This window comes from Cavia porcellus, unplaced genomic scaffold (assembly GCF_034190915.1).
Source record: "Cavia porcellus strain 051 isolate PalLab524CR breed Dunkin Hartley unplaced genomic scaffold, mCavPor4.1 scaffold_31, whole genome shotgun sequence".
In the NCBI taxonomy this organism is placed as follows: Eukaryota; Metazoa; Chordata; class Mammalia; order Rodentia; family Caviidae; genus Cavia; species Cavia porcellus.
This window is the reverse complement of record NW_026947514.1, coordinates 9,252,490-9,396,271: the sequence shown is the minus strand read 5'-3', so window position 1 is coordinate 9,396,271 and position 143,782 is coordinate 9,252,490. Positions and strand designations below refer to the sequence as shown.

Here is a 143,782-nt window from a genome sequence, read left to right as displayed (position 1 = left end):
CCAGGCTGCCCATAGTCCGGCTGCCGGAGGGACCTGTCTGTCTGCTGCCATCCTGCAGGAATGGCTCTGGGGTAATCCCTTGACCCATCATGGCCTCTGGTTCATGCCTGGTTGGGGAATCCTCGCAACCTACATGTACCCCAAGTGTAAGAGCCAGGAGACTCCTGAGCTCAGGAATGCGGTGACTGACACGGGTAGACATGCTCATAATACCCGATTTGCATGTCCCATGCCCGGGCCAAGCTATCACCATTGCCATGCCCAAGCCTTTGTATGCACAGCGCTCTGTGCCTGGCATGCCTGCTCTACTCTAACACAAGCTCTCACTATGCAATCCAGGCTGGCCCAAACTGGAGATTCTCCTGCCTCAACCTCCCAAGTGCTCCAGGTTATAGACAAGCACCACAACATTCAGCTCAACTCTGTATATTTTTACACATGATAAGCCCCAACTCCTAGCAAGTCTCAGTGCCTGTCTTCCAGAGGTTGTTCAGTTGGAAAGAATCTCTCTGTCCTCCAAATTCTCTCAGCCTGGCGTTGGCCTCAATGGGGACAGAGTTGTAAGACCTCTACCCAGCCTGCCTGCAGGTAGCAAACCTACCTCGGCCTCCGCTGCTGCTTGCTGCAGTGCCTGCCTCAGGGTGTCCGTTGGAGCCATCCCCCATGGCACCGCTGGGACACGCTGTGCCCTTGTGTCCAGCCTGGTCTCCTCCCCGTGGCTGAGTGCAGTGAGGCTCAGCAGGCCAGGCCATGTCCCACAGTCCCTCCCCAGTGGCAGCCCCTCCAGAGACCCAGTGCCTACTCCCCAGTTATGTTCCCCTCTTCTGTCTGCCTCTCCCCTGTGCTCTTTGGACCCTACTCAGTGAGGCAAACACCTGTCGTCCAGTGCCCCAGTGACTCCTCTTCCCACTTGGCTGGGAGGCAGGTCCTCTGAGGGTGGCCCTGTGCACCCTCACCTCCGGAGACCTGCCTGCCACCTCTCCAGCCCTCCCTCCCATGACACACCCCACACCTGTCCCCACTGGGCTGGTTACCCCAGGAGAAAATGGGTTCAGGAAGTCTGGCTCCTTTCTCTCAATGAGCTTTTATTTCTATCACTGTCTCATACTCATACAAGCAACTAAGAAGTCAAATGATGACCACAGATGTCAACCAAAAGCAGAAATGTCCTTGCTCCTCCCTCCGTAGGACCCTGTGTGCAAGGCCTCCGTCCTCTGCTGCTGCCATGGCAATGCTGGGACATGTTCACCTGCTCCTGCTGGCACCGCTGTCCCAGTCACAGACCACACTTCTGCTGGGGTTTATTTGCTGCAGCGACTGGCTTGCATGGAAAGATTCACTCTGTGTGTGTGCGTATGTGGTCCACGTGCTTCCTCTCTAATTCTCCCAATGCGATTATGTAAAAATTAGAGGGCATTTCCCACCAGTTGTTCTGTTACTGCACCCGTGAGATCCGGGGTGCAGCGTGGCAGGGCCACCCCTGCACAGCCAGGCGTGGTACCCTGTTTAGCACTCTGTGCTGTGGACTGGGGATGCTGGAACATAGAACCGCCACTTGGTGGCTTGAAACAGCAGACACACATCCTCTCACAGCTCTCCAGCTTCTGGTGCCACCAGGGCTCCTGGAGTCCCCTGGTTCCTGGCCGTGTCTCTCATCTCTGTATGCTTCTGGTGGCCCTCTCTCTGCGAGGGCCTCAGCTCTCTCTCCCTCCATTCAGGATGAGTGCAGGGCCCACAGCCATGATCCAGAATAACCTTCTCATCGCAGAGTCCTTCCCCGCATCTACAAAGGCCCTTTGCCCCATGAGGTCGTGTTTATTATTTCTTGGCCAACCTCTGCCCTCTCATTTGCTTCTTGTTTCCTTTTCCCAAAACTCATAGTCTCAAATTTTGAACCATCTAGAAGGAATCTCTGGACTCTCAGAAGTTTTTACCCCTATTCTTCTTTGTCATCCCCACCCCTCCCCTGTGCCTCCCCCCTTTGCTTCTGTGCTGTCTCCCCTTTCTTCTTTTGAAAATTCAATCTTCAGTTATATTTTTAAATAGATTTCCTGAGGTATCACTGACATGCTCCAAACTACACATAAATGAAGTGCAAAGTCTGGTAAAATTCTAGGTACACATATGTTTTTGAAATGGTTCATTTCATCAAAATCGCAAACACCTGTCACCCCTGGGCCCGAGCCCCTCTCTCCCCTCCACTCCCCATCTCATTCTGCAACTATAGGCTCATCCTCATTACTGAGAGCTTTATAAAAATGGGATCAGACTGCATGTACACTTTGTCTTGGCCTGGATTTTTCTCTCAATGTAAGTACTTCAAAATTTATCTACATAGTGTGTAGCAAATCATTATTTTTTTATTGTTGAGTAGATAGATAGATGTCTCAGTCACTTCTTTATGGCAAAATGTCTGACACTGGTTAATTTGTAAGGAATGAAAATGTATTTCTCATGGCTCTGAAGGTTGGGGGTCCACAGGACTAGCATGTCCTCAACATCTGGTGAATCTATTCAATATCTGGTGAATCTGGGCCGGGGATTTAGCTTAGGAGTGTAAGTGCTTGCCTGGCAAGTGCAAGGCTGTAAGTTATCCCTGGAACCAAAAAAAAATTCTGGTGAACCTGCTCAACATCTGCTGAGAGCCTCCCTGTCACCTCAGCATGGGAGAGTTGTCACTTCGTGAAATGGAGCACAAGTGCCACAGAAAACTTATTTTACAACACAGCCACTCCCACAGTAATCCATTAATCTATTAACCCCTGAGCAGATTAATCCTGCCAGGAGGGTGGGGCCCTCACGACCCGATCACCTTCCACCTTGAGAACACCAATAACATGACTATGAAAATCAAGTGTCCAGCACAAGATGTTTGGGAAGGCGTGGAAGCCCTAACAGTGCACTGTTATCTGTCACCCACCTGTTCTTTCATTTGTTAACGGGGTGGGGTTACCGCTGGGGAGGGAAGCTGTTCTGAGTGTTCAGGCACCCTCTGTGTGTGGAGACGCGTTTCTTTCATCCTGCATGCTTAGGAGCGGAGTGGTTGTATAACATTGGAGGTAAATGTGTAACTTTTCAAGAAACGGCCAAACCATTTTTCAAACTGCCCACAGCTTCTTGCACTCGGACAGCAGTTACGGGGTTCCAGGAATTCCCACTTTTACCGGCAGTTGTTGAGGTCAGTCTTTTTGTTCACTGCCCCGGTGGGCATGAGTGGCATCTGGGGTAGCACTAATTTGCATTCCCTTGGTGACCAATACATCTTGTCGTTCTTGTGGCCATTTGGTCACAAGCCCTTTAACTGGCTTGTTAGTTTCCATATAAATAAGTCTGAGAGTTCTTCATCTAAAGTTAAAGTCTTTTATCAGAAAGAACATGGCTTGTAAAGATTTCCTTCCCAATCTTTGTTGTGACACTTTCAGTGTCAAAAAAGCTCCACTTACTCTCATTTTTAAAAGCACGATGCTCTTATATCCACATTTTATCCTTGTAGGATATTAATTATAATTTTTATAAGCTCGTCTGTTCTCTGTGCTTCTCATCTTTGGCCTCTTTTTCTCTTACCTTGCTTTCAGGTTAGTGGCTTTTCTCAAATGCCCAGCAGCCCTGGCTGTCCATCAACACCAAACAGGAGCTGGAAGCCAAGTGTGGCGGCACATGCCAGTCAGCCCTTCCTACTCTGGGGGGAACAGCACAGCATTCTGCGAGCCACCGGACTTTCCCCTTTCCTGGGTGGATGATGGGGAGTGTGTGAGTTTCTTGGAGTCAGCAGAACAAATTTCCGTAAGTTGAGCAGTTTAAGCCACAGGAACGTGTGAACTCAGGGTGCTGGAGGCCAGAGGTACAAGGTCATGGTGTGTGCGGGGCCATGTGACCGCTGAGGACTCTGGGGAGGGGTCTGTCCCAGGCCGCCTCCATCCTGGTAACTCCTGAGCTTGGGGCAGAGAGCCCAACGCTCACGATTGTCTGCCTTGGTGTGCATCTGTGTCCAAACCCACCCTTTTGTTAGGACACAGCCCCCCCCCCCCAGGTCAGAGCCATCCTAATGAGCTCCTTTTAAGGGAAGAGTCTGCAAAGACCCCATCTCCAAAAGTGGTCATGTTCACAGGTACAATAAAAGATATTGTGGGGTACAATTCAGCCCATAAGAGAGGAGCAGGGCTCCAGGGGCAGGAGTTGAGGTGGCGGGGTGCTGGGAGCAGCCATGGGAAAGGGTCCACTATGCAATCCGTGCAGGAGAATCAGTATTTTAACATCCATGCCCCCACCCCAGTGGAACAGTCGTCCTGTCAGTCCTGGCCCTTCCCACCACCTGCTCTTCCCTTCATCTGCCCCGCCCTCTCATCTTTCTGGTCCCAGTTTAGCCATCCATGCCCAGAGACCCTGCCCTAGGAGCCAGCAGTGGGCCCTACTGCCCTGCCGCACTATCCGCTGAGCCTGGATTCCCCCAGGTGTCTTCGTTCCCCTCCCATGGCTTCCTGGAGACATGGTGGACGGGGTGTACCTGATTAAGGGAGGTGATGCCGCTAGCCAGCATCAGGCCACGGTCAGGCCTGGCTTTGCTCTGCGCTTCCACAGATGGCCTGAGTGCTCAGGTCCACAGGCACAGGCTGCTGCCGCTGCTGTTCTGTGTAAAAGACTCCTGGTCTCTTGTGCGCTACCAGACAGTGAATTCCAAATGGCTGTGGCCTTGGGCAGAAGGGAAAGGGAGCCAGCCTGGAACAGCCTGCAGGGCAGCCTCATAAAGAAAGGCTTGGAGCTGCATTTCGTTGGGTCATCTGCCCTCTACCCACCACTGCCACTGATCTGTTTGGGGACAGGAATACTCTCTCCTGTAGGTTTGCACTGGGGACCCTTCTGAGCCTCCAGGGAAAGGGGTTCTTCCACAAGGAGCTGCCAGAGCTGTGCCAGAGCCATGAGGCCACCAAGCCTGTGTGGACAGCTAGATAGTCCCCAGTGTTTTCCCATGTCCTGTGGCCAGCCTCTCCTGCCACTTAGCCCCAAGTGCCACCTTTTCTAGAGAAGCCTGTGGACCACTAAAGTAGCTCACAGCACACAAGCACACACACACATAGATGCACATCACATAGCCACAATGTCCCAACATGCACACACACACACACACACACACACACACACACACAAACAGTAACATGTGCCCACACTCTACCACACAAGCATACACTGCATACACATACCATATATACAACAGATGCTCCAGGCACACATACAGACCACACCAGCACACCACACACAACACATAAATGCACATGCACCAATACACATCACACCAATACACATGCCACGAGCATATGTACTGCACACATGCCACACAGAGGTACACATGGCACAGCAGCACATTGCACACAGATATACGCATGCAGATCCCCCTGCCTATCCTCTCCATCTGCTTTTCCCCCGCCCTGTGCAGGTAGCACTCCAATTCCAGAAGGGGAATCCCGATGTCAGGAGCCTGGTCTCCTCTCTCCCTGATAGGTCCTGGGCCTCAGAATGTGCCTGATGCACAGAAGTAGCAGTGGGCTCTGCAGTGCTGCCCCAAGCCCTCTTACGACGACAAAGGGGTCAATCTTCAGCTCAGAAATAAAGTTCTGGAAATTGCAAACATGCCTTGAGGAGGTCAGGGGACAGTCGCTCTGGTGATTTTGGTGCTCTCAGTCTACTCTCGGGTACAGAGATGCTGAGTGTGCTGGGGTCTCCAGGTGTGTGTCCATATCCCCCGCCCCAATGCCATGGACTTAGTTGCCATCCCTGCGACCTCACAGGTGGCCATTTGCACTTGGGGTGGCTTCTCTCTTGCTCAGTGGCTTTCTGGGGCCCATCTCACCACAGCACCAGAACTCAGGGTGCTGGCACTCAACGCTCCTGTAGTACCATGCTATCTTAATTACTTTTCTCTCATTGCTGAGATATAATACCCCAAGGTTAAAGGAGGAAAGATTTATTTACCTCACAGTTTGTAGAGGTTTCTGTCCATAATCCATTAACTCCAAGTCAGTATGGCTCACGGCAGAGAACAGTCATGGAAGGGAGAAAGTAGCAAAGCATCAAGTAGGGGACAAGCTTATTTCTGCTCCTTTTATCTTACCCAGACTCCTGGGATTAGGGCAGTGCCAATCCAGTCAGTGGACTGATCCAGGAATCACCACCCTTAATCCCAGCACCCTTAACCCCAGCATTACACACTCTAGATTCAGCCACGTCTGAGAAAACCCTATGACAGCCTGAGGCTTTGGGGGGACATGCAGACACAAACCATAACACACGCTGAGGGTTCCCCAGAACCCTGGGCCAGGGCTCTGAGTCTTCACCAAGGCTCTGCCTTTGGAAATAGATAAAAAGAGGCCTCTTATAGGCTGTGCCAGGATAGATAAGCAGACACAGTGCTCGAATGCTTCTAGCAACTAGTTACCTTGGCCCCAATTAACTATCCTGTGATGTGGGCAGCAGGAAACCTCCAGCTGGCTTTCCTGCATTCATGGGGGCAGCAAGACCCTTAAGTACATGCATCAAGGCCTCAGGCAAAGGCCAGGTCCAGCCACAGTGGTGGACAGATGCAGTTCCTCTTGTGCCTGACCCCAGGGTCTCTCTGCAGTTCCACACTTAGTGTTGTGAGAGCTCATGCATAGTTCTGTGTCTTGGCACTTGCTCTGGGGGCCTTTCCTGGGCCTGGAACCTCAGTGAAGGAGCTGCTTGGAAGAACCATTGAGTCAGCTGGAAGTCACCCTCCCCTCTCCAACAGGTAATAATGCATGATTATGAGCTACTAATTAGTATCTAATGCTGCCTGTGTTGTAATTTTATATGATACTCAGAATACATCTGTGAAATAGGCACCATCAGTCCCCATTTTAGATATAGGGAAACTGAGGTTCAGAGAGGTGCAGCATCTCACCCAGGTCATACAGCCAAGAATTGGAGGGGTTGGCTTTTGAAGGCTGATCCTGTATCTCAGTCCCCAACCTGGCTCTTGATGCCCTTCTTTCTGTGCACTGGGAACCTGACCCTAGTCTCGGTCTCTGAGCTCAGGGCAGAGAGGTGTAAGACACCTGCCAGAGGACAGCAGGTGTAGGACTGGGTGGGGACAGTGCAATAGACAGCACCAAGGACCAGAGAGAGATTTCTAAGACAGAGGCTGCAGATCCTACACCTTGGGTGCCCAACTCCTTGCAGAGCTCCAGGCCCTGTGGGGTTACCCAAAGTCCTGGGAGGAAGGAGGCTGCTGGCATTTGCAGAGAAGGCAGAACATGGACTGGGCCTGCCAGTGGGAGCCAGAGATCACACAGACCCAGGCTGACAGGCTGTGACCAATCATCTCTCCAGAGCAGTTTTCAGGATCCAGGCTCTGCAACCAGTGGCTCCTCTGCCAGTCTCCTCTGTGACACACTCTTGCCACCTCATAGAGATAAGCGATAGCACCAGCATGGCTACTCAAGGGTTCCGGATCCATGACACGCAGTGACTTTGCAGAAGGGACCTGTCATGGTCACCAGAACAGCAGAGGCTGAGGCCAGGGTTCCTGTGCAGGGTACTTATTGGGAGTGTGACCCAGTAGAAATGGGGAAAGGATCTGAGGGAGAGGTGTAAAGAAGCATGGAGATCATGCAGCATGGTACAAGATGACCTGGCCACCACCAGAATGTCCCTGCAGCCACAGGATTATTCATGGAGTCTACTGTGCCCAGGGCTGCAGGGAAGACACATCCCACACTACATAGGGCTCCCCAGTGAGGCGCCCAGCTCTCATTCGCCTTGAGGTTGCCAGAGGCAGGCTCAGCGCAGGCCAAAGCTTCAGCTGTGGAATGGTGGGGCTGAGGACACCCATGTGGCTGCCCCCACCCTAAGGCTCACCACCTGTCTCTGCTATCCTCCTTGCTTTCCAGAGAGACAAAGACCATGGCACTCAGCCACTCCTAATCTGTCTCCCCACCTCCTCTCTTCCTGTGGCTCCTGTGCTGCCCCTCTCCCCCAAAGATGATCAGCCTCTGTTTCTGTGAACAGCTACTGGCTGGCTTTTCTGGAACTCACACTCAGACACCCCAGTCTGCAGCCCACTGGGGACAAGTGGTTCTCTCTGCCTCTAGTTCCCTGTTATCTGACCAAGAATCCATGGATTTGACATCTTCCAGCCAAAGAATCAGGAAGCCCATCTGATGTTTGGAGGCCATCTGGCCAGTGCTCCTCTACCTCTCCCAATGCTTCGTCTGTTGCTGGATGTGTGGTTTGAGGTGACCCACAGCTATGGGCTCTCCCTCAGGGCCATCCTCCGAGAGGGGTACTGTGGCGCTCTCACCTGCCCAGAAGTCCACGTCCTAAGCTGTGTGACATGGCAAGGTGCTTCTAAGACTGTCATGGAGTCAAGGTGGCTAATTAGTTTGAAGATGGATTGTCCTGGGTTATCTGGGCCCAGTATAATCTCAAGGCTGCTTCAGTTCGGGCAGGAGATGCAAGAGTCAGTGTCTGGGTCATGCACAGTAAGAAGGATGTGAGCTGCTATTGTTGGCTTCAGTGATGGAGGAAGAGACCACAAGCCAAGGAACACAGGTGGCCTCTGGCAGCTAGAAAAGTGAGCAGACCAACATGGTCACCCAGGGAATGAGGAATCAGGAGGAGGGTTACAGGCACTCAACTATTCCTGCAGCTTAGGAAGGCTGGTTCCCAGGGGTCAGGAGTCATAGCCACTTACAGGGCTCTACCATGTCCTCTACACTGGGCCTGGGTCCCATCCCGGGCACCAGCATGAGAGCCCTTGCCATCTATGCTGCAGCCCGAAGCCACCACTTTCTCTGCAGCCGAGTATCTTCCTTTGATTCAACCTCCTTAACCACATCACATTCCTGTGCCAAGCCTCAGTTTCCCCCCTTTGCTCAGGTCCTATCATTAAGCTTGTGAATGTCAAATAGACTGGGAAGCATTTTGCCAAGTTCAAATACTGCCCAGGTGACACAGATGTCCCTTGCGGGGGAGGACAGGGCCACTAGTTCTCTACAGGTCCCAGTTTCCAGGCCCTACTTTTCCATCAGCAGAGGCCAGGGCTGAGATGATTGCACCTCCCCTGACTCAGGCATGACGAACCCTACGTGGCCAGGGAGCTGGAAAAGCGCGATGGTGTCAGAAGTGCACATGGTTTTCATCCCGGTGATGACGAGGCCCAGACTCTGGGCAGCAGACCAAAAGCCTGGATTTTGACCTGGCGACCTGACCGCCAGCCTGCTTATTCCCTCCTGCTGTTATCCTGACTCTGTAGCTCTCTGTCATGTCTCTCTGTCTCTTCTGCTTCTCTGATCCTGCTTTTGTGTCTGTCTTTCTGTCTCTGTCCTGTATCTATCTTGGTTTCTGACTCTGTTCATCTCTATTTCTCTCTCTCTCTCTCTCTCTCATTCTCTCTCTCTCTCTCTCTCTCTCTCTCTCTCTCTCTCTCTCTCTCTGACTTTCCTCTTGATTGTACATCTGTTTTTCAGTTTGTCTCCTTTGGTGTCTTATTTTGCTTTTGTTTTCCCCTCTGGTTCTAATGGGTTAATCTCTGGTATCTCCTGAAGCAGCACCTCCTGTACCTTTCATGACCCTCATCAGAATAGAATAAATTCAGTCTCGGGGATCTGTCTACGACCCTCCTTCAGCTCCGTTCCTGCCTATCAATGCATCATACCTCCAATCTTCACTAACAGAACAACAGAGAGAAGTCTCACTCCATTCAGGGCGCTTGTGCTTATTACTGGTCAGTCTTACAGGGTGACAATGTCTTTACCTAAAAGCCAAGGTCTTACAGCACATGCCAAGAAGCGGGGCTGAAAGCTGTTGGCCAGGAGAGTCCTGCGGTAAATGACTTTTGGATGGGTACCTGTCTTCATGGTGTGTCCACCTTTAGGGAATCGGCTGGGCAGTCAGGGCAACTGTACCCCCACAGTCCCTCAGGGACCAAGCTCTTACTATTGACTACTTCACTGCTCATTGGTGTCTTTTTCATGGCTGGGTTTGGGTGACTACTTGTCCAGGGTTTGAACTAAGGGACAGAGAAGAGAGTATGGAAGGAGCCCTCACTGAGGTTAAATTCTAGCCCATGAGGCAGTGCTCACTCCAGACAGCCTGGGGAGTGGGTTCTACCCAGGCATTGGGCAGCCCACACCAAGCGACACATCTATCTCTAAGACATCAGGGGAATCAGTTCTAATGGGCAGTGAGCAACCTTGGCTACTCTGGGTGCCAAGGGAAGCTATTGCTTTGGCTTCAACTTTACTCCTGTCTTCACTGTCAAGATGGGGGTGCTGGGCATGTCTCAAGACGTAAGCTGTAGGCTGGTCCCAAAGAACTTCATCTTTTGCATGGAGGAGCCAGGGGTACCTTGGAAAATAACTTATTGAGAGGGAAAAATCCATTCTGTGGGCTTCAAGGCAAACATGGCCAAGATGGGGGAGGAGCAATTCCAAACATAGCCAGCTGTCCGGTGCTCGCACATCATTCTGGCTCAGGCCACATCATCCAGTGAAAAACAAGGTTCAAAGTAAAGGGAGACCAAATCAGAGGGAGGAAACATCCTTTGGAACCAGCATTCCAAGGGACAGAGTCCACCCAGCACTCAGGTCACATCTTCTATTAAAGTAGCCCCTCAAATGGCCTCTGGGTCGCCCTCAACCCACGGCATGTGATTTCATTGAGACTTTAGGTAAGTGGTGAGGGTGAGACTGAAGCCTTGGAAGAATCTTTTGACCCTTTAGGAGGTGAGGATGGGATGGGGTCACAGATCCCAGAAGGACACTTGGGGCTATCACTGAGGTTGTTTCTTCACTTGGTTGGTGACCACATGAAAAGTCAGTTTGCTTGTTTGCATTGTTCTGTTAATTTTAATTTTTATTTTTATTAGTGCATGTTTGCAGTGTGTCATGATTCCATGTTTCATGGAAAGATGGTACACGTGCATAGCACGTCCTGATTCTCTTTACTTCCTCATCCCTCCTCTCTCTCCATCACCTGGTCTCCTTCCCATTTGCAAAACAGAAGCAATAGAAAGCAGGGACATTATTGGGGGCTGTTAGTACACACCTGTAATCCCATCACTCAGGAGACTGAGGCAGGAGAACTGATGAGAGTTCAAGGCCAGCCTGGGCTACAAAGAAAGCTCGAGGCCAGCCTGAACTGCATAGCAAAACCCTGTCTCAGAAAGCTGGAAAAAGAAAAAGAAAGCAGGGAGATCTATTACAATGCTCTTGAAATTATACTGTTCTCCTCCCTGCACATGACAGAATTAGTTTCTGTTGGATAAAAACAGATGACATATAACCTGCTAGAGACGTAGGACATGTGGTGGGTATATCACCCACAAAGGAGTTGAGTCTGCCCCTGCAATCACAGAACTGGGAAGAAGGTGAAGGCCCCTGTGTTACACGTGAGTCCCACTTTTCCTCCGGTGGGTGTGGCTGGCGCCGAGTGACCCAGTGGCCGAGGAGGAGTTACATGGCCTGGACTGCTGAGTGGTGGATTTGAAATGAAGTCCTAACAGCAAGAAGAGGGCAGTCAGATCAAAACACAGCAGGAAGCCAGTGCCTGAACAGCATGCGGGCAGGGCCATGCAGCCCTTTGCAGAGGAGGAGCCAAACCCCAGGAGGTTAGGTCTTTTGCCCTGGGCTACACAGGAAATTACTGGCTGAGCAGGAGCTGAATTTGCCTCTTTGGCAAGGAAAGCGAGGCTGGGATGAGACCAGGAGCTTGAGCCTCTGAGAGCAGGAATGCAGAGGGTGGGAAAGGGAAAGCTGGGGGGGGGGGGCAGCAGCAGTTGTGAGTTCTGTGGGTGAAATGTCAAGCGTGGGGTTGCTGCCAAAAGCAGTGAGCTTTACCTAATCACTTTAGGTCAAGGCTTGTGCAATGGCACGGAAACGTAGGCGTGTGAGGATCTGACGCACAGGCAAAGAGCGATCTGTGCTGTATGCAACCATTTGGGTCATAATTTGGACCCTCCATCACTACAGTCTTTAAGCTCACCTGCAGACCCACTGTGTGCCCCCGTCACAGGCACTGGATTGCTGTGTAAACAAGACAGGCTCTGTTGGCTTTCAACATTAATCACATCCCTAGCACCCCAGGGACACATCTGGAATGAATTTGGCCATCAAGACCTAGCTAGACTGATACATGAAATTAACCATCACAGGGAGTGTCAAACTGCATTTCCTGGGAAGCTGTGGTGGGGAGAGTGTCCTGGGGAGGATGTGTGTGGGATGTGGAGGGTGGAATGCCCGCGTGAGAGGCAGAGGTGACTGGCTGCGGAAGGAAATGGAGAAAGGGATGCTGCTTAGAGATGCATTCACCATGTGGAATTAAGGACCTGTAGGAAACCAGGTACAGGCTGAGGAGCTGCGATGTCAGGGGATCCTTGGCTCTGTGTATTGGAATGAGAAGCCCAGGTCCTGAGTGAGGCAAGTGGCCACTGGTTGCTGAGCATTCCCCTGACCCCTACTTGGGCACTTTCTCTACTTCTCATCATGTGTATGCCCAAGGGCTTCCTCATTGCTCCTCCTGCCTCCTGGGTGGTGATGTTGGATGAATCATCCATTTTCAATTCCTCCAAGACCCATGCCCATCCCTAAAATCCCACAGCCGTGTGCCTTATCCAATTTAGCAAATAGCTTCTTCATTCTTCTGTTGTTCTTTAATTTCTCAAGGCTCATATTGAGATATCTTTTATGGGCAATTAGTCTCACATATTTTATTTAAATGGCACAAGGTGTCAGTAGCTGTTGGGTTAGATTACGCTAAAAAACAAATAAGTCATGATACCATTAAGCAGTGAAAGCTTATGTCTTATTGCCATCCGAGGGCACTTGAGTCCTTTTTAAAGCTTTTTTTAAACTTGGAGACTCAGATCCATTCCATTCTGTGGCTCTTCCACCTGTTGTTTCAAGATGGCCTTTGTTTATCCAGTCAGCCTGGGAGTCCTGGAGGTTAGGTAGAGAGAAAGGAAGACCCTTTGGGGGAGAGTTTATGAGCCAGGTTCACAAGAGGTATACATCTCCTCCTCCTCCTTTCATTGGCCAGAATAGTCACATGACCTCTTTGAGCAGCAAAGGAGGCTGGGAAATAGAGTTGAACAATATGTGTGCCAAGAGAGGGAAAGCGATATTGTTGAACATCAGCAGCCTCTGCCCAGTAAGATTGTGGTTATTGTGAAGAAGAGAATTAGAGTTAGCAAGGTCTAATGAATGGCTCGATGTCACAGACTTGGAAACAGAAGACACTGGAATCAGAGAGCAGCAAAGTATTCACAGTAAAATGCTGACTCAAAACCACAGGATATCAAAGAGCAAAAATGTTTTGTTCCCACTTACATTACCTGTTTAGAGAGGGAAAGCAAGAAAGAGATAGAGATAGAGATGATAGAGATGATAGAGAAATCAGAGACAGAGAGAGAGGCTGGAAGAAAACACATGCAAGTGACATTGGATGACTCTTCAGATAATATATGGTTGACCTCATTATACTTGCAATATTTTCTATAATGAGAAATTCATTGCATTGCTTTCTAAAGCTGCTTGACTAATTTTCTTATATTAAATTTCTTATTTTAAAAAAACACTTTACATTGAGCCACACGAAGTTCTCCATAAGGACAGGTGAAAATAGCGCTCTTCCTAATAGTATAATTGCTTATATCTATGATATCAGTTCTTTGGCATGTCCGGTATACCCTTACAGGTTTATTTTGTTCTTCCATTTGTTCACTTTTGAGCTCTGATCCTGCTCCTTGTCTGCCAGGAGTAGGTGGGACCCTGGATCAGAAAGACCCCAGAATGTTGGACTGGTCAGATGTCCATGCAACCGTGACCTCAGGGATAAAGTCATGGGTGGATTTGGTGGGGGCCCGAGTAGCGGGCCCAGATGGTAAAAGACTGCACACACTGTGTCACAGGGCTTGGTTGGTTTTCTGTTGGCCCAGGAGTGGGGGTGGGGGGTGTTCTACAGCAGGGTCCCCTCTTGTGAATGGTGGCTGCTGTTGGGTAACTACGGTACTGGGGGCTCCAGGAAGCACAGGAGAAGCCCAGTACATCTGAAGAGTCTGGAGACAAAGCCTGATCTATGTTTGACCCATGGTTCTTTCTAGAATCTCCTCTCTCAGCTGTCAGGTGGCTTCACAGCCAGGAAGTCCTGCTGAGTCATTGTCAAGAGCTCAGAAGCCTCTACCTGCACACCTGGCCTAGACCCATGAGTTTTCTGCAGCTGTGACTTTGGAGAGGGTCAGATGCTCAGCAGGCAAACAAGTTGCTTAGATCAACTGTTTGTGTACCTCAGCATCTGGCCACATAAACAAGGCTGTGTGGTCACTTCTTAAGGCTGAGTCAGGACATCCTATGCAGGATTGGTCACTTGACTTTCTGCCCAGATGCATGTGCGCACACACTCATACGTGTGCACACATGGGCACGCCACATCACAGCACAGTGTCTTGTCCTGAGTGCAGAGCAGCTCTTTGGTCCTCTCTTCTCTGCATCTGTGGTGTCAGGGAGCTTCACACCTGAATTGTTCTGAATTCAAATTGAGGCAAAGAAAACAGTGAATGTAGAAAATACGGCTGCACTTTTAAAATGTTTTAAAATTTGCAAGTAACGGGGAGAATTATTTTCCCAAAGAAATCTTTCATTGATAAAGGGAAGTTAGGCTGAATCCAGAACGGGACAGAGGTCCAGTTAGAAATTCTAGAAAAACAAGGGGGAAGGGATGAGTACTGACTGAAGCTCGCAGAGAGAGGCTCTGGGGTCCTGCACCACCTCTTCCCTGAGGTCTGGAGGGCTGTCGGACTCAATTCCCGGGACTCATGTGTGTGCCTTGTTTGAGGCCCTGGCCTTGCTGGGTGACTCCAGGGTGTAGCATATGGCTTCTCCCCCAGGGCCTTGGCTTTCCGTCTGTGCTTTCCTGAATGCAAAGGTTCCCAGCAGGTAGAAGGGGTTCAGTGAACCCCCTTATTTCCCTTCTTCTTCATTAAGCACAGGTTGTCTGAGTTTTTCTAGAGCTGTGACTGTGTGGAGGGAGCCCCATTATGAGTTACACAAGACCTTTGAAAAGTTACACACGTGTTAGACAAACCCTAAAAGTCATACATTTGACAAAATTACGGCATAGCTTAGGGATCTCCCAGAACTGGAAAGCTGTCAGCACACTCTCCTCCCCCTGAGCCCTGCCTTCAAATCAAACTAAACACTGGATCGGCAAAGCTATTTGGAGACTTGAGAGGGAACCACCCATGAAGGGGATTTTGAATTCTCATGCAGTTGGGATGGTTCTTCCAAGTCAAAGCCTTTTTTTTTTTTTTGTTTTTCTATACTGGGGATCGAACCCACCACCTCAAGCTTGCCAGCAGGTGCTGTACAACTGAGCTGCATCCCAGCCCCTAAGCCAAAGATTTTGAGTTGCAAAGACTAGAAGGGATGTTCCATTTTACAGACAGAGAAGCTGAGGCTGGGGTGTTTGTGTGTGTGTGTGTGTGTGTGTGTGTGTGTGTGTGTGTGTGTGTGTGTGTGTGTAGGGGGAGCTCTGGTTAGTGACAGAGCCAGTATTGAACCCAGGTGTTTAGAAACAAAGTTTTCAAAGCAAAGAAGACTCACCACGAAATCCTGCTCAGGTAATTAAAAACACTGAGTTGGTGGGCAAATCTTTCAATAAGAATGATTTTGTACTCTGTGAAAAGTGGAGGAATGAATTCCTGCTGATAAGGTTAATGTTGAAATTAACTCATATGACATAAATGCATATAAAGCAGAGGCCTAGAGCCAAGCACAGGGAAAGTGGCGGGAGGATTTTCACTGCACTGCTCGCCCCATGGTCTGGGTAAGAAAACTGAGGCCCAGGAAGGTTCAGCCAGCATCTGTGCCCCATTTACTGCACCACATGCTCGCCCTGAGAGAACTGTGCTTCCCTAACCCCTTTTGGGGGAGCATCCTGGTGTGTCTGGGACATGATCCTGGATGGACCCACTTGGGATCCAGGCTGAGCCCCAGCACCTGTGGCAGGGGAGCATCCTGCCCCAGACCAGGGAGGAATACCTGTCACTCTGAGTTGTACCTGGGTGAAGGACAGTGAGGCCAGATTGCCATAGGAAGTGGTGAGCCCCAGCCTGGCTGAAGACGACACACGTCTTAAATTGTTAAGCTCATTATATGTGGCAGCAGAAGCCAGGTTTGGATTTTGTGTCCAGAGCTCAGAGGCCAGAATCCAGGAGCCTTGGTTACATACAGAGAGAAGTTGGCAGGAAGCAAGCTGTTGAGAAGTCATGGAAATCATTTTGGGGGGCAAGAGTTTGGGTGGGAAGGAGAGGGACCCTCTGGAGGCTCAGAACCTGGACATAGGGGATCTGGGTGAATTTTGTCCAAGTCCACAAAGGTCAGGGAGACTCTGGTTGACCTCTAGGCTTTGCATATAGAAATCATTGTGATTTTCTCCAAATTTAGAGAAGTCCCGTGAAAACTGTTTTTCTCATTCATGCTGGGAGACATCCCTTTTATGAGCCTGAAGCCCAGAGGAACCTGTCAGTATGAGTTGGAGCCCCAGCACCAAATCACCAAGATTCACTGCCATTATCCAGGACCGCGGACTTTCTACTGAATGGTCCTGCATTCCATCCCATCCCCTGTCCTTCCTTGCCCCCTGCCCACACCTTCCCCTGCTAAACTGGACCGGCATGAACTCTGATCAAATCTGGCTGTGGTTCCTCTGCAGTCTCGGAGGCTATAAAGCTGGGTTAATCTGTAAGGTTACTGTTGTCATGGCTCTGTGTGCCTCAAACTGTCCCCTCCTCAGCAAAGCCCCATGTTTCCTGATGTGCATCGCCCATTGTCGTGACCCTCACTCCTCCTGTCACTTCCTGACTCCCTCATCCTCTCCACACTGACCCACAACATTAGCACCCTCAGTGTCTATGTTTTCAGGACTCCCCTGCCTTCCCATGGACCCCAAAAACCAGGGAATACCAAGTCCCTACTATGAATGGGATAGAATTTTCATGGAACTTTTGTTCACACTCCTTTGTGCTCTGAATCACTTCTGGATTACTTATAATACAGAATACAATGCATAGGTTGGTACAAAGAGCTGTCATAGGGGATAATGACAAGAAAACTATCTGTACATGTTCCAGGCAAGTGGTGTACCTCCCCCACCAATATTTCAATCCCTGGTTGGTAGAATTCACAGATGTTCGACTGTTTCAGTTACTTTTTTTGCTTCTGGAGAAAAATACCTGCAACCACCATTTAAAGAAAAAGAAGGTTATTTTGGTTCACAGCTTGTAGAAATTTCAGTCCATAGTCAGCTGGCTCCATGGCAGAGGGAATTGCAGAGGAGAATCTGCTCATGGCATGGCAGCAGGAAGCAGAGTGGATTAAGAGAAGAGGGATGCAGGTGGACCCTTCCAGGCCACCCTGCAGTGACCACCTCCTCCAAGAAGGCTTCACCTCCCAGTGTCACACACAGCTCTCTCAGCCCCAGTAACACACTAATCCACTGATGAGTATCGTGTTCCCATGAGCCAGTCGCCTCCCCAAAAGCACATGGGGCTTTGGGGGGACATCTAGATATAAGTCACGGCAGGGACCCACCCGTCCAGAGGATCGACTAGACTTGATTCACTGGCGCTTTCTCTGCCACCTTGCTAAACTTCATTCTTGGCACATGAATATCTTTCTGCCTTAAAAGTGACCCCAAGACTGGATTCTTGCTCCAGTGACTTATTGGGAGAAAGAGGATCAGAGGAAGCAAAATAGAAAAGGTGGGGGACACTAAGCAGGTGGCTTTGGGTGGAGACCAGATTCTGCCTCATGCCACAGGTGTTCTGGAACCCTGAATGGTCAGCCCATCTGCCGGGCAGCCTTGGCGACTCCAAACAACTGCCAAGTTGCCAGATCTCCAGGGACAATCAGTGGGTTTTTTTTTCCTGCCACTTATCTTGGGGGATCCACTGTGGGCCAGAACCTCCTCTCCTTTGGGGAGCCCCTGTGATGCAGACATGTGACTAGACTCCACCGGGGTGGGGGGGCTCCAGGAACTGCATGATGGGCTCCACCTGCCTGAGTTCCAGCCTCCTAGGGTGGACAGAGAGCACATGAACCAACATACAAAGGAGACAGAGTTGGAACCAAGGAAATCCAGAACAGGAGGTTCATGGAGAGAGAGAGAGAGAGACAGGAGTCCTGGGGCCACTTGGCTTTATTCTAGGGGGATAGGGTGGGAGCCCTGGAGGGTTCTCAGCACACGAAGCGGCAGCTGATCTGGCCTTTCGGCCACTCTCTTGGGCTGTTATGATAAAAACATGGCAGGGAAGCCAGGGAAAAGGTGGAAAACCGTATCAGTTTTGTGCAGCAATCGAAGTGTGACAATGCAGAGGGACAATGGTAGTCGGAGGACAGAGGCTCACCATATCTGCATGAATGGTGTTTGGTCCAGGAGGTAAGGTGAAGCCACAGCATAAGATGGGGACAGCTGTGGCCATCTAATGCTGTACTTAATGGTTTACCAAAGAACCCAGCAACTGAAACAACTTCCGTTTACTAAGTGCTCAACAACAGAAACAGCTAATGCTTATTAGATGCCTACTGCAGGCCAGGCACTTCCAGCTTGAATAGAATGAGACTTGGGATAAGAGATGTCAAGTGGGAGACTTCATTTCTGATGTCCTATTGACTGTACCTCCATTGAACAGATTCTAGGAGCCTGAGAGCACATGAGCCAATGAAGTTTGTCAGAATTGAAGTGTGGGGACCAGCAGTGACCTGCAGTGTCCAGGATGAAGCAGGGCACCTCACATCTCACCGGCACTTCAGTACTTCCCCTTCCTTTACCACTGGGGCCAGGGGACTGTGCCAGTCAAGAGGAACCCAGAGGAATAAGCTACAGACCTTGCTCATCAGTGGTTTCCAAACTAATCAGATGGTCAGTCTCTCTGGGAACAGTCTCCCCCACACATAAGAGAATCTCAGCAGAAACAGATTCATGTGAATACTCTAGGGTCTAATGTATCCTGAGTCCAGGGATATTTCTAGATTCAGGAGACAATCTGTTTAACTTATCATCATCTGGTGTCACCAGTGGCCCCAAGCATGGGGACATTGGAATCTCCAAGAGGCCATTACTGGATGAAAAATGAGAAAGTCTGCAACCCCTAACTGTATTTTGGGTCAAACCAAGGAAACCACCCAGGGGTGCTCTGAGGAGGACACAGTCAGCTGCCACTGGGGTGATCAGCCAGTATTACAGGACCAGTGGCATCCATGCCAAGATCTAAGGGGATTTCCCACATCTCCCTTACAGGAAGAAAGTCATCCTGAGACAGGAGATTAGGGCACAGCACAGAGCCTAGACAACTGGGTGTGGCCTGTCAATCACAGAACACCATCAAGTCACGGCTGAGATGCAGGCACAGAGAACTCCCGATGGCCCAGATCTGGCGTCCGAAGGAGGATGATAGCTGAGGGCCTCAGGGTAACTGTCTTCTTACTCTTCCAGTGACCTGTCCTGTATATGGGGTATGTTTTTTCTCTTATTCTTTTCAATTCTATTTCTATTTTTCTCGCTCTTTGTACTTCTTTCTTTCTTTTACTGATAAACAAATGAAACTTATATTCCTTTGTTGTCTCTGTCCAGTTCTACAAAAGCCTGGAACTACCAGACACCTTAGTGGCTGACAAAAATACCAGTTGGACAGATGATGCGACCCAAAGCAAAGAGGCATGGGGGTGAATCTGCCATGTGGGGAGTGGGAGAGAGTTGGGGGCTGGACATTGGTAGGTTTGGGGGCTGAGGGAAGAAGTGTTCTGGGTTATTCCTGGACCTTGGAGCACCTGGTGGAAGCTAGATATCCTCCTCTGAGTGAGGGGAAGAACTGGAGGTTAGAGAGCATGGTGAGGTGGCCATTCTTTAGGGAAGATCACCCATGCAAGTGGAGGTGGACAAGCCTGGTTATAGAAGGCTGCTGTGGGCCTGCACAGGGGCAGAAACTATGGGGAGATAGGGAAATGGGTCTGAGTGGTTAGACTACAGGAGAGGCTCTGGCGGGTTCAGGGTAAGGAGCGTGCACAGCAGGCATTGCTTGTCCAGTGTCTGTGGTCCTTGCCAAGAGGAGCAGGCAGCGATGTGACTACGCATGGCTCACCTTCCCAGGAGCCCTGCAGTAAAAGTGGCCAAACGCTACAGTCATGCCAGTGCACTGTCAAACAAGGCCACCAGGAAAACTTACTGCTCTCCATACAAGAAGGCAAACACTCAGGTCACATGAACATGTATCTCCTTCTCTGGCTTCTTCCTTGGAATTCCTGGAGGTAGAACTGCTCTCTTGTGACAGTGAGGAGATCTTTAAGACAAGGACTGTGGGGCTGAGGCCACAAGGAGGCCAGGTTTTTGATGGCTTCCTCAGGCAGGTACATAGCCCTGGGCTGCCTACTTAGGGACACCATGTTACCATGCGACATGGGGGACGTCTTGTTGGTTAAGCTACTATTGTTGAAGGATTCTAGCCAACTCTACAAGATAGAAATATCTTGGAAATGAAGAAGCAGGTAGAGCCTTATGCACTAGCTGAGTGGGAACCCTGGGAGGGGACCAGGTTTGGGAGGATCCGCATGGCAGAAGAGCCCACTACCTAGAGCCGGGAGGGCGTGTAGGTAACTGAGGCTCTGGGAAAACCCCTGTCCTTCTCAGCCTCTGCCTTCTGACGAGTGATGCCGGACTTCAATACACTGAGAAGACCAGAAACAAGTCCCTTCTAGAAAGCATCCAGGGCATGCTCCAGCTTCCCAAGAAATAACTTACGTACTTGGTTTTATAGAACAGGAGTGACCCAGGTTGCTGGGGATCTAAGGCAGACAAAGGTTAGAAAAGCCAACGCAGGAAGGTCCTTGAACAGAGTGGGCCCCGCGGCCCAGCCTGAAGACCTCTCAGCTTCCACTGGGAAGCAAGGTCCATCCATGAATGGTGAAGATTGTAAAGCCTCCCTAGGGTGCGCTGCCAGAGGCCAGGGCTGCTACGCCTCCACCTCCTCTTCTTGTGCGACAAGTGTGGGCTGGGTGAGGATGATTTACAACCAGGCGATGACTAAAGACGGGTGGTCAGATGTCTGTGGGCTCATTCTTACATTAGATTTCGTGCAGCAACATAAACTCCAAAGAGCAAACAAACAAAGCTGACCTGAATGTGTTTATAGTGGTTATTAATGGGGAGGGGACTTCTGCCCAAGCATTCCACATGGTGACTCAACTCTTGTTCACTGGTTGCAGACTGCTCACTGGAAACTGGAAGACTGGTGTCAGCTAACTGTGCTGGATCCAGGACTTTGCAGGCCCTTGCTCTCTGGAGCCAGGGAATCAGGAGTCAGAAGAGGCACTGAAGCCATCTAGGCCACCACTCTTGGGCATGGGAGTGGGAGTGGGGATGCCTTTCCTGGGTCCTGGGCAAGCTGTGGCTTGGCCTCTTCTTTCATACCTCCAGAAAGGCAGGGTCCTCACTGCCTGCCAGGAGACTGTCAGTGTCTAGCACAGTGTTAGACTCCAGAAATGACCATCCAGTTTTCTTCTGTTTCTTTCTTTTTTTAAAATTTTATTTAAAAAAAGACTAAACAAAACAGAAAATGGCTAGAAATAATACATATGTTCAAAGAAAAAATAAACAGTAAGAAATCACTAGTTGATATTTACATACTGTCCTCTTACAAATAGTTATTCAAGATACAAAAGTGGAACATATAAAGTGGGAATTCAAACAGCAAGACTGCAAACAGTTCTGTTCAACTGTCCAACAAAAACCTAGAAATATGGTTACCAATCCTATACACTTAAACATATATGCAGCTATCCACATCTTCAATTATGTTGAGATTGAACAAACCAAAGCAGGCTAAAATTATTCTGAACAAAGAATAATAGTATTGCTGGATTTCACATCATGACACTCCGGGATCAGCACTGGGTACTGTAGTGTCTCTTTTTTTTTTTCAATTTTATTTAAAGAAAGACTAAACAAAACAGAAAATGGGTAGAAATAATACATACTTTCAAAGAAAAAAAAACAGTAAGAAATCACTAGTTGATGATTACAGATTGTCTTCTACAAATAGTTATTCAAGATACTAAAGTGGAGCATATAAAGTTAGGGTTCAAACAGTGAGATTGCAACCAGTTCTGTTCATCTGTCCAACAAAAACTTAGAAATATGGTTATCAATCCTATACACTTAAACATATATGCAGTTATCCATATCTTCAATTATGTTGAGATTGAACAAACCCAAGCAGGCTAATATCACTCTGAACAAAGAATAACACTATTGCTGGGTTTCACATTATGACACTCCAGAATGAGCACTGGGTACTTTAGTGTCTCTTTTTCTCCAAAGTATCTGTTCATTTCAACATGTGTCATAAGATCAGTTCTCATAAACTGTTTATAGATTCTACACTTGCATGAGTCTTAACATGTATTTCTATCCTTTCTATATTAGAGGGAGAAACAAAAAAAAGCAAGACAAAACAAAATATATTCCTATAAGCACATGAAACAAAAAGACATATAAGACTGTTGTACAAAGAGTTCTACCATGGTTCCTGTGCTGTCTCTTGTTATCTTCAATAGAATTGGCTATATCATCCGACATAGTATAATTGAATATATCAATACGTAACAGTATTAATAAAACACAACTTTGTAAATAGTATAAAACTTCAAAAACAGGCAGTAATCAAACCAGAATGTGTATCGTAGAGTCTTGTCATCTTCAGTGTAGTTGCCTATACTCTCAGACTTGATACTATCAATCATATCAGTTTTGAATCAAATCTGTCAATACCAAACAGCAATCAAATAATCCAGTTCTCTTCTGGGCAACACCAATTTCTAAGGAGGCTCGAGCTAGGTGCTGGGGATCTGAGATGGATAAACTCAGCCCTTGACCTTGAGGATCCCAGCCAGTGTCTAGAGCAGAAGTGGAGAAGTGAGTAAGTGGTAATGGTGGGGCGGTGGATGATGCAGTGGGGTCACACAGGTGTAACACGGGTGGGTGCTCACAGTGAGGCTCTCACCTGGCCCAGGGGAGCATAGGTAGATTCGAGGGGTAAGTGATGGGAATAGATCACTGCCAGACCTGAAGGCAGGAAAGGTGGCCCTGACACCTGTGGTCCAGGTGAGATCAGTTAGAGTACCTGTTTCTCCTCCTGGGGAAACCAAAGCTCTTTCCATGATTTTGGGGTGGAGTGGGGTGCTTAGGTTCCATGGATGCCTCTGACCCCAATTGGCTGATTCCACTGAATTCCATGGAGTTCAGTTTATGGCTTATTTCAGCCAATCCACCCCCACCCCACTTGTGTGTGTGAGGAACTGGGCCCCTCCTGCTGCCACTAACAAAACATGAGACCATGCACGCTGAGTGTGCACGAGTCTATGCAGCTGATCCCGAAGGCTGGGGGAGGGAGGCAGGGTGTGTGTGCAAGGTCTCAGGGACAAATCTCCAGGGCAACAGGACAGTCATCAACATCTGTACCTTGCCTGACCATTTGGAAGACCTTCAACCTTTCTGAGCTGGGCGTTAGGGTCAAGGTTAAGTTTAGTGTTAGAGGTAGGGTAAGAGTAGGGGTAGGTGTAGAGGGTAAGGATTGGGGTAGGTCTAGGGTTCGAGTTAGGATTGGGGTTGGGGTTCGGGCTATGGGGAGGATAAGGGTAGTGCAGGGGTAGGAATAGGGTTCAAGTTAGGGTTAGGGTTAGGGTTGGGTTAGGGTTAGGACTAGGGTTAGAGGAACACTAAGGGTAAGGATAAAGATCGCGGTAGGTTAGGGTTATGGTGATGATTAAAGTTATGGTTTGGTCTCAGGGTAGGGTAAGAGTATTCATAGGGATAAGAGTAGGGATAGAACTAAGGTTAGGGTTAGGCTTAGGGTTAGAGACAGAAGTAGGGAAGTGGTAGGTTAGGGTTAGGGTTAGGTTCAGAGTTAGTTTGAGGTGTTAGAGTTAGATTTAGGAGTAAAGTAAGGCTAAGTGTAGGGTTGGGGGTTAGGGTAGTGTTAGGGTTAGTTTAGGATTAGGGTTCAGGTTATGGTTAAGGCCATTTCCCTCTCCATTTCTTTTCCTTCTCCATGCGCCATGCTTCTGCAACCTCACAGTCGCTTCTCAAACCCACTCTGCACTCTGCAGGCCATAAGGTATCTTTACAAAACAGCTTCTGTGCCCCTTCTCACAGCTGTGGCTTCGCACAGCGGTTCTCCTTACTCTGAGGTCCCTGCATTCCGATATGGAGCGCCACTCTCTCTCCCTGGGTTATGTGAATCCCTGCATCTTCTCTTTTGCTGAAAGAGGCCGTGTCCACAGCTGGTCCTCAACCTGTGCCAGCCTGGAAAGGAAGTATTGGCCCCTGTATTCCTTGTGCCATTAGCAAGAGGGGTTGTTCCACATTCTTGCCTGTATGCTTTCTTGGCAGCTTGCAGGTGTCCTTGGAGGCTGTGCTTACCTGGAATTTGGGTCCAAAACATCTACTTCTCTTGCTTCTTTAGGACAGTCAATTGCTTCTGCCTGAATAGGGCAGGAAGCACAAAAACACCCATAGCTCCTGTCATCCCAAAATCTGTCCTGAGGTCCTTGCCAGCAAAGAAATAAGTGCATCTAAATCAAGGATGCATTGTGAACTGAGCACTCCCAACACCTCTGTGCTTGATCCTGTATGCCCTGAAGATGACTTAAGCCTGGAGTGGCCAACTGATCACATCCTGCTGAGAGAGCTGTCCTGGCTGACTCTCCTAACAGCAGTGAAGACAGATGGATCTGAGGATGTAAGGCAGCTCATGGGCCAGGCCTCAGTGTTATGGAATGTTCATGGTCCTCAGAACGTGTGTGAGCTGGAAGCTTGGTCTCTTGGTGTGCTGGAAGGTAACAGAATCACTAAAATTTGGCAACGTGATCACGTCATGAAGGCACAGACTTGTGAAAAAAAATGTAAATTTCTTCTCCCCAAGTCCAAGTGCAGTGGAAGGGCGAGCCTGGCCCTGGAATTCCTCTGGGTTCTCACCACAAGATCTTGCTCTCCCTCTTGTATGTGCTCCCATCATGATGCTACACAGCCAGGGTGGTCCTCACCAAGACTGAAAGAGGCCACCTGATCCTAAACTTCCATCCTGTAAAACCATGAACTAAAGAAATATCTTTACTTTATAAAGCATTCAGCCTCAGGTAATTTGTTACAGCTACAGAAAACAAACTGAGAAAGTTGGATTTGCTACAAGGCCACGTTTTTTCTTCCTTCTGTGTTTTTGTCCTGGGTTATGTTTTATATTTGGATGTCCCTAACAACCTCATGCTCTCATAGGTGCACCTTTGGAAGGTGACTGGGTTAAGAGATGCTATAGTTGCTTTGCTGACAGGAAGGAGGCTCTTGTTGGAAGAGGTGATTCACCATGGGAGTGACCTGGGACGTTGTATCTCCCTTCCCGGCTCCTTCTTTGACTTGCTCTGTTTTCTGGCCACCATATCATGATCAGTTATTCTTCCTCCATGTTGCTGTGCCATGCTCACTTGCCTTGGAGCTGCCAACCATGCAAGGATTGAGACTCTTGAAACATAAACCCAAATAAACCTGCTCCCCTTCAGGCTGTGGGTATCAGGTATTTACCCCAGTGATAATGAAAGTGAGTAAGACAGCCTGCAAAGTGTCTCACCTAGGGCCACATTCCTACTTTTATTTAGCCTGAGAGCTCTTGTGATGACCCATGACTCACCCAGAACCTTTCGCCCCTCCTTCCTCTGAAGATTGGACCAACATGTGTCCTCTGAGCTCAGGCTGGTGTTCAGTGCTGTCCTGGCTCTCAGTGCATTGTCCTGATGCTACCAAGGCTCTTCCTGGGCAGGGACAGGCTCTACTCCAGCTCTGCCCTCCATGCCTGGTCCATAGTATGGTACAAACTAGCTGCCCTGAAAAAGTTTGCAGAACTGAACTCACCAGAACTTGGTCTGCTGAGGTTCAAGGCTCACAAAAGTTATTTCCCAGTTATTTATCAACCTGAATGCAAATGTTATGTTTTCATGATTATAAAACTACAGATAATTTGCAAAGTACAGCAAAGCATAAGCAAAAGAAGAATGAACAATATTCTGCCCACCAGAGACAAGGCCAATGGTTGTTCGAATCGTGCACTGCTAGAGTTAATTTTTTATGCATCATCTTGTTTGGTGTTCTTGGCCAAAGCTATAATCATGTTGTATACAAAATGCTGTAGACCCTTCCCGCCCCACTTGACACGGTATCATAATCATGATGCTCTCAAGTTACTCTGTAAACACTTTTTTAAACAGTTGCATAATTTTCCTCTCAGTGGGTTTGTCATGGTTTACTCAAGCCTGGCTATTAGAAATTAGGTTGTTTCCACACTGTCAGAGCTATAAATAGCAGTTCGATGGCACACTTTGTACCTTGCTGGCAGTCTGTGTGCAGAAACGGGGCCCACTCTGCAGCCTGACATCTGCCAGGCCCAGCCTTGGCTACACAGAAGCAGGCACGGCTGTGTTTTGTTTGGTCTCCACGGCATCCATCTATTTTATTGCTTTGTAAAATAATTTAGAAAAACCTAGAGAAACTGCACATGAATTGGATTTACAGCTTCTTTCAACAAATCAGAAGACAGGTAATCTGAGTGTTACAATGTCGCATGTTACCAGCAGCTGAAGTCCTTTGGATGGGGCATGAGCTCCCCTTTGCCCCAGGACATGTATCTTCTGCTTGCTTCACAGGGAGGCCAAGGAGTAGCAGCCCCTCATCACTGTCACTCAACTGAGACTTTTTTTCTTAACAAGAAATGTGAGATATTTCTCCTACTTATACTTCTTGCAAAAGTACAGCAGGAGAGATGGATCAAGAGGACCCTGGGCCTCATACAATATGAGGGAGAACACTCTGCTTGCTGGCACTGAAGAATATTCCTAATACTTGGTATGCAAATGAATCTTCCGCAGAAGGGATGTTCCGCACGCTGACATCGGGAGAGATTGTGAAAGAGCCCTGGTTCCTCCACTGTGGCTTGCTCCTCCGTGGTTAGTCTCGGCTAGGCTGCTGTTCTCATCACTGTGTGTCCTCCCCGGGGATTCTGGAGCAGTCAGGAGGCTTCTTAGAAAAGAGAGACATCTGGTTCCAACAGGCAGAGGCATTGGGGAGCACGCGTCCTCCATAGCTCTCCAGCTGGAGACAGGGAGTTTAGGTACAGGACCTCTGAGGTTGGGGCTGGCACTGGAAACACAAGCTCTTTTCAGTCTCTCTACTGTGTCACTCAGCACGCATGTCACCCTGCATCTGCTGTATCTCATGGTTGCCGAGCAGTAGCCAGTGATGGTTGGGATAATATGCCTCCTTATTCACAGCCACCAGGAAAAGGCAGGGAGAACAAATATTCCTTCAGCCTAATTGGGCCATCCTAGGGCACATCCCCAGGCCTTGAGAGGTGACAGTTGTCCGGAGATTACTGGGAGCCTATAGTTATCCCAATCCTGGAGGCAGGAGGGACCCACAGGGCATCCACCTCAGGCCCCACCACAGCCCTCATGGAGCCCTCTTGCCTCTGTCCACCCCTACTCCTGGCTGTGCTATGTGTTTGCAGAACCTGGTTCAGTTCTTGAGTCAAATCCATGTCCATCTCTAGCTGGAACCAGTTGTCCGCAGTCCTGGAAGGCAGACTTCCTCCCCTCAAAGATCCCCCACAAAGGCCAGACAGATTGCCCCAACCTCAAGTCCCTAGTTCATTTCACGCTTCAGTTTGAGCCTTCAAAGACTGTTCTCAAAAATGTCATGTATCAGAAAAACATTTCTGAAAGCCTCCCTATAGCCCCAGGAGACTGGATGACTAGGGCCTTGATAACTTGCTTTGCTGGTTCATAAATATTCAAGTGAGCAGCAGTAGAGATATTTTTCCCATCAGGCTCCTAATTTTTCACGTGGCATCTGCCCCATGGAATGGGCTGCTTCTGCACACACGGTCATGCTGTGCAGGTTTGCAAGTCCCAAACCTCAAAGTTGGTGGGTTGAGATGGGGAGATTTTCTAGTTAACGCTCTGCCACTCTGACCCTGTGTCCTGGGCTACTGCCAGCTACAATCCAGTAGGTACAAATCCCTGAAGTAATTAGCCATGCAAAGGTTCTGGTTTTAACAATGCCTTCCAGCTGCTAAAGTAATTATGCCCCTGCTTCCGTGGTCCCCAGGGAGATGACTGGTCTCTGAGGATGCTTCTAAATGCACATTAGGCCCACAGCCAGGGCTGGGTGCTGTTCTACAGGGGACTCTTGTAACGTGAGGCTCATTTATACTTGGCAGAGGGTGCTAGCACTGGGAGAAAGCAGTGATGAGCTGAAAGTTGACTTACAGTGTCATCCAGGGTGCTGAAGGATGCTTGGCTCTTGGACCCTGATCTCACACGTTCCCCAAAAGAAATTATCCCTCTTGCATTTAGAGTTCCTCTTATACTATTCAAACTTTCTATTCTATATAAACATTTATTCCCTCATTTTTATATTTTTATGCATTTATATATGCAGTTCTTCAGTTGATGTAAAATTTATTTACGTAGAGAGAAATTCATAGGTCTCAAATATACAGTCTGATGGATTCTGACAAATGCATGTTTCTGAGTCATACATTCCTGATCAAGAAAATAAGTGTTTTCTGGTGCCATAGAAAGTTCCTTCGTGGCCCCCCTGCGTCAACTTCTGTCTCTCAGAAGCAACTATTTTATGACATCCGCCACCATGGATTTAGTTTGCTCATTCTCAACTTCATGTAAAAGGAATCCCACACTGCGTGACTGTGTGTGTATCTTCCCTCTCCAGTGTCACGGCTATGATGGCTATGAAAATTCCCCACATCATTGTGCATACTGGGACAATTTCTATTGATAGTGCCTGTGTTTATCCACTCATTTCCTGCTAGGCATCTAGATGATTTACAGGCTGAGGACATTTGTGTAACCTGATGTTACCTGTTGTGGGCATGTGTTCTCATGGTCTCCTGGATCGTGGGTGATGGTGTACACATTGGTGTGTGTAGTGCAAGTGTGTGCTCTGGACAAGGTGTGTGCTCCCCGTGTTCCATGCTTTTGCCACATTTGATGGTGTCAGAGTTTTCAACTTTTAGCTCTCTGAGTAATCTGAATTGCTCTCAAAGTGGTTTTAATCTGCATTTTCCTAATGATGAGTCACATGGAACATTTTGTCCATGTGTGTTTACCATTTGGAGATTTTCTTTTGTGAGGTATCTGTTTAAATCTTTTGCCTAATTTTTGTTATTAAGTTGTAATAGTTTTAAAAATATTCTTGTTACCTTTTCTTCACCAGAGATGCTTATAAATATTTTGCCCAAATATCAGACCTACTTAAACACTTTTAAAGCCACAATGTCTTTTTGGGGAACAAGGGGTTTAATTTTGGTAAATTTGAACCTACTATTTTTTTCATTTATGCTTGCTGCTTTCTGTGTTCTCTGTAGGTAAGTTACAATTCCTGACTTAGAATTTTTATTTTAGTCTTTTTAAGTGCTGAATGCCATTTATAGTAAATTAATTTTAATTAATGGTGTGAAGGGGACACTATAAGTAAACTTACTGTGAATATGGTTGTATAGAATCAGTTGATTCTTTCTTTTATTCCATTATTTGGTTGTTCTGTGATTTGTTGAAAAGGCTTTTCTTTCCCTATTTCATTACCTATTGGCACCTCGTTAAAAACCACATAACTATATACACATGGGTTTATGCCCAGATGTTTATCATGGTCTATTGATCTGTTTGCAGAACCTTACCATCATGGCCATACTCTCTTAATGAATGTGGTTCTACAATAAATCTTCAAGTCTAAAGTCATAAGTGCAAGTCTTCCAACTTTGTGGTCATTTGTTTTTTTCAACTTTTAGCTCTCCAAGTAGTATGAATTGTTCTTGTTATGTTTATTTTACATTTTCCTAATGATATTCTTTGAATATTCTTGGTTCTGGGTCTTGCAGTTCAAATTTCAGAAGGACCATTGCCAATTACTGTAATTGGTTTGATTGGCATTACATGAACCTCATACATCAACTTAAAGGCAATCAACATCTACAAAACATTGAATCTTCAAATCCATGAGCACAATGTGGTTATCTTGGCAATTTTGAGTTTTCAGTGTACAGAATCTTATACATCTCTATTTTCTTTTTACTTTTATTCCTAAATACTTTTTGATGCTATGTAAATGACATTGCTTTTTAAAATTCAAGTTGCTTACTGCTAAAATATAAAAGCATGATTGATTTTATACATATTTACTTTGCATTTTGTGACCTTGCTAAACTCACCCAATGATTCTAGTACAGTAATGTTGTAGAGTTCTTAGCATTTTCTAAGTAAAGAATCATCCCATCTAAAAACTTTATTTCTTCCTTACTATCTTGTATGCCTTTTGTCTTCACCTGTTTGTTATATGGCTGAACGTGGAGGCCAACATGAAGAGAAGAGATGAGGGAATCCATCCGTGCTTTGCTCCTGGTTTTAAGGTAAAAGCACTAGATTCTCCAACATTAGGTATAAGGTGAATTGTATATTTTCACAAATGGCCTTTCCTTGGCCTTTCCCAACAATTTTATTATCAATAGTTTTGACTTTTGTCTGTTTCCTTTTTGCATGGATTAAAATTATCATGTATTTTGTCTTTTATTTTGGTAACATGGCAATTTATTTGTTTGATTTTCAAAGGTTAAACTAACCTTGCATTACTGTAGTGAAACTCACTTAGTCATGATGCACTTTTCTTTTTATATGGGGCAGATTTGGATGGTGACACTTTGTTGAGATTTTGTGTCTATGTTTACCAGGGACAGTTTTCTGTAATCATGTTTGTAAGATGTCTTTGTCAGGTTTGGTATTACGGTTATTCTGGTGATGCAGAAAAACCTTTTCATTGTTACTCTCCTATTAGCTTGATTTGAAAGTTTATTTTATTCTATTTTTCTTCTTCTCTTTAAAACACACTCTTCATTCCTGAGTTGGTAGTTTGTACTTTTTACTGATTATTATTATTACCATATTTTCTTTTATCTTTTCTTTTTATCGGTACGGGGATTGAACTCGAGACTGCCTGCTTGCAAGGCAGGTGCTTATGCCGCTGAGCTGAATCCCCAGCCCCTCTTTTATCTTTTCAAAGAAAAACCTTTTGGATTTATTAATTTTCTCCATACATGTTTCGGTTTTATCAGTTTCTGACATGATCTTTATTACTTTCTTCTTTATATTTACTTTCCCCTCCTTTTTCTAACTCTTCTCCTAGAAGCTGAGAAACTGACATTACGCTCTCCTATTTTCTAGTACAAGCACATAATGCTGTTACTGTCTCCAAGTGTCATACTAGCCACGTTGCAAAATGTTCTTATGGTTCTAAATGTTTTCTAACTTCCCTTGTGAGCTCACTTTTGACTCATGCACTATTGGAAGTTTGTGGTTCAATTTCTGAATATTTGTTGAATTTCTAGATATAGTCTTCTCACCAATTTCCATGTAACTCCATTTGCTGGCACTCCGCATGATTTACATTTTCATCAGTTTTGTAAGACTCAGTTTCCTAGACACAGTGTACACGCGAACAGAGGTGAAGTCTGAGGCAGTGGAGGTAGTGGTTGGCTTGTGGTTTACACGTCATGCTTTCCTGAGCTTCATTACTGTGTTGTGAGCTTTGTTGTCAGGCTGTATGGAAAGGAGCACGGGGACTTCTTTAGATCACAGCTACAGTTTCGCCTCTGAATATACTTTGCATCAAGCCGTCTGCTATTTCTTGAAGATAATTTGTGCCTACAAAAACCCATGTTGCAAAATTGTCCCAGTGTGACATTTTGCAAGGCATGGGGCCTTTAAGAGAACACTGAGTGAGTAAGGGGATTGATGCAAGAGTGGGTGGATGCAGAGTTATCCTGCCACCTCCTCCTTGTGCATTGTCTCTCGTGCACATGTACCTGGCTATTCCACTTCCTGCCACAACTCAGCAAGTATGACTCTCACCAGAAGCCACGCAGATGCCTCTGCCTTGCCAGCCTCCAGAGCCATGAGCCCAGATAAACCTCTTTGCATTATTCTTACCCCATCTCAGGGATTCTGCAGCCACAGAAGATGGACTAAGACACTGTTCAGAAACTGGCAAGGGCTTCCACCATTCACAGGGCAAGACAAGACTCTTTATCATGGTTGTGGGATCCACCTGCCTCTTCTCCAGCTGCCTTTCAAGGAGCTCAATCAACGTGCATGAAGGGCCTCCTGCTGTTGAGTCCTTAGGGGTCCTGGGGACACCCCACACCAGCAGGACTTCTCTTTCACCTCCCTCCCTCCAGCGTCCAGGACTCTCACATGTCTTGGCATTTCAATCATGCCCTACACAGCACCTTAAGAGTGTCACTTGCCATTTGCCAATTTTGAGCAGGTCAACCTTCTCTCCTGAAATGTCCTCCTGGGTTTTCTGGCTTTCTCAAGTTGAAGTGGACAGCAAAGGGGAACCAGCTGTCACATACAATTTGGTCTCCTCTCCAGTCTCTGAAGGTTTGTTTGAGGCTGTTCTGAGAAGGAGGTGGCCTCGGACAAGTGACCACATGCAGGAGTGGTCCCTGAGAACCAATCATCAGGCAGCCATCAACACCTAAAATTGATTTACCTGGATTATTGTTGTGGGGCTTCTGGATACCATTCCCTTCTTCTTTTTTCAAAACTGAACCAATCATTCGAAACGTCTCTTTAGTGGCTCCTCTTACAGTAAAGGCCTCACCAGTTTCCTTCCAAGAATTGTCACCCTGATCCCTGCCCAAACAGGTTTGCGTATATCCTACCTCACTGTTGGGAGCCGTGGCACTGTCAAGTCATCAGACGCGGTGATTGCGAGGCCTGTGGGAAAGTACAAAAGCCTGAGCTAGATTACCCCTCTCATCGAGCCCGCCTGTGTGGCACCTGTTTCTTATCACCCCACTAAGTTCCCGCCTCACAGGGTAGTCTGCCTAGCTATTAATCCTATATATAGCCAGTGCCTCCACCCCCGAGAGAGAGAGAAGCACGAAAGGAGCCGCGGGGAGCGGACCGGTAGAGGCTTCGGGAGAGAGAGAAGCACGAAAGGAGCCGCGGGGAGCGGACCAGTAGAGGCTTCGGGGCAGACTGAAGCACGGAAGGAGCCGCGGAGAGCGGACCGGTAGAGGCTTCGGGGCAGACTGTATAAGGAGAGAATAAAGAAAAGCCTGACCACCGCCAGACCTTGTCGTGTGTCTTTCCTGCCGGCCGGGAGCAACACCGACATTTGGTGGCCCGCACGGGGATTGATCAACCCCGAGACGCGGCGGTGGACTGCATTCTCCTACACAGTGCTGCAGCTGCAGGACAGGTGAGTAGAGGATAAGCCTGGGCCCTGGGTGGCGCGCACCTACAGGGTTTGTAGACTCCTCTCAACCTCACGCGTAAGTGGCGGGTTTCTTGGGCCTCACGCGGTGAGTATGAAACATAACACCAGAACTTAAGGTAATAAAAGAGTGTAAAACATAAACATAGAAGTAAAAATAACAGAAGATATATTAAAAATGGGAAACATGCCAAGTAAAGATACACAGCCTTGGTGTTGGTCCTTCGGAGACTCCTAAAGTCCAAGGACCTCAAGGTGGGGCGTAAGACTTTAGAAAATTTCCTTGCAGAGATTGACAGCTTTGCTCCCTGGTTTCTGCCTACAGGGCATGTAAACCTGCCCTCCTGGGAAAAGTTGGGCAGAGACCTTTCCCTAGCAGAACGGGAGGGTAGAGCTTCAGTCTCTGCTCGTCCATTGTGGGAAATGATACACGCGTGCCTAAAGAGTGAGGGTAGTTACGGGGGGAGCTCTCAAGAACTTGTAGAAGTACGCGAGGTGTTTGAACAGGCACAGTGAGGAAGCTCCCGAGAAGGGTCCGTCAAGGAGGGCAGAGATACAAAAGAGGAAGCCGAGGCGCGGTTTGTGTCTTTCCGCAGGAATCGGGACGAGAACCAATGTGGGTCCCAGAGAGGTTGACGCGACAAGTCCCTCGACTGAAGATCAGGCCTGTTCCACCAGAGGCCAACCGCAGACCCAACAACAAGATGAGCCCTAAAAGAACTGCAGGACAATCCCTTTTTGGGGGCCTGGAACGGCTTGCTCCCCTATGTGCTACCCTTGTATACGCATGGCTCGCTCGCATGGCCTACGACCGCGTTTAAAAGTGACAGGCTTCCCACATTCTCCTCCCTAGACAACAACATGTAGCAGGGTGGGTGAGTCAATGACGGGTAAGAGCGTGCCTCCCCAGCACGACTCAACCTAAGCCAGGCCCTACCCCGTTCCGCTCGAAAGCCGCTGGATTGTTAGATAAATTTCTCTCCGAGGGGATTCGTGGAGAGAAATGAGTGCATGCCTATGTGCAACCAGGTTCCGTCCGGTTCATTCCTGGCCCTAGAAAAAAGGACGAGGGCCTCAGGGCCTTGGTGGACCCTGGGACGGCCGACCAGGGTCTACGCTAAGGGCCTACGGTGGGCCTCAGTTTGGGGCATAGGCCTCTGCACTCTATCCAGGACGGGCTGCGATGCGCGTAGCCATCATTTAAAATAAAATAGGGGGAGATGTTGGGAGCCGTGGCACTGTCAAGTCATCAGACGCGGTGATTGCGAGGCCTGTGGGAAAGTACAAAAGCCTGAGCTAGATTACCCCTCTCATCGAGCCCGCCTGTGTGGCACCTGTTTCTTATCACCCCACTAAGTTCCCGCCTCACAGGGTAGTCTGCCTAGCTATTAATCCTATATATAGCCAGTGCCTCCACCCCCGAGAGAGAGAGAAGCACGAAAGGAGCCGCGGGGAGCGGACCGGTAGAGGCTTCGGGAGAGAGAGAAGCACGAAAGGAGCCGTGGGGAGCGGACCGGTAGAGGCTTCGGGGCAGACTGAAGCATGGAAGGAGCCGCGGAGAGCGGACCGGTAGAGGCTTCGGGGCAGACTGTATAAGGAGAGAATAAAGAAAAGCCTGACCACCGCCAGACCTTGTCGTGTGTCTTTCCTGCCGGCCGGGAGCGACACCGACACCTCACCGTAAAATAGTGGAGACAAACTCTAACTTTATTTCCGGGTCTTAATGTTGGATTTAAACTGGGGCCAATGAGCCTCTCCCAACCTCTCCTTCCTCATCTGAAAAGTGGGGCTGAGAAGGGAAACTTCTGGGGCAAAGCGCATAAGGGCACACAGTCCATGTTAGTGACTTTGCTGATGATCAGTGGCTGTGGCCAGTTTTGTTTTTGTTTTAAACTACAGTAGTTATTTTTTTTTTTATCAGTTTCTGTACCAACACCTCCCAGAAAAAAGAAATGAAGTCTGTTTTCTTTATCCCAATCTCCAAACATTTGTGTACAGTCAGTAAACTTTCAGTAAATGTTTCTTAAATTGCAAAGTGAGATGAACCACACCCTAAAACTGCCATAAAAACACAGCTTTCTCCATGAGTCCCGCAGAAGGGTAAGAGTCTATCAGAATAATTTTTCAGATTCATCTAATGTGTTTACTTGGCCCCCTGTCCTCTAGAGAAATGTGAGCTCAGATTTAACTCTTATTCGCATATGCAGTCTTATATGTTTTGTGTTTATTGAGTTCTTGGAGTTGCACATTACAGGAAGCAGGCTGGGGGGGTGGGGGGACGACCCCGGAGACTTTATCCTGTTTTGGAAGCTGATTCTACCATTTTTCAAACACCTCCCCATTTCTGCATGCTGAGTGGTTGGCAGAAGCCCGACCGAGGGATGGACCAAGGCCAGCTTAGCACCACCCGTTAATGTCTTGGTCCAGGGGGAACAGGCCAGCTGTGTTTTCACATTCTTGGCTCCTGTGCACACAGTGTTTGTCCTGCAGCCTCAAGCTTAGAACAATGGTGGATGATTTATTTGGTGGCGTGTGTTTGGGTCCACAGTGTTGCTAGCACGTTGAATTGTTATCTTCCCTCCTCTTTCCCAGCCAGGGTTTCCGGATACATCCAGGAGGAATTTCACTTAGCTTACATGTGCTTCCGAAGTGCTGCCTTCAATCTTCTTGGACTTTGTAGTGTTGGGAAGGGGACCTAGAGGCAGAGGAAGCTGAGGGGGAGGAGAGAAGGGGAAGTAAAAAGCATTAAGATGCATTGTGTGCACTACAAATTCCCCGGAAAGGGTGGAGTTATTATGCATCACGCATTCATTCTCAATAAAACAATCTTCCTAGACTTTGTATAACGATCTATTCAACCTTTTAGCCAAACATGCTTGCTGAAAAATTTAAATTTAAAAATTCGGAAGTTTAAAATGTTTCCTTGCAAATGAGCCTGTATGCATCTGTATAGGATGATATTTCCTCATGTTCCGGTACGCCATGGCACTGCCATGTTTAAGTGTCCAAGTTGTCAAGATGTCCTGCCTGGTACACCCCAGGAAGCTGGGCCGACTCTTTGGGAAGGCTCTTTTATCTTCTTACTCCTAGTCCCAATACCTGCTTTCTCATCCATGCCATGGCTATGAAAACAATCAGAAACTAAACAAATTCTTCCCTTACAGCATGAATTTTCAGTAAAAGCCCAAAGAGTCATGAAATACTTGTTTCTCCAAAACAAACTGGACATAAACCAGGAGTTGACTGATACTCTCTCAAGTTGTGGGAAATATTTAGTGTTTTTTTAAAGCCCAATTGTGTTGTAATTTATGTGTTATTTTGTAGCTTTTTTTTTTTGCAATTAGAACATATCATCAGCATTTTCTTACGTCATTAAGTGTCATTTTTCATGATTGCAGACCACTGCCTTGAATTATTATACCATAATTGGTTTATCTAAAGTATCATTACTGAGCATTTAGAATAACCAAATCTTAATGCAATTCATTAATTCATCTGGCAATCATTCTGGGAAGCATCAGCTGTGGACCAGGCCATGCGGGGATAAATGAGACAGTCTTGATGCTTAGGGAGTTCTGGTCACAGAGGAAGATCTCGTGATCCTTGTATTAGAGCAATAGGAGCTTGCAGGCCAGACAGTGGGTGCCTTCCCTACAACCCGCTACCCTCTCTCATCCCCCAGGGCTCAGACCCTCAGCAGCACCCCATGGAGGGAGGCTCACATCAGACCCTGAACTGGCAAAGGCCTCTTCCTTCCTCTCTCCTTTGGGAGTAAGCGCTTCTCTGTCGCTTGCAGATTTTTATAGGGTACGACACCAGGGCTGCTCAGGCCTGATCAGCAATAGTGCTTGGGCACCGGTGTGTGGTCAGTGTTTATATATGTGGATAGCCAACCTGTCTGCCAAAGTCATAATGTCATACTGTTTCTTTTTCTCTCTGAGCTCACATTTATGCTTCACGTCCCTTCCCCAAACTTTTTCTGAATGCCTTGTATTTGTTACTTGGCATGAAAATATAGCTACCAATAGAAATATAGACAATTACAAATGTCTTTGAATATAAGCTCTGAATTTTAAACTTTTTTTCTGAATTATCATTGTGACTATTGGCCTACAATTGATTAAACGATGTATTCTGTTATAAATTAGGTTAAATAAAAGTACAGTGTTATCAGATGTGTACCTCCTGACAAACAGATTTTTTTTTTGTACTGGGGATCAAACTCACGACCCCACCCTTGCCAGGCAGGCGCTTATGCCACTGAGCTGAATTCCCCGCCCTCCTCCTGATGAATATGTAGCTTTCTCCTGTATTTTTCATGCATTTATTTACTGCAAGAAGACATCAAGGGCTAGCAGGAGTTCTATTTCTGTTTTTCTAAAGTCTGAGGAAAATGATTGCGTTCACAGGGATTCTGAAGAATGAGCTCTCCTGCAAATGTCACTTGGTCTCCCCAAATCCCCTAGGTCACACCAGAAGCGACATGCCTGTCTCTCACGCCAAGTGAGTTTGAAGCTCCATTGGGACAATCGGATCCTTCTGTGATTATTGAAAGATGCACTCCTCTAGAAACTGTAAGTGGCAGATTTTTTCTTCAAGCCAAGTGTCCCTGTGCCCCTCTGCTCCTCACAGTAAACATGTCGGAGGTAACCAGGCTGCAGTGGAGGCTGTGGGCTCCGCCCTGGCGCTTCCTTTTCCCCTTCCGTGTGTCCCAAGCACCCCTGGACGTCCACCCTCCTCCACTTACCTGGCTGAGTCCTCTGATCAGGCCCTGTCTCTTGGACAAAGTTGGTTCAGTTCCCAAGTGCTGCTTCCTGTGCTCCGGACACTTGTCCTGAGGCCCTGTCTCTGTCACTGAGAGTTCACACTTGGGCTTCCGAGGAGGAGAACAGCCCCACTCTCTGCACAGCCATAAGGGGCGTGGGTGGGCAGCCCTGTCTGGACAGAACTGGGAACCGGATCCTATCTCAGGGGAAGTTCCATTCTTTGGAAGCTGACTTATTCCAAGTCACACTTTCGGAGGCGCCGGGGTTCCCGGATTTAGATATCAAAGACTCCCTGGGAGCTTATCTTGAAGTCAAAATCCCCTTGGTTTCCTCTAAGAAGTTCTTGAAGGAGCTAGACATTGTAGTGCATGCCTGAAATTCCCAACATGTTGGGAAGCTGAGGCAGGAAGGTTGCAAGTTCAAACTCAGCCTGGACAACTTAGTACCTTAGTGACTCTGTGTCTCAAAATAAAAATTAAAAAGAGCTGGGGATGTGACTCATTTCAAAAGTCTTGAGTTCAATCCTGAGTCTCATCCTCCCATAGACACACATATACCAAAACGCTTTCTTCCAAATATTGTGTTTGTGTGTGTGTGTGTGTGTGTGTGTGCGTGTGTGTGTGGGCAGATGAGGCTCCTAAGGATGTTATCTTCCATTTCTAATGTTCCTGGCAGTCCAGAGTGGGTGATTCTACAAGTTTCTGATAGGACATGCAATGTCAGATTGACCTCAAAGCCAGAACTCACCTTGCAAGAAGATAAAAGCCTGAGCCAAGAGGAACCATCAGCACTATTTTATTGACAACCTACTAGGTCGCTGAGTCTTAGTCACATTGCACTCGTTGTTCTTGTATCTACGACTCACATAGTGATGTGTGTGTGCGCCTGCATGTGTGTGTGGTGCACATAAACACATCCCACTCTTTCCATCAGGAAAGAGAGGCCACACAGTTGGTAAGCATTAAAGATGGCGGTTCAAACCCAGCTCTTCCAGGCCTCGGTGCTTGCATTTTTTCCACTGTGCAGTGCTGCTTTGAAATGAGCGCTGACCATTGCTGGTGTTACACTGTGACTGTGCTGACCTCCAGTGCCCCTGTGGGTGATATGACCTGGGGACACTAGGCCCTGAATATGTTGTGGTTCACAAGGATGGCATTGGGTGGGCATCCACAGGGCCGTGCGGCCGCACCTGAGCACCTGGCCACTCACCTGCCCTGGCAGGCAAACCTCTCTACCTCGGGCCTCCTGCAGTGCAAGTCCTCAGCTGAAATGTGAACCAGGGAGATTCGCCTCAAATCTCCAGGGAGTTTGCAGAGCACTTTCGCTCAGCGCGCCCATCCGCAGTTCACTGCTTTCTCTCCAGCTTTCCCATTTCCTCCCTTCCAGCCTGACATTCCTGTTGCAAAAAAGAGGCTGAAAGTGGCCATTTCTGCTCACTCCTTGAGGGAAAAAAGTAGTTGAGAATCAACTTGTTCAAGAGTCGCTTGGATACCAAGTAAGGGTGTGACCGATTCCTGCATCTCCGTGCAGCCAGACTAAGGTGAGACCCGGACTCCCATGCCACAGGAAGCCTGGGCCACAGCCTCTGCCAACTTTAAATTGTCTGTTTCCTGCGGACTCAGGGCCGGGGCAGCCTGATGGCCTTCCCTATATGGAGGTTGTTTTTCCTTACTCAGACATGTTCCCAAAATAGGTGGTCAGGAAGGAGTGATGTTTTACTCACGGAGGGAAGGGCGGCTTCCAAACAGGACAAGGGTATCCTGCAGGGGAGCTGGGGAAAGGGAAGGTGAAGAGACAGCTGGATCTTTGGGGTTGGTCATTCGGGCTGGGCCGGTGTGTCTGGGCTTCTGGCTCCAAGCCCATTAATCAGCCTTGAGGGGATGGAGGGGTCTGGAGCTCCGAGTGGCCTCAGAGGAATTGAGGTTTGCGTGTTTGTTTGTTTCTGCTGTGCAAAGAGCTTAGGATCATTTCTTTAAAGAAAACTAAAGTGAAATTCATTGTAAGCGAACACTTCGAAGTCTCCAGCTCAGCAGCCGTTAGTACATCCACACTGCAGAGTGGTTGACCATGTCTATTTAGTCCCAAAACATTTTCTTCACTCTAAAAAAATACCGTGTCCACTAAGTTACTCCTCATTCTTTACTCCACTTGAGCCGTGGCAACCACCAATCTGTTTCCTGTGTCTCCCATGAACCATTCTGCTATTTTACAGAAGTAGATGCATGCAGAGTGTGACCTATTTGCCGTCATTAGCGCACGCCTGACCTTCATCTGTGTTGGGTCCTGTAGCAGGGCTTTTTAATGGCTGCATGACGTCTCATTACACAGACAGGTCATACTTTGTGTGTAATTCATCCACCTGTGGGCTTTGGGTTGTTTCCACTCCCTATTGTGGACAGAGCTCTATTAACTGGAATATGTGCTTTCAGTTTTTTTGCAAATACATCACAAGTGGGTTTGCTGGGTCGTATGGTAATTCTGTTTAACTTTCTGTGGAGCCGCTTCACTGATTTCCTCGTGGCTGTGCTGTTTCTGTTCGCAATGCACAGGTTTCCAGGCACTTGCTGTTTCCCATGTTTTTCCTTGTGGCCCTCCCAGCACATAGGAAGTGGTATTTCGCTGTGGTGTGGATGTGCGTTTCCTTAACGTTTCCTTAATGGCCAGCAATGTCACACACCTCCTGATATTCTTGTGAGCCATTTGCCCATCTTCTTTGGGGACTTACCTAGTTAAGTCATTTGCACAGTCATTCTGTTACTGGGTTAGAATTGTTTTTTGATTTCAGATCTGAAAAGAGCTCTGGGGTCCATCTGTTGTCGCTCAAATTCCTCCCAGCCTCTGGGTGAGGAACTAAAAACCCAGAAAGACACGTGGTCATCTTCAAGGTCACACGATCATCTTCAAGGTCACGCAGTGGGAGCTGAGCTGGGATCAGAGGTCTGATCTCCCAGATATGTGATCACCGCATACAACATATTCACAGGTGTGACGGAGGCAGGTCACAACCCTGGGAAGCCTGGGCCTTGCGTCTACACAGAACAAAGCTATTGATCCATGGTCCTCTTGATTTGGCTTGCTGGTCACACAACTAATAGAAACACAGTAGGACCTTAAGAGCAAGTTAAAAAGTCCAGTGTAATAGTGTGTGCCTATAATCCCAACAATCTGGGAAGCTGAAGCAGAAGGATCACAGGTAGAATTCAGCCTGGGCAACTTTATGACTCAGCAAAGAGCTGCTTCAAAATAAAAATAAAAAATAAAAAGTGTTGGGACACAGCTCAGTGAGAAAGCCCTACGTTAACTCTTCAGTACTTGGCCCTGGTCCCCTAAAAGCAAGTTAAGACCCAGGGAGAGTGAAGCCAGCCAGATTCACACACCGGTAAGTCTCCACTTCCCATCTAGATGCTAACCTTTTAGCACGGTGCCCTCCGATGTGTAGTTTCACATACTTTCAATTTCATGCAAATGGCTGGTTGGCCAGCTGACTGGAAGGTTGTTGGCTGGGTGGGTAAATGGGTGGTGGCAGGGGTGGATCGATATGCATAGGGGGATGGATGGATGGATAGATGGATGGATGGATGGATGGATGGATGGATGGGTGGAGGGATGGATGGATGGATGGATGGATGGAGGGATGGATGGATGGATGGGTGGAGGGATGGATGGATGGATGGGTGGAGGGATGGATGGATGGATGGATGGATGGATGGATGGATGGATGGGTGGAGGGATGGATGGATGGATGGATGGATGGATGGGTGGATGGATATATAGAGTACTTTCCCTGTCCTGCTACTTACTCTCTTTCTCCTCAGTTTCCCTGCCTAAATTCCTGCTCCATGAATGGTGCTCTCTGACAGTGTGGGCTGATAGCTTATAGCTGCCTCTTTTGGTGTAGACTTGTCTTTCAGATTATAGATTCCTGCAAACGTACACTTCTACAGAGGGAATATGACATTTTTCCCTGTTGTGTTTAACGTTCACGTTCACAGGGATCCTGGCTACATTAGTATTTCCTGTCTTTTTTCCTTTTCTCTTTCTTTCATCAATTTCATCAGATCCTTTCCATCATCCAAAAGCTTTATGTTTGCAAAACACTCTTAGACTCATGCCCCATGTCGTGGGGCTTATCCCTCTCCTTTCCATTCATAGGCAACTTCGTGAACAAATTATTCTCCTCAGTCTTGTTTATTGTTCTGCAGGATGTAGGGCTTTTGCCTCACCCTACATCCTGCAATCAGCTCTCATCAAGGCGAATTACATACTTTTAAATGCAGCCAAGGCTTTGGAGACTTTGTTTTGCTCATCTCTTCTCAGCATTTAAACTGCTGGCCATTGCTCCTTAAAACGCCTCCTTTGGCATCCTCTAAGTCTCTGTGCCTACGTCTCCTCCCCTATATCCACACTTCTTTACCTTCCTTTTCAGACCCTTTTCTTTTTTACAACCTTTAAGTCTCGTAGTGCCCGATAGTTTTATTCTAGGATCCCTTCCTGCCATCAATTCACACGTAGCACATAATGACCAGCAATCAATTCCAGTACCCAAATTTCTACCAGAAGCCATGAACATACTTTGAGAGGCAAGCCTAGAGAATTAGACTCCCATGGACTTACAGGTCCCTTACATGTATCGCTGAGACCTCAGACTCATCATGTTAAAGGTGAGTCTTCAGGCTCCCTCTCCAGGTTTGCTTCTCTTCCTAGGATCCTTTACCAAATGTAAGTGTGCATCGGTGACTCCAAGACTCAATTCTGGCCTTTCATCAGCTGTTGCTCTATGAGCTCCCCAGTTTGCATATCAGTATACAGAGCCTTTCCCAGACAGCATCTCTGTTGGGGAAGATTATGTTTGTAACCCCAGGAAAAAGCTATGGGAATTCTGATAAATTAATTTTAATCTGTCACTTTTAGTGCAACCCACAGCAAGAATAGAGGCGCTAAGACACATATAGTTATGGAGAGCCAAGGGGTCCTAAGTCCACCCAGGACAAAGGCCCATTGGAACAAAGACTCAGCCCAGTGCCAAACCTTGATTTTATTAATCGTGAAGAAGGGAGTGGTTTGAGGATGAGTAACTGTGAGAATGGTGGGAAATATGGGAGTACTGAGAGCTGAGCTAGGTAGGAGGCCCAAAGGGTCCTCTGCAATACCCAAAGAGGAATATGCAGAATGGTCAATTTGCATAACACAACTGAGGTAGCATTTAATGTTTTGAGGGCCTGTGCTTCAGTTCTGCTGTGCAAGCTTTTCTGCCCTGGGAAGTCATAGCCTCTTATCTTGAGGCTCAAACCCAGCTGACAGCCCTGGAGCCATGGCTCTTCATCCTGCCTGGCTCAACCATGTTTTGGGGAGTCACGGGTCAGGAAAACAGTGACTGTTGCCTAGCTTCAAAGATTGTGCATCAGCACCTCAGCTGGCCCTATTTACATTGCTGGGAGCCAACTGAAGGGAAAGGAAATGGCCCAGCCAGCTCTGTACACATCAGCACATGAAGACAGGGCCAAGTTTAGCCAACGTGGAGTAAATGTTCTTTCTTCACGTTGAGACTTCTGGGTGGTCTTTCACCTATCAGTAAATCCCACAGCCCAAAGAGTGGAAGTAGCAAATCAATGCATGCACTCATAGCCTACAAGATCAGTCAGTGGGGGTTTGCTAGTTTGCATGCAGCCAGTGGCAAGGACATAGACAACAACATCCCTAGGAAGCCTCATCCCTGAAGGAATGGTTCAACTGAGGCAGAGCTCTGGGACTCTGCAGCTCAGTGACTCCCCCTCCCAGCACAAGGCTGCACGCAGAGCCTGCTCTCCTATGGCCACACAGGTGAGCCTCTGGCTGGAGCTCCTTGTTCTCAGACAGCCCTTAGGCCACATGCAGGACCCAGAGAGAAAAGCTCCCAAGGGTCAGTCCTGTTGTCTCCAAGCCCACCTCGCTGAGATCCTGTGGCTGTCTGCCTAAACCCAAAGGAGTGTGTTGTGAATGTGTGGGGGTTTCAGGAAGTGATTAGGTCATTAAGAGGGATTAATGCTTTTCTCTTGGGACTGGGTGAATCCTAGGTATTGAGTAAGTCCTCACTTGCTGGGGATTCAGTCTGCTCCCCCTAGAGAGGGGTGGTTATGAAGCAGGGCTACCCTCATGTTTGACCTCTTCTTCAGGAACCCACTTCCTCTTCTGCTTTTTGCTTTGGGTTACAGCAGAGCAATGCCCTGGGCAGATGCAGTCGCCTGACCACGGATGTCCGACCTCCAGAGTCACAAGCCAAAATAAACTGTGTATTGGTTCACTTTCCTTTGCTCATAGCACAATACCACAAACTAAGTTGTAAAAAGAGGTTTATTTTGGCTCACAATTCTGGCCCAACATTATTGGCCACATGTCGAGGCTGCTGTCTTGCTGGCTGAGTCTCAAGACAGCACACGGCATGACACGGAGGGAGACAGACTTGTGTCATGGCCTTGCTCCCTCTTCTGACAAAGCCACCAGTAATCAATCGTGGACCTCATCCTGATGAATTTATTTAATCCCAGTAACCTCCAAACACTACGGTTGGATTAAGATTCCTTCCTCTTAATTCTTTACCTACAGGGTTGGTGGTACTGCAGTACGGGTTTTTAGAGGTGACAACCCATACTCACACCATAGCAAACCTCATTATGTTATAAATAAACCAGTGTCAGGTATTCTGTTATAGCAGTGGAAAAAGGATGAAGGCACCCTTTTCCTCCCCTCACCCAGCTTTGACATTTACCCAGTTAACAGCCCTGCTGTTTACTTGGTGCTCAAGCTTAACTCAGAGGTCCCAGCAAGCTCTGGTTTACACCTCTCATCTGCCCCATCCCCGAGGCCTCCAGTTCTTCTCAGCAGGGTCTTGAACATACATCTTTGGAGCTAGAATGCAAGGATGAAACTTGATTCTACCACATGGCATCAGTTTACCCACAGTGACTGTGTTAGCTTTTCTGTACCTCGGCTTCTTTATGCCTGAAAAGAGAAGAATAACACAGAAACCTGTTATACCACCAAGATTATGAATAATACTTTCTTTTTCTCCCCAAGGTGTCCCAGCATGATGGGTCATATGGTCTAACCAGTTGATGGGACTGGTAGGGTGCTTTATCAAGGCTCCCTCTTCAGGCAATGTGTCCATCCCCATGCCCCTAGCTGGAACATCCTTTTGGTATATGTAAATATCAACCATTATTTAAGTCTGGGCTACTTTCTTTCATCAACAGTAACCATCTGCTGACTGTGGCCTGTCCTCTGAGCAACACCCTCACCTGAACCCTTCCTGGGGTACTGTCTTCTGTTCCATCTTTGTGATAGCTCCTTCCAAGGTGCTCCCATGGCCAGCGACTGGCTCACTAAGGCTACGAAGACTGTGCTCATTTGCCTTACTTGGGGCCAGTGAGCGCCCCTCAATGCTCCAGACTACATGCAGCATTGTCTGAGGGCTCCACTGGACTCTGAGCCTGGTCCCCTGCCTCTCCCCAGGCTTGTCTTCCTCCTGTCCCTGCTTGTGAATCAACTCCCAAGAGCAAAACTCAATAACTCCCTTGAACCCAGTTCTCCAGGGAGCTGAATCCTAGACACTAACTGTTATGGCTTGAAGCTAGATGTCCCTCAAAACCTCCTGTGCTCATAGGTGAAGCTTTTGGGAGGTGGCTGAATTATGAGTGTGTGATGCTGAGATTGAGGGTGTGTAGCACTGGATTGGTTCATTAATAATTGGTTCGGCAGATTTCTGGGGTGCCTGAATGGATTTACTGAGGACAGATACATCCTGGATGTGGGAGGCACCAACCAACAGGCTTGTATATTTCCCTTGCAATATAAAGGGAAGGATGAAAGGCAGGTTTCTGCCTGCTCTGCCATGGACTGTCTCTCCTCTGCCATGCTGTCCTCCCTGGAACCAGCTGACTATGAAGTGCAACCTCTGCAGACTGTGAGGTCCTCCTTTAACTTGTGTCAGTTATTTTGTCCCAGCCACAAGGAAGTAATTAAGACACTAGTGATCCTGTCATGTTTCTTTACAGCATGACAGTGAGCCCCTAGAAGGACAGGCTCATGTGTCACCATCTAGGCCCCGTCAGTGGCACATAGATTAGATCTAATCCCTGCTGTGAAGCACTGAGAGGGAGGAATCTTAATCTAGGTGCAGTCTTTAGAAGTGAGGTCTTTGGGAAGTGACTGGGATTAGAGAAGGTCATCCGGATGGGGTCTGTGATTGAATACTGGTGGCTTTGTAAGGAGGGGAGACAAGACACTCACATGTGCACACCCAGTTCTTTTAAAGTTTTATTTTGAGATAGGATCTTGCTAAATAGTTGGGCTGGGCTTGAAGTTATGATCTTTCGGCCTCAGCCTCCAAGTAGCTAAAATTAGAGCTGTGTGCCATCATATTAAGCTAGACTATTTTATATATTTTATATTTTATTGCATTAATGACCTCTCTCTCTCTCTCTCTCTCTCTCTCTCTCTCTCTCTCTCTCTCTGTCCAAACAGGGATCCCACTTTTTCATTTCCCATTGGACCCTGTAAGTCATACAGCCAACCCTGAGAGTGATAACCAGCTGCAAAGTGGTTTCCAGGGTCTCTGGGCTCCAGGTGACCAAATGGGACCCTTGAGGGAGGGTCAAAGCAATTGGATTTGTGCAGAGAGCAGATACCATTTAAGGAGATGTGATCCCCAGTGGGGTGAGTTTCCAAGACTTAAATAATGTGGCACTGCCTGCTCTGAAAGAAGAAACTGGGAGACTGAAATCTGTGGGAAATGTAGTGGAGAAATTCCTGTTTGGATTGCAGATTGTTACTCAAGGCTAACAATCCCACAACTCAGTCAGAAGAGGATAGGGCTTGGATCCCCTCTCAGAAACCTCCAGGACAGATTGTCCCGGCATTCAGATCTTTCCAGATTTTAGGAAAAAAATACTGTATACATGCTGTGTGTTAGATGGCATCCCAAATTAAACTTGCTACTATTTCTAGAGCCAGACAGATGACAAACAAAAACCACGAAGAGCCTCTTGTCCACGTCTGGGTTTATTGGAAATGAGATCAGGCCAGCCTAAACCATCCCTCCACGTACAGGAAGACTTTGAAGCTCTGGCTTTGGCCATTGGTATTGCAGATAAGGGATTGTAGACCTGAGTGTGAGTTTTCAAAGCACTTCATGGATGTGAAGAAAAAATCTCTCACACTGTGCCTATGGAAGTCCTAGACACATCTCCAAACTTCATGACTGAAGAGAGGAACCTGCACTTAAACTACAACTTCACTTGCTGAGCTCAGTAGGCTCTGCTGTCTCCCTGACCTTCGTGCCTCCCTGCAGACGAAGACCCTTCTTCATTGCTCAGAGGCAAGGAAACCGCGGCTCCTACAAGGTCAGCACCACATGTTTGGTAAATGCTGGGACCTGCATGAACATCCAGGGATTTGGGATTTCAAATACCACCCTTTTCTATAACCTCAAAACCTCTGTGTGGTGTCTAGAAGATGTGTCAGGCAGTGCTGTTATGCAACAGAAAGCCTCTCTCCCAAGAAAGGAATGTTGAAACTTTGCCTTATAAGGCGGTATACACACAAATCCTGAGCCTTCAGCCTTATTGTGCTGCTCCAGTTCCTTCCCCAGAAGTCCTCAGATTGTCCCACAGTGCAGCACCTGAAGGAAACACACCTGGCAGACCATGGATCCCTAAAACCATCTCCAGTACCAGGGGCAGAGCTCATACCCCACTGTAACTGTGCCTTAGTTACTTTCTTATTACGTTTGTAATCCACAAACGAGCCCCCAAACTCGAGTTTAAAAAATGAGGCAAAAACATATTTTAAAAAGCAGCGCTGATTTATTTTATCCTGGGCCCAGCGACACAGTGCAGTTGGAGATTGCAAAAGCTGTTTGTGTGTTGCTCCTCTATACTTGCCACCTTTAAGTACATATCACAGTTTACAAAGTAAGGGGTTTGGGCATGGATCAGGAAAACTGTTAATGAGGAAGGCCTTTGTTTTCCTTAGGAGAGGACAGAGCAGTCTAGCAGTAATTAACAACCTCTGTTAGCTTATTTTAGCACCACATCGATGTCCCTGGCTCCAAGGTTTGTTCCCATAGAACCTGAGAGTCCGTGGTAACGGCAGCTCCCACGACCTGCTTACCTTGATAAATGTAACTGCTTCCATCAGAGAAGTAGGATGAAACTCCATATAGTGGCTTATCTGTTAGATCAGGTTGAAATCCCGGGAGGTGATTGATGACCTCAGTACAATTGTGGTCAGGCAATGAGGGGTCTTCGTCAGGCAGCAAAGCAGCTGGATTTAAAGCTGTTGTCTTCTTGAAACTAATAGTAGTCGGATCCAGAAGTAGTGCCTGATAGTGCATGACTCGGGAGTTAGACATCCATCTGTCTGGAGGGGCCTTAATGAGTGTCTCCAGTGAATGGGAGGAGACAATTAAGAGCTTTTGTCCAAAAACCAACTTTTGGGCTTCCTTTAAAAGGAGAGCCACTGAGGCAATTACTCGTAGGCAAGGTGGCCATCCAGCTGCCACATTATCAAGTCTCTTGGAAAGATAGGCAACAGGCTTTTGCCATGGTCCCAAACTCTGGATCAGTCCTGTGGCTCCTAGAAATTTTTGCACTTGCCTTTTAGTCACAGGGACTGGAATCTGTTGGATGGCTTGCATTTGCTGGGAGGAAAGAGTCTTTTTTTTTTTTTTTAAATGGAGAGTCCAACAACCAATGTAGTCTTTCTGTCCAGCAGAAACCACTTAAGCCTGGTCTTTAGGGTCCTCTAGGTTGTCAAATCTCTTTTAAGCAACCTCTAATAACTGACTGAAGGGCATTTTTTTTTTAAATCTCTCAAACTTTTGCAATTTTTGTCTGATGTCTGGGGCCGAATGAGTTACAAAGAGAACAACTGGTGATACCGGGGAACCTCTTTACCTCTGGTTGTTTAATCGGGGTGGGACAAAAGGAAAACATGGTTCTGGCATTACAGATCAGAGAGCAAGCTTCATCTGGATGGCACACCGCTTTTTGTCCCAGGGTGCCACGTGGCAGGCCATTGTTTTACTGAAATTATATACTTAACAAAAAAGTGCTTTTTTATAGGTAATTAAATTAATTGTGCTGTATAATCTCTCAGATGTTTACAGCACATGCAAGAACTTGTATTTTATCTCTATAATCACCAATCACATTAGCACAATAGTTATTTCTTTTAAATTTAGATCGGCTTTTTCCAGTACAAGATGAATTTTTTTTTAGCAATCAAAATCTCAACTCTGTCTTTATAATCTATAACATTCCTAGAAATTTTCCTCCCCCAAATTCACAGTATTGTAAATTATTTTGTTGGGCTCTTTGCTCTTGATAGCCAAGCCACAGAAGGAAAGCATTTTTTTCTTTTACATTTTTACTTTAAGACAAAACCACCTCTTTTTTACTTTACTTATTACCAGTTACTCTTTTTTTTGCTTTTTAGACAACATTAAAGCCTTTAACAAAATCCTTGAAATGACCTTTTTAGTAGTCTAAATAAAGCATATTTAATCATTTTATGTCTTTTTTACTACATTAAAATGCTGTATTTAACAAAAACTGTAACCTTTTTAACTGGCTCAATTACAGTATGACCTGGTTTTATTTGGTAAAGTTAATATGATTTTTAAAAACCATAAATATACATATATGTGCACGTATGTTCACATTTTAACCAGAAAGAAAAATACTTTTTAAAAAAGGCATGCCCAGGTTGCAAGTAATCAATTGAGGACTAAAACATTAAACAAGTCACCACAAGACAAGAACAACGTTAAAGACACAAACAAAGGTTGTTTTGTGCAGTTTGGTGAGCTAAAGGAGATAATTTTCATTATGAACCTTGAGTCCGATGAGCCACATGGATCCTGCAACAGAAATGGGCAACAAGCCCCTAAGTTAGTAACAAATTTAACAAGTTTAAATGGGCCAAAAAAACCCCCCAAAGTTAGTAACAGATTCAAACAGGCAGACAATTCCAAAGTACACACAGGCAAAAGGCCTCAAAGTTCCGGATGGGCCGAAGCCCCACAGGGCCGAAACTACACACATGGGCTGAAGCCCCAAACAGGCTGAAGCCACACACATTACAAACAGGCAATAGCCCCGGATTCCAGTGCAGAAGGAGCCCTAGCTCGTCTGCAGTCATTGCACGTATCTAATTACAAATAGACAGAAACCCTGACATGGGCTGAAGCCCAAACAAAGTTACAAATGGGCCCCAAAAGCCCTAAAATACAAAAGGGGAAAAAGGCCCCCAGAAGTTGTCTCATTTTATCTGCAGTTATAAATGTGTGCACTCAGATTATAAACAGGCAAAAAAAAAACAAAACCCAAATACTTACAGATGTTTGGCCGATCGATCGGTGAAAAAATAATTTGGGGGGTCCCCCATTAATCCAGAGTGAGCCCCCAAATCTTGTAATCCAAAAACGAGCCCCCACACTCGGGTTTAAAAAATGAGGCAAAAACGTATTTTAAAAAGCAGCGCTGATTTATTTTATCCTGGGCCCAGCGACACAGCGCAGTTGGAGATTGCAAAAGCTGTTTGTGTGTTGCTCCTCTATACTTGCCACCTTTAAGTACATATCACAGTTTACAAAGTAAGGGGTTTGGGCATGGATCAGGAAAACTGTTAATGAGGAAGGCCTTTGTTTTCCTTAGGAGAGGACAGAGCAGTCTAGCAGTAATTAACAACCTCTGTTAGCTTATTTTAGCACCAAATAACATCTGTTATTTGTAGAGGGCAACAATGGTTAACATATCAATTAGGTAAGATTTTATAATTCTTTATAGAGGAGAGCATTGATTAACATATCAATTAGGTCACCCAGAGGGGGAAAGAAAACATATACATAGTACGGCCATGTTACAGGTATTTTGGCATAATACAAATACAACGAAGCTCTTTTTTCTAGTGTACAACAATTATCAAGACACAACATCCAACACCTATAATTTAAAGGAGGAAAAGTTTATTTTGGTTTACAGTTTGCAGAGGATTCAGTCATAGTCAGCTGGCTCCAAGGCAGGGTGGCATGGCAGAAAAGAAGCAGCTCATGGTGTGGCAGCAGGAAGCAGAGAGATCAAGGGAGGAGGAAGAGAGACAGACTCTTCCAGGACACGCCTCCAACAACCCACCTCCTTCCACCAGGCTTTACCTCTCAATCACATTAAACTATAAATTCATAGTGGACTGAATCCCAGAAGGATAGCACATATGGTCCAGTCGATTCTTTAAAACCATATCCATGAGTGCATGAGGATTTGCGGAGATAGCTAGATATAAATCATAGCAAACTACAAGCTTTTAAAAAGCCATCCATTAAAGATATGCTAAGAGACCAATTATTTTCTACAAGTGTCCAGCTGAGACAAAACCAGCCAGCCCTGAGCAGCTGCATGACACTATATCCCACACTGGTCCCAGTGTTGATGCATTGTGCCAACGTGAGAAGTCTAAAAGCTTAACTAAGTAACTCAGCAGTTGCACATCCTAGAGCTCAGAGGACATGCCCTTTCTGCCCTGGGATGCCATTCATTGTGTCAACTTGAGAAGGCTAGGAGTTTAACAAAGTGGGTCAGCAGGGGGCCCTGATCCTCACTTGGTAAGCATCCTGAGCCTGTGCAAGAGGAAGGCACGGGATGGTGTGAGTGCTACACCCCACAGAGGGCAGACACTGCATACAATACAAGGGAGCGAAAGAGGCTTGCTTCCCCTTGCTTGCTCTTGATGATTTGCTGTTTCCCCCTACTGCCCCCTCTGCCACGCCACCCTGCCTTAGAGACAGCAGATTATGGACCAAAACCTCTGCAAGCTATGAGCTAAACTGTTTCTTCCTTAATACTGGGTGTTGTGTATTTTGCCTCAGCAATGAGAGAAAAATAACCAGTACACCCAGTGCCACAGTCACTGGTGCTCTTGTTAGAACAGACCGCAAGGCCACCCGGACCACTTCGGCATCAGAATCTCCACCAGATCTGTGACAGGGCAAGTTTGGAGGTTACACTGAGCACTTTGGTAAGAAGACTCTACTCCTTTAAACTAGAGCGTGCAGCCTCAGATTGTGCCTTGCAGGAAGCAGAAAATAGCACTCTGGGTCCTTATACTTAAGATGACTTTACAGACCCAAGTACACTACCGTAGTTTCAACTCCTCTGCAGCCTAGTCACGTCTCCCTTTGTGGATGGGTGTGTGCACATTTCCAGCCACTATTTCCTGTTTCCCGTGTTGGCCCGGCAGGATCACCCTAGTCACGACACTCCACCAGCGTGTTTCTCCTTGCCTTGTTGTTGGGATCTCATAAACAGCAGGCTCCCTCTGGGGCTCAACCTCAAATGCCCTGTTTCATACTCACTTCCTACGGGCTTGTTTCAGCAATGATTGGATAATGTTCTGAACCTACAAAATTTTCCATGATATCTTCTTGCTGAATCTTGGGGTTATTCTCACAAGAACAGGTAGCCTGGCTACGCAGAACTCTTCTCCTGTCCCTCTTGGCTCTCCACTGCCACAAATCTGTGAGTCCTCCGTAGACCTGGGCTTGGACCCAGCCTGTACTTGCTGAGGAGTTTGCTTCTAGCTTTTAATGCTAGTCTTTTTTCTAAAGGATGAGGAATGTGGGGTGAGTGAGATATTTACCGAGGAATCTCAGCTCCTGATGCTGCTGAAAGGAAGTGGATTTCTTTATTGTTTAAGGCTCAGGAAATTATCTGAATCACTATCAAAATCATTTCAGAAACATCTGCTGCTCATAAATTTCCTGCTCTTCCATTCTCTGATCTGTTGATTCTATAAATTTATAGAGGGAGTATTGGATTAAATGGCATAAACACTGGAAACTCCTTAAAATCACAATCCTATTTTGTTGTGATACAGGGTTGGAACTGGAGCCTGTTATGGCTTGTGTCTAGATGGCCCCTGAAAACTTCATGCGGTAATAGAGGGGGCTTTGTTAGAGGTGGCTGGAACTCGTGTGCAGCACTGGGATTGATTCCTGGTACAGGACTCAGATGGAGGGCATTAGGCTTAATGGTGTGAGTGCTGCCTGCCCTAAGCAACCGAGATAAACTATAAGGGATAAAGAGAGCTGTGACCATCCCTTACTGCTTTGCTGCATTCTGCCTGCCATGAACCGTTTCTCCTCTGTGATGCCTGTCTGCCATTCACCCAGCCTTGGAGCCAGTCGATTACGGGCTGATACCTCTATAAACTGTGAGCTAAATAAAGCCTCCCTCCCTTGACTTTGGGCATCAGGCATTTAGTGTCAGCAATGAGAAAAGTAACTAAGACAGAGCCCCACCACTATGTATTTATTGGCTGTGTGGCCTCAGAAAAATTACTTAACTTCTCTGAACTTTTTTTTACACAAAATGATGAAAATGATTGCAGTAGATTGCCAAAAATGGTAACAATCCTCCACCTTTCTGTATGAATGGACTGCTGATTTGGCTAGGTAGCTATAGATTTCACACCTCCCGAGTGGAAGATGTCATAAGTTTCCCTGAAAAAGTGTAACAATAATATACATGGAATGTTTCCAAAAATATCCATAAAATATTCTTATCACTCACTGTTTCTTAAACAGATAAAGTCCAATCATCAGCAGGACAGGAGAAGCCCTTCCAGGTCGCACCCACGGCCCTGCCTGTCTTTCATCCTCCTGCTGCTGATTGCTGCCTTCACCCGTGCAAATGACACCTGCGACCTCCAGTATGGACAATGTCCTTTAGGTTCAGACCCCCCAAAGAACGCAGTGGTGAAATGTACTTTCAATCAACTTTATTGGACATAGTTTATATATGATAAGAATATGAAATGTTGAGTTTTGGCAAATAAATTTGCCAAGCAACAGCCACCTTGATTAGCCAAGACCTTCCACAGCCCGATTGCTTCCCCTGTAGCCTTTCTCAGCCAATTCTACCCATCAGCTATTCTGTGTAACTTGTTCTATCACTGTTGTTTAACTGTTTTCAGAACTCTTAGGAGTACAGTCACGGATTATACGCCCTGATATTCATGTTGCTGTGTGGGTTGGAGCTTCTTTCCTTTTGACTGCGAGTGCTAACCCATTGGATGGCGGTACTATGATTTGTTCATTTACTCACCCACTGGTGTGCCTTTGGTTTGCTTCTAGTTTTTGGTTTTGAATGTTTAAACCTACTAGGAACATTTGTGTATTATTTTTTGATGTGTTTGCACACACATTTTTATTTTTCTTGCATAAATACCTAGAAGTATAATGGCTGGGTTATGCTGTGAGTATAGTCAGGCCCTCAGTATCTAGAAGGAATTATTCGTAGGGTCTAAATCAATACCCAAGTCCTTGCATATTCAAGTCCTTTATATAACATGGCATAGTATTTGCATATAATCCATGAACAATGCTCCATAAATCAGCCCTGGGTTACTAATCATACCTAACCAGGATAAATGCTATATAAGCAGTTGTATTTTTCAGGTAATAATCACAAAAACCAAAATCAACACATGTTCCATAGGGATGCAACTCCCCCCACCCCAAACATTTGCTATCCATAATTGGTTGGACCCACAGATGCAGAGCAGATGTGAGCAGAGAGTATGTATTTAACTTTGTAAGGACGGTCACTCTCTGTCCGAAACATCAGCCTTATGTCATGGTCTTAGGGCAGCACTGATGTTTTCTAGGGCTCCTTGTTCCTGCCAACACTGTTTTAAAATAAACCTTTTCAATTTGAGTCCCAGTGGTAAGGATGAAGTCTTATCACACTGTATTTCAATCTGTATTTCTCCAATGACTACGCTGAAAATGTTTCCACGGGCTTATGAGTCATCTCTATATCATCTGTGCAGACTTCACTGGTTAAGTCTTTTCCTATTCTCATTTTAAATGGGATTATCAGTCTTCTCATTTTGAGTACAGACCCTAGTTTTGAGTACTAGAACCTCTTCATGTATTTTGGATACAACTGCTTCGTCAGGCATGCATACTAGGAGTGATTAAAAATACAGTGCATGCTTAAGTAAAAATATTGCAGTAAAAGGCCTCTCGCAATTAATTTTACTCCCACTTGCTCTGAATATTTTCTCCTATCATCCTTGCCACTTTCTGAAGTAGTTCTGAATGCTCTTTTTTATGAATGTCTTTGCTATGTGACCACCTTGATGTACTGAACCCATTCAGAAACTTTACAGCAATTTCTGTCAAATAAAAACATTACAGTATCGCTGGGCATGGTGGCACATGCCTGTAATGTCCGCACTTGGGAGGCTGAGGCAGGAGAATTGCCAAGAGTTCAAGGCCAGCCTAAACAAAATAGAAAGACCTGCCTCCAAAAAAATTAATTACGATAATAATTACAATGTGTCTTCTCTCCCTTCTTCACTGACACTGGCTCTGGCACCCTGTAACTTCGGCTCTTCCCCAAAGCCAAAACAACCACAACAGTTCAGCATCTTGAGTTGAATCAGGGTATCAAGGTACCATAACAGTGCAACTAAAGCTATTCAGGAAAGAAGATTTCTAGAACTGCTGCAGAAAGTGGAAGGAATGAGAGAGACAGGTGTGTTGACAGTGAAGGGGAAGATTGTGAGAGGATTCATGGCGATGTATCTTTTGTTGTAATAATTTTTAAAATGTAAACATTCACTGTATTTTGAAAGGACACCTCTAACTTCATTGTCTTCTTGTTTGAAGCTTTCTTTCTTCTTTCTTTCTTTCTTTCTTTCTTTCTTTCTTTCTTTCTTTCTTTCTTTTGAGGAAGGGTCTCACTATGAGGTTTAAGCTGGCCTTGGGCTCACTTTGTAGCCCAGGCTGGTCTTGAACTTGCAACAATCCTCCTGCCTCAGCCTCCTGAGTGCTGGGATTACAGGAGTGCACCACCATGCCTGGCCTTTCTTGCTTTCTTAGTGGTGATTTCTGAAAAGTGAAAGCTTGGGATTTTATATGAAACCCAAAGCAGTAGTCTTTTCTTTTATGGTTAGTGCTTTGTGTTTTAAATTTTTAACTGTGGTCCATAAATGCTGTTTTCTCATGGAAGTTTTATAGTTTGGGCTTTTTGATCTATGATCAACCCATTCAAATATATTGTATGTATGGTGTGGGAGAGAGGTTGAAGGATTTCACTTTCCATTTAGATCCCTAATTGTTCTAGTTCCATTGGTTGAAAAGAATTGGCATCTCTGCTGAATGCTCACTGGCTGTATCTAGTTGTCTTCTGGTTCTCTGTGGAATTAGTCCCCTGGGTTTCTGCACCAAAGTATTATAAACAGAGTAACTGACAACAGCCAAAGCTCACACGCTCACACGTCCAGAGCCCAAATCAATCTGTTGCCAAGGTCATATTCTCTCCAGAGTCTCTAGATAACCCTTGCTTGCTGTTGCTTATTTCTGGTGACTCTTGGATTCTTGGCTTGTGGCTGCAGGATCCCAATTTTCTTGCCTTTACATGCTCTTCTCCTCTGTGTCTTTGTGTCAATTCCTCTTTTGTAAAAGCCAGTCCTTGGATTTGGGACACACCCTAATTTCAGGGCGCCCGCATCCTGAGATTCCTAAGGTAACTACACTGACTGAGACCCTATTTCCAAATAAGGACATGAGCTCCTAGGAGGAGATGCATTTTTGCAGGGAGGGGTTACTGTTCATATAACATTTATTACGTCCCATGGGTCAATTTGTCTACTATTCTTTTGTAGTCCTGGGGTTTAACCTAGAGCCTTCTGTGTGCCAGGCAAACACCACCACTGAGCTAGTTTTTACTAGTTTAACACCACTGTCATGATCAGCCATAGTGTGTCTTGAGATCAGGGAATGAAAGTCTTCCAACTTTGTTTATTTTAGAAAATGGGTTGTCTGGACTTCTGGGTAGATGGTGGAGTGATATTGCAGCAGACAAAACAGGCTCTCTGAGAGTAACCACCCAGAGGCTGGAATATAGCATCGTGAGGAAGACAAGAAGAAAGGAAGTGGGTCCCCTGGACCCCGGAAGAACCTGAAGTGTGAACTGAAGTGTTTCCCACAGAGAGAGGGAAAAGAAAACTTCAATGAAGAGGAAGGCAGAAGCTGGTGGTGCCTTCTCCCTGAGATGGGATTCACTGCACAAGAGGAGCTGTTTGAACCTGGGCATGCAGAGTGATGGTGACAGTGACAGCTGGCGACCCCAGGGCCTCTGCAGAGAGACGCAGCACTGGAGGTAGCAGCAGACATGGAGGACTGCACTGGCTGGCGGTGAGTGCAGAGGACTCAGTCCTCTCCCAGGGAGAGAGTTAGCTGGGAGCCATTTTGGAGTTGGGCCAGATAAGCCCAGGACCCAGAATTGCTTTAGGCTTCCCCCAGCAGCCCCTAGCTGGGTGCAGACCGGTGGAAACTGCTTGGATTGTGGTGAGCCCAATGAGTGTGGTCTCAGGGCTACCTGCTGGGATTACCCACTGTTCTTCCATAAAGCAACTGCTAGCTTGCTGGGATAGATCGCCTTGATTCAGGACTCTATCACCACAGACTGTCTACTAGTGAACCCAGAGAGATTCCTGCAGGTAGACTGTTTTCTTTTTCATTTTTATTTATTTATTTATTTGTTGGAGTTTTTTTTTTTTTCTCTTTCTCCTTCATTGTTTATTTATGACTGTGGAAGTGGTGCCTAATCTCTTTGTGGGTATAGTTCCATTCTGTTCTTCCTTTTATCTCTCTTTTTTTTAAAATTTTATTTAAGGAGAAAAAAAAGCAGAGAAAGGGTACAAGTTATACAGATTTACAGAAAAAAATAAACAGTAGGAAATCACTAGTTAATGGATTACATATTGTTATCTTAGAAATAATTGTTCAAGTCACAAAGTTAAAGCTTGTAAAGTGGACATTCCAATAGTGAGACTGCAAACAGTTCTGTTCAATGATCCAATAAAACTCAGTGATATCATTTTCTCTCTTTTCCTTCAGTCTTCTGCACCAGTTTCCCCAAGTTGATGTGATCCCCCATTGTCCTCCAGTCTCACTTCTAACCTCTTTATCTTCTTCCTTCTTCTATTTTCTCCTTAATTCATTTTAAATTTTAACCCTGAGGGCAAAATTGACACGTCATGGACTTATACATTGCATATAATTATCTGGTTTGTTTTACATTTTGTTATATATCACAAATCTAGTTCGTACCATTAAAAATGGCAAATTAAGGGCCAGCTCAGTTTGTTGTTGTCTAGGTTGTGTTTCATGCAATTGGTAACACTATAGCCAAAATTAATATAATTGTTCTAAATAGCTGTTGGTCCTGATAATTCATGACTGAGATTAAAGCTCACAGAAAATACTGTGGCACAGTGCCAAAGAACCAGGGAGAAGGCCAAACAAGCAACAATTTCTCATCACCCACAAACTGAAGAGGTAAGATCTTCCAACATATTCCAGACCCAAAAACCAGCTACACCTGGAAGATGCTTTAGAGAAGAAATCATCACTTAAGGGTCCTAAATACTACCAATAAAGCAACCTACCATAGGCAGTTTACAAGCATCATCCCAGGAATTAAGCTTAAAAACAAAGAGAAAATAAAATGAGAAGGCATTTTAGCAAAATTCAACCTCAGGCATCCAGTTCACCAAAGAGCCAATCAACAAGGCAACGATGTAGGACAATCTGAAAGCTCTGCACCAGGTCTCTCTGAAGTAAAAACAGCAAAGCAATTGAATGAGGCTCTGGAAAAAAAATGAAATCAGAAGTAATCTCTCAGATAACTATATAGATTACTAAAATACATACCATGCTTGGCAATGTTAGAGTAGACACAGACAAAAGAGTAGATGAGCTTAAGCAAATTACGGAAGCTCAGCATAGGAAAAAAATTGAATCCACAAAGCAGATTCAAGCAGATACCCAGGAGAATAAAAACTCCTTGAAAATATTTGAAGCAGATGAAGCCAGATTTCTCAAAACTAGCAAAACTTGAAAAATCAATCCTGCAGCTACTAGATGAGACAAAGAAGAATAATTTAAGATTAATTGGAGTCAATGAACAAGCAAGAGATACCACAAATAACATTAAAAAAATGTTCACAGACATCATGACAGAAAACTTTCCTGTAGAGCAAGAGAATTTGACATACACACAAATGAGTCATATGGAACTCCAATTAGCAATGATTAAAAAAACTCTGCAGCCAAGTGGATCATAGTCAAGAGTCCAGAAATTCAACACAAGAATAGAACTCCAAAAGCTGTTAGAGAAAAAAAAAAACACATCGCTATAAAGGAAAACTCATCAGAATTGCAGCGGAATTCTCTCCATAAACTCTCAAGTCAAGGAAAACTTGGAATGAAGTACTCTAAGTTCTAAAGGAAAACAATTTTCAATCTAGACTGAAATACCCCACAAATCTAGCTCTCAAAATTGATAGAGAAATTAGATAGTTCCAGGACAAAGAACAGCTGAGGAAGTTAATGACCACAAACCAGCACTCCAAAGTGTTCTGAAGGACATTCTAGAAAGAGATAATAAGGACTACAGCTCCATGAACCCCAAAAGAAGGAATCCACAAGGGAAGGCAAACAATTGGAAGGAGAAAAGTGGGGACCCAACAACAGGAAAAGAACAGGACAAGGATAAGTCAATATATATCAGTTATAATCATCAATGTTAATGGTCTCAATTCACCAGTCAAAAGTTACAGACTGGTAGAATGGATCAAGAAGCAAGATCCAACAATATGCTCCATACAAGAAACACATTTAATTCAAAAAGAAACTCATAGGCTGAAAATCAAAGGATAGAAAACAATACTCCATGCGACAAGAACCCAGAAAAAAGCAGGAATAGCTCTTCTATTGGAAAACAAAGTGAATTTTAAACCACAACTCATCAAGTAATGAAAGACATTGCTACATCCTTGTAAAGGGAACAATCCAAGAAGAAGAGATAACAATCATAAATACATATGCAGCAAATACCAGTGCACCCAGCTATATAAAACAATTACTAACAGACATAAAAAAATCAAATAAGACCTAATACAATTGTATTGGGAGATGTCAATATCCCACTGTCACAAAAAGACAGATCAACTACATAAAAAAATAATGAGATATTAGAATTAAATCAAACTTTTGAACAAATGGACCTCGTAGATGTCTATAGACTGTTCCACCCCACAACATCAGAATACACACCTTTCTCAGCTGCACACAGGGCATTCTCCAAAACAGACCACATACTGGGCCATAGAACATGCTTAAGTAAATGCAAAAGAACTGAAATTATCCCATGCATACTATCAGAGCACAGTGCAATGAAATTGGAAATCTATGCCAGAGGAAACCATAAGAACTTCATAAACACTTGGAAATTAAATGGCACCCTACTGAACAACCAATGGATCGCAGAAGAAATTAGACAATTTTTACTAGTTAATGATATTGACAGTGCAACATACCAGAACTTTTGGGACAATGAAAACAGTCCTAAGAGGGAAATTTATAGCACTAAATACTCATATCAGGAAAACAGAGCAACCAAATATAAACAACTTAATGGTGAGCCTCAAACTTTTAGAAAGAGAAGAGCAGGCTAAATCAAAAACTCTTACAAGGGCAGAGAATATAAAGATCAAAGCAGAAATTATCACACTAAGACTAAAAAAAAAAAAAACAGTAAAAGAACCAATGAATCAAAGAGTTGGCTCTTTGAAAGGATAAATAAAATTGACAAATCCTTAGTCAACCTTATTTAAAAGCATTAAGAAAAGACTCAAATCCATGCAATTAGAAATGAAAATAGTGAAATCACAACAGACACTGTAAAATCCTGAAAAATTATCTATACTTGTTGGGAGCCACCACATTGCCGAGCCGCCGCATATAGCGATCATGCGGCCTGTGGTAAAGAGTAAAGCCTGAGTTAGATTACCCCTCCCATCGAGCACGTTAGTTTCCTGCTTACCGCGTAAACAACCCGCTCAATAATATGTTAGCCAATCAGCTTGCCTTGCTTACTTTAATATGATTGGACACTGTATCCGTATATATACTGGTGCCACCCCTGGGGGGAAGTAGAAGCCCGGAAGGAGCCGCGGAGAGCGGACCGGTAGAGGCTTCGGAGCGAAGCATGGAAGGAGCCGCGGGGAGCGGACCAGAGGAGGCTTCGGCTGGGAGCGATCCCAGGGCAGGCTGTACGGAGAAGGAAAATAAAAGGTTGTCCACTGCCAGACTTTGTTGTGTGTCCTTCCTGCCGGCCGGGAGTGACACCGACATATACTCACTTTGAAAACCTATTTCAACAAGTTGAAAAATACAGAAGAAATGGACAGATTCCTAAACACATATGAATTACCAAAGCTGAATCAAGAAGATATAAAAATCCTAAATAACCCAATATAAATAAATGAAATTGAAGATGTAATTAAAAATCTATCACAAAAGATATGCCCAGGCCTTTACAGATTCACCACTTAATTCTACAAGACATTTGGTGAAGACCACTAACACCACTACTTCTCAGACTCTTTTAATGAAATTGAATTAGAAGCAATACTTGCAAATTCATTCCTGATGCAAGCATTATCCTGATACAAAAACCAGAGAAGGACTCAACCAATAAAAAGAATTACACACCAGTCTCCCTAATGAACATTGATGTAAAAATTCTCAATAAGATACTGGCAAACAGACTGCAACAAATCGTTAAGAAGATTTTACACCATGATCAAGTGGAGTTCATCCCAGGGATGCAGGGATGATTTAACATACATAAATAAAATGTAATATACTGTATTAACAGCACCACAGGTAAAAATAATATGATCATCTAAATAGATACAGAAAAAGCTTTTGACAAAGCCCAGCACTGATTCATGATTTTAAAAAACTACAAAAATTGGAATAGATGGGCTTTATCTCAATCTGATAAAAGCCATCTATGACAAATGAGCAGCTACCGTCATACTAAATGGACAAAAACTGAAAGCTTTTACTCTAAAATCAGGAACAAGACAGGGATATCCACTGTCTCCACTCTTATTCAACATAATCCTAGAAATTTTAGCCAGAGGAATTAGAGAAATAAATAAAAGGAAGAAAGATAGGAAAGGAAGAAGTTAAACCACTGTTATTTGCAGATGATGTAATAACCTACTTAGAAGACCCCAAAAACTCTACCAAAAGATTTCTAGATTTAATAAGCAAATTCAGTAACATGGCTGGTTAAAAGTCAACACTGAAAATCAATAGGCTTCCAATACATGAATAACAAAGTCATTGAGAGAGAAATCAGAGAAACAATGCCTTTTACGACAGCATCCCTAAAATGAAATATCTAGGAATCAATCTAACAAAGGATGTAAGAGACCTCTACACTGAAAACTACATCACTCTGAAAGAGGAGACTGAAGAGGACGTTAGAAAATGGAGAGAGATCCCATGATTTAGGGTAGGAAGAAGAAATACAGTGAAAACGGCCATACTTCCAAAATTGTTACACAGATTCAATGCAATCCCAATCAAAATTCCAATAGCATGTCTCACAGAATTAGAGAAAACAATCCTAAAATCCATCTGGAACTAGAAGAGACCTAGAATAGCAAAGGCAATCGTAGGCAACAAAGACAAGACAGGTAATATCACAGTCCTAGACTTGAAATTATATTACAAAGCTACTATGATAAGAACAATGTGATACTGGCAAAAACAAAAATAAAAGCAGACCCAAAGATCAATGTAATAGGTTAGAAGATTCAGAAACAAATCCAGACACACTAAACCACCTTATCATTGACAAAGATGCCAAATAAATTTCTTGGAAGAAAGACAGCCTGTTTAATAAATGGTGTTGGAAAAACTTCATCTACACGTGCCAAAGATTAAAACTGGATCAATATCTTTCACCACGTACTAAGCTAAAATCAGAATGGATCAAAGATCTTAATATTAAAATAGATACATAAATCTGCTAAAAGAGAAAATTCTTAAAGACATTGGTGTAGGCAAAGACTTTATGAACCAAACCCAGATTGCACAGAGTCAACAAGTAGGATCTCACCCTACTGAAAAGCTTTAGCACAGCCAGAGAAATCACCAGCACAGTGAGGAGACAGCCCACACTGTGGGAGAAAATATTTGCCAACAGTTCCTCAGAAAAGGGATTACTGTTGAGACTATATAAAAACGCAAAAAATTCAGTCCTCCTAAGTTTACGAATCCAATCCAAAAATGGGCATCTGAGATGAAGACCCACTTCTCAGATGAAGAAATACAAATGGAAAATAAATACATGAAAAAATGTTCAACATCATTGGTCATTTAAGAGATGCAAATTAAAACAACACTGAGATTTCAACTCACTCTGGAAAGAATGACTATTACCAAGTAATCAACCGATAACAAATACTGCAGGGGTTGTGGGGAAAGAGAAATCCTTCTCCACTGTTGGTGGGAGTGTAGAATGATGCAAACACTCGAAATCAGTGTGGAAACTCCTCAAAAAACTAGGATTGGAGGTTTAATTTGACCCAGCTATTGCCTTTCTTAGTAGCTTCCCAGAAGAATTAAAAACATCACTCACAGCAATATATGTGCAGCCATGTTCATAGCAGCCCAATTTGTAATAGTCAGATCTTGGAAACAACCTAAATGCCCATCAGCTGAGGAATGGATAAAAAAAGATGTGGTATTTTTATACAATGGAGTACTACTCAGCCAAAAAGAAGGATAAACTTGAGACTTCTATAGGTAAATGGATGCAAGTTGAGACAATACGCATAAGTGAAATAAATCAGACATGCATGTGTAAATATCTGATTGTCTCACAAGTGTGAGAAGCTTAAAGAAACCATACAAAAGATAGTTAAGATAGTTACACTACTGATTTTTCTGAGTTCACTGAAGAAAAAGGTCTGTGTTGGTGTTGTTCATACAATTGAATGCAGCTGTCTTGTGCTCTGGGTGAATGATCTGGGGATGACAATGTGCAATGTGTGTATCATTGTTGTTCCCAATTAAGGTGTTCTGAAATTTTGTTGTAGTTGTTTCTTCTTCTTCTTCTTCTTCTTCTTCTTCTTCTTCTTCTTCTTCTTCTTCTTCTTCTTCTTCTTCTTCTTCTTCTTCTTTTTTATTTAAATAGAAAAAGCAAAACAAAGCAGTAAAAGGGTACAAGTAATACATAATTTCAAGAAAAAAATATACAATAAGAAACCTCAAGTTAATAGATTACATATTGTCATCTTAGAAACAGTTATCCAAATTACAAAATTAAAGCATACAAAGTGGACATTCATACAGTGAGATTGCAGACAGTTCTGTTCAATGATCCAACAAAAACTCCATAATATGGTTTTCTGTCCTACACACTTAAATATACATGCAGTTATATCCTTTAGACCACTTTCTTTTTCTCTCTTTTTTACAATAACATTTACACTTTTTGGGTTTTATTACTCCCACAGTTTTTATAACTTTTTTTGAAGAGAAAAAGAAAAAAAAAAACAAATGTGACAAAGCAAAACAGAGTCAGTTAGAACAGAAGGATGGACATAATACATGATGCAAAAACAGAATACAAGATGATCAAAAATGGTTACCATTATGCCTCTTGCTATCATAAAAAGAGGTGCCTACATCATCAGGTGTAATAGAATTGAACAAAACAGTACAGAACAAGATCAATAAAACCTACACGGAGACCTTACGGGACTTCAAAAGAAGATAATAGTCAAACCATAATGGGCATCATAGTGAATCTTATTGCCTTCAAAGTGGTTGCCTATACCCTCAAACTTGATACGATCAAACAAAATAGAATATAGTAAAATCAGTCATGACAAGATGGGGAGAGCAATACTGGGGTTCAAATCAGGTTAATAGGAAAACAAAAAGTTACCATAATATATCCCGCTATTTTTTAATTTAGTTTTTGGTTTTTTTAAAAAATAAGAAAAAAATTAATTTCTTTAAAAAAGGAAAAAAGGGAGAGATTGAGATAAAAGAGGACATAGTAACAGAACAACACAGGTCAGAACCGAACAATTTAAGCATCATTGTGCTTCACCACCAGATAACCTGACATAATGGTAGTCACCATAGTGTCTCTTTCCTTGAATTATTTGAGTATAACTTTGTATTCTATAACATCAAACATATCAAGACAGTGTGAAGCCATTCAAGAGCATGAAAGAATTACAGGGTATTTAGAACCAGCTAACAGAAAACAAACAATGGTTTCTATATTACCTCTTTGCCTATAAAAATTTTGTTTAGACTATCGCAGAAAATAAAATATAGTAAGATACAACATGTTAAAACCAATGGGAACAGACAACAGCTTGATGGGACTTCAAAACAAGATGATATTAAGTCAGCACTAGCTATTATAACACCTTGTTTTCTTCAAAATAGCTATTCGTACCATCACAGACAATAAAATCAAATACCCCAGAATAAAACTATTCCAATTAATAAGTGAAAACATTATAAGGCTTCAAACCAATATGATTGGGAATCATGATTACCACATACTTTTATGTATTCTTATCATTTCTTACACTAGGGAAACCATTCGGTATTTATACATGTGAGTTTGATTTATTTCACTAATGAGTATGGTCTCAAGCTGCACCCATTTATTTATAAATATCTCAATGTGATAATTCTTTATAGCTGAGTAGTACTCCATTGTATAAAAATACCACAACTTTTTTATCCATTCCTCAGTTGATGGACACTTAGGTTGTTTCCAAGATCAGGCGATTACAAATTGTGCTGCTATAAACATGGGTGCACATATATCACTGTGGTATGATGCTTTCAGTTCTTCTGGGAATATGCCTAGAAGTGGAATAGCTGGGTCAAATGGGGCTTCCAATCCCAGCTTTCTGAAAAATCTCCAGCCTGACCTCCACAAAGGTTGTACCAGTCTACACTCCCACCAACAGTGCAGGAGAGTTCCTTTTTCCCCACAGCCTCTCCAGCATTTGTTGGTGGTTTTCTTGATCCTGGCCATTCTTTCAGGAGTGAGATGAAATTTCAGTGTGTTTTAATTTGCATTTCTCTAATGACTAATGATGATGAACACTTTTTCATGTATTTATTTGCCGTTTGTATTTCTTCATCAGAGAATTGTGTATTCACCTCAGATGCCCATTTTTGGATTGGGTCTTTGAATTTTGGGGGTCTGACTTCTTTTTAATTCTTTATATGTTTTAGACAGAAATCCTTTGTCTGAGGGACAGTTCACTAAGATTTTTTCCCAGTTTGTGGGTTTTCTTTTCACTATGCTGGAGATTTCTTTTGACGTGCAGAAACTTTTTAATAAGAGGTGATCCCATTTATTGACTCTGGGAAGTATTTCCCGTGTGGTTTGAGTCCTGTTCATGAATTCTCTACCTACCCCTATGTCTTCAAGGTTTTTATCCAATTTGTCTTCCAATAGATTTAGTGTTTCTGTTTTAATATTTAGATATTTGATCAATTTAGATTTTATTTTAGTACATTGTGATAGGCATGGGTCTAGTTTTAGTTTTCGGCACATGGAGAGCCAGTTTTTCCAGCACCATTTATTAAAGAGACTGTCGTTCTTCCAGTGAACAAGTTGACCCCTTTATCAAAGATAAGGTGGTTGAGTGTGTTTGTAGTTGTGGTTGTATCTTCTAATCTATTCCACTGATCTTCGGATCTGTTTTGGTGCCAGTACCATGTTGATTTTACTATGGTTGTTTTGTAGTATAACTTCAAGTCAGGGATTGTGATGCCTCCTGCCTTGCCTTTGTTGCTGAGAACTGTCCTTGCTATTCTAGGTCTCTTCTGGTTCCAGATGAATTTTAGGAGTCATTTCTCGAGGTCTATGAGGTATGTTGATGGTATTTTTGTCGGGATTGCATTAAATCTGTATAACAGTTTTGGAAGAATGGCCATTTTCACAATATTTATTCTTCCTATCCATGAACAAGGGATGTCTTTCCATTTTCTGAGATCATCTTCAATTTTCTTTTTCAGTGTATTATAATTTTCCCTATATAGATCTTCCACTTCTTTCATGAGAGTAATTCCTAAATATTTCATTTTTTTTATTGCTAGCATGAAGGGTGTGGTTTCTCTTATTTCCATCTCTGTGATTTTGTTGTTAGTGTATAGGAATGCTATTGATTTTTGAGTGTTGATTTTGTACCCAGGCACATTGCTGAATTTATTTATATATCTAAGAGTCTTTCAATGGAGTTTAGGGAGTCTTCTATGTAGAGTATCATGTCATCTGCAAACAATGATAATTTAACCTCTTCTTTTCCTATCTTTACGCCTTTTATTTCACTCTCTTGTCTAATTGCTCTGGCTAGTATTTCCAGTACTATATTAAATAGGAGTGGTGATAAGGGACATCCTTTTCTTGTGACTGATTTTAAAGCAAAGGCCTTCAATTTTTGGTCATTTAGTATGATACTGGCTGTTGGTTTGTCATAAATGGCCTTTATTCTATTGAGGTAAAGACCATCTATTCCAATTTTCTGCAAGGTTCTTATCATAAATGAATGTTGGACCTTATCAAAAGCTTTTTCTGCATCTATAGAAATGATCATGTGATTCTTATTTTTGGCTTTATTGATACGCTGCATTACATTTATTGATTTCCGTATGTTGAACCATCCCTGCATGCCAGGGATGAATCCCACTGGGTCATGGTGTATGATCTTCTTGATGATTTGCTGCATCCTATTTGCCAATATTTTATTGAGGATTTTTGTATCTATGTTCATTATGGAGATTGGTCTGTAGTTCTCTTTTTCAGTTGGGTCCATCTCAGGTTTTGGTACTAGAGTAATATTTGCTTCTAGGAACGATTTAGGAAGGATTGCTTCCCTTTCAATTTCACTGAAGAGTTTAAGGAGTGTTGGCATTAGGTCTTCTTTGTATTTCTTGTAGAATTCTGCAATGAATCCGTCTGGGCCTGGGCTCTTCTTTGTAGGTAAGGACTTAATTATGTTTTCAGTTTCATTAATAGAAATTGGGTTATTCAGCAGTTTTACATCCTCTTGATCTAGCTTTGGTACTTCATATGCTTCTAGGAATCTGTCTAGTTCCTCTATGTTATCAAACCTTTGAGAGTAGAGGTTTTCAAAATAGGTGTTGATGATCTTCTGTATTTCTATAGGGTATGTAGTGATTTCACCTTTTTCAGTCCTTATTGCATGAATTCGTGCTTTTTCTTACCTTTTAAAAATAAGGTTGGCTAGGGGTTTATCAATTTTATTTATTCTAAGAACCAACTCTTTGATTCATTGATTTTTTTAAATTGTTTTCTTAGTCTCTATTGCACTGATTTCTGCTCTGATTTTTATAATTTCCTCTCTTCTTTTGGCTTTGGGGTTGACTTGCTCTTCTTTTACTAGATGTTTGAGGTGTAACATCAGGTTATTTATTTGTATTCGTTCTGTTTTCCTGATGTGGGAACTCAGTGCAATAAATTTTTCTCTGAGGACAGTTTTCATTGCATCCCACAGATTCCAGTAAGTTGCATTTGTGTTTCCATTTGTTTGTAGGTATTGTTTAATTTGCTCCTTAATTTCCTCTGTGACCCACTGATTACTGAAGAGTATGTTATTTAGTTTCCATGTGTTTGTGGGATTTTTGCAGTATCTTTTATCATTAATTTCTAATTTCATAGTGCTATGATTCGATAGCATGCAAAGGGATAATTTCAACTCTTTTGCATTTATTTAAATATGTTCTGTGAGTTAATATATGGTCTATTTTAGAGAATGACCCATGTACTGCTGAGAAGAATGTGTATTCTGTTGTTGTTGGGTGGAATACTCTGTATATGTCTATCAAGTCCATTTGTTCACAGGTGTGATTCAGTTCTTTTATTTCTTTGCTGATTTTCTGTCTGGTTGATCTGTCCATTGGTGTCAATGGTGTGTTAAGATCTCCTGTTATAATTGTATTACTGCTAATTTGGTTTTTCATTTCTGTTAATACTTGTTTTATATAACTGAGTGCTCTGGAATTTGGTGCATATATATTTAAGATAGTTATCTCTTCCTCTTGAAGTTTTCCCCTAACCAGTATGTAGTGACCTTCTTTATCCCTTCTGATCATTATTGGTTTGAAGTTCACATTGTCTGCAAACAGAATAGCTACCCCCGCTTTTTTGGGGGTTCCTGTTGCATGAAGTATTGTTTTCCATCCTTTGACTTTCATTCTGTGAGTATCCTTTTGGGTTAGATGGGTTTCTTGTGGACAGCATATGGTTGGATTTTGTTTCTTGATCCATTCTGCCAGTCTGTATCTTTTAATTGGTGCATTGAGACCATTTACATTAATGGCTATAACTGTTATATATTGGTTTATTGTTGACATGTTATCTTTCTGCTGTTGCATCTTTATCTTTCTGTTCTGTTTAATTGTCTGCTTTGTTTAGTGGTTTTTTCCTTAATGTATCTAGCTGTCTTTCAGTATTCTTTGTGGGGTTGGCTTGGTGATCATGAAGTTCTTCAGCTGTTCTTTGTCATGAAAGTATCTTATTTCTCCACCCATTTTGAAGGAAAGTTTTGCAGGATGCATCAATCTAGGTTGGAAATCATTTTCCTTTAGGATCTGAAATACTTCACTCCATGCTCTTCTTGACTTTATTGTTTGTGCTGAGAAGTCTGCTGTGATTCTGATAGGTTTTCCTTTATAGGTGATCTGTCTTTTCTCTCTGACAGCTTTTAATATTCTATTCTTTTGTTCAATTTCTGGGATGGCGATTATTATATGTCTGGGTATAGTTTTATTTTGATTATGGCTATTTGGAGTTCTATATGCTTCATTGATCTTGATATCAGTTTCCAATCTCATGTTTGCGAAATTTTCAGCTATTACTTCAGTAAATAGTCTCTTTATATCATTTGTGTTGTCCCCTTCTTTTTCATTTATACCTATTAACCTTATGTTGTTTTTCTTTGCATCATCTTGTAGGTGTTGAATTGTTATTTCCTGATTTCTTATTATTTTTAAAAGATCTTTCCTTTCCTGTTCACTGGCTGCAATCTTGTCTTCAAGGTCTGAAATTCTATCTTCACAGTCATTGAGGCGGTTTTTACAGCTTTTGATGGAGTTTTTGGTTTCTTGTATATCTCTTTGCATCTGCTTTATATATTCTGTTTGTTTCTTATATTGCTCATCCAGGGATTCTATTTTATTGTTTAGTTCCTCCAATTTTTTAACAGTGTCTTCTTTAGATATGTTCAGCATCTCCTTCATTTCTTTTATCATTTCTTCTTTTACCTGAGAGATTATTTCTAGTTTGAATTCCTTTAAGGCTTCCCAGAATTGCTTCTTTATTTTGGTTACAATTATTTCAGATATTTCAGGCATATGACATGTATTTTCTTCTATATACATGGCTCCGAAGCTTTCTTGGGATGGGCTGGATGTTTGAGATTGCATTTTGGTCATTCGTTTTGTCATTTTCCTATATTTCCGAGCTTCAAGTGTTGTTCCAACCTTCCCCTGGGCATGTTGGAAATTGTCTCTTATGTCCTGGACTCCTGGGACTCCTCTGGTAGTATAGCTCCCTCCTTGGGCAGAGAAGTCCCCAGATTAAGAGAAGGTTGCCCGGCTCCTCTCAGGTAGACCTAAAGCCTCCTCAAGCTACACAGCTCCCCACTGTGGCAGCAAAGCTTCCCTGAGGGAAAGAAGGCCACCTGGTGTGGTCCAGGCAATCCCAAATCCTGCTAAGCCCAATCTAGTATGGCTGCAAGCCCAGCAGGCCCCCAACACCCTAAAGCAAGGGTCTCATACTCTCCCAGGGATTGGATGTTGTGTATCCATCCAGCTCCTTGGATGGCAAAGCTCCCCAGGCTGATAGAGTGTCCCCCTATGGCCTAGGTAGGCCTCAAACCTCCTCAGCAGGGCTGCTCCCTCCTCCAGGTGGTGGCATTAGTGCTGGTGCTCTCTAGGCCGAAAGAAGGTCACAGGCAAGGTCAGAGCAGTTTCCCACGGCTTGGCCCAGTTCCCTCCTTCAGATGGGGCAGCTGCCATGTGCCCTCCGGGTGGGGTGGTCGGCAAGGCTGGAACAGGGTCCCGTGGCTCGGCCCAACTCACTCCTCCCTGCAGGCAGCTGCTATCTCTTCTTCTTTTTTGCCTTTGAGATTAAATGGAGTTGGAAAAAAAAGAAAATGGGTTGTCTATCCCAGGTCATTGACATATGGATATAAATTTAAATTAAGCTTATCAGTTTCTCTATCAGTTTCTGTCCCTGTTGGATGCATTTGGGATGCTGAGCCAAATCTGTAGAACAGTTTTGGGTTACTGGACACATTAATGATACTACCTTCTTATTCAAGGCATATCTTTTTATATAAAAGAAGATAAAAATACAACATTTCTCTCATCTTTTTTCAGTGAAGTGTTGCCTTCTGTATAGTCTTTCATGCATTTTGTTGCATTTGATCCTAAGTATTTTAAATGTTGCTGCTATATTGTTTTTAAAATTTATTTTCCAATTATTCAATGTTAGAATATAGAAATACAACAGATTTTGAGATATTGCCCTTTTAGAGTGTGACATTTCTAAATTTATTTACTCTGTTAGACATTACATAGAGTCCTCAGAATCTTTTATGTATAAATGTATAATCACATCATTTTTGACTAGACACAATTTTACATTTATATTTTCAGACTTTCTGCTTTTAATTCTTCTGATTACCTTTTTGTACTCATTAAAACTTCCAGTAAAATACTGAGCAGAGTTGGTGAAAGCAGAAATCTTTGATTAATTCCAGATTTTGGGGGCACATCTTCCCTTTACAATCATATATGATGTTGTAGAATTTTCATAGATGCATTTTATTAATATGAGGAAGATTTTTGTTTTGTTCTTCAGGTGGGTTCTGATAAGACTTTTTTTTAAAATCACAAAATGGTTGCTAAAATTTGTGAGATGCTTTTTCTGCATCTACTAAGGTGATCCCATCTTTTTGTCTCCATTCTATTAAAGCAGTTGGTTACACTGATTGCTTTTTAAAAATAACTTCTGTTGCTGTGTTGTTGTTGAGATAGGGTCTTACTGTGTGCACAGCATGGCCTTAAACTCATTATATAGGCTGGCGTGGCCTCAAATTCTTGACCCTCCTGCCCCAGACTCGAGAGTGCTGGCATTATAGCTATGCATCATTATACCTAACACTAAAAATGACTTTACTGAAGCATGCTTTACTTACCATAAGACTGAGCCTTTTCAAGTGTACAATAAGATGGTTTTTCTTAACTTTCTGTGCACCACTGTAAATTAGTTTTAGAATATCTTCCTTCCCCAAATAAGTTCCTTTGTGCCCATCTCAATTAATTCTTATCCTACTCTACACTCTAAGGCAATAACTAATCCAGTTCTTTTGTCTTATCTGGACTTTTTATCTATAAGTATAATCATCTAGAACGTAGCTCTTGTGTCTGCTGCCTTCATGTAGCATACTGTTCTCAAGGTGTAGTGTCTAACAGTACTTTTTCCCTTTTTTACTGCTGAATACTATGCTTTTTCTGTTTACCACTTGGGGGACATTTAGGTTGTTTTCAGTTTCGGACTTTATGCATAATGCTGTGATGAATGCTCATGCACAAGTTTTTGCAAATGTGCTTACATTTGCGTTCAATAGATAGCAATGAAACTGTTCAGCTGTATGATAGTCTTATGTTTAACTTTTTATGAAACTACTAAAGTGTTCATCAGTGCGTCTTTGCTGATTTTTAAATATTAAATGAAAGTTGATTTTCTAGGGTAAAGCCCACTCATTCAAGAGGTGATACACTTCTTCATGTGTTGCTGGATTGAACTGTTACTGAATTGAAATTTTGAGGTCATGTGGCCCTATATTCACAAGCAATATTGGTTTGTACTTTTCTGGAAACATCTGTTTATTGAGCTGAGGGTAATGTTAGCTCCATAAAACAAGTTGAGAAATGATCATCCTTTCTCTAAGTTATAGAAAGGTTTATACAATATTGATCTTATTTACTTCTTTAATTTTTTTAGCAGAATTCACTACTAAAACCACTTACGTCTCAAGTTTTCTTTGTGAAACTGTTTTTATAACTGTTTTAAATTCTGTGACATTGAACTCCAGATTATCTAGGTCTGCATACATCAATTCTGTTAATTTCATGTTTGGTGAGTTACTGAATTAGTTAGCAGTAGATTTCCACAGGATGCCCTTTAGTGTTCTTGGAATGTGGGTGGAATCATCCAACCTCAAGTAACTTATTCTGCCCTCAGTCACGACCTGGAAATGTCCTAAGGACTTGTGAGGACCCCAATCTGTGCCCGCCCACCCCTGTACCTGGCTCCCTCCTCTCTGATGTGCTGGCTCATGAATGAGATCATTTCCGCTTCCCTCTGATCTGGCCTTTGCTTCCTCAGAGGAGGGGAATTACAAGGTCTGTTCAGACTCCAGCTTGTGGCGTCACAGCCGGGAAACTGTCCTCACGGAGGGTCAGGGGTATAATGAGGCACACCCTGTGAGTTTCCCTTCTTTCGGAGCTGGCCCTCTCGCCCTGCGCCTCACCCAGTACTAGAAAGTAGCCGCCTCTTGTGTTTTGTCTCGTTGACAGTTATTTAGGGTGGGCAGATGAGGTGGGCATAGTGACTTCACTGTGGCCAGAAAGCAAAATCCATTTTCAACATGAATCTTTTTGTCATTAATCCTTAGAAGTGCTTTTGTGCTGTTGTAATTGTTTATATTCTTGCATTTGCTGGCTGTGCTGTATTTGACTGGATTATTTTCATAATAAACATTCTGTTTTCGATTTGTTTTTAGGAATTAGCCATCGTGGGGAGCCATGAATATGTTTGTGCCTGTAGTCTGATTTTTGTCTGGCTACCGCTGTGGAATAAATTCCTCAGTCTGAAATTCATGAATCCAAATCAAACTTATGAACAGCTTCCTGGCTCCCTCCGTGCATCATTGTATTGCACACTTCCCAGCAACCTTTCTTCAGGACCACCACTCAGAGTCAAAGCCAACTTTATTTTTTCATATGTCATTCATTGTGTAAAAATTTCTATTGAAAGTTTAGTAAACTTTTTTTTCCCCACAAACTTTACTGCATTTCTTGAGAATATAAGGTTGGCTCTGTATAGCGGACTCTAAGATTTTGTTTTCCCTTCTCATACCCATCTTGTTTAATTTCTGCCTATTTCTGTTGCATTCTCTCTTGGTTGTGGGGCTGGGGATCAAACTCACAACCTCACACTTGCCAGGCAGACACTTATGCCACTGAGCTAAATCCCTGGCATTTTCTCTTAGAAAACGCCTTTGTTTTTTTGACTCTCTGGGCATCCTGAACATATTTATTTCATTGTTTTATTAGATACAGTGTTTCATAAAGTTTTTAAAAATCCAGAGCAAAAGTTATTGTTATGTCATGTGTGGACTCTTGTTTGGTATTAATTTTTTTACACAGTTCTGAGATTTCATCCCCAAACTCAAAGCACATTTGAAGTTTCTTTTCTTTTTTCTTTTTTTGCATTTATTTTGCTCACTCTGTCTGTCTGTGTAGCAGCTTTTCTGTTCCTCTGCGTGGTCCTGTGGGCTGAGTTCACTGTGTTCTTCTAATGATGTCTTGGCCATAAGCACAGGAAATTCAGCTGGTTTTTCCCGGCCTGCTCTATGAATTGTGTACCACATCCCGACCCTGTCCTGAGCCCCAACCTGGCCTCTTCCACCGAGGCAGTCTGCACACTAAGTGATGTTTGCGCAGCCTGGAGCATCATGCATTCACTCCATGCTGCCCTTCTGCACTGCCGTGGAACGACTCCAGGCTCTGAATGCCACAAATGTTTATTGTGATCAGCTCCACTTGGTTGTCAGGACTGAGTATTAAAATCCAAAAACAGAACATTCTGAAGGCAGCTTGGTCGCTCCTAATAAGGAAAGGTAACAGTCGCATGATTTAGCTTCCTGAAATGGCACTTGAAAATCTCTGATGGTCTTTACAGACCTCCACACAGCACTTTAGAATCCCCCAGGCACCCTGGGCTGACTTGCATCCCTTTACAGTCCAATCCCCAGTCTCCTCCCACCACCATGGCTCCGAAGCTCTGCTCAGGCTTGAGAGTTTTGCTTGCAGCTAGGATGTGGGTTGTTAAATATTCAGGTCTAGGGGTTAGGGTAGAAGCACAGGCTGAAGACTTGGTGTGGGGATTCCAGGCCAGAAATGTGTATCAGTTTGCTGTGGCACAGACAGGGTGGTTTACAGAGACATTTGTCGTCTCAGGGTTCTAGAGCCTAGAGAAGTCTGAGTTCAAGGTGCCAGCGTGCTTAGCTTCCCAAGGCCTCTCTCTCCTTGGCCTTCCCTGTTTCTACGTTTGACACTGTGCACACAGCCCTGAGGTCTCTGTGGGCTCTACAACCTTCTCTTGTAAGGTCAGACTGGGTTAGAGCCCATCCTAAAGGCTGTGTATTAACTTAATCACCTTTGTAAAAGGCCCTGTCTCCCAGCAGTCTCACTCAGAGGTTTGGGGAGTCAGGACTGCAACATGAGCCGGGGAAGACCCAGGGAATCTGCAGTCAGGGAAAGGGGACTCTGCTGCAAGAGCAGAGGGGGGTGCTTCTGCTGCCACAGCTACCGCGTCAGGGAGGTTAACGGGCCTCGGTCAGGAGACAACAACTCAAACCCCATTCTTTTTGGGTACACTTGCATCTCACCACCATTCTCACTTGTTACAATGACAAAGCAGTGAAACGTTTTGTACCAAGCTGCCCTTTCAGAGTAACGTCTGGGTTAGACTCTTTGTGGTGGTCAGAGCCCACAGAACTCCCCCTACCACAGAAAACCAACTGCAAGAGCTCAGTAGGCCATTGGTGCTCAGCCTCAGCTCTCGGGACCTGTGCCAGTGGCTGTGGAGACCCAAGAAGGACCACTGTGTCCCTCACTTGTAGACACCAGGGGGTGCCGTTGACCTAGTGCTGCTGGATTTTCATAATTTCAAAGAAAGGCAGAAACACACATCTTTATGGTGCATCATCTCTAGTTTAGAGCACTGGCTTGACTACTAGGAAGCCACTGTGAAACCCAGATGAAGCCCATGTCCAGAGTGTAGTCAGGGCACAAGGCACAGGGAGAGCAGAAGAGGTGGGGGCCATATGGACGCAGCCGGAGCAGGGCTGGCTCCTAGGCGTCAGCAGGAACTAACTTCTCAGCCTGTCCTGAACACCTCCGCAAGCACAGTTGGGTGCTGAGTCACCAGAGCAAAGGTTAATGAGTGACTTTCAGGGTAGAACGCCAGGCTGATTGTGAATGTCAGAAGTGGCAGGCTGCACCGTTGACACAGTTGGGGAAATTTGAACTCTGGACTAAGGAAGTCTTTTTAGTCTCACCGCACATGAAAATGATCTTACAGTGCTTTATTTTTATTTTTATGTTTTCTGTATTGGGGCTGGGGCTTATCTATTGGAGACACAAACCGAAGTATTTAGGAACAGAATAAAATATCTGCAGATGGCTTCAGAACACTCGGGGGAAAGTAAAAAGGGAAGAGATGGGGTGAGCAGAACGAGGTCAGCCAACAGCATTGCTGATTATTGATCATTGTGATAGACACACAGGATGGTCGTGCCACTGTGCTACCCTTTACTTTTGTGTGTCCAGCGGAGCATTTCTAACCTTAAAACCCAAAATTAAAGTCCAAAATGCTCTAAAGTCTGGAACATTTCTGAAGGCTGAGATGGTGCCAGCCACAAGCAGAAAATTCCACACCTGACCTCGCATGACTAAAAACATTGTGTGAATCATCACGGGTAATACGTGTAAGGTGTATTTCAAACATAAATGACTTTTATGGGTTGGCTTGCATCTCCTCCCCACACACAGCATTTTGTATATGCAAATATTCCAAAGTGAAAAAAACTCTAAAATCTGGAACGCTTCTGACACCTCACATTTTGGGGAAGGGGTATTTATTTTCAACGTTCTGTAATTAACACTAGTAATCCTAATAAACAGCTCAGGCTATGCTCAGGCAGAACAAGAGGCCGCTGTGGAGAGGAGGAGAAGCCAGAGGCCCTGGGGACTGCTTTCTCCTGGCTGTGGCTTTAGCTGAGCTGTGGCTGTGAACCGCTTTCCCGTGCCTGCTATTCTCTCTTTGAGCAGACAGGGAGTCCACACCTGCTCTAAGGCAGAGCTGGTCCAGAACCTGAGTCAAAAAGACAAGATAAAGGAAATGTCTCTCTCATCAACAAATGCTCCCTTTTTTGAATTTCCTAGCAGCAAACTCCCTTGGGCACCCCGAGTTCTGGGCAGAGCAGGACCCTGTGTGGGGTGCTTCCGGTTACCAGCTCCATGCTGCTACAGGATGACACGTGAGTTTACTGCATCCCAGGCAAGGTGCTAAATGTTTATATGCATCGTCTAAAGTGTTACTGTTTTGTCATTTGGCGCATTTATTTGGATTTTAAAGGCATTGCATTGAAAAGCATGTGCAGGGGCCTGGGATTTAGCTCAGTGGATAAGTCGTGCCTTACAAGCATGCGGTCATGAGTTCAATCCCCGGTACCAAAGAAAAAAGAAAAGAGTGTGCATTTTCTACAATCTGATTACTACCAAAAGGTGCCCCTTAAGTCTGTGGGGTGGAGGTGGCTCCTCACTCAGCCTCACCAGTGCTGGCCCTGCACATAGTTCCCAGTGCACATCCCAAAACCAGCCTCTTTCAGCACCTCGTGAGCATTGAGAGACAAGGCAGAATAAACACAGTCCCTTAACGGGAGAACAGCTGTGGCATTCACACACTGCTGTCACCAAGCCTCTATTCTCGTTGTCTTAATTGTGCTGGCTAGAAAGATGGGCACGCAGGCGTGGAGAGTCTCACTCTAGAAGCCCACAGCTTCTTTACTGACCTCATGGCGGAGACCCCGGCCCGTCCCTGTGCTCCAGTCCTCCAAGGCTTTCTCCTCCCTGTTCCCCGAATTCCCTCTCTTCTCCCTCTCCAGATGTCACGACCTCACGATCCACCTGGCAATTTTTCTGGGAGCAGCAGGAGGTGACATGGGGCACCAGAGTCACTGTGGCCAACATGTCAGCTTGTGGTCTCAGCTTGTCAGCAGCTGCCCTTGCAGGGCTCATGACAGGTCACAGTGGAGCCACCTCTGTGACCACTGACGGTCTCTGACCAGGCCGATGACCCCGTACCCCTCCTGTCTTTAAAGTCTTGGACAGCAGATTATTCATGGTACTTACTCCACAGTCATTTGGTTCTCATAGGTTTCGAGGGTGCCATTCAGCTCGTGGAAAAGTGAGTTTCCCTTTCTGCATGATTCAAGCCAGAAGCCACCCTGACAGTTCCAGAGATGGAGGCTAAGTTGACTCCAGGCTGATTAGTCCACAGCTGAAGACACAAACAGACTCGGGAGCACAGGAAAGGGGACCTCGGAACACACTGATGCCCCTGCCTGGAGACTGCGTCCTTGAATTGTTCATGAAGTCGTAACAGCGGTTCTTTGGGGGAAAACGGCTGTTTTCTGCAAATGGCTTCCAGCTGCTCCTTGGTGATCACATCAGGAACTACTGCCATGGTGTCCCCGCGGATTCGCCATCCTGCAGCCTCTGCACCACGGAAGTGGTGAGAAACCATATTACATCTTATGCATGAAGCTCCACTACCCTGCTTAGCACAGAGCTGGCACTCAAGCAACCTGACTGCATGGATACATTAGCGTTTGGGTGTCGCATGTATGGTCTGAGGTTCAGAGATTTTACACAAGATCTGCTTCCTTCTAATTTTCTAGGTACCTACCTGGGATGCCTGGGTCCCTCCACGATTGCTTGTGGTTTCTTTGTACCTATGAAAACATCATGCACACTCAGTGTAAAAGAAGGCTCTGGAGAGGGAGTGATAGACGGGGTCATTTTCCCTGCTTGCTGTCTGAACCTGGCGCTGTAGTCTGCAGGGCAGGAACCAGGCATGGTGCCCGGTGCCTCAGGCTTAGTACCCTGTGCAAGGCACACCGCAGGCGTCAGGAAGTGCACTTTGAAAAAGCAACCGAGAGAGGGCGCTCTTGTTCCGTCAGTGCTGAGCTCCGGGTCTGTACCAGGCAGGTGCTCTCTAAAATTTATTCAACGGAAGCCCAAGCAGAAGTGTTGGGAGGTGAGAAGCCCTGCACGCTGTGGGAACAACTGGGTCCAAGCTGGAAAAAGTTTTCAGATATCTTGCAATTAGATCCACTTCTGAGGCCTGAGCTTTCAAATGAATGTCTCTTGCCTTGCCTCAGCACCCACCAGGACCAGAACAGGGGCAGATGTTTATTCAGAGTGGTTGACACCGAGGGTTCCCGAGGCTGACACCAGGTTCTGGGAGAAAACTAAAGGGTTAGGAAATGTGGGCTGGAGCTTGTGAGTCTTATCCGCTTCTTCCACCTCTGCATCCGGTCAGGGAAGAAGACACAAGCCAGAACCAGGCATCCACTGCCAGCAAAGCCTTGGCCGGCAGAATCAAGTTTGGTTTGCATGACAGCCCGAGGGATAGGTATTCTTCTCACGTCACAGGCAGAAATTAACCACGGGGTGGTGCAGACAACTGGTCTGGGTCCATCGGGATGCAAGAGGCAGAGTGGGATCCATACACGCTCCGGAACTGGGACTGGGCCTCTCTTTCCTGCTGCCAGGCCCCAGCCCAAAACAACACCAGTGTTCCCAAGGGCCACCAGGAGCCAGGCAGGTCCTCAGCACTGGGGGACACAGAAGGACCTGGCACACCTGCCCTTGGCAGCCCAAGAAAGGGGCTTAAGACTACCAGTTAGTATCCAGCCTGGACTTGAACCCAGGAACAGACTCTGCAGCCCTCAGGCCCCACAGGTCTCTGTCCTCTTGGAATCTTGTCTGTCCAGTTTTCCCCTCCCATCTCCTCCTCCACCATGGCCTGAGCGGCTTTTCTAGGTCTCTGACCCTGTCACACCAGTGCCCTGCTGGGCCTCGGCAGCCCCTTCTGGGAGACTTGTTTGTCCCAAGACCGGATGCAGCCAGACACCTGGGAATCTCGGAAACACCCTGTGCAGATGCCTGCTTTGTTAATAGAATCCATCTCTATTTACCTTAGCTTTTCCATCACCAGGACACAGTACCCAACATCCATGGCGTAAAGGAGGAGAGACTCGATTTAGCGAGTTGGGAGGTGGCTGCTGCGCCTGAGCTGCCTGTGGTCCGGCGTGATGACAAGGCCCCTGTCCACATCTGTCCAGTGTTTGAGCCTAGCAGCCCTGCCCAGAGGCCCTGAGAGGGCTCCATCTCCACACTCCCACCCGTGGACACACAGTCTTCATATCCCAAGTGGGAATGGGAAGAGGAAGAGGCCATGGTCATTGCCATGGACACAGGACAAATGTGCTTGTACAGCCAGGGAAGGGGAAGGATGGGCCTTGGCACCTTGGGCTGCGGTGGCAGGGGCAGCAGCTCACCCTCGGGGCACAACTCCAGTGCGTGCTCTCTGGTTTATCTCGTGCAGTCAGAATCCGAGTGGTCTTAGCAGTTTCTAGCACAGGTTGTGTCCAGCAGAAGAACCTGGGAAATATCTGCTCTCCAGAGAGCACTGGGAAACTCCCCTGGGTACCCTTCAGCTGTTGGGGACCCCTTTGGTGCCTCCATGCTCCAGCTAGACTCGAGCAGCACAGCAAGTCCTCTGCCCAAGTAGAGGGACACGAGTAGCTTCAGGGCTTCCCTCCTGTCCTCCCTCCCTTCCCTTTTCTCCCACACTTCTGGGTGGCAGCTGTACGTCAGACCAAGTGGAAGGTGCTACAGATTCAAGGCCCAGAGTATAGCACCAGGGCCCAGACCTCCTGGAGCTGATGGGGAAGGGAGGAGGGACAGACAAGGATACAGGGAGAGGAGGATGGGGTGCAGAATAGAGGGGACACAGCAGCAGGAACCCCAACAAAGCAGGGTAGTCAGGGCCTTGAGCAGTACTGGGTGTGACAAACCAGAAGCAAGCAGGTCCCAAGATTGGGGTCCATGTGAGGACCCTGCAGCAGGGCAGGACCCTAAGAAACAAGAGTGTCAGGCAGGGAACAGAGGTGCTCACTCTGGGGTGGGCTGTGCCCCGCTGACGGTGCAACTTTCTGGAGGCCAAGGAGCTTCCCTGGGCATGGGGCTTTCAATGTAAGTCAGGAAAGTTCTGGACACGGGGGTGAGCTGGTCATCTTGGAGCTGCTCATCACAGAAACCCCACAGATGGGAGGGGCACTGGCCCAGGACGTGGGGAGGGCCACGCCAGCTGAGGCAAGTGTGTGCAGGGGGTGACTGTCCCAGCGTGGTTTATTATGGTAGAAGATGGTCTCACTGGGGGCACAGCACTGAGAGCCAGAGGGATTAGCTTGGCCTCCTCTGGCTTGCTTCACTTGGCTGCAGGGATGCAAACCGATCATGTAAACACTGGCTCAGGGCCCACAGTCCCTCCCCAGCTTCGCGCATCTGGAAGGGATGGGCGTGCAATCACTGTAATCCTCTCCGCATGACTCCCTTGGCCTCCTTCCCGCTGTCACATGGGCGCCGTCACCCCAGCCCTCCCCATCCTGGGGACCAGCAGGGGCCAGCAGGGAGACAGAGGCCAGGAATTCTGCACAGGCTGCCAGGGGCCAGTGACTGAGCTCTCTTGCCCCAGAAACCCATCCCCTGAACCTCCACAGTTGTTGGAGGGATCAGATGGGGGCATCGTGCTGAGCTTTCATTCAGCCTGGAACAGGGCTCCTGCTTTCCATTTTATAGGTGTGAAGACTGATGCTAGGAGACCACATGTGTATCTCTCTTTTGAGGTTAGGGCTGGGGGGGAGTCACAGTCAAGTTCTGGTGGGCCACTGGCCTAGTCACATGGTTCACAGGCATCTTCATGAGAACGAAGAGAGGATGCCCTTTAATCCAGGCAAAGGGAACCCAGCCTGGGCAGTAGGAGTACTGGGTATTAGCCACCCATGTCCCCTTGAATGCCCCTGCATAGCAATAATCATGCAGCCATAGAGGCTATGGAGGCCATACTCTACGGTCCCTCTCAACCCAGGGCTAAGAAGGGAGAGGAGCGTTGATGAAGCAGATGGATGTGGGGCTGCCTTCCTGTGCTGGGGCATTCAGAGAGACCCCCTGCTAAGCTCCCCACAGAGGTGGTCCCCATGTGACAGAGAGGAGGGTCAGGAGGAGGGGCTGTCCCACCAGTACCTGCTCTTCAGGAAGGACAGCTCCCACAGGGGCCTTTTACAGTGGGTGGCAAACTCAGGGCCAGACAGGAAACGATTGTTTTTTGCCAGGCACTCAGCCTCTGTGACCACTTCTCAACCTCCATGCAGTGTTTGAACATCCAGAGACAGTATGTGACTGCTTGTACATGGCTTTTTTCCAATAAAACTTTATTTACAACATCAAGCACAGATGTTTCCAATAAAACTTTATAACAACAAACAGTGGAGCTGGTCTTGGCCCCCATTTCTGAGGTCAGTTTGTCTTCTCTTGCCCCCTCCAGATCCCTAGTCCGGGAGACAGGTGTTCCTTGAAAATCCTTAAAGCAGGGCAGACCCTGCCTGACTCTTCAAGGCAGGGAAGAGCAAGCTCTACTGCAGGACTGGGCTGTGATGTTGACAGTGAGCTCCCAGAAAGGCAGTGACCGCTAGAGGCTGTGACTGTCTCCCGTGGGTGAGGTCAGCTGCTGACACGGTCGCACTGAATGCCTAAGATGTTCCTGTGTCTTGCTCTGGGGCAGTGTGATCGTAAACCCTGTCACTCCCATGCCACATGAGCCAACACAAGCTGGGGGTGGGAGGCCTTAGCAGAAGGTTGTAAGTCTGATACCTGCAGGCAAGTCAGTAATGCCACCACCACCCCAACACACACACATGACTTCCAAACGCATGCTCCTTAAACCCAGAGTGCAAACCTACTCCCTTCCCAGCAGAAGAATAAAGACAGAAGGACTCACTGCTAGAGAGCCAGCTGGCATGGCAGTCAATGGCCCTTAACTCCCACTGCCCGGGGTCAGCTGTCCAAGTGGTCACCTGGCACCTGAAAGGTATGAGCTGCAAACTTGTGAACTGTGGACAAAATACGTCTCATCCTCTTACCAGGACACACGCATCCCAAGGACCCAGAAAGAGAGCTACATCTGACGTGGCCTCTAGGGCCCTGTGTTGGTTCCTCTGGTGCCAGCTCGGCCGGGCACAGTTTGTTGGGTGAGATACTTGCTGGGAAGGTGTTTACAGACGGGACCCACACTTAGATCAGTAGACTGTTAGGACAGTTAGTCTCCCTAAGGTAGGTGGGCCTCCCCAGCAAGGTGGAGACAACAGAGATGGAGGTAGCCTTGGGCCGAGAGAGGGAGGGATCCTCAGGGGTGCTACAGGGAAGTCTCGCCTGAGTTTCCAACCTGCTATGAAGGGAATTTGGAAGGAAGATGGCCCGACTGTGTTAATGATCATCCAGCAGGCTTTTGTGCTAAGTAATAAGGCCAGTTTTATTTGTCCTTGTGGGAACAGGGTGAGATCATGGAAGATATCAGCCCCAGGTCAGAGGAGAGGCAGAGTCATATCAGGCCTTCTGCTCTGGGTACCACAACAGCGTGGCCCATGGCTGGGTTCCTGTTGTTTGCTGAAAGCAGCTTGTTTGCTGATGGAGTCTGGCCTGGGTCGGGTGTGACAGCAACATTGACTCAGAGAAAAATTTTTAGCCTGGCAGCCTCTAGCCACCCTGCGATTTGCCAGGTATGCCAGCTGCATGCACCAATTCCTTAAAGATCGATGTCTTCCTGTCTCTCTCTGTCACTCTGTCTCTCTCTGTCTCTCGCTGTCTCTCTCTCTCTCTCACACACACACACAGCCTCCTGTACACTTTAACCCATCTGTAGGCCACACCTCCTATACCCTACACAGTGCAGATGATATGTGAACAGCTGTTAGACCGCATTGTTTAGAGGATAATGACAGGGAAAGTCCCCATCTGTTTAGTACAGATTCAATTAGTTTTGGAGACATTTTCTATCTGGAGACTGAAAAACGCTAGGCCCAGGAGGGAGCAGTGTGGGGCTGAGAACCAGCCAGATAGGGCTGCCCACCTGGCCCTTGACTTTCCAGGCCCCGGGCGAGGGGAGGCACACTGCATAAGAACCTGTGTGTGTGTGTGTGTGTGTGTGTGTGTGTGTGTGTGTGACTGCATGTGTGTGTACGCATGCACACACGTGTGTGTGTTTGTCACGGGTCTTCCCCCATGTTCTTCCCACCCACAATGTCCCTTCTCTTCATCTCATGACAGCTGTCCTCCCCCTGCCCCTGCTATGGAATCTACGTGTGTGGGCACTTGTGGCAGTGAGCTCCATAAATGCAAACCCACCCAGGCCCAGGGGAGGGCACGAGGCTCTGGGCTGGAGGAGAATGACCGAGCTGGACGGTCGCATCCAGCGTCCCCAGAGCCTTCTGTCTTATAGGACAGGAAAGAGCCTTTGAAAGTGGGGCCCAGTGCAGAGCCTGACCTGTGAAGGCCCGGGACCTGGGGTGACGGTGGGGACATGTCACTGAGGACGGCAGCTGTTGCCAGGCCCAGCTCCTCTCCACGGCACAGCCAGGTGCCACCATGTGGATCCTTCCATTTTTTCAAGAAAAACCAGAAATTAGGAGTTTTGGCTGCTGCCTATTGGCAGCCAATCATAACATGTCTCACAATCTCATGCAGCATGGCAGGGCTCAGGGCCTCTAGGGGATGCTCTGTCGTCAGCCACATTCCTGGTTCAAGGCCACCACGAGTCTGGGAAAATTCACTGTATGGTGCTCATAGGACACGGGCATTTTTTTGTCTCTATGTCACATTTCAATTTAAAAAAAACTTCATTAAAACAAAACACAGCCCTGCCCAGAGCTGACGAGGTTGGAGGACAGAATTGGCAGGGGGTCCAGCAGCTGGCCCCAGTCTGAAGGCCTGGACGTTTATTTAGGACTTTGTTAACTTCCTCTCTGCGAGCTTTCCTGTGGTCCCATGTGGCAGCAGCTGGGCAAGGCTCTGGGCCTCGCCACAGTTCTTAAGTGGTCAGTGGCAGCCATGGGTCTGATAGCCGAGGGCCCAGTGATCCATACGGGTCTCTGCTGGCTCCTAATGCCACAGCGCCCCCTGCCGGGCCCAGCTTCCTGGGTTTTTCCACACTGGATCTGTTTTCCTGCAGCTCAGGACTGATAATTTATGGTACATACAGTCTGGGGGCAATTTAGGGGAATGCATGTAATGGCCCAGGGTTTCTTGGGCACAGTAGGAGTTTGCATGGGCTTTCAACATCACAACTGGAACATCAACAGTGGGACAGACATACTCTCTTCCAATCAAAGGAGAAAAAGCAGGAAGGGGGACAGGGAGTTGTGGTCTTTGACAAATGCCCCTCTGAAGGCAACTCCAGGTCTGCATGGCTCCATGCTCCCTCAATCTAGGTGTGGGGGAGCCGGACACAGCTTCAGGCAGCCAGCGAGGATTCATCAGCACTGATGCTGCCCACGGACTTACCTGGGATGCCACTGTCACCTGCCCACACTGCCCTGTCACGGGTCTCACTGCCTTTTCACTCTCCTATTCTCATATCCATCAACATGCCTACACTGTCCTCTCCCCCCAGACTCCTCGCCCTCGGCCTGCAGAGGGTCTCTGCTGGTTCCTAATGCCACAGCGCCCCCTGCTGGGCCCAGCTCCCTGGATTTCTCCACACTGGGTCTGTTTTCCTGAAGCACATGACTGCAAGTGGCTGTGAGAGACCCTCTGTGAGCAGCCTTCTAACAAGCAGCCCTCTGACATCGACTGTCACAGCAGTGTCCCAGGCTGAACATGCAGGCTGCGACTTCCTGCTCATGAGTGTCTTCCCGGGATGAACAGGTGACCACAGCATGCTAGGGCGCGCACCATCGGCTTTCAGAGGTCAAGGAGAAGGCAGGACGACATGCGGGCTGAGGCTGCCACTGTTCCCCTCACTATGGGTCTCAGGGACGTCCGCCCAGTCCCAGGCTCTGCTCTTGAGGTCCAGCTTGAGGACTGACTGTGTCAGTAGTGGGTGACATGGCTTGGGTCGTGGAGTCCACCAGAGCTGAGTTTGAGCCCATCCCATTGTTCACTGGCTGTCACTGAACCTCTCTGAGCCTCAGCTTCTCCGACTCTTGGGTGGGGATGACCATATCCAGGTCCCGGGCAGCTGTGGGATCACCTTAGAGGCGTTGCCTGAAGCACACAGAGGACAAGGGTTCCGTGAGAGTGATTTATGAAGGAAGCGCTTTTGGGGAGACCGAGGGCAGGGCTGGAAGGGGAAGGAGCAGAGCAGGGAGCAGCTCAGCGGGACCTGCCATGAGCCCCAGGGTTCCCCCCGCAGCAATGCCCCATTGAGGTAAAGGATGGGCTGGCAACCTGGGCACCAGCCTGTGGGGGTTGAGGTCACCTTAGGTTGAGCAGGGCTCTGTGGATCCTGCGTCCAGGCCAGCATGCATGGTGGCAAAAGCACAGTGCAGCTGGGGCAAGGCACCCCCAAAGGCCTACATCCCTTGCTGTGGTTCAGATGTGTTCCCCCAAAGTTCATATGGTAAAGGCTTGGTCAGCTGGGCATTTTGAGAGGTGAGGCCTGGCAGGAGGTCCCTGGGTCACTGAGGGTGCACCCCCAAGGGCACCCATGGAGGCCGAGGCCGGCCTTTTCTCTTTCTCCTTCCTGGCTGTAAGCTGTGTGCCCTGCCTGCGCTCCGGCCATAATGAGCTGCCCTGACCAGAGGCCAAAGCTGAGGGCTTCTCCAGTCTGGGCCTGGAATCTCTAGAACCTCCGGCAGAGTAAAGCTTTTCTCTGTATAAGGTAAATGCTCAGGTATTTCATTACAGTGATGTGAAGCTGACCAATGTATCCTTCCAAGCAATATGAGAGGAGCACAGCTGGGCTCACTACAGGATCAGATGAGAAAATACGTGGGAAATGTTTTTGTCACCTCAACTGCTACAACCAGGTGCCAGAGACTGAGGGGTGATAAACAGTAACAATTTATTTCCTACAGCTCTGGAGGCTGGACATCCAAGATCACGGAGCAGCATCTTCCAGGCTGTCTTCCTATATCCTCACATAGAAAAAGAGGGAGGAAGATCTCTGGGGCCCTTTGATGAGGGCACTAATCTCATTCCTGGAGGTTCCACCCTTGTAACCTACTCACCTCCCCGAGGCTCTGCCTCTGATGCCATCACACTGGGGGTTGAGATCCCAGTGTAGCATTTGGGGGACACATTTGGTCCATTGCATGAAATACCTTGTATAAACTGTAAAGTTCTGTGCATAAAATGGTTGTTTGGCACCTAAAAGTGACAGTACTTACACAGGCTATGCTGGGGCCGCCCATTCTCCTACCTCTGTCCCACTGGCATAGAACAAAACTAAGCAGAGCGTTTGTCTGTACAGTCTGATGTTTTAAGGAGCAGGGCCAGGCTGGTACAACGGCTGGACCCAGGTGTTGGGACTCAGTTGGCAGTACCTCAGGCTGGCAGGGCCAGCAGACAAGGATAAAGCAAGGCACACAGGGTCAAACTGGAGAAGCTGGACCTGTTGCCACACTCCAGGTGCAGGCTGCCAGTGGGCTGGTGAACCAGCGGGCACCAGCAAAACAGCCAGGTGGCAGCAGGGCAAGAGAGCCCAGGGTGCCCAGGGTGGGCGCTGGCATTGAACAGGATGGAGCCTGCAGCTTGAAACAGGCCACTTCCCGAGCAGGTTAAAGGTCAGAGCTCACTGAGGGAACATCAGTCAAGACTTCCCATCAGAAGAAGCAAAACCAAACTCAAACTGATTTAAATACACAGGGATCAATTTGTCCGCACAGAGACTCCTCAGGTAGGCCTTTAGATGTGGCTTGGTTTTCTTTTGGTCTCTGGATGCTGCTTCCTCTGTGGCTTCTTCATTCTTAGATGGCTCCTTTCTAAGTGGCAGCGTGGCACCACCACCAAAGGGTCCCATCTTCATGATTCTCAGTGCTGCAGAGTTTCCCACACAAACACCACTTGCTGGTGTTCCCCGCAACAGATCAGAGTAGACACCTGGCCTGTACCCACCAGGCTGTGTGGTCATCCCCGACCCAGGGCAGGGAGACTGGAACATCTCAGCTGACCAAGCTACAACCATGATTACACTGTATACATCACGGGACACTCAGGCCATTGAGGCTGGGCAGATCCCTCACAGACTGAGGGATACGGTCCTCTAAGAAGAAGAGGGGTTCTATCCTAAAAGGAGTAACGATGGGGCTCAGAAGTCTAAGACCCACCCACATGTGCCCCCAAACCAGCAGTGAATCCCAACTCACCAAACCTACAGAAGCCATTTGGAAGCAGGGCACAGAGAGGTGGAGAGTGCACTGGGCATGGCCAGGGGTAGCTTTCCCAGCCCATGTCACCACGTAGAGACCGTGGCTAGCAACTTGGTGCCTCCCGAGGGTTAATCTCAGGGGAAGTGGGTCCTGAAAGTCCAACCACCATCACGATATACCCTTCAATGGGACTTGGAGACACGCTGCCAGTGTCTTGGGGACAGGGACCAGGCTGAATTTCTGTCTGTGCAGCTCTGAGCAGAGGCCCAGTAAGTTTACAAGGAGTACGAATTCCCCAGGTGATCGAGGAAGAAGCACATACAGAATCCTCTCCTTCACCATATGCTTTGCAGTGGGACACATCATGCTTCCTCTCTGAACTGTCGCCCTACCTGAACCCCTGCCACCAAGCCGCCCTTTGATGACTCTCTCCAACTTGGCATGCCCAGCCCCCGGCCCCTGCTCACTGTGTTTCCCTGGCACGCTCCTCCGTGTGCTCTGTATCCTCAGCCTGTTAGGGGGTGCTCCTCTGTCCGCCCCCATTCTCCCTGCCACACCTCATGTTCCCTCGCCCCAGCCTGGGGGCGCCAGGTGTGGGTGTTATTATGCCTGCCTGGAGCACGGAGGGAGGCCTGGGAGTAGCGTTGCTGTGGAAGTTAATGGCCTTCCGCTGATTGCAGAACTGACCCCAGCAGCCTGGCCACTGCGTGCTGCAGACCAAGTAGAGGCCCAGTGGAGAAGTCCCAGGAATGCAGGTGTTGGAGTGGGCAGTGGGCAGCCATGAAAACAGGGGAGCCTGGCCAGAATTGCGAGGGAACCCCGTCCCGCCCCTCTTCTCCCTCCTCCCTCCTCCCTCCTCCCTCCTCCCTCCCTGGAGGAGCAGGCAGCTCTGGCTGCTGATGGAGTCGCCAAGGGAGACTGTGTTTTCCTCCCAGCCGTTCCGTTTCTGTACTTGCTCACCAATGAGGAAGTCCAACACTGTGCCGCCCTGGCCCGGGCACTGTGGGGCCTCTGCCTTGCACGGGTGCCTTGCGTATTCCCCAGAGAGGGGCCACCCAACTAGCTCACAGTGTAAGCGAAGATCAGGATGGCGGGACACGGGTGCTCATGGCTGTGTCTACAAACAAAATCTGCAGAGTCAAAAATTTCCTGAGAGTGCTAATGAGGCGGTGGGTGGGAAGGAGAAGACATTTTTTGGTGTGGGCTGCACAGTCCATAGCCTCTAAAGAGACAAATTTAGTGGAGTGGGGCCGCAGATGCCTCCTCTTCTTGAGAGCTCTTGTCTGGTCTTTTCCATAATTACGAAACCCTACGCCTCCGTCTGGAGTGCAGGCACCAGCAGTGTGCTCGCCTGGGCGTGTGACAGGGAGGGGCACCATCCAGTGGGGGCTAGGCTGGGGTCCCCTTAAGCAGCATGGAAGTCACTCCTGTGCCCTCTGCCCCAGCCCTGCCTTGAGGACAGCTGGCGGTGGCCCATTGCCCACCAAGGCATTCAAGGCCCCGTCTGCTCGGCTTTGTCCCTTAACCACCATGTCCTCCAGGCTCAGGCCTGGCCACCCAGTCTCCAGCCTGCGTTACTCTGCTATCACCCATTTCTGCATATTTTGTGTGAAGTCTGCAGTCTCCCTGCTGCCGGGAGCACAGGGAGCAGGATCTCTGCCTTATCCAGCTGCCTCTCGGTCACCTCCCCACCGGGAGCAGAGGTCAGCTGGGAGGACCAGGCCGTGGCCTCTCTTCGTTCGGCTGCAGGATCCAAGAGCAGAGAGGAAGACGCCAGCCCGCGGGAGACCAGAGCCCAGGTCTTCAGACCTGCTCACCAGTCACCTGGCCTTGACCAGACACTTCTGCGTGCCTCAGTTTCTTCATTCATCAAGTGTGGATAATAACAGTAGCCACGCAGTAATAACTGCTGTGCACACACAGGCTCCAAATGGCACCAAACGTCCAGTGAGTCCCTGTTTGCTGTGATTAGTGGCTGAAGGGGCAGAACTACAGTTGCGAACTTGTCCTTTCCCTGCTGGGCTGGGATCATTCATCTGTTCTCTGATTACCTGCTGGAGGGCTGCTATGAATCAGGCACTGTATCAAGGTGCTGGGGGCGGGGAAAGAGGCAGCTTCCTGCAGGGGTCACCATGGAGTGGCCTTGCGAGGGGAATGGACAAAGAGGGGGCCCTATCCTGCCTCGAAGGAGCAGGATGGCCAGCACAGAGGTCACCTGGAGCAGAGGAAGGGACAGCACCTTTATATTGGGAAAAGTGTGATACAGATAGAGAGGAGTGAAAGCTTTGCTTTGTTCTTTTTTTTTAATCATCATAATAGAAAATGACAACCACAGCAACAGTGTTAACAGAGAGAGATTTCACTGCTACATTTTTACACCCTGGCGGTTACAGATTCTCAGTCTAAAGAGCACACAGAAGCCCACATTGAGAGCGAGCCTTTTCACTGTAGTAAAAGAAAGCGGGTCAAGTGGTCAGACCAGGTGCTGTGGTGGCAAAGGCTACAAGAATAGTTAAAATACTTTTATATCAAGGAAACCGTGTACTTTCCCAAGTTGGTTCTGAAAACATTAGTAAGACATGGAAACAATTCGATTCTCTCAGCACGGAGAGGTGGTGTATGCAGTTGGCAAGTTACAAGAATAAGGATTCTGTAAAAGTTGACATAATAGAAAGGAGACTTGGTACGCTTCCAGCCCGAGACTAGGGTGGGGCAGGCGGGGAAGGGTGAGGGACAAAGATGCAGATTCGTCCAGCGCCTGTTGTCCTCTCCTGAGCCTGTGCGCCAGGCTCCCCTACAACAGTGCTCCTCGAGGTGCTCCTGGGGACCAGTCCCTGCAGGTCCCCCAGAGACACCTCGCTACGGGGCAAGTCCAGCCTCAGCATCCTGTCCACTTTGTGGAGGTTTCTCCGTTCTGGCTGGGGTCCTCTGGAAAGCCCCAGTGCATGGACTCAGAGTCACGTGCATTTCCAAAGTCCAATCCAACTCATGAGGAATTCCAGATCCTAGCTCCTCACTGCAGTTATGTGACCCTAGGCCAGCAACCACGGTCCCTGCTGCTGCCCAGAAGGGTTCTGATTTACTCAGTGACTCATAGATGGGGAGGAGTGAAGCTTCGGGGAAACCCAGCATTTTGAAATCAGAGACCACACCATTTAGCATCAGGTTTCCTGACTTTGGCACGACCAGCCTTTTGGGGTTGGACCATTCTCTGCTATGGAGACTGACCTATGTGTTGTAGGATGCTAAGCAGCAACCCTGGCCTCCAACCACCAGATGTCACTACAGCCCCTCCACGTTGTGGCAGTCAAAATGCTCTCCAGACAACAACAAATGTCTCCTGACAGACAAGTGCTGGCAGCTGAATACTGCAGGCTGGTTGAAATCAGAGCCCTTGTAGTTAGAAGCCCTGGGCTCCTGCTCCTGATGCTCTGCTCCCCAGCTCAGGGGAGCGCGACCAGGCTCAGTTTCCTCAAGGTCAGTGGTTGAAGTCCCGCCTGCCAGCTTCCAGAAAGTGTCAGCCCCACAAAGACTGCCATTTCCAGAATGCTCTGAACTCAAAATGCCAATTCTCTGGCTCACTAAGATAGTGGCAGACAGGGTGCTGGGGGGGGGGGGGACAGGCACAGGGGACCCAGAGACTACTTGGCCACACGGAGTGGCCTCATTACCCCACTGCTGGAGCGCACCATCCCCTGCACACATGTGCATTTGTCAGGATTTATTCCCATGGCAAAACAGGTCTCAAACCTCGTCTTGGGCAGCAGGAGTCACCCTGGAGAAGGACGACATGCCTCACCCGTGCTGGGATGCAGAGGTCTGGGCAGGCTCCAGACCACCAGCATGGTATCAGGATGAAATCAGGGGCCAACAGGATCTGCTCTGAGCACCTGAGCCCGAGTCCTCTGCTGTTTTTACTTTCTGTCTTGAAAAAACATTTCTGGGACTCTGAACAAAGCTCACAGACTTGTGTTCCCAGGAGCTGCAGGCTCAGTGTCCTCCGGGCTGTCCTCTGGCACTTCTGATGGTGGCTTTCCTTGCCCCAGGGCCATCCTGCCCCTCCCTCAGTTGCTACGGTCCTTGGTGTGAATTTATCCCCTTCCTCCAAAGACAGGAAGTGCTGCTTAAACTCTAACCCCAGAATAGTCGGAGCTGTTGTAATTCTGCTTCTCAGGGTTTCTAAGAGAGCCCCCACCCTACTTGGACAGCCTGGGCTCCCTGTCTCTGGCTTCACAGTGCACAGTCCACCTGCCTGTCCTCAACCTCTCCCTGGGGAACACCTTGGGATGGGAGAGGTTGGCACAGGTGAATGGGGAAGATTCAGCCTCCTGCTGGTCTCCTGGGCCCCTGAGCATAGACACCTAGGGCTCTCCATCGTGCAATGCAGCCCACCCCCGGGACTTGCTTGGGGACGACCAATGGCCATCTGCAGGATGCAGCCAAGGGAGCCTAGTGACAGCCAGCAGAGGAACACGGTCTCATCTCAAGGCTGGCTTGCCATGGCTTTTCTGGGTGGCCTCAGTTTCTCTTTCTAAACGTTAAAGGTTCCAGTCAGGTGCTCCCTAAACCCACACTGCTGTGAGGATTGAGCCTCAGTACTGGGCCTGCTCCTCCCACACTTACACTTGGTGTGGGCTCTCCAAGACCAAACCTGGGCTCTGGCCTGTGAAACCCCATCCCAGGGGACTCATCTCGGAGGCTGTGGGCAGAGGGAGCTGCAGGGCAGTGCCCACCAACTTGTGGCTCGGTCCTGGCTCCATTCTTGTGGTGTCTCAGGCAGAGGGTCTGGGCTTAGTTTCCTTGACAGAAAAATGGGAGAATTAATGTGCCCCCCCTGCACCCACACATCTGCCCCAGGGCAAGGGGAGATTCAGGAAACACATAAGATTTGCTCAACAAGATATGCAAAACAGCCCATGGGGAACAGTAGTTACTGAGGGCCCTGCTCATCCTGAGAGGAGCCCTGCCCCTGCAGAAGGAGGGGACTCTTTGCCTGGAAGGCATCAGGTGGCCACGCTGATGATATGTACATGTGACCCAGTCTCTTTGGCCCTGGGGACACATCCTGACAAATGCTGAGGTGGTTTGGCAACTGTCCCAGCCCACCACTGAACACAGGGCTGGAAGCTTGGTGCTAGCCTGTGCTCCTTGCCCTGGGACTTCCTCTCTGGGTCTTGGGACTTCTGTGTGGAGATCTGAGCCTCTCTCTGGAGGGTGTGTGTGTGTGTGTGTGTGTGTGTGTGTGTGTGTGTGTCTGGGGTCTCATTTCTTTTCAGCCTTCTAGCAAATGGACACCTTTCTCCAAGAACCGGCTCCTGGAGAGGTAAAATCCATTCCTTCCTTCCTTCCTTCCTTCCATCCATCCTTCTTTCCTACTGTCCCTCAAATCCAAGGGGTTCACCCCACGCACAGAAAAGGCAAAACAGGGCCCTGGCTGGGGCCTGAAGAGGATGCATGTTCCCTGCTCCAGAGAGCCTGGGGCTCAGGGAAGGGCCTGTGCTGTGTGGGTCCCAGGGCTCTGACCGGAAGTCCTGCCTGTGAAGCCCCTCTTCCATGCGTGCAGTTTGCAGGTCTCTGCAGTCTCCACCAGGGTCCCTTCTGCACATGTCCCAAAAAACCAGCCACTTGGAACTTCACCACAGCCCGAGAGAGGCCTGTGTGGCCAGTCTTACATGGTGGCACAACCTAGGCAGAAGGGAAGCAGCAGGGGGCCCAGCATGCCCAGTTCTGAGAACCTCAGGAGCTCGTGGGAGCCAGAGCTGGCCCAGCCCAGCCCATGAAGTGGCCCCTCAGGAAACAGCATCTGGAAATTAGGCCCCAGTGGAGCCAAATGGCCACAAAAGGCAGGACAGTGTCAGAGGCTTCAGAGCCTGGGTTCCAGTCCCAGCTGCCTGCTTTCTGCTGGGCGGCTTTAGGAAATTGACTTCCCCTTCTGAGCCTGGTGGCAGTACCGGGACAACAATGGGATGGAGGATGAGTCTGTGAATCTAGCCCAGTGCCTGAAGGTGACACTGAGGCTCAGTCAGGTCTCTGTTTCTCTCTTGCCCTAGAGCCACGACAAAGCCCAGCGGGGGTGGCAGGAGGGTACAGAGATCTATGATGGTGGAAAAAAAAGCAGACCAGGAAAGCACAGGAGGGAGAGATAGACTGAACTCTGCCACCTACTGCTTGGCGGGGCTGCAGGCTCCCTTGGGGCGAGCGCCCAGAGGGCACTGTGCTGGAGTGACCCCGATGAGAACAGGCCTCCCCCAGCCCCCTGGCTTCCCTCGGGCTGAGCCCTAAGAAAGTCTAAGCTCAGGGGAGTCCCAGTGGGATGTGCAGGGCTCTACAAAGGCATCCAGCACAGACAGCCTCAAGCCAGGGAAATGCCCAGGCCAGGCCAGCCTCCCCCAGCACGATTTCCTTCTCTCTGGCCGCCCAGGTGGACTGGCTGTGCACACACAGCCTGGGCTGTGGCCCGTGCATTTGCAGATGGGTGTGTGGCTGAAGACAGGTTTGAGCAATGAGAGTTGGCAGCCGTCCATGGCACTGTCTAGAAGCCAGGCAGGTAATCTTATTAGCTTGAGACTTCTACAGCCCAGTGTCTGCCTCTGGATATGAGAGGCACCCTTTGCTGTCACTGAGAGCACTCATGTTCCCTGAGACCACAGGGACCCAGGCCAAGATTCTCCTGGAGAAGAAAACCAGCCTGTTCTAACCCCACAAGTGCCGCCCTGCTCCAGTCTGAGTGCAGAGCTTCCCTGTTTGCCGGGACCCCCAGCCACCACTTTTTAAGAATTTAAGGAAACTGGGGGGGGGGGCCAGAAGCGCCTTCAGAGCTGCAGGAGAGGGCACACCTGTCAGAACCATGTTAGAAACCCAGGCGCTGAGTGCTCTGCCCGTCTTGTTACCTGGAGAGCCCCTGGACATGCATGCTGCTGCTGCACAGATGCCAAGGTGGGGACCCAACAACGACAGCTGAGCCAGGGTGTTTTCATGCACCAGCCCTGGGACCACAGGCAAATCCCATCCCATCCATGCAATAGTTGGGTGTGAAGACTCCGGCAATTCCTCAGAGAAGAAAGGGCAGCTGAAGACTCGGAGCCTAGCAGGTCTCACTTTCAAAGGTATCTTCTCCCCTCTTTAAAAAGATCAGCACGTCCATCCACAGGTAGAAAGCCACTAACACTCACCCATAAACCTCACTGCTGGTAACCCCACCCCTGTTTCCTGATGTGCTTGGGTCCCATAGGGAGCCAGGTGACAAAGTGTCATTTCTAAGTCATACTAGGAACTGTCTGCAGCCCTAGAAGGTCACAATTAATATCTGGAAGGGTTGGACATGAAACCAATGTTGAGTGGGGGACCCCAAAGTTCCCAGGCCTGCTCCTGCCCTTCCCCGCACACCACTTGAAAGAGTTTGCCTAGAACCGAGACACACAAGTGATTTTTACTGCTAGCAAACGATCACCAAACTACATCTACATTTTAACCCCACCAGGCTGCTCCTCCTGGTCTCATGTTCTGGGGCCAACATTTCAAGGCCTTTCTAGCCAGTTCTCTGGAGGCCTTGTCCTGCCATGCCGCTCAGAGCTGAGCGTTCAGGCTTTCACGTTTCCAGAGTCCCATCAACCGTGGCATGGAATATTTGACATCAGGACTGGCAGGGAAATTCCAGATGCATGGCTACTGCCATGGACAGGCGACCCAAGTGGTCAGAACTCTTGGTTCTAGAACCCAGGTGCAGCCAAAGGCCAACAGCAAGACAGGGCCCTGAGGGAGGCCTCTGCCCAGCACAGAGAGGCCGTCCTGGAAGAGATGGGGACCTTGTCCCCTCAGAAGGTGAAGGCATAGACCACCCCAACCACCACGATGTTCCCCAGTGTCGCTATGATGGCAATCCACAGCAAGACAGCGTCATTGGAGGACCGAGGAGGCTCCTCGGGCAGGCCCTGACCGTTGGAGGCCGCGTGGACGTTGGCGGAGGAGTTAAACAGGGAGTACTCAGTGCTGAAGTCCTCATTGGGCGAGTCCATGAATGCTCCTCCCATCATGGGCAGCTGCAAGGGAGGACAGAGAGAATTACCTAGGGCCACAGTAGAAAGCAGAGCCCCAGGGGGACTGGCCTGGCCAGTGTATCCACACAAAACTGAAGCAGGCCAGCTATGCAAGGCTTTGCTTTTGTTTCTGTGTAAGTGGTAGGTGAGTATTTCAACACACTCCACACACGAAAGTTTAAGGAACTGATCCACAGCTGGCTGGTAATTGGGACCACAGCCCACACTCGCTCACCAGGCCCCTCCAGGACAGTGTGGGCTGTAAATGCCTTTCTTCTTCTCTTTATAATTTAAAAAACAATAAACGATGGGCATAGAACCGTAAACAAGTGTAAAAGACAATTAAGAAAAAAATGAAGATCATAATCCCCATATGATCGCTATTACTATTTTGATATCTTTTCTTGTCTATCTGGTGTCTGTTTCAGGGAAGGAGCGGGGTGGGGCTCCTTTACACGTGTAGCTTTACATCCCCATCTATAAAAGTCCACCAATCCCATTTAGTTGTGCAATATCTTCATAAATACAACGTTCTATTACAAGTATGAATGCTTCAACTTTTCCCCTAGAGCTGGAGTCAGGAAATGTGAAAAGCATACGGGCTCATCTAAATGATACAGGTAAATCCTTGCACACCTCTTTTATTGATGAGTGCAGACTCCTACATACACAATCTGACTCAGCAGATGTGACCTTTGAGTGCAGGAACAGTCTCCCCCAAAGAGAATGATTCTAACTCCCCAGCTGCACATCCAGCCCATCACAACCCACGTCCGTCTCCAGGGTCGCTCCTATCATTTTTTTTAAAAAGGCCACCCTGCTGCCCAGTCTGCAGGGTGGTAGTGAGGGGTTACTCAAAGGGCACTGCGGGCATGGTCATAAAAAGGGCCCACCATGCTCCAGCCCAAGAGCCAGAGTCAGACACCTCAGACCCTGTGAGACCCTCCCCAGACATAAAGGGTGGTTATGCCTTCATCTCCAGGGTTCATCCCGGTGTCTGTTTGCTCTGTGATAAATGCCTCTCTGGAATAGGACCTGAGTGAAGAAACAGGGAACAGTTACACCTTCCCTGGTGTAACTGACCACTGCTATGTCAGGGACTGAGCTGGAGATATGACGGTACTCTCATTTAATCACTGCACTATCCTGGTGGAGGGGACTGCTGTTACCCCCATTTTACAGATGGATATGCAGAGGCCAAGGTCACAGGGTTAACCTGGGTTGGAGTCTGCTGGAAGTCAAACGCTTCTGCCTGGGTGCTTCCAGCTCTGCCTGTGTCCACCACCCGAGTCAGACTGCACCTGAGTTGCCAGGGTACTGAGTGGCCACGCTAAACTGGCTCCGAGCCTGACTCTCGCGAGTCCTGGGGTCCCTCTGGAAAGAACGCACTGCTTCTGCTAAGAGCAGCTTCCCGCGGGCTCCCGCGGTGAGGGCTCCCATTTTTATTTCTAACATCAGGTGTAGTGACGGGAGGCGGTCACTAGAGGGAGCCTGGGCCAGGCCGGGTTCTGGGACTGGGCCGCTGGCTAAGGGATGAGCTCAGTACTCCGATGTTGGCGTCCTTGTGTGGCGGAGCACACATATGAATACACTTAAACTTCCGTCGTTTAGTATATTGGGAATATGATGACATATAAATAAGAGTGCAGATCACAGACGCTCCTGGACTTATGATGGGACCGTGTCCTGAAACCCATCTAAGCTAAAAACAGTACAGGCAATGCACCCCACCTAACAGAAATCAGGACCAGAAAACAGCACAGTGCACGGGGGTGGGGGTGGGGGTTGGAGTGAGGGTGGGGGTGGGTGGTGGGGATCTCCGCCGGCCTCCCACTTACGGGGACTATGTATTGTTAGCCCAGAAGGAGCCAAATCTGAAACCTAAAGCATATAGACTGTGCATCCCGTTTACATCCCGGTAAAGTCAAAAAATCCCAAGTGGAATCATTGTGAGTCGGGGAAGGGGCGGACAAAGAAGGGGAATCTGAGTGCGTTAGACCTGGGGCGGAGAGCAGAAGTGAGCCAGCTGTGAGGCCTCGTTTTTGGGCCTCAGTAGGTGACGTGGGTCAGGTGGGGTAGGATGCCTGGGGCGCAGCCAGCCTTCTGTGCGGGAAGGGCGGGGCCAGGGAGGTCAGGCTGTGGGCACTGTGGGTGCTCAGGGTCTGCAGGCTGCATCCTGTAGTTAAGCCTGGCATCCTCTATCCCTTGGCCCGAAGGCCCCGTCTGCTACAACCCAGGCCTGTCCCCAGGGGTTCCATGGCGGGAAACAGATTTATCTGCTTTTATGGATTACCTGCACCTTACCCAGCTCTGGCTCCCCCTAACAAATATCTGTTGCCAGATATATGACCCCCAATTTCTGCTTGGCTATGGTGGACGCCACTGCTGAGAAGGCACCTCTTTTTTCCAGGTCACTTCCTGGGTGTCTCTGGCCCCTGCCACAGAGGCCCCTAGGGCATGGCTGAAGCATGGTTGTGTGCAGGTGGCCTCTGGGGAAGTGGCACTCTCTCAGGCACAAGCTGTGATCCTGACCCCCAGAAGGCAGGCACTGGACACCCCGGCTCCTCCCTGCTGGCTCCGCAGGGGCTTCCAGACAGGTGCCTCCTTGGGCTCCAAGGGGGCCGATACACCTCCCTTCCAGAGATCTCTGGGCTGAGCCCCTGCTGTCCTGTCTGGGGCAGAGGTGAGTGTGAGAGTTTGTCTACCCACACCCCGGCGGGGGACAGGAAGGTGCCTCCCTCCTGACGACCCACTCTAGGTGCCTGCATCCTCAGCTCCTGCTCCTGTGTCCTCTGCTTCCTCTGTGTTTATTCAATGCCTCTGTGTGCAAATCACTCTGCCAGCCCCACCAGACCTGTCCCAGGAAAGACTGCCACAATGGACCTCCATGTCCACTAGACAGAGGACTCATGTGAAGACAAGGGTATGGCCTGCTCCTCACAAGCTCCTTGGGCCCCTTTCCTAACAGACAAAAAGATGACAGGGAAAGTCACGGGCATGAAATCAGCAGAAGGGCTCCCCCCAGGCTGGACTTCATAAGCCCGGATCCGAGGGGTCCCCAGCGATGCAGCAGCCCACACTGTGCAAGCCCCCCTTCTTTCCCTCGGGAGTGTTTTCCTGCGGTGAGCACAGAGTACGGCTCATGCTGTATTGATTCTGCTGCCCCTGAACTTGGGGGACCAGGGTGGGCTGGGTGTGAGAAACACTGGGGGTGATCTTGGTTCACTGCGTGGGGTGGGCCTGGGACGCATCATTTACACACCTGGCCTGATTTCCTTCCCATGAGCAGCAGAGAAGACGCAGAACTGTTGCAGGTGCTGCCAGGATGGATAAGTCAGTTCCACCATGGTAGGATGGGGATGGTCCTCCAAGGTGCAAGTGCAGGAAACCCGGACTTGGGGTGGGGCTAGAGGGGTACGGCCCTTAAGGGGTGCGCCCTAGTGAGCTCCTGTGAGAGGACCCTTGGGAAAGAGCGAGGTGGCCCCTCCTCAGACCCTGGCTTTCTGTCCCATGATGCTACCTCTCCCTGTCACATGCATCCCACCACAGTGCCCTCCACCAAGATGGGACACAGTCAGGGGGCCCTTGCAAGAGCTGGCACCTTGCTGATTGGGCCCTCCACCTCCAGCACTGTAATGTAAATAACCTATTCTTTTTATAAAGTACCCAGCCTCCACTCATGCATTATGGTAAAAGAAAACAGAACCCCCATATTCACTCCGTAATTACTAATATTCTTCTCTTTGGTTCTTGCAGGCATGCAGCACCTGAATAATGAAAGGCGAGGAGGCAGGAGCTGGCATTTGCAGGCGCGTGCTCTTTGTGGGGTGAATTCATCACGTACTCCTCTGACTGCACTTGTTAACGGCGACCCCCACGCCTCCTGCTTACGCTGCACATCCATCTGTCTCAGGATGCTTGTTCTGGTCTTATTTCTATGGGTTTTTTCCCTCCTTTGTAAAATAAATTCTGAATTCAAAGTCCTTCAAACAGTGAAACCTCACCACTGGGAAACAAGAGGTCAGTCTCAATTCCATCCTCTGGAGCTGGGTCCTGGACAGAGGAGGGACTCAGTAAAAGACACCCAGGAAGTAGACATACAGAGACATTGATATCAGAGGTTGCCCAGCCAGCTTTCAAGCTATGCCTGGATTGCTCTGGACATGTTTACGTGCCTGCATGCGTGCATGTCTTTCTTGAAATGAGCAGGTGGGCTTTGTCTCACTGAAGAGAGGAGGTGGGCTCAGGGCAATCTGGCAGGGCATCTTAGGGTGAGGTCTCAGCAGGTCAGCCACTGGGCTCTGCCTTTATTACTCCCTAAAGGAAAGAGCTCCAGGACAGACCCCTCCTTCCAGAAGGGACAGGCGAAGGACATCCTGGGAACTGGAAGCTTGAGGGGATCTCCAAGGCAGCCTCAGGGTCAGTGTTGCTGTGGCGGTGGGGGCACCGTGGCCAAGGACTCTGCAACACAGGAGTGTTGGCAGGGACAATGTGCCCCAGGACTCAGCCTTTGGGTGGGAGGAGGCTGTCTTCTCCCTGTCTCTTTGTAGCTTCTTCCCTGTGTGTCTGGACCCCAATTCCACCTATTATAGGGACACCAGTCATACTGGATCGGGGCCCACCCCGCAGACCTCATGTTACTTAGTCCCCCCTTTACAGCCCTATCTGAAGGCGCATCAGGCAGTACTGGGGGTTAAGCCTTCAAAATTTGAGTTTTGGTTTTGTTGTTTCTTTGTTTTGTTTGGTTTTGAGATGGGATCTCGCTATGCAGTTCAGGTTGGCACTGAACTCATCATACAGCCCAGGTGGCCTCAAACTCACAATCCTCCTGCCTCAGCTTCTGGTGTACGGGGATTACAGGCATCTGTCATCTCTCCCAGCAACACAGGAATTTTGGAGGGCATACTTCAGCCAGTGACCCCCAGCATCTCCCATCCAAATGTATCACACTTTAGCTCTTGGCTCTTAGTGATACAAAGAACCAGAGACTGAGTGCAGACACAGAAGACCTGAATGTCCCGGCCACTGCAGGGGCTAAGTGACACTGAGGACTCTTGCCCTTGGCAACAGAATGCCCTCTTCTCATCCACCAAGACAAACCATAGCCTGAACCGTGAAACAAACCTTCTTAGCAAGGTGAAGAGAATTACAGTTACATAACTAAGCTAGAAGGCATATCAGAAAAGTCAGTGGGGAAATCTCCCCAAACTTGGAAGTTAAACTGCGTACTTCTGAATTATCCAAGAATCACAGGGAATGTCTCACGAGAAAGTGGGAAATATTTTGAACTGTGAAAGAGTGAAAAATACTAGCTATCAAAAAAGTTTTGATGGAACAAAAGCAGTGCGTAAAGAAAACTTTATGGTGTCAAATGTATTAGGAAAGAAGAAAGAACCTAACTCAATTATCTAAGCCCTGCCTTAGCAAATGAGGAAGAAGATGGAGATGAAATCAAAATCAAGTAAGAAGGAAGGAAATAACAAGGATGGGAGAAAAAAATCAACAAAATTCAAAGCAGGTACCACAGAGAAAATGAATGAATCCACCAATTAGCTCTTTGAAAAGATCAGTAAAATCCATCGATCAGCTTCTTACCAGATGAAGCAAGAGAGGACAAATTACCAATATCACAAACTGAAGACGTCACTGACACTGAGAGAAGAATAAAGTTCCTGGATCGCTAAAAATAACTAACATTGACAGATTCCACGATGTACGTGAAATGGACCGATTCCTTGAAGAACACACACTACCAGAATTTACTCAAGAAGAAACAGACTGATGAGTTTCTGTAGCTTTAAAATTTAAATCTATAGATAAAAAGCTTTTACGAAAGGAAATAACTGAATGGGATCAATGAAAAATTCAACCAAAAACATAAGAAAAAATAAATACCAAATCTACACATTCTCTTCCAGAAAATAAGGCAAGAAACGCTTTCCAGTCCGTCCCCTGTAGAACACCAGCGTTACTGAGTTAACAAAGCCAAATTGTGGGTCAACTTCTCAACTGAGCAAAGACAAAGAGCCCTGACCAGGATATCAGCAAACTGAATCCAGCAATATCCACTATTATATATCTGCAATATATCATAAGGATGCTCTACAGAGTCAATATTCAAAACTCAAACAGCTGTTCTTCTAGGTAACTTCTTGAAAAAGTTAAAAACATCATTTACAGGGACCCATGCACACTCCTGTTTACTGCAGCACAATTTACAAAAATTAAATCTTGGAAGCAGCCTATATGTCCACCAAGAGATGAACGGATAAAGAAAACATGGTATTTATACACCATGGAGTACTACTCTGCCGTAAAGAAAGACAAACCTGAATTTGTAGGAAAATGGATGTGGCCTGAAGTGAAATAAATCAGACGCATGAGCTTAAATATTCTGTGGTTTCTTTTACAAGAGGAGAATCACAAACTATAAATAAAGGGCAAAATAAAAAACAGGTAACAGGAAACACAGAGATAGATCCTTCTCAAATGGGAAGAGGACCAAGAGATGGAGGGAGAGGGGAGGAGGCGGAAGGGAAGACGCAGGAACGCAGATGTGGCAGGTACTTGTGCCAGCTCCGCACAGGAACGCCAGCTCCGCGCGCTGTAAACGTGTGCTAATAAGAAAACAAAGCAAAACGCCATCAACATAATTCCCACCACACGAACATAACGAAGAAGAAACAGCACTTACATCAGCAGACACAGAAAAAGGATTTGATAAAACTCAACATCCACTTCTAACAAAACTCTTAGCAAAATGAAAGAAGGGAATTTCCTAAATTTGATGAAGAACACCTACAGAACAACCACCAGCTGATAGCGTGCATCCATTCAATATCACACCGCAAAAAAGAAAAAAAAGCACAGCTTTCTTACATACAATGAAGATACAAAACTATCTCAGATCAGAAGATATTATTGCATACATAGACATGCCAAGGAATTTACAAAAAGATCATATAATAAATGAGTTTTACAAAGTCACAGACTACAAAGTCAGTATTTAAACATTAGCTGTATTTCTATATTCACTCAGTGAGCATTTGGAATGCAAAATTTAGAGCTACCCATTACAATTACATCAAAGAATAAAATACCTAGTATACATAAGCAAAATACGTGCTCAATCTGAATGACGCACACAACACAAACTGATCAAGCAAAGAACATCTAAATAAACAGAGAGATGCTAAGGTCATGAACTGTATGAACTAATATTCAAATACAAGAAGTAAGATGCAAATTCTTCCCAAATTGATATGTAGATTCAATGCAGTTCCAAAGAAAAACCTGGCAGGAATCTTTTTAGAAACCTCCAAGCAGATTTGAACATGTATATGCAAAAGCTAAGGACACAGCTCTGCCGAAACAGTTTTAAAAACGAACAAATTTAGTGAACTCACTCTGTTTTACCTCAACACATTATTACAGAGTTATTAGGACTCTAGTGTCAAAAGAATAGACACATAGGTTAATGGGTCACAGCAGTGGTGGCACATATGTTATTTTGTTTTTCTTTTAAAACAAAAGATGTTAATGTGTGAGATTTTTCTAAACTGAAACCTCAGTACTGAGGTTTAATGATAGTGTCGGCCCTTGGTGATAACTAAGTGATATGGCCTCAAGAAGGAGACACAAAGATGTCAAGCAGCCCTGGGGCTCTGCCCAGAGTGGAGGGCAGGACAGGGTCTCCAGAACTGCCCATGGCACTGGCAGGGTTTCCACTAGGGCCTCCGACAATTGTGGGAAACAACTGTCCTCAGAAAGTGGTGAGTGATTTGCTCAAGCTGAGCTGGAAAGTGTGTGTGTGTGTGTGTGTGTGTGTGTGTGTGTGTGTGTGTGCATACTGCATATGGGGGGTGGAGATTGAAGAAAGCACAGACCTTTGCAACCCAGGAGGAATCTGGATCTACGGATGACATGCCTAAGTGCCTGCTTGTCCCTGAGGTCTTGCAGTACCACACATGTCTACATTTTGTCTGCACAGGCAAGACAAGATGGGAGAAGAGAGAGACAGTGTCACAACAGGGAGGAGGTGACAGGGACCAGCTCCAGAGACAGACGGCTGGGCTGAGGTACTGGCCTGGGGTTGGGGCTGCTCAAGGTGGGCACTCCCTTACTGACCAGGTGGTCTTCGAGGTACAGGCTGCAGGACTCTGGGTACTTACAGGTCATCTGAGGAGCAGAGATGCCCGCTAGAGACAGCCAGGACACTCCACTGTGGAAAACCAGAGGGTCCCTCTTTTGCAAATTCCTGCCTAACTTGGGAGGGCAACGGGGGTGCAGTGCAGGGTGGAGGGGCCACCCTCAACCAGACAGCTCCATTCTTGGGGAGAAGGAAGTCTGTGGGCAATTCCTGCTGCTAAACTTTGTCCTGGGGGGCTGGGGATTTAGCTCAGCGGCATAAGCGCCTGCCTTGCAAGCATGTGGTCGTGAGTTCGATCCCTGGTACCGATTTAAAAAAAAAAGACTTTGTCCTGGGGCCCTTGGAAGGTGCTCGCAGACTCAGATCTGAAGCTGACCCTCCTGTTTTCCTGTCTCCCCCTCACAGAGGCTGCAGATACTTCCTGCTCAGCACTGAAAGCTGGCGGGCTTCTAGCTCCTGAGCTTTCAATTAAAAACAAGATAAATGTTATATCCTTGTTCTCCAGCTGAGGAAACTGAGTCACAGTTGAAAAGGAACTGATGTGGGGACCTGGGCCTCAGAGAGATATGGTTATTTCTACAACCATGAGCCTTGTACAGCTTCTAAGTAACAGATTAGGAACCGAATTCCACATCTGCCACTTACCAGACTGGATTCATAGCCCCAAAGGGCCCCACACTAATTTATTCCTACGCTGACAAAATATTCCATTCATCACACTGAGATGATTACCTTGCACTGTGCTGTTATGTTACTAGATAATTAGCTGGCTCACCGAGTACTTGTCTTTCTCAGGAACCTTGAACTCTTTCTTCTTGTAATTATTAATACATATTAATTGCACAAATTAATGAGTTGGGAACATTCCAATGCATGCATATTTCCTACATGGATGGCATCCATCCTCCTGTCTTCCTTCTCTCCTACCTCTTCCTCTCCTCATCCTTCTCTAAGGGGATAAAGGCTAAGTCTACCTTCTCCTAGCTCATCCACCTACATAAAGTAGATGCTAAGAGCACCATGTACTGAAAATGCTTACTAAACTGACTGCTGTGAATGGAGCCGTGAGTCGCGTTCTACACATGCAGGAGGTAGCTCTGACCACCCGATAGGCCTAGACCACAGGCAGACACAGGAAAACAATGGTATTCTTGGAAAACCTGAGAGCATTACAGAATAAAGAGGAAAAAGCACCGCTTTTGAAACCGTTGCCATGGCAACTCAACACAACGCAGTAGAGGAAAATGCTGTCTCCACACAGTACATCATCTTGGATTACCAAGGAGAAGTGAGCATTCTGCCTTGGTAGACAGAAATGTTAGATGGTGGGAGTCCAGGCCCCCAGGACCTGGCCCCAGCACAGCTCAGGTTCTACTGTGAGAGCCTGAGGCCTAGAAGGATCCCAGAGTCACACAGTGTCCTAGAGGAGACTGGCTGAGGGCCTCAAAGAGAAAGGGCCAAGATGAGATGGCTCCTTCTCCCAGCATCCCTGAGCACAAACAAGTGGCTATGGCTGTTGTCCCTTATGACCGGGCCTCTCTGCAGATCTCTGCAGAGATCCTTCCATCTCTCTGGGTATTGGCAGCTTAGCACACAAGATAGTGGGGGGAGTTCTAAAGTTTTTCATGGGGATGAGTTCACAAAGGTTGCCCTTAGTTAGTACCTGCTCAACCCACCCCCTCCCCGACCTCCAGGGCACCCCTGCAGTGACTCACTTGCAGTGCTGGAACCAAGCAGCAGGGACCCCCTCATCCTAGATTACCTTTCCCTGAGTGGATAGAGTCCCAGAACCACAGGTGATGGGTGGGAAACCTGACGGTCAGGTGTTCATCCCTACATGAAGAGACATTTCCCTGAGCACCCACCGCAGGCCTGGGGACAGCCTGGAAGGCAGAGCCCTAAAGAGAATGGAATGTGATCTCCGGAAAGGAACGGGAGGAAGATTGGAGGAACAAAAGAAACAACCAGGAATGGAGTGGTCTACATGTGCCCTGCTATAAAGACATCCCCAGGGGATCTGCCTCCCTAAATGGGGATCCTGTGTATTATTTTCAGTCCTTTCCTCTACTGCAAAATCATCTGCAAGAATAATCATGGCATGATATGAAACAAAAAGCCAAGCCTGCACTGGGAGCAAGCTTTGGAGCTCCCGACCCATCCTTCATGCCAGTTCCTCCTCTGGCCAAGAGAGCGGCACCCGGTGAACCCGCAGCATTGACCCATGGCACAGAGGTGGCTGTCCCTTGCTGACCTGAGCCGACTTGGGACACTTGTGGCCTCCCTTGCTGTTATGTCTGTAAACCTATGAGGGTAGGAAACCAGCAAAGAGCTGCGCCCTGCTGCATTGGGGGAAAGAGAGCGGCTGTGTCAGGCCCAAGCCGGGCTGGGAGCAGCAAAGAGGCTGTGGTGCCACCTGCCCATTGGGGATGAGTGCACGGTCAGCCCCCGACCCCGGTGTGGGGAAGGCAAACACAGACAGGGACTGACCTGAGTCACTCCTCAGAGCGAAGCCACCGTCCTGTTCTGTGGCGGGTGGAGAGGGCTTTTAGAAAGACGACTTCTTACATTTTTTTAGTCTCCCTGCCTGGCCCACCTGCTGAATGTCTCCCAAGCACCAGGTGACAAGATGCGTCTTTTTAGGTGGTCAGGTCTTCCGTGTGTGCGATCTGACACCAGCCCTGTGCCATTATTATAAGTGCAGGCTGTGCCGCCTCCTTCATCCTCTGTGTTTTGCACACAGTAGGTACTCAGTAAGCACCCACTGGCTTTCCTGGACACTGACACCCGTCTGTTGCTCCCTCCACCGGTACCTGCCTATAGGGGAGAACATTATCCTGGAAATGAGCTCATATTCTTCTCTGAGAGGAACTAGGGCACAGAGGTGAAGAAACACGGGCTCCTCATTAGAGGAGGTGCTTGAGTAACCAGGGGAGCAGGCAGTACGCTGACCCTCATTTTGAGGCTGTGTGGGACAGGGCTCCGGCCCATACCTGCGAGTCTGAGGGGAATGGGGCTCAGGAGAGGATTCTCGAGGACAGGAGCGGCACTGCAGATTGCAGGGAGCAAGGCAGCGAGATTTTCCTAATTTCCCACCGGAAAAGACAGCGCTGGTGTTCAAAACGACCAAGGCAGAGACACCCGAGGGTGACTGCAATCTCTGCCCCAGCTTTTCCAGCAGGCAGAGAGAACAGAGGAGAATGTTTATCAAGGAAAACACAAACATCCGTGGGTCTTCCTTGATTAACAGGGAGCCATCTGAGACTGCAGAGCTCCTCTTCCAGTTCAGGTAGACAGAAGTGGGGTTGGGGATCCAGGTCTGCTCTGACCCCCCTGGGGTGCAGACACAGGCGCACCGCTTCTCCTCTTTCCCACGTTCTTTACCTGGCCTGTGGGACAACATCCCAGCTGCCAGTTTGCAGTAAGCTTGGGGCTGATGAATGCACTCAGCAGGCACTTGAATGGAGCTAAGGGCAAACCTTGGAGAGCTCCGGCTTCCAAATGCCAGCGTGGAGCCTCAGGAGACTGATTAACACCTAATTAAGCAGAGTTGGATGATGGAGAAAAAAATGAGAAGGGCATGAAAGAATCATCCCCTTGAGGATTCCAGAGAGCACAGGGGGCTTATGCTGCGGTGTGGGTTTCTTCAGATCTTGCTCACCCAAAGGCTTCATCTGTACGTGGTGGCTATGCCACGGCTAATGAGTGCCACTTAAGCTACTGCGGTCAGCTGCACACGCACCCTAACAAAGTCTCCAGGGAATGGACCTATCCCACTCATCACGGCAGCTCTAGCAGCAACACGAGGCTCTCCTGGTGGCCACATTTGTTATCTGTCACACTCTTAAACAGGTCGCTCCCTCAGTGAGTGTGTGAGCTGAAATAAGAGGTGACAAGACACACACCTCGTGACTGCTCGCAACAGCACCCAACCTCCCAGCGACCAGGCGCTGAGCCTTCTGTATTTTCTGCTCATGATGATTAATTTCGATCGTCAACTGGACTGGATTGAGAAACACCTAGGGAATTAGGAAAGACACTTTAGGGCATGTCTGTGGGGGGTTTCCAGACACGACTGTCACGTGGGACAGCGAAGGGGGTTCACTCTGAATGGAACAACACCATCCCACAGGCTGGGGCCCGGATGGACCCGGCAGGAGGAGCAGACACCTGCACAGGCTCTCTGGCTCCTCCTGCTTCCTAGCTGCCACCAGGGGAAGAAAGGGCTGTATCTTAGCCTCACGAGAGAGGACATTTGGAGGGCAAAACACTGAGGGTCTTCACTCAAAATATTCAAAATGTACTGCCTGTATTCAGCCTGCTGAAGTGGGGCTGGGAAGGTGTTGGGGCCTGAGGACTGGGGACCCAGCTCTGCTCCTCGGACCGGAGTAGGGGCCTACAGGACTGCTCCAAAGAGCTACGTAGGTCTGACGGGTAAGCACGGTGTGGTGGCCTTCAGAGAGAGTGCACTGGGCTACTCGCTAGCTCCTTGTGTGACATAGGCAAGAGAATCATTCCAGGTCTCCGTTTCCTCTTCTGTAGAAGGAAAATAGTAAGAGCCTTTCCCCGTCTCTCATGCTGAGGGCAGTGCCTACACCCAGAAGTCTCTCTGTGCACTATGCTTGCAAAGCTGTCTGCACAGGTTAGCACATTTGGTGTTCTGAGGAAGTCAGAAGGGCAGGGTCCGAGTCCGTGTTGGGCAGCCAAGCACACACAGGAGCCTGACCTTCTCAGGACATGCCTTTAGGCCAGGGCCGGTACTGGAACCCTACAGCCTCCCACAGGGAAGCATCAGATGCAGCACATTTGGGCTGGGCCAGAAGGTGGGATTGTAGGAAGATCTGTCCTTCTAGGTCCCCATTTACCTCTGTCCTGACGGATGGGACATGTAGGCCTGAGCCCAGGTGACTGGTGCATCTCATCCCCAAAGCTTTCCAAGGAAGGGTAAAGGGTGTGGGCCCACAGAAGCATCGAAGCATTTTTCTATGTCACTTATTAATCTCTACCACATGCCTGAGTGTCCAGCTGCGTGGAAAAATTTCCCTGTTAACTTCAAAGCTATCTGAAAGTTGCTGTGATGCATCCTGCTTTGCTTGGAAATATTCTCCATCTGGAGGAACGATCAGAGCTTTATAAGAGGTCTCCCACACAAAAGCTGGAGGAATTCCCTGGGAGGCCACAGAAGGTGCATGACTTTAAATTGGCCAAGAGGCAGAAGATGTTCACCGCTGAGGCGCTGAGCACAGGGAGTCTGCAAGAGGGAGGTAGAAATGGTGTTGCCAAGAGCGCTTCTTTCAGTGGATCAAAGAGTGCTGGTTATTTCCAGGAGCCAAAGCTGTGTTTGTGAGTCAGCAGAGTGTGCAAAAACAGTAAGCCATTCTCTGTGCACAGATGGAGAGGCAGAAGAGGCAGCAAGGAAGGAATCCCTGACAGGGTGGGCAGAGTGACCCAAGAGACAGCGAGCCCGGCAGAGAGCGTGGGGGAAGAGGGAGCCCAGCAGGTGGCTCATGGCCCAAGCCCACAGCCCCGTATCCTTCGCCTCTATAGCCTTCAATGCTTCATCTGACGCACAGGCTTAATTGGTGTGTGAGTCAGCTTTCCGTCACTGTGACAAACACCTGGGATCATCAGTTTAGAAAGATTCATTCTGGCTCATGGTTGTGGAAGTTCAGTCCATGGTCAGCTTACAGGCCTGTGGTAGAGAACAGTGCATCATGGCGGGGAATGGGCAGCAGAACAAAACCACCCATGGCCAGGAACAAGAAGAAAGGGGAAGAGAGTGGTGTTGCACAATCCCCTTCCAGTGCTCACCTTAAGGTCCTAAGATCTCCTGCTTGGCCCTTCTTAAATTTGCACCACCTCTAAGGCTCTGACCAGTTCTTGAGTTGCAGCCCCAGGGCCTGATCACCTCTTAAAGGGCCCAATTCTTACTACTGTGGCACTGGGGCTAAGTTTCAATGTGAACTTTGGAAGGATGCACACATGTGAAGCACAGCAGGCCCCTCTAATGGACTCTGTCCAAGTATGTCTTGAGTCTCACCCAGCGCCCAGTGTCTGAGTCATCTTCATACTGGCCATGACCCTGATAAGGGGGGCCATTCTCTCAGGCCAGAATCCCTGCTCACTGATGGCCTTGGAGCTGCAATGGATCCTAAGGACCAGCAGGATCCCGTGCCAAGCACAGTGCCAGCATTTTTGCCAAACATCACAGAAGGGGCGTGATTAGCCGCCAATACTGGCAGGTAAGGGGCAGAGAAGCCACATGATTTTCCCAGTCACAAAAGCCAGAACAAGACTGGAGAGAATCGAGATCAGGATGTTCTGGGCTGTATTCCAGAGTTTGTCCATCTCTGTGCACAGAAATTAAGCCTGTGGTCTTTGCACTCCTCCTCATCTTGCAGACCAAGAGAGACGCGGGAATGAAGCATCTGGCAGGCACCAGACTCCGACCGGGCTCAGTATACTTCTGGCCCTGTCTCACTCTCACTACTCTGCAAGGCGAGAAGGTCCTCATCCCACTTCACAGACAAGAAATAAGAGCCGCAGAGGGACACATTATATGCTTGGCTTCCTGCTGGTCTCAAGGTAGGATTCAAACTTGGGTCTCTCTGATTCTGCTTTCAACACTTGCCACCGGGCTATGCTGAATCCCAGCCCAGGACTCGAAGAGAGAGCTGTCACCCTCACCTCCAAAGGCAACACAGTATGTGTACAGTGCGGCAAGACCAAAGAGCAGGAATTTGGAGCCCATTTCCAAGCTCAGCTCCCTACCTCCACCACCAAGAAGGGTGCTCAGTCAGGGGAGGCTCAGCTGCCCAGCCCAGCATGGCTGCGAGGTCGCTGGCACACAGAGCCATCTGCAGGCGCCTGGCAGGCTGGCTCCCCACCAGCACGCCATGGTCTGCTCTGACTGATCAGTCCCCTCTAGGGAGCAGCAGCCAACGCCTGCTGTCAGCCCCACACTGTGCACTGGAGGCTATGGCCATGCAAATGGCACTGTGATGGCTTTCCTGAGCCCCTGTCACCGGGTGGGACACCCCACACACTGCTGCGTGTTTATCATCTCCTGTCACACTTCCTCACATCCCAGGAGGCAGGTCCTGATGACAGGTTAGGAAACAGAGGCTCAGAAGGTAACACTCAGGTGCCTGGGTTGAGTCCTCCTGACCCGACCACCTAAGTCCTTGCTACTGGCCGTGGTTCAGGGCGGGGATGGTGATTCTGCACCATCCGACAGGGCAGGGACTGCAGGGCAGGGGGGATGGTCAGGACAGAAGGACCAAGTGGCCAGCAGGGGTGGGTACAAGTCACAGTGGCCTTGGGTACTGCTGTCTTCTCTTCATGACCATTCTACACGAGGCACAGGGAAAGGGCCCCAGGACCCAAGTTCAAGGAATCCCTAACAGCACTTCTGGAAGACGAGAGTTCGGCTGTAGGTACTAGGACCAGAGAAGTTAGGAGTTTGGCCAGGGTCACACAGCCCAGGAGCAGAAAGGTTGGGGTGCCAGCTTAATTAGTGAAGCTGCACTTTTAAAGGATAAATATAAATAAATGTTTTTGAAGAAAATCCTCCTTGGGTCCCTTATCCTCTGCCTCCCTTTTGAGTAGAAGCATCAGTAGCTTTTCTTTGGGACTATTTTCTCGAAAATGTTTGTATGGTGAGTAGCCTTGAAGAAAGAGCATGCCTGGGGCACCGGGCACATTTGTGAGGCTAACAAAAAGTTTGTCTGCTTCCTACAAGGCAAAGGCCGGGCGGGTCGCAGCAGCCTCCTGTAAGAGTGGACTTGCTGTGCCTGAGGGTTTCTGCCGTGACACCACTGTGTGCGCGGATATCCAGAGGACAGCACCGAAGTGAAGAGGGAGGCCAGCTGCAGGCCGCGCGGAGAGCTGGGCGGCCTTCTGAAGCTAGGCCTGGGGTCTCCTGTCTTTAACTGGCATGGTGGATGCCGCAGGGTAAAATCTCAGGCCCTTCATAGTTCTTGACATTTCTGTGTCAAGGTCCAAAAATATCAGTAGCATAAATTCCAGAGGGGAGACCCTGGCTCAACAGCAGCATTCAGGAAAGAGAGAATCCCCGTCCAAACAGGCCGAGGCTTCAGCACTGCATAGGGCAAGAGATGGCTCTCACTGGCCACAGGAATGAGGGTGTCCGTGCTAGACCCCGGGGGGTGACAGCTTTTCCTAGAGTACCAAGTCCACTTCTAAAGAGATCTGTTTCCCGGACCACACTAACTTAAAAAAGATCCCAGAGAGAATGGTCACAGGGGAAAAGGGCCGGGCAAATGGCCACATTTAGTTAAAATTAAACAAGTGGCAGGGATACTACATGGGGAAGACACAGGGTGACAGCTGGCAGGCGTTAATAATGACCGCATTTGTGCAGTCCTGTGCAGTTGTGCTTTTTTAAATTTTGTGGTGCTGGAGATGGAACCCAGGACCTTCCTTCTGAGCTACGTCCGCAGCTCTTTCTTTTAGAGACAAGGCCTAACTAAATTGCTCAGATTGGGCTGTGGGGTCTTCCTGCTTCAGTCTCCCAGAATGCAAGGATTACAGGGCTGTGCCCCATGCCCAGCTCTACCCATGGGTAAGGCGCATGATGTCTACTGAGACATACGGGAGATGCATACAACTCCAGGACAGGGGCCTTCAGGCTTCTCCGAGGCAGCCAGAGGCCTCTTCTGACCAACTACCCCAGTTCTGCAGGGTAAGTGCTGGTGCTGAGCAGACCAGGGAGGCTGCTCACCCTCTCTGAGCCACTATTATGGCAGTGCAGGCCAGAAGTGCGGTGAGGACTCTCTTTCAAAGCCAGCCCCATGGCCTTTGTGCTGTGAGACACCGAGCAGGTGTCCAACCCTCTGTGGGCTCCTGTCCTCATCAGTGCGCTGTGACTGATCCAGAGATCCCACATGGGACTGACCAAATGCACAGGTCCAGCACACAGCAGACACTCAGGGGAGGGGATGGGGAGCTGGGGTGTGAGGGACAGACGGGGTGGTGGCCTGGTGCTGACCTGGTGGCCTGAGGGCCCCACCCCACCGAGGTGGAGGCGCCCAGCAGGCTGATGCCAGATGAGCTTTCAGGTCTAGTTTTTCTCCTGCTTTTATTGATTCCCTGCTGTCCCTTCATTCACTTATTAAATATTTACCAGGCTGAGCAGCAGCAGCAGCCCTGACATCAGTGGGCTAAAAACTTGTGCGCTCTGGGACCTGAGTCAGGAGACTGCTCGAGTGGAAGCCGGGTGGAGCCAGAGGCAGCGGCAGAAAGGAAGTAATGGCCCCGTCTCAGGACAGGGCAGGCTCCTTCCTCCCCAGCCTGGGCCCCAGCCTGTCCTGGCCTCGGAACAGCTCCCTGAGCCACACTTGGCTCTGCTTGCACAGAGGACAGAAAGAGCTGGGATGCAGACTCATCTGAGGCTCAGGTCCCCCTGCAGGCCCACCCCGGTGCTCTGCAGGCTACCAAATGTCCCTCAGCCGGTTCCTGGGATCCAAGATCAGACCTCACCCTGACCATGGCTTAGCCCCTTCCTAGCCCCATTTAACAATGATTTGGCCCTGACCTTTGAGCAATCTGGGCCCCATCTCATCCCTGAAATGGGCACATGGACAGAACTTCCTGCATGGTGTGGTTGGTGGCACATCTGACCCTTTCTTCATCCCCAGGGGAGAGTGCCTGCCTCATTTGTCTGCCTACAGACAGTGCTCAGTGGGGTGTGCGTGACCCGCAGACTTGACCCGCAGAGCTGGTGACAAAGCTGGCTTCCTGACACTCCCACACAGCCTTCATGCATAGCCACACGCCTGACTGGCTGATCTAGCTGCTGCAGACACAGCAGGGCCAGGTGGCACCTCTGTGGGAGGGACAGAGGACGTCAGCGAAGAGCCAGGCGTCCTGGGCAGTGCTGCCATGGATGGCGCAGGGGACCTGGGAGAGCACATTAGTAACCCCCTCAGATTTCCCTCCCAGCTGGCCACAACTTAATGCATTTCTAATCATCGTCCAGATCTTTGTGCTGAGGAGACAGATAATGGGGCCTCATGGGGCCAAGCAGGGTCCCTGCCTGGCTGAACCACAGGCTGCTCCCCTGGGCAGGACTCAGGGTGGAGCCACCTGCCTTGTCCCTTGTTTCTTTCTTGTGAGGAATGAGCTTCCCAGGGTCCAGATTTTGGGACTGTGGTCTAAAGTAATCCAGCCCCTCACAAAGCTAGCACCCTTCCAAATGCTAGCACGGAGACACAACACCTGTGTCACACGCGGTCTCCTTCATGTCTCCCAAAAGGTCCTGTCACAGGGCACCCGCAAGGCAGCCAAGGGGCTGCTCAGCTGGGAAGGAATCTGCTCAGTGTGGCTGTGCTTTGCCTTAGCAGTGGGGAGTCGTTCCTCTGAGACCAACAGTGGCTCTGGTCTGCCTCACAGATCTTAAAAGCAGCCCCTGAAAGACTCAGACTGTTCTCAAGTAACTGATCTGCATCCCAGGACCATCTTCAAGAACATTTACAGGAATACAAAAGCATCTAGCCCGCAGCAAGGTAAAATGCACAGTCTGGCATGCAGGCAAGAGCTACCAGTCATGCAAAGCAGCAAGAAAAATAAATGAAGTGTATTTGGAGAAAAAGACAGTCAATCAAAACCAGCTCTGCCCTGACCCAAATTTAGAACTGGAAGACAAGTGGTTATAACTGTATGGGGTGTGTTTTTAAAAGCTAAAGGATACACTGCATGCATTAAGATGAAAATGGAAGACTTTTTTAAAAATTAAGCTTCTACAGACCACAACCACAATTTATGAGATCAGAAATACACTGGATGAGATTGTCAACAGCTTAGATATTGCAGAATAAAATGTCAGTGAATATGAAGATATGTCAATAATCATAGCCTGCATGAAACACAAAAAGACTCAAAAATGCATATGATATTGATGAACTGTGAGAGAATTTTAAGCAGTCTTATGTATGTATAATGAGTCTTCAAAGGACAAGTGAGAGAAGAAAGAGGGATGGAAAAATATGCAAAGAAGTACTAGCAGAAAAGTTTACAAATGTGATGCAAAGTAAATGTATCTACAAACCTAAGCATAAAAAACATGAAGGTGACGGCATAAAGCCAACTGTAATAAAACTGTTCAAACCACCCCATAGAAAGAAAACCTTAAAGGCGGCCACCAAGGAGGGAAAAAGCCATTCTGTTTAGAGAACAAAATAAAGATAACAGTAAATTCCTCACTGAAAATAATATCAATAAACAGCAGATGGAACAGTATCCTTAACCAACCTGCTAACTTAGAGTTCTGTGTGCCCCGGTGAAGATCCAAAATAAAAGCAAAGAAAAAGCGATGCTTTTGCAGACACATAAAAGCTGGAGGAATTCATTGCCGGCACTTCTGTGGTGCTAGATGTAAAGTCTCTCAGGCACAAGGTCAAGATGCCTCACAGAAATATGGATCTACGCGAAAGAATGAAAGACACTGAAAATAATAACTACAGGGAGAAACAGCAAAGGCTTTCTTCCTTTTATTTAAATCATTTAAAAGAAAACTTTCAAACAAAGATAGTATCAATATAGTGTGAGGTTCAGAGCATATGTACAAGGAAATGTGTGGCATCAATAGCACCAAACTTAGAAAGAAATTCACTTGTAAATTTCTTACTGCATACGAAGTGGCATAACATCACTTGCAGATGGGCTGTGAGCTAAAATATGAAAGCAACCGCTAAAATGAAAAACAAAGTGTTGTGTCTAATAAATCTTCAGAAAACACATAGAAATATAAAAATTTCTCAACCCAACAGAAGGCAGAAAAGAGGAAAAAGAGAATAAAAAACAGATGCAAAAAATATGATAAATCATATCCTTAAAAACTGCACCATATCAAATTATATTAAATGTAAATGGCTTAAAGTTTAAACACTTTAATTAAAGGCTGGAAACTGTCCGGCTGCATTTTAAAAATAAGCTCTTTAAAACTCATTGTTACAACCTAAACCAGCATCCAAATGTTTATAGCAGTCTTTTTCATAGATGCCAACACTTGGAACAAACCAAGATATCCTTCAGCAGATGAACAGATAAGTATACTGGCATATCCAGACAATGGAATATTACTCACTGCTAAAAAGAATGGGCTATCGTGTCAAGAGAAGACATGGTGGATACTTGTGTGCATATTATCTAACAGATCTGAAAAGCCTGCATACTGCATAACTCCAACTTACCGTGAAAAAAGTGAAGCTATTAAAGACAGTAAAAGGATGAATGGGATATTTTATTAGGGATTAAGATGAAGGAGAGAGAAATAGATGAATCACACAGGGGATGTAAGGCCATGAAAATACTCCATAACACTTTACATTTATCCAAACCCCACAGCACATCCAACACCTACAGTGGCCTCTACTGTGATTGTAGACCTTGGGTGACAGTGACTTATCACTGCAGAGGGATCAATGGTAGCACATGTGCCACTCTGCTGGCAGATGCTGAAGATGAAACAGGCCGTATGTGCAGGACAGAGGGTACAAGGGAAATCACTGTAATTTCATTTTTTCTGAACCAAAAACTTCTCAGATACATATTTGTAGACATATAAATCTATAAATAAAAACTAAGTCAAAAAAAACCCACACAGGATATCGTAGAAGAGGCCTGTGTTTGAATTCTGGCTGTGTGCCCTTGGGGAGTCACTTGGCTCACGGAGACTCAGTTTCCTTGCTTCTCAAATGGACCCCGAAAGGACCCATCCTTGTGGTTGTTGTACAGATTAAGTGAGATGGATCCAGGGCACTATTCAACGCCTGCCTGGTACCTCACCAGCATTCCATAAACGGCTGCTATAATGAAAGTGTGGACACCTCAAGGGGATGGAACAGGGAGAGACAGAAGAGAGACGGGGATGCTGGAAGACACCCAGCAGGGGCTGTGTGAACTCTCATCACCCCGCTCCAGACGCCCCTGACCTCCGAGCTCCGTGAGATTCCAGGTCCCCTCAGACACAAGCTAGCAACTCGGCCTGGAAATATCTCCCCAGATTTTCACCTCTTCCTTCAAAGCTCATTACACCCTTCTCTGATGAGGCAGATCTAATTAGAATGATAAAATATTTACATCTTTTCCATGGGAATTTAAACCAGACAGGCCCTTTGGTTAAAAACATTTGCGATAATAGACAATTTGTATTCTAATGATAATCCTTGCCTGAAGAAAGCACCAAATCGCAGACGGAATTCTACATTCCTGGGCAGTGGTGTGCTCCTGCAGGGATGAGAAGCAGATCCCACAGGCTCCCCAGGGTAGCTAAGACCCATTGAAAAGAGAACAGAATCCCTTCTCCAGTGCTACCAGACATCTTTGGATGTTTTTCCCTCTCCATGAAGAATAATTAAAATGGAAATTAACTGTGAGTTTCCTGAGGTCCTGAGGCGATGAGACAAAGTGGGGCCGGCAGGAAACAGCTCAGTATCTCAGCTGCCCTGAGACCCACGTGCAAGGCCAGGCCAGTGTCAGCATGATGACCCAGGGACGACTGTCCCCTCCGACCTGGCAAGGCCAAGGAAGGCTCCTGGCAGCAGGCTGATGGGGGAGCCCCAGAAAGCCTTGACGCACAGAAAGCCTTCCCAGACCAACCCAACATGAGGTCCGAACAGTGACACTGCCATCCTGAAAATCCCATATGGCTCGGCCTCCTACGGTCACAGCCCCCTCCTTAGTGATGACAGGCTTCTCTCCAGGCTTTGCCAGGCTCCGCACACACCTGTCCAATTTAGATGCAAGGCCTCTGCAGCCCCAGGAGTAACCTGGCTCTCACATCTGCTTCTTCTGGTCCATGCAATGTCAGTCTCCCCTGACGGCCACCATTGCTCCTCCCCACCCCCGACACAGCTGCCATCCCATAATAGGAGCCAGAATCTGATTCCCTTCCCAGGACTTTCTTGACCAAGAGACTCGAATGCTGGTAACATCCTGGGACTCCCCCAGCCTCGTCTGAAGAAGCCGCAGTTCCCCAAGGAGTGCTGGAAGGAAGCCGAGATCACCCGTGGAAGAAGAGGCCAGAGCAGCGGGCTGTCCAGAGGTGCCCATCACATGCGGGAGGGAGCCACAAGCCTAGGCTCAGGCTCCAGTCCCAGCACCCCATCGACGTTTAGAGCTGCAAAACAAACCGACTGGGTCCCATCAGACAGGAAAATAAACGGTTGTCTTGAGACACTAACTAACCAGAATGACAAGCAGTAATTAACCAAAGCAGCCCACGCCATGGATGTTTGGTTTGTTAAAAATGCCTAATTAATTGCCAATATTAAATACACTAACAGTGCAAAGCATAGCTTAGGCTTTCTCCAAAGCCCAGAAGCACCGGGAGCCCTATCCGGTATGTCACCATGGCTGAGTGAGAAGCCAGGGGCTGCAGGCTGCCCAAGCACCTCCAGGCCAGATCCTTTCCACGGCCGCCACACACCCTCTCCATCCCTCAGGTGCCCTGGAGGACCCAGGGTTCCTTTCCTCAGCACCTGCCCCTGCATTCTGCTCCCCACTCAGCAGGAGACACTTTTGCAGGGGCCTGGCTCCTGTATCCATAGACAGCTACTGCCGTGGTAACTTTCCTGGTTGCTGGGGCAAAGTACTCAGCACCAACAACCTGAAGCCGGTAAGGTTTATTTTGCCTCAAGGTTTGTGGAGGTTTCAGTCCATGTCACCTGGTGCCAAGGAGAGTGGCATGGCACAGGGGCATAGCAGTGCCAAGCTGCTCATGGCATGGGCTTTGACCAAACCCTCCTCTCAACAGCAAGCCAACTATATTGCCCCACAACCTGTCTATGTAAGGTCCTGCACGTAATCATAGGAGGCTTTCAGGGGACATCTTAGATTAATCATCCCAGCTACACAGGATCAACTTAGCAACTTAGCAATTTGTAGAAGCCTCCCCCTGTCTTCCGCACTTAGAGAGGGACCCCTGTGGGGTCCAGGTACCTGCCTTCACCTCCCAGCAGAGACTGGCTCCAGGTAGGAGCACATTTGCTGAATGAGCAAAATGAAGTGTTTTTGTTCCCATCTCACAGATGATGAAACTGAGGTTTAGAGAAACAACCAGCTCAATGCATCTCTAAGACCAGTATCCAGGAACACAAGAGCCAATGCCCTTATCCTTTATGCTCTTCAGAGTCTGTCATGCAATGAACTGCAACTCCTCAACAGATAGACATTCTGTCCCAACCCCCCATCTTTGAACACGACCTTACTTGGAAACTGAATCTCTGTAGATGTCATCAAGATGAGGTCACTCAGGTGGGCCTTAAGCCAGAAAGTCTGGTGTCCTCAGAAGAAGAGACCTAGAGGGCCATGGGATGGACGTTCAAGGCAGAAACTGGAACAACGCAAGATGCCAAGGATTTCCAGCCACAGCCTGCAGCTAGGAGGCAGGCAGGAAACGCATTCCCACCCAGAGCCTACCTGGAGCCCCTGGCTGACACCTTCAGTCGGACCTCCAGCTCCCAGGACTATGAGAAAATACAGTTCTGTTGTCTTAAGCCAGCTGATTTGGGGTCATATGTCCCCTTACAGGAACTACTTTGCTTAAAAATATCCAAAACACAACACTCTGCATGCACAGCAGGTGAGGTCCGGGAGGGGAACAGGGACCTTAATTTGGGGCAAATTCTGAGGTTATACTTTCTGGGCCTGTAGGTTAAGTTGCTGAATTGGCATTATGCTTAATGACTTCCTGCCAAGGACCTGCTTTACCCAGCAGAGACCAAGGGGTGAGTCCTGCTTGGTTGGGTTGGTGCTCTGGCCTCAGTATGGCCCACACAGCAAGAGCAGGAGCCCTCTCCAGGGTGTATCCGGAATCTGCCTGGAGTTGCAGGTGGGCCTTCTCTGGGAGACCCAGGGGGCCTGGGGTGTTTCCAGGGTGCTTGAAAAAATGACTGAGCACTGAGTCTTCACACCCAGGAGAGACAGCTGGGCACAAGGATCTGCAGGACAAAGGAGGTCATCACAACACATCCCTGAAGGGTGTCTTCCAAATGTTCAGCATGGGAGATGCAAACTTTCCTAAAGCGGCTTTGTGCTGGGTCCTAAGTCACAAACGGGAATCACACATCCCAGGGCTATGGCGAGGAAGCGTGGGCTTTGCAGTCACACGGACCTGGTTTCGTTCACTTCATCAGTTAACCCACCATGGCTCCCACCACCCTTGTTAGATGTGAGCTTCTCATCATATGTGAACGTCTAGAACCTCCCTGGACCCACTCTCCCAGTGCTGCTGTGTCCCTTACCCTCTAGCTCTCTGGAGAGCTGTCTCCTGGATTTCCCTGCTTTCCTGTCACTCTAAAACACTAATTCACAGGACCACTGAGGAAATCCGCTCACAGTCTTAACCCATCTCCAGCCCCATTCCCAGAGTCCTCGAGATGACAGGCATTCCCGTTTGACACCTCGTACTCCCTCTTTCCTGGACCCACATCCCATCATATCCTTATCCACCCGTCTGTTGAGGATTCACTTTGACTGGACCTGTTGCCTGTCCATTGCCCTTGCCCAATCCACTGCCCTTGCTGACCCATCATTTGTCCAATATCTGTAAACACCTTTCAACCCCGGACCCCCGAGTCCCCATCCTGGGGCCTGGATAAGAGCTTAATGTGAGGGGGAGGTAAGTAACACTGAGGAAGAGGGGGACACACAGATGTTTCTCTATAAACTCCCCAGTGCAGAAAAAGTGGGTGTGTAAGGGACAGAGACAGGCACTCAGCCCTGGTGGTCACTGCACACACCTGAGCGGAGATGTGTACCCTCTCAGGACAAGCCCTGCGCAGTCCCTCACTGGAGAGCCACCTTAGTACCAACTGGGCTCTCAAAGAAGCAGCAGAACAAATAAAGACCCCAGACTTGTGGCTGGTGGTGCATCGGAAGACAGGCCTCAAGACAGAGATGCAATGACCAGGCCCACACGAGGTCCAGCAGGGATCAGCAGTAACTCAGAATTACACGATCATTAGCCCCACCTGCTCCAGGAAGTCCAGAAAGCTATAGATCACCCACATGAGTGACCAGAGCATCCAGAACCACCCCTTCCCCAAAATGTGCTTTGTTCTTCCCATGTCTCCTTGCTACAAGACCGGCATTCCTACCGGATCAATATTAGCCAAGCAGCTACACTTGTATCCTACAGGCTGTTTATAGTTTGACCACATCGTACCTACATTATGATCTTGATGTATAAGTGCCCCTGACAAAGGACCTTGGTGGCTACTCATGGGATCCTTCCTGGGAATCCAGGAGCTATTTCTCAATAAATCTTTCCTACTCTTAACCACCATTGTTCCTTAGAATTCATTCTTTGATCTCAGGGCGCCACATCTGACATCTAGCAGGTTGGGAGTTTCATCTCTCCTCTGTGGAGACCACTTCTGGGTGGAGGGGGAGAAAGGAATCATCTTAAATTAGGCTGCCTCGTCTGTAAGGCAGAGACCCAGAACGCTGCCAAGTGGACACCCAGATACTCCGGCTTAGCGCTGATACCTGTTCTCCTTACAAACAGTGGCCTCGGGTAAATTATTTAATCTTGTTGAAATCTAACATCTCCATGTGTAAAATGAGAACAGACCATTGAGCATTTGCAGCATGTAAGGGCGCTAAGCAGGCTCCATCTAGCATGACATAGACGCTCAGGAACCTTTAGCATGTTTTCCAGTGTTTCTGCTCCCTGTGGCTGGCACAGTACTGAGCATGCAACTGACGCCAAACATTTGTTAGCAGGAAAAAAATTGGCCAAGTGAACATAAATTGTAAATAAATAAATAATTAAAAACTGAGTCTCTTTCCGTGTCTCCTTGTCTCTTGGTAGGTTTTGTCCACTGGTACTGAAAAGCCCTGTGTTTATTTTGATAAGTCACCATAGCAACAGTGATGCTCCAGGAACAATGATCAATTTACCTCATAACCATGCAAACACCAGGTGGGTGTCCAGAGGGCAAGGCAGCCATGGACAGCTGGTGAGTTCCTGTTTCCCCTAGAAATAAACCCTGGAAAAGCTCCTCAGTTATCACATAGTGAAAGCCACCTCCATCTGCGAGGGTGACGGCTGTTTTTCTACCTGACACTATGGCCAGGCCTGGGTTCAGGAAAAGATCAGTGATCAGGCAGAAAAGGAGAAGCAATACTCCTGTCAGCAATTAGCATCTGGGAAACTCATTAAGGGGCGGAGGAAAGCTGGGATCTGAACTCCCTGGCGCTGACCTGGGGACTCTGTGTCCTCTGACCCTCCACGCCAGGACCTGCCATCCACATAGAGTATGGATTCTGCCCATGTATTTAAAACTGGCTTCTATCACAGGTGAAGTTGGGCAAAAGCAGCATCTTTTCCAACTTCCTCCAGATGACAGGAGGAGCAGCAGGTGGGGTTCCTGCAGTACACCCAGGAGACAGAAGGATAGCCTGGGTGGCCTCCCTGCCCTTCGCCCCCAGAGTGACCACCACAGCATCAGAGCTGCAAGGTCTGACTTGCAGCTTCCTGTCCCCAACACACAGCTCTGCTCCAGCGGTCTGCACTGGGTTTTCCCAGGGGCCACTGACTGCTCCGCCCCGGCAGGGCTTCTGCCATTGTTCTGGCTCCAAAGAGCTGAGGCCAGAGATGCGATTCCCACCCCAGGAGGATGCTCGAGCTAAGCTGGTGGAGGTGGTTAGCCGATTTTCCTACCCCAGCAGCCTGTTTGCGTGCAGGAAAGGACTGTGGTCCTGCCAGGCATGATGGCCATTCGACCGGGCGCAAAGCAAAGATCGATAGAATGATCGCTGGGCTTCCATGCGATGCTCCGCAGGTCACACAGCCGCTCCCACCGCCTCCCTCAGGCAGCAGGGGCTACGGTCCTCCCTCCCTGGGGACAGGGCGCACTCGAGGTCACCAGAGAGCGACAGACTACCCGCGCAGCACACGGCTTGGGACAGCGGGGTGGCCCACTCTCTGGGCCGCGCCTCACCAGCCTGGATGGCTCCGGGGTCCGGAAGGGGAAGGGAGGAGGAGGAGGGGGTAGTGGGGTGCGGTGGGGAGGAGCTGGCGCCTGCGGCTGCTGGGGTTCCTAGAAGCCTTCGGCTAATGGGGTCCCTGCACTCAGGGTGCCAAGGAGCCCCGCGCCCACCTGGGGGAAGGGGGTTCCTGAGCCTGCCAGCTCGGGCGCGCGCACAGGTGGGGCCGCCGGGCTCGGGACAAAGAACCAGGACATGGATCCCGGCTGGCGCCCACGCGCAGTCCCAACCCGGAGGGCGCGGCAGGGACCCCAAGCCTCCTCAAACTCCGCGCCCAGGGCGCGTGGAGCAGGCGCCCCCCATTACCTGCGCGGCCATAAAAGAGAGGTCCATGGTGTCGTTGCTGCTCGGGCCGCCGCCCGCGCTCCAGTGCTCGCTGCTGCTGGGGCTGGGCCAGCTGTCTACACCGCCGACCTGGCGTGGGTCCAGCAGTGAGCAGGTACTCCCGGACCCCTGCGCGGACCTCAGCAGCCCCGGCGTGGCGGCGGGAGCTCGCACGGTGCCCCACGGCTGTTGCTCAGCTCCGGGTGCAGAGGGAGAGGGGGCGGTGCCGGGGCGGGGCTCGGGGGCCCGGCGCCCCTCCACGTGACCACTCCCAACCCCACCTCCTAGGCAGGGAGCATCCGCGGCCCACTGTCTGCGTGGGCCTGGTAGGGAAACTGAGGACTGGAGTGGATGCAAAAATCAGCCTCCGGCCCAAGTGCCTCGTGCTGGCGCCCTGCTCTGTACAGTGCACCCTGACCCTCCAGGGGCCCTGGGCAGTGCTTTCCTGGCCCTGGTGTCGTGCTTTGTTAAGTGAGGAAGGGTCCCAGCTTTCTGCGCCAACTCTGCCCGCAGTGTCCAGAGCGTACGCTCAGCTCTGGAACTGGGCAGAACAAGTTTGAACTCTAGTTTCGCCTCGTGGCTTGGGGCAAGTCAGTATCTCTTTACATTTGGATTTTCATGTCTACAAAATAAGGATTACAGAACCCAAGAATTGAAAAAGATGTGTCTGTCACAGGGCAGAACTCAGTGAGCTCTAACGTGGCCGGGCTGGCGGTGATGTCTTGTAGTACTGCACAGCACACCAGTGGCCTGGGAGACAGGTGCCGGCTTTGTCCATCTCCAGGGGCGCGCTCTGCGCCTTTGGGTCTCAGTGAGTGTTACCTGGCCCCTCCCGAGGGTGGCCGTCCCAGGACTCAAGGGTGCTTGTCTGCAGCGACGGACGTCTGGTCATCGATCCGAAGCTGTTGAGTGGCGAGATAGAGGAGATGTTCGAGGGCACCCAGCAGCCTAGAGCCAGGTGGGGCTGCGGGACGATGGGCCAGGACCTTACTGACCTCCTGCTTCCAGGAAGGCTCCTTTCCCTTCCTTCTCCTCCTTCTGGTGAGCTCCCCTCTCCTCCCTTTCTCCCCCCACCCACCTCCTCCTCCTTCATCTTGCTTTGCCCCCCCCCCCTCCACACCGATATCCAAACCTTCCAGCCGCACCCTCACACCAGTTCTCTGTCCCTGGCCCCAGCCAGGCCTATGCCTCTCCCTGCATGGGCGCTGCCACCTCCCCACCCCTGGCACCCGCCCGGCTGCTTCACAGGATCTTCTGTGTCTCTCTGCCTGCTGTGAAAACATTATATGCTTTAGGCTGAAGTCCGCATGCCTGGAAGGGCGTTCATCCAATGTGTGTGCAATTTAAATAATGACACAGCTCCTGCTTTTTAACAAACAGAAGAATAAGCAACAGTCTTTAAACTCTGGTGGGCTGACTCCAAACGCATCTCCTACCTGCCCTGCTATCCAGGGTCTCTTTTATTGTAAGTGTTCAACTTAATGTCACTCTTGCTTTTCTTTATAGTTTACCTGCTTTAATCCTCTATGGAAGTGTGCAGGCGTTCTTTGATATATTCTTCCCTCATGCTATTTCTTTTTAAATCAGCATCAGTTGTTTGTGCAGCTGCAGTTCTGTTGAAGGTGTAGGTATGCACCAGCCTTTTGATGGCTATGTGCACGAACTCCAGCTATCCTCCCTGAGAAAACAGTGCTTTTGAGAACATTCTTCCACTTGTCTCTTGATGCAGACAGTGTGCTAAGAAGGAAACCACTGGGGCATGTGCTCAGATAATCTGCATTTTCACTAAATATCCATCACTTTCCACCTTGCAAGGAGGCTTTACCCACTGTACCATCCTACCAATAACATGCATGAGTTCTTATTGCTCCATGTCTTCACCAACACCTTGTACTGTTAGACTTTCTATTCTTGCTAGTGTGATACGGTGAAACAGTGCTTCATTTGGATTGAATCTTTGTTTCTCTGATGACTAGTTAAGCATCTTATGTACATCTGTTGACCAGTGTCACACTTCCTCAGGTAAGAGACATCTTTCCTAAAGTGCTCTTTAAAATTCTGTTGTTGATATTTTCCTTATGACTCTGTAAAACTATCTGTGTGTTTTAGATATTCATTTTGCTGTGTCTAGGTGTTGTAAGTAGCTTCTTTCAGATTTTCAGGATCAGGAAGCAACATCCATTTCCCCAAGGAAAGACTCCATGGTTCCCGCCCTTGACTGACCACACTGGCCCTTTTCCCAGGGCGTACACCCCACTGTCCACGTGTCCGTGCAAGGCTGGGGCTGTTTCTCTGGCCCATGGCTGGTCCATCAGTCCCAGCACTAATGCTATCTGACTCAGCTACTGTACTTTGAGGCTGAAATATGGCCAGGCCGATGTTCTCCTCACTTAGCTATTTCTTGGCTATTTTTGACCTTTTCCTCTTCTGGGTATGTTTTGGAATTACCTAGTTAGCTCCTTGAAACAGACTGGACTAGATCTCACTATTTCAACTCTTCTTGGGGAACGACTGCTATCTGGTAGATCATGAATATTTCTCTCGAAGCACATGATGGATCCCTATCTAACAGACAGACGGAGGGAGAGGAAGGAGGTGCAGAGGACTAAGATGTGTTTTGTACGTGCACCCACACCCCGCGGGGAGGAAAGCCATCGTTATGTACTGCCTACGTGTACTAATAAAAATAAAAACTAGAAAAACAGTAACAGCACAAATAAATACAATCCTGAGATATAAAATATTAATCACGGTCATATTTTGATATGTAGAGCTTACCAATCTTTTGCTAAGGTAATTAATTGTACGATGGCTCTTGCAAAGGAAAGTTTTAATCTTGAAATGATCATGAGTTCAGGTGCAGTCATGTGAGACAGAGAGAGCTCGCTACCCTCCATCCTGCTTTCTGCAGGGGTGATGTCTTGCCAGGTCATGGCACAGTGTCCCCGCCAGGGTACAGACCCTGACCGTGTGGACACAGGCACTCCCAGAGCCCCCTCCACCTGCTCTTTTACGGCCAGCCCTGCTCCCCTCTAGCTCCACCCACCCTCAGTGCCTGGCAACCACCATAATTTTGGAGTAACAAGCAGAACCTTGCAGCCCATAACCATGGGGGGCAGTGTGGGTCGCCGCAGGCTCATCAAGTGACTGCAGTTACTCATTTTTCATTGCTGGGTAGGATTCTGTTTCATGGATGCACTAGTATGTCTGACCATACACCTGTTATGGCACATCTGTGTTGTTTCTGAAGTAGGTTCGTAAACAGTGTAAGAACCCAAGCAGCCAAATTGATACATTTGGAATTTAATTAGCTGAGCTCATCGACCACTCCTGTGGACCCATTTCAGCGTCTCACCAAGGGGCCCTGAACTGGAAAAATTACAAAGCTTTTAAACAGAGAACCACAAAAAGGCATCCTATCGGAAACATTTTAGCTGGAATCTTACATTAATTTTTGGTTGACACCTGTAGCCTGCTTCTTTTGTTGAGCAGGTTAATTTTTCTGTTGTGGGTAGAGCTCATGCTGCTTTTCTCATGGGATTTGTACCCTGAGTAATTTTCCATTCTCCTGAGTCAAATACAGAACAATAAAATGTAGGGCTCAAGATGGCATCAGTTATGCCAAGCTGCAACAGTTTCCACACTTGGTGGTTATGAATAAAGGTACTGTGAATATTCACGGATAGTTTTTTTGTAGGAACAGGTCCTCATTTTTCTGGGATAAATGCCCAGGAATTCAGTTGCTGGGTTACAGGGTAGTTGCATCTTTCAGGGGGTTTTGTTTGTTTTGGTTTCTGGAGTTTTTTGTTTATTTGTTTCTGGTTTTGTGGTCATGGGGATTGAACCAAAGGTCTTGCACGTGCTCAGAATGGGCTCCTTTACTACATTCCCAGGCTTTTATTTCTTCTTATTTTTATTTTGATACAGGCTTTTGCCAAGTTGCCTGGGCTGATCTCAAACTATCCATCCTCATGCCTCAGCCTCTCAAGCAGCTAGGATTTCAGGCCCAGGCTATCACACCTGGCTACATCTGTCAGTTTTTGAAGAAGCTGCTGGACTGCTTTCCACAATAGCAGCCCCATTTTGCATTCCGTGAGCAGTACATCACTATTTTCTACGCACCCTTGCCTGCAGCTGGTGTTTCAATGATTAATTTTATACATCAGCTAGACCGGCTGTGGATATCTGGAATTAAGCCTTATTTCCGGCCATGTCCCTGAGGGTGCCTCCCAGTGAGACTGGGTGTGAGTGGGTGGTCTGGTCAAGGAGCCGGCCCTCCACATTCAGGTGGGTCCTGCTAGGTGCCCAGGTAGCCCAGAAGGGCAGAAAAGGGGTTTTTCCTCATTGCTTCCCTGTCTCACTCCTTGAGTCAGGACATCAACCTCTTGGACCTGGAGCCCATGGACTTGGACTGCACTGTCCCTTCCCTGTGCCCCCAGCACATGAGTGGCAAATCAAGGGTCTTTCTGGACTCGATTTCATGTGAGCCAGCTCCTCACCCTGACTCTGGTCATCCTCTGCTCTATTTCCCTGGAGAACCCAGACAGTGCAGGCACTGTCCTGTTTAGAGGCACAGTGGTATCACTTTGGGCTGCATTTTACAATCCCAAACAGTGAATGTTATTGAATGACTTTTCAAGTGTGTGTCTGCCATCTGGGTGTGTACCCTCTTTGGTGCTCATGTCCTTTGCCATTTGCTAATTATATTGTTGGTTTACTCCTGAGCTGCCAGAGTTACCTGTGTATCAGAAACTACTTTTCCATCAGATGCATAGTTTGCAAACACACACTCCTGGCCCATGGCTTGTATTTGCAACTTCTGAACCAGCCCACTGATAGAGTAAACACTTTAGGTCTTAAGGCAGTCCAGTTCCCGGGTTTTCTTCTATGATTATATCTCTGTGGGGCCAAATCTAAGAACTTCTTGTCTAGCCCTATATTTTAAAGACTTTCTCCATTTTTTCCTCCTAACAGATTTATATTTTAATGTTACATTATACAAGGTATAAAATTCAGTAGAGAATTAGGCCAGGCCTGGTGCCACACTCTTGCAGGAAGGCTGAGACAGGAGAATCCAAGCAAAATAAAAGAGCTGGGGATGGAGGTCAAAGCAAAGACCCTGGCTTCCATCCCAGAATCAAAAACAAAAACAAAAGGCAGATGCCTTAGAGGGCGCCCCCTTGTTCTAGCACCATTTATTAAACGAATCTTTCCTCTCCTGAATTGCTCTTATATCTTTGTCAAAAACCAGCTAAGCATATTTATGTTGCTGTTTCTAGGTTCTCTGTCTTGTTCCATTGGTCTAAGTGTCTGTCACTCTGCCATGTACCACACCGTCTCGATTACTATAGTGAATTAAGTCTTAAAACCAGGTATTTTTTCAAAACTATTTAACCTATTCATTTTCTTTATCACAGACTTCTTAGAATACATGTGTGTATAACTGTATGAATTAATTATTAACTTTATGTGTCAAACCTGGGAGAGATCATATCTTTTACTATGTTGATTCCTCTAACCAATGAAATGCAGCTCGTGTGGCCAATCATGTAGACCTATTTCCATCAGTGTTATATAGTTTTCAGTCTATAAGTTCTATAAATGTAACTTTGCTAAATGTATACCTATGTTTCTTCCTCCTTCCTTCCTTTCTTTTTTCCTTTCTCGGTGATTGTAAATGGTATTCATTTTCATCTGTTCTAGTTGCTGTAACAAAATACCATGAACTAGGTAATTTGTTAAGCACAGAAGTGTGTTGCTGATGGTTCTGGAGGCCGGGCGGCTGGGCAGTCCAGGCCGAGGTGTCCTGGAAGACCTGGTGTCTGGCAAGGGCCCGTTCTCTGCTTCCAACATGACCCCTCACTGCTCACCCTCGGAGGGACTGACGTTGTGTTCTGTGACGCAGACAGGTGCGAAGCGTGGAAGACAGGAGCACCATGTGAAGTTCCTCTTACAAGGTGCTCGTCTTGTGCATGACTGATTATTCATCACCTCTTAGTTTTGTCTCTTGGGGTCTAAGTTCCAGCAGATAAATTTTGGAGGGGTGCCTATATTGAAATCATTGATTTCATACCTTTATCCTGTACCCTGTGACCTAGAGCTTATTAGCCCTTGGATTTATTTTTTGATGGAATTTTCGGAATTTTCTGTGTAGAGCATCATGTAATCTGCAAATGATCTCTTTGTTTCTTTCTAATCTTGTTATTCTTTATTTTCTTGCTTTGCTTTATTGCACTGGCTGAAATTTCCAACACCATGGTAAATAGAAGTGAGGAGCAGACGTCTAGGGTTTTACTCGCTCCTCTTGAGGGCCAGGGAGGCAGGAAGGACCACGATGAGCACGGAGAGGGCTGAGCCGTGAGCAGGCTCAGGACCCTCATGGATGCGGAGGGCTGTGCTCCTGGGCCAGAGGTCTCAACTAGAAGATGTCTGAGACCAGTGCTTGTGCGGCTCCCTGCCCTCCAGTCTGGCCTCACCCAAATCTCTCAGGACCCAGCTTGGGAGGGAAGGCAGGACTAGAGAGAAGGCAAGCTGGCTGCACACTTGGTTCTGGCTTTACAAGCTCAAAGCACCCCAAGAGCAGTGTCTACATCAAGTCGCATGTCTCTAGCCAAGTCTTTCCTTCTCCAGGATCTGACCTTTCACCTTTCCGAAAAGGGCCTGGTGTGGTCCTGCCAATTCAGAGTTCCTTTCTGATGTTCACCATGTCCTAGTGGTAAAGAGAACTTTTTAATAACAACATCTTTGAAGAAACAAAGCATCCTTTGCTGCACATGCAGTGATAAGAGGCCCAGAGGATTCAGAAGGTCATCAACCAAAGATGAATTTTGAAGTATTTCTAAGTCAGTCCATCGCTGTCTCACATACAGTAATGAGCCTGTGTTACATATACAAGTCAGGGCTCTTGGCACAAAACCAGCACAGATAGTCAAGAGTCAGAAGGTGATAATCCCCATGAAGGTTCCCTCTTGCCCTGTGCTGTCTGTCCAAAGCCCCGTCCTGCCTCCAGCCTCAGAAAACAGGATCAGCTTTCTATCTCCTGGTTACAGGCTAGATTTTCCTTCCTAGGTTCCTCCATAGATGGAATCATACGAAATGACTCCCATGTGACCTCTTTTGCAGCTCATCATTCATGAGGGTTTGGAGAATCATTGCATATGTATCAGTACCTCTGTTTTCACTGTGGAGCAGTATTCTGATGTATGAATGTATCAGTTTTATTTCTCCTTTTCATATAAATGAGTATGTCCAAGCCTTTGGTAATTATGAACAAACCCTATAAACATCTTTGTATAAACCTTTGCATAGACATGGTGTTTTCCTGACTGTATGGTTATTAGGAACTGCTCTTCTGTTTTATGGAGCGTTTGTGTATTTTACGTTGCCACCAACAGTATTAGGAGAATTTCAGCAGCCTCCCGTCTCAGCAACGCTTGCTATTTTCATAATGCTTCTAATTTATCTCTTCTCTTGGATGTAAAGCAGCATTTTGATGTAAACTGGTATTTCTCTGGTGACTGATGACGTTGGTCATCAACTCCTCTTCATTGGCCATTTGTTTATTTTCTTTTGTGAATGGTCGGTTCAGATCTCTTGCCTACTTTTTAAAAAGTTAGATTGCTTGTTATTTTATGATTGAGTTGAAAGAGTCCCTTATGTATTTTAGATAGAAGCCCAGTGTCTGAAGTATGTACCACAAATCTGGTCAGTCTTTTTTAAACTTCACATTTTTATTTAGTTAATTTGATCTCCTATTATATATATTTAAAGTATGCATGATATTTTGATATATTTGTCTTGACATGTATAATGAGATGATTCCTATAGTGCTGCTAATTAACATCTCATATACTTATCTGCCTGTCTTTTCTTCCTTCCTTCCTTCCCTCCTTATTTCCTCCCCCTTGTTTTTATTTTTCTTTCTTTCTTTTTATTTTTCTTGTGGGATGAGTACCTGAGACCCTGTCTTAGCCTGTTCCGAGCATACGATACAGCGTTATTGACTACAGTCCTTGTGCCGTGCATTAGATCTCTGGCTTTCTCGTCCTATAAAACTGTACCTTTGTGGTCTCCACCCGAAATAACCACAGTTGTGTTTTCTGTTTCTAGACCTCTAATTTTTTTATTTGAATTTTTTTTTTCAGATTTCACTTATAAGAAAGTTCACCATTTTTTCCTTTTTGACTTTGAATTATTTCACTTACTGCAGGGCTGTCTATGCTGAGGCCAATGGCGGGGTCCCCTTCTTCACTGGATGACACTGCAAGAGGCTCCCCACATTCCCTTCCTGGATAATCTGCCTGTTGTTCCCTGTCTTGGCCTGATGATGGCGCTGCAGTGAGTGTGCAAATGTGGAGAGCCTGGAGAGGAGGTCAGTTCCCCATTTAGGGATGTCCCAGGGGCGCTGTGGCCGGATCAGGTGGCAGCGCCAGCTTGAATTTCTGCAGGAGCCTCCATGCTGTTTCTGTCACAGCTGCACCAATCTACATTCCCGACCTGCCCAGATCCCTCTCTCCACATTCTTGCCAGGACCAGCCTGATCCAGTCTGTAGCTTTTTCTTTTCTTTTCTTTTCTTTTTGCCTTCATTTTGTAGTGGGGTTTTCAAAGAGAAGTTCTCACCTTTGGTAAAATCCAATAGATCTTTTTCCTCCTCAAGGTCATGAAAATTTTCATTTTTGAAAAAAGATTTTTTAGTTACAGCTTTAATGCTTAGGGCTATGATTTATTTTTGTTTTTTTTATATGTTGTGAATTCATAGTTGAAGTTCTTTTTTCTTTCCCAAAAAAAGTGTCCAATTAAGCACAATTGTTGAATGACCGCCATGTCTCATTTGAATCACCCATCACGCTTAGGTTCCGCTCCCACATTTGCAGGATGCTGACGGCAATCACCTCCTTAAATTTTGATTCCAGGCCCTTGCTGGACTCTCACTGCTGCCAAGCACCCTCCTGGCAGATGCAGGCATGAGGAAGATTTTCCTCTGCTGCTCCGCTTAAGGAGTGTGTAAAATGAATCTTTGAGGACACCCGGAGCTCTGTCCTGAGCTCCAGAGAGGCACATCCGGCCACCTGCTCAGCGGCCTCTCCAGAGCGGCTCCTAGTATCTCAGTTTAACCTGACCAGCACTGAGCTGTGTCTCCACTTGGCTCCATCTCAAGTAGATGATGGTCCTACCCAGATCCTTCTAGTATGAGTCTACGGCTGCACACTGTGCCGGGCTTCCTGGTGGGGAAGTCAGTGGGTATTATAATTCCCCCATGCTCCCTCCTGCGGTCTGGTGAGGGGCTTCTGTCCAGTAGAAGGGGTGTTTTACTGAGTCCCAGAGTAGGGTGTTAGATCTAGGAGTCAGCACCCCTCATTCTCAGCCCCACCCCTCTTCCTCCCTGTTCTGGCCACATGGCTTCTTTTCATCCCAGGAACACACCTGGCAAAGCATGTTTCCTTCTGACAATTAGTCTTGCTGTGCTTTTGCTCGGAAATCTCTTTTTCTAGAACTTTCTTTGAAAGCCACCTCCGCCAGGAGGTCCTCCCTGCTCACTTTAGCTTAAGTAGCTCCATCATAGCACTCTATCTGTATGCAGTTCATGATCTAGAGAGGACGAGGCCACGTCTTCCTCCTGGATGATGAGCAGACTCCCTCACCTGTCTGTCTCAAGGTGTAATGTCACCCATGCCATGTGCAACACCCACCCCAGGCTGGTATAACTCCATCCCATAATGTGCAGCTGTGAAGGGGAGGATTCAGAGCAATGGGGACCTTGAATCTGTGCAAGGCACAGATATTCACAGTGCCATACTGTCTTCTCTTTAGCTCGTACCCATCATCAGGGAGACTGGCAAAGATTGGATTAAACAGAAGCCAGTAGCAGCCAGGGTGTCTTAACAGCCACAGGGAGCTGAGAGGGCAGAGGCCAGAGGCCACCTGCTGTCCACCCAGGACGCATGGTGTGGGCTGGGGGAAGGGTGGGCCTTGGGTCAGGGACACTGTGACTCTGCCAAGTACTGGATACATAATTCATGTGGGCCTAGAACTCAGGACCCAAAGATAAGGAACATGATATTCCTTAAAAGGCTCTAAGTCTGAAAGCCACAGCAGGGGGCCATGACCTTGCCAGAAGGCCCCATCTGGGACCCAGATGCAGATGGCAGGAAGCTCCCAAGATCTTGGATGCTGGTCCTCCCTGGAAAGCCTTTACATAGTTTAAGCATTCATGAGCTCCCTGCTGAGTGACCTGATAAATTATTCAAACAGCGCCATCTTGGGTTGAATGTGGCCAGGTCTCATCCCTTTCTAACAGGCAGAAAAGAAGGGGGCCATCAGAGCAGTTAAGCACACAGGAACTCCCGCTGGGCTCGGAGGCTGGGCCCCACCCCTCCCTCCTCGGTGGACCCATTCAGTGAGATGCTTTCTTCTGCCTGTGCTTTGGGAAAAGAGACCCGGCAGCTGTATCTGTGTTAAGATGTAGAATCTTCCCCAAGCTGACTCAGCAATGGATCCTTCTCTTGGGGTTCGAATGCCAGCTAATTCTTCCCCCAACCAAATTAAACTTTCCCTCCTCAGAGCTCCCAGGACTCTGCTGTGAAACTGCAATTCAGTCTGATCCAACTGAACAGGTATGCACTGAGCACCCGCTTATCTTGTGTAGATTGCAGCTGAACCCCAATAAAGAGGCCCAGAGAGGTTAACCGTGCTCAGGGCTCTCAGCAAATACTCACGGTGCTGCGGTTTTGATCAGACGATTCCCAACTCCAAATATCTTCTATGTTATGGTCCCTGATCATAAGGAGCTTCTATTTTAGTCAGGCCAATCCAAAACACTAGTAATTATAAAGCAAGCGAGAATTAACTCATTCATTCGTCTGTTTAGTCTGTAGCTCAACAAGTATCCCACTCATCAGTGTAGACTTTTGAGCATCCGGTAGGCTCCAGGAAGAGGAGAGGGAAGCGTAGAATCCAGGGAAAGGGATGGCATCTATTTTACCAGAGACCACTGGTTCACCTAGGCTTCTTCCAGTTTTCCAAGTGTCCACTGGAACAGATAGACCGGAGGACAGCAGAGGAAGAGGACAGCAGCTTCTCATTTGCCAGGGAATGCACTGGTGCCTAGACAGAGTGCCCTGGGAGTGTTCCAGGAATGGGCAAATGAATGAGCTAAAAAGCAGTTATGGTTGAATAAATGCTAGATGGACAGATACTGACCTGTTGGATTTTCTCTTTCCTTTTTGGCACAGGATTACTGCAGCATAGAAAAGAGAAGGGGACCTGGGACAGGGTCCCTGGGCACTGCCCTTCCCAGAGAACAAGAGCCCTCATCTCCTTACACTATTTGTTTGCAGGACGAAAAAGGAATCCTCACACTCAATCACGCATTCACTCCAAAACTAAGCTCTTCCATGCTCCAGGGAGCAGGCACCATGCCAGGCTCCCTGGATGGGGAAAACCCCTTCCTGGGCTCTGGCTCCACAGAGCACAGTGTACCATGTTAGTACCTGGAGAAGCATTGCCTGCCATGCAGAGCAGTGTTGTCCAATGTGGCAGCCATAGGTGGCTCCTGAGCACTGGGAATGCAGCCACTCTGAGCTGGAACACACTGCATTTTGGAGACTTAACGGTGTAGAGCCGCAATGATCTTAAATATTGATTTTGTGCTGAGGTAACAATCCTTTGCATATATTAGACTAGGTCAAATCTAGTATTAAAATTGATTTCATCTGTTTCTTTTTACTTTAAAAAAAAAAAAAAAACATGGCTACTAAACCAAGTAAAGAAGTGTCTGTGGCTTGAATCTCATCTCCTTGGAGACCACAGGGGCCACACGCAGGGCAGACTGCTCAGCTGGGATGTGGGAGCAGGAGCAGCCGCCTGGGGGTGGGGGAGTCTGGGAAGGCACGGTGGCCGCCGGGATGGCAGATGCAGAGCGGGCCTGTGAGGAAGAAGAAGGCAGGAAGGGGCTGCAGCAGGGGGCCAGGCTAGGGCAGTTCTAACCCAAACGAGGCCTCCATTTCCCAAGTCGACCAAACTAAGGAGCACTGCAAATCCAGCCATGCTTACCCTCAGAAAACCCCCAAAATCCAGGCCAGGCATCTGCCGGTGTCTCCCACACACAGAAAGCAGCTCTCGCTCCCCAGCCTCCACCTCAGTGTCCAGCGCCTCCCACACTGCTTTGCTTTCACAGGAAACTTCCAGATTTCCAGGCTCCATCCTCAGAAAGGAGCCGCTGTTTCTGATTCCTTTGTTGGTTGCACCTCCGAAGAATCTGATGGAGTCATTTTAATCAAGGCACTGATTGTGCTGGGAGGAAATAATGGGGAGCACGCAACCCTGCCAAAGAGGGCGGCCAGTGGTGACCAGGAAGATCACTGAGGGTTTTTCTTCCTGCAGGTCTGTCTGTCCAGGGCAGCCGTGTCTCATCATCTCAAAGTAACAACAATGTGACAGTTACTGTGACGGTGATCACAGGTCTCCAGGCTGCTTCTGTTTTCCTGCATGTCACCTTCCCATCCCTTCACCTTTTGCTCACTCCCCAGAGGACCCTGCACCTCCCCCAAGGTCGCACAGCTCATGAGTGTGAGGAGAGGACTGGACCCCAGGCTCTGGCCTAGCATCTGTCCACCGCTGCTACCACATGTCCTGCAGTGCCCTTTCCCCAAGTAAGATGACTCCTCGAGGTCCCTTCAGGTGACAGCCTGGCCCAGATCGTTCAGCCTCTGCCTCACCCGTGTGAACTCTGGAAACCTCAGGTTCCCTCTCTGTAGTGTAAATGGGGCTGACACCACTGACCTCACCGGTCAGTGAGGGTTTGACCAAAGCGTCAGCAGCTCCACGGGAGCCTGCACTTACTCTTCCTGGCTTTTCATGACGTCAGGACCGTGAGGATGTGGCATGGTGTCCTGACGTCTGATTCCCCTGCGTGGTTCATGTAACCCTCCGGGTTCTGCCCCGTTTTCTCTTTGACGTTTTCCTCTTTGATTTCCCTTTGAGCTCGTTGCCCTCATCACACAAGCTCTGCTCCTTCTCCCCGGCAAGAAGCACCCTCTCCCTCTCTGCCTGCTCTGCTTCATCCACCCCACATTTCACAACTTGGCAGAGTCCTCTCCTCGGAGCCTGCCTGGGGCCGAGCAGATGGATGCTACTGCTCTGAGTAGGGCCCCCAGCATGCGAAGCTCCCGGCAGACTCCCCTGGCTTCCTCGTCATAGGGAGTCTAGGTTGCCTTCTAGACTTTGTAATGATTGTAAGAAGGAACCTGGTTCTGAGGAACCGGCCTTTTTAGGATGCTTTCATATTCCCCAAGAAGATACCACTAAGTCTACATCCCCAGTATCTGCAAATGTAACCTTGTTTGCAATTAGAGTTGCTATGCCTTAGATCTAAATTGCCCCTGCAAAGTCTCATATACTCATTGGTGGATTCATTTATTATGAGTTTAGCAGCAGAATGTGCTCTTAGGAGGTGGCGCCTGGATAGAGGCAGGTCAGTGGGGGTGTGACCTGGAAGCCTGTGTTCTTTTTTGAAGCTCCCCTCTTCACACTCTGTCTCATGGCTGCTACTAAGGAAGTGGCTTGTTACTGTCATGTCCCTGTACCATGCCATGTCTGCTGTGGAGCCAGTCAACCTGGTCTGAACCCACTGCGACTGTGAGCCAAGATAACCCTCTCTTCCTTTAAGTTGCGGTGTCAAGCATTACATCCCAGGGATGGGAAAGTCACTAATACAAGAAATGAGTCTTGCATATGAAATCAAGTTATACAATAAGATCGTTACAGTGCGCCATAATCCAATAGAATTGGCTTCTCTTATAAGAGGAGCTGAGACACAGATATGTGAAGAGAAAGGCAGGTTGGAGTGATACATCTGACCACCAAAGTTTGCTGGCCAGCAAAACCTAGGAGGCAAGAGATAAGCCTGTCGAGAATCTCAGGGAGGGTGTTGTCTTCATGACACTTTGATTCTGGACTTCAAGCTCCCTAAAGTATGGAGATCAAATTTCTGCGGTTCCCTGTCCTCAGCTGCCTGTCTGTGGGCTGAGCTGAAGCTGATCCCATCTCCTGCCTCTGTGAGAATGTGATTCAGCAGTGCACAGTTAGTCCCAAGGTGACCAAGTAAGTCAGCCCCAGCTTCTGGAGTGGAGAGAGATCTGCTCTTTTGCAATGTTGCTAAGATGTCAGAAAGTGAACTTCAGGCTTGCAAGGCAGCTTCCTCCTGCGAAAGTCAACCTTAGGGAAGCGGAGCTGAAGGATGAAGAAATGAAGTTCCCAGTGGCGTTGGAACACCTAGATCCCACGGAACCTGAAGATGAGCCACCCCTGGACTTTTTAATTACTCGAGGAAGGAAGTTAGAGTTGTGTCTGCAACCAGGAGATCTGACTTGATACTAAAATAGGAACAGAAATAGATACTGCAAGTGACAGCACCTGAAATGAAGAAGCAGCTGCGTGGTAAAGGGTGAGGAACAAGGAGTGCTTCCCTGAGTGTGGCTGGGCAGTTTCTGTCCCTGTTACACAGGACCAGGTCAGCTGGCCGGGAGCTGTTGGCCTGCCGTGCAATGGGGCTGTGTGTCTGCCTGTGCTGGACCTTAAGGCACATGGCAGGACACAAAACAGTAGTGCATGGTGGCTGCTTCTTGTAGACCTCAATAAATTCTTACCAGAAGGAGGAGAGCTTTGATGAGTGCTGGCCCATCCTAGTGACAAGAGAATCACACCTGGCTTTCCCAAGGGAGGCTGTGGGAATCCAGGTTGGCTGTGTGTCAGACCGTCTTTCTTTGAGCAGAATTAGAAATGCCAGGTCTGTCCCTGAATCAAGTTAATTTAAAGGACAGGAACAAAGAAGGCCACTAAGGATTTTTGGAAATGCGTAGCATCCTCTCACTTCCCAGGATCCCTCTCAAATGTCACCTTTGGTCCTGAATATGCACGGTGAGAGTTGTTCCATTCAAAGAGACATCACTGGAATCTGGCCTGGACATAGAGCAGACATCGCGCTCACCTCTCTTCCCTTTGTTTGTTAGGTTATCAGAAAAAATACAGGCAAGGGGGGCTGAGGGATAATTTGGATGCCTGGAGAAGACAGAGGCCAGGTTCTCGCCTGTGGAATTTCCCAAGCCAGGGCTTGAATACAGGGGCAATACACACAAGCAAAAATCTAGCTTCAGATGTTGACCCAAGGAGTTTTCCAGAAATAGACCAGAATCTTGATGGGTTTGTAAACAAAGAAATCTCAGTATTGGGAAGCTAAATGCCAGAGTTGCAGAGTCCTGGAGGCGGTCATGAGACCTGGAACTTATACCAACAGGAATTGCCTTGCCAAAACCATGGCTTTTTAAAAGGGACTAACAATGGTGTATACGCTGCATATTGTTATCTTAAATCAGTTACTTGAGTACAAGATATCTGCAAGAAGTTCTCCAAACAACGTTACCACAAACCTTCCTTCAGTGAGCTCAGAGAAATCAGTAGTATAACTTACCTTATCTTTTATATATATAGTTTCTTTCAGCTTCTCAAGACTAGTGAGACAATGCGATGTTTACACATGTGTGTCCGATTCATTTCACTTACGAGGATGGTCCCCATTTACCTATAAAAGTTAAATTTATCCTTCTTTATGGCTGAGTAATGCTGCATTGTATAAAATACCACATTGGACCAGGGTTTAGCTCAGCAGCAGAAGCACCTGCCTGGCAAGCATGAGGTTGTGAGTTCAAATCCTGGTACCAAAAAAAAACCACATCTTTTTTATCCATTCCTCAGTTGATGGACACTTAGGTTGTTTCCACAATATAGCTATTACAAATTTTGCTGCTATAAGCATGGATGTACATGTATTGCTGTGGTGTGATGCTTTTAATTCTTCTGAGAAGATACCCAAAAGGGGAATAGCTGGGCCAAATGAGACCTCCAATCCTAGTTTTTTGAGGAATTTCCAGAGTGGTTGCACCAGTCTACATGTCCACCAACAGTGAGGAAGGGTTCCTTTTTCCCCACAACCCTTCCAGTGTTCGTTATTGGTTGATTACTTGGTAATAGCCTTTCTTTTCAGGGTGAGTTGGAGTCTTAGTGTTGTTTTAATTTGCATCTCTCAAATGACAAGTGATGTTGAACATTTTTTCATATATTTATTTGCTGTTTGTATTTCTTCATCTGAGAAGTGTGTATTCATCTCAGATGCCCAATTTTACATTGGGTCTTTAAACTTGGGAGGACTGAATTTTTTGAGTTTTTAATATGTTTTTATAGTAATCCTTTGTCTGAGGAACAGCTGGCAAATATTTTCTTCCACATTGTGGGCTGTCTCCTCCCTCTGCTGGTGGTTTCTGTTGCTATGAAAAGGCTTTTTAATAGGGTGAGATCTTAGCTGCTGATTTTCTGTGATAGTTCCTGTGCAATCAGGGTTTTGTTCATAAAGTCTTTGCCTACGCCAGTGTCTTCAAGAGTTTTCCCTACTCTATCTTTCAACAGATTTATTGTCTCTCTTTTAATATTTGGATCTTTGATCTGTTCTGAATTTAGTTTAGTGCATGGTGAAAGATAGGGTTCCAACTTTAATCTTCAGCATGTGCAGAGCCTGTTTTTCCAGCACCACTTGTCAAAGAGGCTGCTCTCTTCCAGTGAATATATTTGGCACCTTGGCCAAAGATAAGGTGGCTGAGTGTCTCTGGATTTGTTTCTGCATCTTCTAATCTGTTCCATTGATCTTTGGGTCTGTTCTTTTGCCAATACCATGCTGTTCTTTTAAAAATTTTTATTACTGTAACTTTATAGTATAATTCAAGTCCAGGAATGTGATATTATCTATCTTGTCTTTGCTGCCCAGGATTGCCTTTTCTATTCTAGGTCTCTTCTGTTCCAGATGAATTTTGTGATTGTTTTCTCTAATTCTGTGAGATATGTTAAGGATTTTGATTGGGATTGCACTGAATCTGTGTAACAGTTTTGGAAGTATGGCCATTTTCACTATATTGGTTCTTCCTGCTCTAAATCGTGGGATCTCTCTCCATTATCTAATATCCTCTTCAATCTCGTTTTTCAGAGTACTGCAGTTTTCACTGTAGATTATTTTACATCCTTAGAAAAACGGATCCATAGGTATTTCTCTCTCTTTTTTTTTTTTTTTTTCTTTTGGATGCTATTGCAAAAAGTGTTGTTTCCTGATTTCTCTCAGTAAGTTTGTTATTCATGTACTGGAAAGCTTTTGAGTCTTGATTTTGTATCCAGCTATGCTACCAAATTTATTAAATCTACCAGTTTTTTAGTGGGGTTTTGGAGTTTTCTAAGTATTATATCATTTATAAATAATAGTAGTTTAACTTCTTCTTTTTCTATTTTTATTCCTTTTATTTCTTTCTCTTGTCTAATCGCTCTGGCTAGAATTCCCAGGACTATGTCAAATAAGAGTGGAGACAGTGGACGTCCTTGTCTTGTTCCTGATTGTAGAGTGGAAGCTTTCAGTTTTTGTCCATTTCTTATGATGGTAGCTGTTGGTTTGTCATAGATAGCTCTTAACAGATTGAGATAAAGGCTATCTATTTCAATTTTCTGTACGGCTTTTATGAATGGGTGCTAGATTTTGTCAAAAGCTTTTTCTGCATCTATTGAGAAGATCATATGATTTTTGTCCTTGGCTCTGTTAATATGGTGTATTACATTTATGGATTTGCCTATGCTGTACCACCCTGCATCCTTGGGCTGGATCTCACTTGATCATGGCATATAATCTTGATATTTGCTATATTCTGTTTACCAGTTTATCTGCTTATCTGTTCATCTCACTGAGGGTTTTTGCATCAATGCTCATTAGGAAGACTGGCCTGTAGTTCTCTCTCTTAGTTGGGTCCTTCTCTAGTTTTGGTATTAAGGTAGTGCTCCCAGGAATGACTCTGGGAGAACTGCTTCTCTTTCAATTTCACTGAAGAGTTTGGGAAGTAGTGGCATTAGGTCTTCTCTAAATTTTTTGTAGAATTCAGCAATGAATCCAGCAGGGCCTGGGCTTTTTCTTTGTTGAAGGTTTTTAATTACATCTTTGATTTCATTGATTGATATTGGTTTATTTAGCATGTTTATATCTTCTTTATTCATTTCAGTAATTCATATATATCCATGAATCTGTCTGTTTCTCCTGTATTTTCCATCTTATTAGAATACAAGTTTTCAAAGTATGTATAGATGATCTTCTGGATTTCTGCAGGGTTTATTGTGACTTCACACTTTTCATTTCTAATGCTGTAGCTTGAGTCTTTGCTTTTTTTTTTTGCTAAAGTTGAATAAGGCTTTGTCAATTTTAATCTTTCAAAGAACCAACTCTTTGATTCATTAATTCTTTGTATTATTTTTTAGTCTCCAATGCATTAATTTCTGCTCTGATCTTAAACTCTCCTCCTTCAGATGAGCGTTTGGCTTAGCCTGCTCTTCTCTTTCTAGAAGTTTGAGGCTCACCATTAATTTGTTTATATGTGGTTGCTCTGTTTTCCTGATATGGGTATTTATTGCTATAAGTTTCCTTCTTAGGACTGCTTTCATTGTGGCCCACAAGTTCTGATATGTTGCACTGTCAATATCATTCAACTGTAAAAACTGCCTGATTTCTTCTTTAGTTTCTTCTGTGACCCACTGGATGTTCAGGAGGGTACTATTTACTTTCCAGTTATTTATGAAGTTCTTGTGGTTACTTTTGCCATGGATTTCCAATTTCAATTCACTGTGGTCACAGTATGTGTGGGATAACTTCAGTTCTTTTGCATTTACTTAAGCATGTTCTATGTCTGTTTTGGAGAATGTCCTGTGTGCAGCTGAGAAGACTGTGTATTCTGATGTTGTGGGGTGGAACACTCTATAGACACCTGCTAAATCCATTTGTTCAAAAGTTTGGTTCAGTTCTATTATTTCATTATTGACTTTTAGTCTAATTGATTTGTCTTTTTGTGATAGTGGGGTATTGAGAGTTCGCAATACAATTGTATTGGGACTTATTTGATTTTTTACATCTGTTACTATTTGTTTTATATAGTTGGGTACACTGGTATTTGTTGCATTTATATTTATGATTGTTATCTCTTCTTCTTGGCTTACTCCCTTTACAAGGATGTAGTGACATTTTTTTTAATTCCCTTAACCAATCTTGGCTTGAAATTGACTTTGTCTGCAGACAGAATAGCTACACTTGCTTTTTTTCTGAGTTCCTGTTTCATGGAATATTGTTTTTCATCCTTTGACATTCAGTCTATAAATTTCTTTTTGAATTAAATGTTTTTCTTGTATGGATCATATTGTTGGGTCTTGCTTCTTGATCCATTCTACCATTCTGTGTCTTTTGATTGGTGAATTGAGATCATTAACATTGGTAGTTATAATTGATATGTGTTGACTTATTCTTGTCATATTATTTTCCTGTTGTTGGTTCCTCATTTTTTTCCTTGCCTCTAACTGTTTGCTTTGCCTAGTGGATTCCTTCTACTGGGGTTCATGAACTGTTGTCCTTATTATCTCTTTCTGAAATGTTCTTCAGAACACTTTAGAGTGCTAGTTTGGTGGTCAGAAATGTCCTCAGCTGTTCTTTGTCATGCAAGAATCTTATTTCTCCATCAGTTTTCAAGGATAGTTTTGGAAAATTCATCAATCTGAGTTCAAAATTGTTTTCCTTTGAAACTTGGAGCACTTTATTCCAAGCTCTCCTTGACTTGAACATTTGTGCTGAGAAGTCATCTGTGATTCTGATCCACTTTGCTTTATAAGTGATTTGTTTCTTTTCCCTAACAGTTTTTAAGATTCTATTCTTGTATTGGATTTCTGGAATCTTGACTATGATTTGCCTGGTTATAGGCTTTTTTATCATGGCTAA

General features: G+C 47.2%; 1 protein-coding gene and 3 long non-coding RNA genes across 4 annotated transcripts; 2 read left to right on the top strand and 2 right to left on the bottom strand.

Annotated features, from left to right (window-relative positions):
* The first annotated feature begins 3,040 nt into the window (after positions 1-3,040).
* Positions 3,041-21,663, top strand: LOC134474152 (uncharacterized). The gene is made up of 3 exons (XR_010044798.1): positions 3,041-3,178; positions 3,576-3,783; positions 21,267-21,663. It is a non-coding gene; the product is annotated as an uncharacterized LOC134474152 (long non-coding RNA).
* Positions 21,664-44,474: 22,811 nt separating this feature from the next.
* LOC134474182 (uncharacterized) lies at positions 44,475-49,029 on the bottom strand. The gene is made up of 2 exons (XR_010044842.1): positions 48,309-49,029; positions 44,475-45,140 (listed from the first exon to the last, which is right to left on the bottom strand). It is a non-coding gene; the product is annotated as an uncharacterized LOC134474182 (long non-coding RNA).
* A 3,466-nt stretch (positions 49,030-52,495) lies between these two features.
* Positions 52,496-82,566, top strand: LOC106025912 (uncharacterized). Its single transcript, XR_002789453.2, has 3 exons — positions 52,496-52,711; positions 57,013-57,399; positions 78,373-82,566. It is a non-coding gene; the product is annotated as an uncharacterized LOC106025912 (long non-coding RNA).
* An 8,145-nt stretch (positions 82,567-90,711) lies between these two features.
* Positions 90,712-136,149, bottom strand: CUNH14orf132 (chromosome unknown C14orf132 homolog). Its single transcript, XM_023561888.2, has 4 exons — positions 136,000-136,149; positions 135,752-135,871; positions 123,930-124,289; positions 90,712-96,466 (listed from the first exon to the last, which is right to left on the bottom strand). Exons 1-4 carry the CDS (start codon positions 136,147-136,149, stop codon positions 96,242-96,244), a joined length of 855 nt encoding a protein of 284 aa, XP_023417656.2. The 3' UTR covers positions 90,712-96,241.
* Positions 136,150-143,782: the final 7,633 nt, after the last annotated feature.

Coding starts and splice junctions, on each gene's coding strand:
- CUNH14orf132 (XM_023561888.2), bottom strand. CDS start 136,149: ATGGAGCCTGGAAATCTGGAAGTTTCCTGTGAAAGCAAAGCAGTGTGG. Junction 135,872..135,999: donor ATTTTGGGGGTTTTCTGAGG/GTAAGCATGGCT, acceptor TCTTCCTCACAG/GCCCGCTCTGCATCTGCCAT. Junction 124,290..135,751: donor CCCTGCGTGTGGCCCCTGTG/GTCTCCAAGGAG, acceptor CATCCACTCCAG/TCCTCAGTTTCCCTACCAGG.